Source organism: Thermobia domestica, chromosome 12 (genome assembly GCF_964235325.1).
Source record: "Thermobia domestica chromosome 12, izTheDome1.hap1.1, whole genome shotgun sequence".
In the NCBI taxonomy this organism is placed as follows: domain Eukaryota; kingdom Metazoa; phylum Arthropoda; class Insecta; order Zygentoma; family Lepismatidae; genus Thermobia; species Thermobia domestica.
This window is the reverse complement of record NC_137465.1, coordinates 6368925-6508100: the sequence shown is the minus strand read 5'-3', so window position 1 is coordinate 6508100 and position 139176 is coordinate 6368925. Positions and strand designations below refer to the sequence as shown.

The 139176-nt window shown below is 36.5% G+C and overlaps 1 protein-coding gene across 3 annotated transcripts; it reads right to left on the bottom strand.

Moving 5' to 3' along the window:
* Positions 1-18565: 18565 nt before the first annotated feature.
* Positions 18566-108396, bottom strand: LOC145666313 (hsp70-Hsp90 organising protein-like). Of its 3 annotated transcripts, none has more exons than XM_081733409.1 (7): positions 108164-108396; positions 89642-89757; positions 45312-45521; positions 30895-31048; positions 29969-30069; positions 27739-27868; positions 18566-22424 (listed from the first exon to the last, which is right to left on the bottom strand). In XM_081733409.1, exons 2-7 carry the CDS (start codon positions 89645-89647, stop codon positions 22309-22311), a joined length of 717 nt encoding a protein of 238 aa, XP_081589535.1. In that variant the 5' UTR covers positions 89648-89757; positions 108164-108396; the 3' UTR covers positions 18566-22308. The 3 variants fall into 3 exon arrangements, with proteins under 3 accessions (XP_081589535.1, XP_081589533.1, XP_081589534.1); XM_081733407.1 differs by lacking the exons at positions 89642-89757; positions 108164-108396 and adding exons at positions 65614-65688; positions 68583-68875; XM_081733408.1 differs by lacking the exons at positions 89642-89757; positions 108164-108396 and adding an exon at positions 68583-68861.
* Between the last annotated feature and the right edge of the window lie 30780 nt (positions 108397-139176).

The window sequence follows — 139176 nt, the reverse complement described above, 5'->3', positions numbered from 1 at the left end:
ATCCCCGTCGTCTCCCTTAGATTCTGTGTATAATCTTGGAACGTTAGAATAATAATAATACAAATATTCATTGTTATTCAAGTTTCGAACATGGACCTTTATATCAATCATAGGTTTCAGTCAGGGTGACGCCAAACCTGGAAATGTCGGAGAATTCTGCTAAGTCAGGAAACTTCTATTTGCTAAGCGAAATTTTAAAGATATTTAAAAATGAAAATTTTACTTCTGTTTCAGTTGTGGTTGAATAGTTGTTCTTTTATTTGTCAAGTTCGAATTTGAAAAAGTTACCTGTGTTTTCTAACGATGGGTAACAAACTTATATTCTGCATCTGTGCGCATTATCTTCTGCTTTTCGCTTGTGCAGGGCAATATCATATTAGTGAATCAACCACAAAACCAGTTGAATCAACGTTGCAATAGTAAATTCATTTTCGACGCATGGATAATTCCAATCTTTATTATAGACTTCCCAACTATGTTGTGCATAACTGTCTGAAGTCTTACAGAACAGCTCTGTCCGTCTGTCTACAGGTATCAGAACAAAAACTTAGATATCGAGATGCGGTTTTTCGCAATCTATTCAGCGTCCTAGGTATAGGTTCCATCTCCTCTATTAACTCTATATTCAAACTAGAAGTGGTTCAAATTAACCATTTCCAGTTTCAACATTTACCGCTTTAGAACGGAAACAGTAGCCGATTTTCCCCCCAAACGATTCAATATCTCAAAACAACTTTCACGGTTTTCTACAAAACTACCAAAATCGGTGGATTTTCAACTTTTCTATTTGGATTTCAATACTGCAAAAACGATAAGAGATATCAAGAATTTTTTTTTTTTTTTTTGCCATCTATTCAGCGCCTCAGGAATAGGTTCCATCTTCTCCCTTAACTCTATTCAGACCAGAAGTGGTTCAAAGTAGCTGTTTCCGGTTTTAAAATTTACCTCTATAGAACGGAAATGGTAACATAGCGCGAAGCGGTTGTGTGTAAACGATTCAGTTCCTCAAAACATCTTATGATAATCTGCAACACTATTATTAAATCAGAAGTGGTCCAAATTTACTATTACTTCCGGTTTCAATACAACAAAAACAGTTAACAGTTATCAGGATGCGCTTTCTTGCAATCGACTAAGCATCACAAGAATCGGTTCCGTCTTCTCCGTGAAGCTTCTATTCAAAACGGAAGTGGTTCAAATTAACAATTTCCGGTATCAACATTTATCACCGTAGAAGAAAAACGATAATAGATAGCGACAATCGGATTTCTGCAATCGATTCAGGTTCTCATATCACAACCCGCTGCACTACCCAAACCGGAAGTGGTTAAAATTTAGTACTATTTTCAATAATGATTTCTATAGAACAAAGACGGCAAGAAATATCTTAAGATTTTTTTTCCAATCGATTTAGCTTCCAACAAATAGGTGCCATTCTCTTCGTAAATCCTCTATGCAGACTGGAAGTGGTTCAAATTAACCATTTGTGGTTTTAACATTTATCACAATAGAACAGAAATGGTAATACATAGCGACAAACAGTTTCTGCAACCGATACAGTGTCTCAAAACTATGTATCATCATCTTCGCAACCTGAAACACACTACCGAAATCCTAAGTGGTAGAAATTTACTAGAACTTTCAGTTCCAATTTGACTTTTGTAGAGCGAAAATTGTAAGAGAGATCGAGAAACGATTTTTTGCAATATATTCAGCTTCCCAAGAATAGGTTCCATCTCCGAAACCAGAAGTAGTTTAAATTAGCGATTTTTGGTTTCAACGTTTATCGCGTTAGAACAAAAACAGTGAGATAGCGAGGAGGCCTACGGACTTTTTGATATGGAATCAGTGTCCGAGGAACAGGTTCTATCTTTAATCTTAATCTATTACTCGATTGTCTAGTACCAGGTTGTCATAAAATAAGTGTCGCTGTTCAGAGAACTCTGGAGACGTAACCACTTGACAGAATCCAACCAAACTTAGTAGGAGTATATTTGAGACCATGCAGAAGCGATTCGTGTAGAAAACAAAGTTCCAATTTTCGCCACCGGTGTAATTTTGACAGCGCCAAGTAAAAGGCAGCGTGGAAAGAAATACAACACTAGTGATGCTAAATAATAATTTTAAAAAAGGCTGTAATTACCTCTCCAGTGGGTCTCGTGACATTGATTACCAATGCTATTAGTACCTCGTGGTCAGTGGCGGACTTTTGGGCTGAAGCGTTCCTTTAAAATTCTTGGATATATTACAAAAATGAAATTAAATGTTAGCCTTTCCTATGCTTATAAACTGCAATCTCCTCAAAATTCCAGGATAAGATTAGTGTCAAATTTTGCCTCCAGAAGCTATTGTGTTGCTGTTCAGTGTTACGTACGGTAAGTGCGGTGTGGAAGACAAATGATATTATTGATGTTCAATGAAAGAAAGGGCGTAATTATGACACCAGTGCGACACGTGGCATTGATTTGTACTCCTATTAATGACCCAGCGTGTTATGGGCGATATGATGGTGATGTGGGTGTCTGCTCGAAGGCAGGTCTTTCTCGTGAAGGTCCCTGGGCAAGGGGAACCCATGGTGACTTGTATCATATGAAATGATGATTATGTTCTAAGGATGGGACCTTCATGGGTTAATGATGTAATGAGTTTACGTCGTGGTCTCATTACACCATGTGCCTTAAAATAATGGTGAGAAAGTTTCAGGAGATCGTCATGTTATGGTTGAGGCTAGGAAGAGGCCATAAGAGTGTAGGAAGTTCAAAATGTTGGTACTGCCGTTGTGGAGAAATTCGTGAGTAACAGTGACGTAGTAAGTGAGAAGGCTGTGTCAAAGCATCGAGAAATGCTCTATTCAACTGTGTAGAAATTTTTTCGCAAAGTTCTGCATTGGTATCCTTACAAGGTAACAATAGAACGTTAATTGCGTCCAGCAGATGCCGATACTGGTATGACACTTGCATTGACATTTCGTGTACGCATCGAAGTGGACAATGCTGGGCCGTGGAATATTCTATGTAGTGATGAGGCTCACTTTTACTTTCACGGGATTGAACACTCACAACTGAGGCATATGAGCTACCGAAAACTCACATGAAATACACAAAGTACCCCTGTATTTACCTAAAGTTACTGTGTGGTGTGGGTTTGCTGCCCAGTTTATTCTCGGCCCGTACTTCTTTCAGGACGATGGTCCAAATGGGCCAGTGATAAGACCCATCCCTTCGCAGAGATCTGGCAACATCATGACCACATTTGTTATTCCACAGTTGCATCAACGCAGGTGTCTTGAATTAATCGTTTTCATGCAGGAAGGAGCCACGCCACATGTGGCGCGTAATGTACAGCAGATTATTCGCGAACACCGAAGAACAAATTCTTAGACGTTGCTTTGCCTTTCCATAACCAGCCCGATCACCCGACTTAACTCCATGTGACTTCTGATTGTAGGGGTACCTAAAAGGTCTAGTGTATCAAGGATATGTCCCGTCTCTGAACATTTTGCGTCAGAACATTATTCAACCTCTCATATGGCATGTCCAGGCTATTACTGCAGATCAACTGTGTTCTGCAATAGACCATGCAGTAGATCGAATTCTCTCCATGGAACATCAGGATGGAGCTCACATTGAACAGTGTTCTATACCTCATTCTGCAGATGCAGATTGAACCATAAGTAAACTATTTGCATTGTGCTTACCGTTTTCCTCAGTAAAGTGCTTTCTCCCAACTCGGGCTTTCGACTTCCATTTTGCTTATGTTTTTCTTCTTACCCCGCCACAGTGGTGGAACAACATTTGGAAGAGGTTTCTCCACAAGGGACTTCGTGTTATAGAAATCCTGGAATTTCGGGGAGGGGGGAAGGTAATCGACGCCTATGAGCATGAGAGTAAAGAGAGAGTGAAGATACCTTGCGATCGAGGTCGAGATTTAAGTCGCAGTCGCTACCTCGATGTCTAAAGTCTATCTCAGACAAGTTGATAGGAACTTATATCCCCACCACCCATCTGACGAGAGTTGTGTTGCTGTTTCCTTTAGTAATACAAGCCCCCATTCGCTGATATGTAGAAATAAAAAGAAAAAGTGTGTAAACAACTGATTGAAACTATAATGTTATCGTGTACGTACTTCTTGGTTCTTAACACATTAAACAGAGTAATCAAAACGGGTCACATATAACTGTCAACTCAATTTAAGTATGCTCATTAATTTAAACGGCGGGGGTGTGCAGAAGAGTTGGAATGGTGGACTGTGTCTGCTACTAGAGTGAGCATTACAACTGATGGCAGGGTTGGACCTTGTACACAATTTATTGTGTCGGCACGATGATTTTATCAGTTTTTTTTTTTTTTTTTTTTTTTTAAACAGCAACATATGCATGAAAAAATGAAAGGACATATTTAGTTAACGTCTCGCACGCATGCCATATAGATTAAAGGAGAATATGATTATTGAAAATGGATGAGAGAAGAATTGGTGGAAGAAGAAACTGTCAGCAAAGGGAGAACCCCGAGAACACCCACTGACACGATGTCGTTAACCACGAATTTAAATGAGCAAGGATCGAACCGGGAGTAAGTAATTTACCACTGAGCCCCCATCCCTCCGTAACATATGACAACAAAAAAATATAACATATGACAAGAAAACTAAAAAGTGTGTAGACTCCTTTTCCATGAAAACAGTTATCATATTGTACACACAAACAGAAAAAAGAATGCAAGTTAATTCCAAATAACCTAATAGCTATTCAAATTAAAGCAACTGAAAACAATGTTTAATACTATTTTCCAGCGTCAACGATTCCTCATAGCTCTCTTCCCCTTCTAACATCAAATGAAAGAATCAGCATACATTTGATTTATAGACAACTGTTGTTTATACCTTTTTTTAAATGGTCAAATCAATATTTATTAGGCCTATCAAATACATAAGCAATGCTATATCCTTTTCTTTAGATAACCATATTAATTGAAGTTGTGAATGATGGCTGGGTTAAGAGTAGCTAAAAGGAACAGCGAACTCCCTCACATTGGCAGAAAGCGCGCGCGTAGTGGAGTGGAAAATTTAGATTTTAAACAATACTGAATGTCCAAAATGTTTCCTTCCCTGTCAGGGGTGATATCAACTAGTCTGAGATAGAGTTTAAGTCGAGATGGATGAAGGGCGCACATAGCGAAGAGGTCGGATACTCGCTGTAAGTTCTCAGTTTGAGGAGAAACATCACTGTGACTCGTGTAAAATTATTCCGTCAGTGCATAACAATCACATTTTGAAATTGAAAGGACCAAACAGTTTATAAATAGGGATGAGACGAGACGTGAGAAATGCCAAAGTCTTGTTTCGCAAAAATATCTGAGTCTCATCTGTATCAATAAATCAAAGACTTTCATCATTTTTCAATTTTCTGTGAAGAAATCCCCTCTTTCACCACCCAAGTGAGAAATCATTTCCCAGCAAAATATAAACAGGTATATCTTCAGGTTTCGAAGTATAGGGGGTATTAACCTCACCAAATGAAGTTTCGTCATTGCAATTCCATTAATCGCCGTTGCCTCCCTATGGATACGTGCCTGCTTTTACAGGTATTTCTTTACATTATATTAGAAACAAATTTAGAAGAAATTAGTTTTTTTTTATTACTCTCGGGATTAGGGGCGTGAAGTTTTGAAGCATATATATATATATATATATATATATATATATATATATGTGATTAACACTAGTTTCTTTTTTCTTTAGAAATTCCGTAACTTAGGAACTTAAGCCCGAAAGCCCCCTCCCTGTAACCGCCATTGCCTTATATAATAATAAGCTACAGTATAATTTTCAAATAAATATGAATAACTTATCTTATTCCCATTTCAGTTGCTATTTTCTTCCATTCTCTATTTACAACGTGCCTATTATGATATTGTTTGTGCGTCTTATCCCATATGGCTGGAACATTCTGTATTAGTTCTACTATATGTCTTTCATAATCAAATTTAAAGTGCAGCGAAACCTATTGAGCATAGATACATACTCCTCTGCAGTCGAAATTCTAAACAAATGAAAATTTTATTCCGTGCAGCGCTTCAGGGAGAACCAATGAGAACACAAGCCACAGCGATGCTCCCACTGAACATTTGATGTAAAAACAAACTCGATTGTTTTATCATCGTGACCACTGATTCACCATCGCGGTCGACCTCTAGATCACGATATAACGGACATTTCCGGCACCCATTTGAATCCATGTGTTTGTGACATTATCGAGGTAGCGACCGCGACTTGAACCCCGGCCTCGATCGCGAGGTATCTTCGGCATGTCTTTACCTTAGAAAGACTAACATTTACTTCGTTTTGTTGTCAAGACATCCCGGAATTTTAAGAAGAGCTTCAGCCCAATCCCATTACGTCCCCCAGTCCCCACGAAGTGTTAATAGCACAACAATGATAGTGGACCCACAGGAGAGGTAATTACAGCTTTTATCATCATTTAGCATCACTAGTGTCGTTTTTTTTTTTTTCACGATACTCTTACTTGGCGCTGTACAGCGCACAATTACCCCCGGTGACGAAAATTGAAACTAATCTTGTTTTCTACACGAATCTCTTCTGCATGGTCCCAAATATACTCCTACCAAGGTGGGTTGTGTTTTGTCGAGTGGTTACGTTTCCAGAGTTCTCTGAACACCGATACTTATTTTATGATAACTTGGAAGTTATACTTGAAGTTTTAAGTATTGAATTCTTATAGTTTGGAAGTCCACCGTAGTTTAACATTGTGAAACGAAACTCATTTGTTTTCCTTTTTCGTTCCCACTAGTTCGATTTGATTGGAGTTTCCTGTCGTGCATTAAGTGAAGGAAAGGTAAGCCTGTAACACAAATGAAAAGATTTTGGAATACGGTTACTGGTATTTGACCATATGTTTTCATTAATAACTTATAATGAATTTTAATCGCAAAGTACTTATCAAGTTTATAAAAATTGCTGATAAGCTTTGCATCAGCGTATGCATAAGGTCAATACTCAGTGGATAGCCGGACAAATTTCATCCGACTCTTGATCCTTACATATGACACACGTCTACAGATACTAAAGTGTACTTTCTACTTTGCTGATAATGTAATAGGGTCATTCCATCGGAAATCAACACGGTATACCACAAATCGGTTTCACGATCCTTTTTAAAAATTCTGATAATTTGCACATATATGTACACTCATGTCCAAAATGATTGTCGCATATCTATAACTCTCTTCTTGTAAGAATATAATTTGATAATGATTTTGCAGGGTACTTTTAATATTGATACTATGTATATAATCGGGAAATGTATATTTGTGGTAAGTTTCATAGGAAAAGAATTATAAATACGAAAATTAGAGTGAGTAAAACAATATGTTGCTAAATGGACAGGGAAGTTTTATTTTCGTTTTATTGCTCTTATTTACTGCTCTTTTGACATGAAATTTGCCACATACATGTCTTTGCCGATTATACACATACTGACATTATAAGAAATACCGGGCGAATTCCTTCTCAAAGTATATTAATACAAGAACATATTTATAGACATGCGACAATAATTTTGGACATGAGTGTACATGTTTTGTAAACACAATGATATGATTAGAAATATCGGATTCCATTCCGTATACCCACGGCGGCCATATTTTCAATATGGCATGTAGCAAATCCTAAGGAAATCACGATGCACGTGAAACACAATATCTTAGAAATGAAAAGGGGTACAGACAGGCGCGGATCCAAGGGGAGGGCTATAGCCCACCCACCCCTCGACGCTCAGGTACACACTGGATAAGATGAGCTTCAATCATGTTTTCTTTACACTGGATAAAGCGACCAAGTATGGTTTAGCCCCTCCCTCGATCATATCCTGGATCCGTGGCTTACAGATATGATAAACATCAGTGGAAAGGTTGTGAAATGCAATACTAAAAATTAATCATCTCAATTTCAAGTGCCTAAAATAATGCTACAAAATCATGAGTGAGCATTAGCCAAATTACTTTTTTTAAGCCCCGAAAATTTTGGAAAGAAATTGAGCCAAAAATGTCCTACACGGACTTCGTATTTATCTCCACACACACAGTACAGCTGGATCAAAGAGGAGATTGCAGAAGTGAATAGTGATGATTTTATAAGGCATCAAATATGGCCACAAACGATTTTACTAATGTTTGCACTTCAATATCTCTGGTGGTGGTGAGGAAAGGGACGTGCGAAAATTCTTGAACTTACGCTAAATGACTGTTAGTTTATAATGTACTTGTGGTAAATAACTGGAGCTTTAGAGTCGTCAGTCGTATAAACTGTAACATTGGAAAGTTACATATAAAATGTACAAGGGAATTACGTATATTTCTTTCAGCTGTAACACGTACAATACCTCAAAATGAAACTAAACATGACTATAACAGTAAAATACCATGTTACTAAGAAAGTATGAACAAAAAGCAATTTCTAACAAGCACGTGTAATTAGTCCAATTATGTGCACGTCATTGCAAGTCTAGACCAGAGCCCTGCACGGGTCGGGCGCGCCCGTTTGGGGCGGCAGATTACCCGGCCTGGCCCTGCCCGTTTCAGGTAATATCAAACTGGACCAGGCCGGACACAAATGCTATAGGGCCGAACCGGGCACATGTATTTCCAGCTCGGCCCGGACACTGAAAGACGGATCGGAAACTAATGTTTGACAGCCTCTGTTAATCGTAATGTGTTTGGAAAACTGACTCTTTCTTAAAGACTGCAAAGTACTCTAATACTACTAATATTACTACTTCTACTTCTATTATTACTACTACGACCACAGGTAATACTACAACAACTGCTACGACTTCGCGTTTGACATGTCTGGTGGTACAGAATTTACCTTCTAAAGTACAGAAAAAAAAAACAACTGAGAAATGCTAATTATGGCCGGTCTGCGTAGAATGTGAACCGATGCTTGATCTACGAAGGACAACGGTGGCTCAGTAGGTAAAACACATCTGGTGCTAGAGGTCGTCGGATCAATCCCTGTTCGTGCTATGTGAGCTTTGTGGTGGACAAACACCGTGTGCGTGGGAGTTTTCGGGGTGGTCCCGTTTCTTCCCACTGTTTTCATTCCACCAATTCATCCCATCATAATCCATACGGCCTGAGCCGTAGTTACCTAAAGAACGTTATAATCAAGTCAAGTACTTGACCTACTAACTAAATTTGGTACGCTACCATGAGACCACGCAGGCCGAAACCGTCAAGTGGCGTGTTCATAAGATCAGTGCAATTTGTAGTAATGTTCAATCAGCAAGGCAAATACCAAATAGTGTTACATGTTCCTATATTGTTTGTCTTTTCGGACAAGTATATTGTGATGCTCTTTAATACCACAAAGAACGGAAGAAAGGAGGCAAAAAATGCTGTGTGGAAATAACGCATGATCATATGAAAAGAAATTAAAACCAACCGGTAGAACTTACCCCTAACAAGTCTTTTCATCCAACGTGCTACAAACCAAAATTTATTTGTACAGATGTACACTCATGTCCAAAATTACTGACGCATGTCTATAAATATGTTGTTCTAGGAATATAATTTGATAACGAATTCGCCCCTTATTTCTTATAATGTTAGTATGTGTATAATCGGCAAAGACATGAATGTGGCAAATTTCATGTCAAAAGAGCAGTAAATAAGAACAATAAAACGAAAACAAAATTTTCTTGTCCATTTAGCAACATTTTATTTTACTTATTATAATTTTCACATTTGTAATTCTTTTCCTATGAAATTTACCACAAATATACATTTTCGATTCAACACATAGTATCAGTATTAAAAGTACCCTGCAGAATCATTATCAAATTATATTCTTACACGAAGACAGTTATAGATATGCGACAATAATTTTGGACATGAGTGTACATAATACGGAACCAGGAAGTGACCAAGAGTATGTATACCCTATTCCAAAATGGATGATTGCATTGATTATGGCTGTTTTGCACTGAAAATTTTTAAAGTCCAACGTCGCATATCTTCGGAAATAGTAAACCAAACCTGTCAGTTTCGAACCCGCAAGCCAACCTTCGCAATCGGGGAGGGGGATTTTTTTTTAAACAGTAAAGTTAAGAGTCCACGTCAGCCTCGCTGACCTAACAGGGTTCCTACTGGTCAAGGAAGCTCAGGGAAATTTTATAAAGTATGTTTTCTAACATTAATTGTATATTAATTTCAGCTTAGCCGACCATTATAATGGACGTTGTTCAGATTTTTATAGAAGATAAGTGGAATGTATGTATGAGCTATTGATTACTATTTGTCTTTATATTTTAAATGTTCTCATATATATTCACCGTTATTTATTCCTTATTTATATGTGAATGTTATCCGACACCTGTCATGAAAGTGAGGGAATTTCCTGCCAAAGATTAGGGAGAAGTCAGGGAAATAGATTTCTCCAGATCAGTAGGAACCTTGCCTAAGTTTATGACGAATTTAGTTATCGTCTAAATGATCGTACTCCTGCTGGTGAACACACAGAACACTTGTAATAGCTTATCTAAAACTTGAAGATTTTGAAAGTATTTTGCAATTTATCCCATCCTTGTAGTATGTTTTTATCAATATACATAAACTTCTAAAATCAAGTCATTCTTTTTTAAACGCCCTGTATATTTAAAATATTAGGATTAGTCTTAGATCCCAAATTGAAAACAAATAAATGAAGTAAAAGTAAGACAATAAAAGTTCATATTTTACTTTATTTTTTAAGTTATAAGAGATGAGGAATTTATCATCCCCATTCATAATACATTATATTTAAACAATATATTGAACAAGAGTTTATCTGTAGATGTTTGTTCTATTTTATTTGTCCACTTTCTTTTAAATACCTCACTTATAACTTACTGTACAATATGATTCAGTAAAAACCACTTTTCTCAACCTACATAGTGTTCAAAAAGATTCTTTTCGTAGAAATAAATACCAAAAGGGTATCGAAGCTAATGACATACAGTTCTAGTTTACAGATTTGAAAGTATTACTATCTCGAATGGCATGACTACTTGTAGTTATCTCAAAAGTACATCGGTTGTACTTATAAAATTAGCGTATCATGGAAAATTATCTTGGTTTCACATAATTTTAGTACATAATTTCTATGAATTAAGCAATACAATTTCAAAATATACCTTGGTATATCGTCTCCTACCTTCAAACTCGATTACTATTAATTTTGAACATTCCTTTTACCCTTTCCGCCCTTTTAAAGTAATTTACAAGTAATGTTTCACTCTAGTTCTACTCTGCAGCCAAATTTCTTCCGGATATTGTATTTACATATACCGATGTCTCGAAACCAGACACCTGCAGTAGAAATAGCAGAATTTCCAATTTCTTTATCGATTTCTAATGCAGACACTTTGGTAATTTGTAAAAGCCTTTTGTATATAAAAAAAAAGTAAAAACTACTTTATACGAGGGTGATTCAGAAACTAATGCCTCCAAAATGATATCTTTGTGTTTGACAGTTAGCACCAATACAGGTATCAGCTGAAAGCTTGCAATGTCAGCTAGAAATGGTCGCATCATTTTTCAACGCAGTCCCCATTATGTGCAATACACTTGCGCCAATGCGAAACAAGGTTTATCACGCCGTCAGCGAAGAATTGTGGTGGCTGCTGGCTACACCATTCCCGAACTGCTACTTCCACCTCCGTGTCATAACTGTAGCATTGGCCCTTAAGGTGATCTCTAAGTTTGGGGAACAACCAAAAGTCGTAAGGCGCAAGATCCGGACTATAGGCAGGATGAGGCAAAGTGTCAACAACACTTTGCCAGCACCTGGGACAACTTTTGATTTTTTTTTTTTTTTTTAATAGGAGAGGACGTGTGGCGGTATTTCATTGACTGACACTTCGTTTCTAGGTTGTAAAGGTGTATCCATGATTCGTCGCCGGCGATGAATGTGCCTGGGTGCAAATCTTTCGCAGTCAGAAATTCAATGACACCCCACTGTTTTAACCGGACATCACCACTGAATGCCATGGATTGCTTCATTACTCTGGAACAAGAGATTGGAAAGTGAAACAAGTGTCATTATATAGCTTAAACATCAGTGCATTGAATAAACAGTTCAGAATGTTGGCAGTACTATTGGCCAAGTGGTGGCCTTGGAGGTATTAGTTTCTGAATCACCCTTGCACTTCACCGATTCATTAAGAGACTTTACAACTAAATAAATGATTAAAACAATCAAATCGAAGCTTGCTTTAAAAAACATGCCATAAAGTTTAGTTTCTGTTCGTCGGACCATTCCCATAAAATATAACTATGTGTGCGATGGCCTTTCAAGTGTGCCCTCGGAAAATATGCGAAACACTTCGACCCCCCCCCCTCCGCGGTTCTTACGGAGAAAACCCTCCCTTTGCTTTGAGGAAAGAAGTGAATGACCGAGCTGTGTTGCCAATTTGTCATTCAGTCGTTTGATCTTGGAGAGTGAAGATCATAGGCTACTTATAATGATTAACAAGACAGTGAACAGCGAAGCCCGTGAAGTAATTCAATGTGGCAACCCTGCCCGCATCCAACTTTTGAAGGATATCGGCCACAGTAACTTGTCCCTCCTCTTTCCAGGGAGGTGCGGAAAAACACACATCGACAGCAGCACCAGCAAGGCACACTTGAAATAAAAAAAGCTATAAATTTGAAATTTTAGCAAATGCAGAAGTTCCGTATACAAGCTTTATTCTGAAAGGTAGAAATGTTGGAGGTTCTGTATATGTATGTCGACAAAAGGAGTTTAAAAAGCTCCAGGATGCTACTACCTGCAAATCAGTTATCTTCTCATCCACTTGTCATCTCTTGTTTCCGGAAAACTACTCAGCTTGAGAGTCGTTCATTGATTATCCCAATCGTTAGGCTTCGTGTAAATATGACCTTCACATCTTATCAATTACGTAAGAATCTATCGATACCTTAGATCATAATACTTTCCAATACTGTCCTTTTTACAATCTGTAGATCTCATATTGAAAGTACTGAAATATTGGTCTAGATAGTATAAAATAGATAAAAACAACAAACAACTGGATTATCCACAAATTACTTTTTACAATATTACACTTCAAACAACGTAACTTTACAAACAATATTATAATAATATAAAATAACAAAAAAAATTTCTGTTACTCCATTTTTTATTTAACCAAACTTTACATCAAGGATCTTATAAAATAGAGGATCTGCCCTTACAACAAAATTTTGAAGCCATGCGTCACAGTTTCGCCACCCCTACTCTGCCCACTCCGCCCAATAGGATCGCAATGTTTTGAGCCAACAATCATGGCGGAAACGAAAGTAGCCAATCAGATGCTTGGTTGTTTTTTTGGCTTCATCGATTTAATAGGATGAAGATACATATGGGCAGATCCTCTATTTATAACATCCTTGCTTTACATAGTTAATTTTTCCCTCTCCAAATACAGGGATGGTTGAAAAACGAAAACTTGCATTATTTGTATTAATTATCCTTCGTGACGATTATTCAATCTAATCAGAAGTTAAATTGGATCCTCAATCATTAATACAATTTATCAGCAAACTAAAGATGATCTGTACAACTTGTATATAGACAAATCGAATTGGAGTACGCATCATTTAATCCCTTTAAAATCATATTTTCCCTTCATTCTTTCCTTTTCTTTAAATCACTTCAGAAGCTCCTGATTGTATACTTCATGGTTCGTACGTCACTGTCAAGGTTTCAACCTGAATACACACAAATCTTACGGAGACTTAATTGAAATATGGGTAGTAGATATGAAAATAATAATTCATTGGGTTTAGAATGAAACCATACACATGTGTCACGATCCATAAATTAGGGAGGGCCACGGTGGCTCAGTGGTAGAGTGTTCATCTCTGGTGCGTGGGGTCTCTGGTTCGATCTCAGCTCGCGCCAAGTGTACTTCGTGGTGGACAAACACCGTGTGAGTGGGTTTTCTCAGTGTTCTCCCGTTTCCCCTCACTACTCATTCCACTATTTCATTCATTTCACATCATCACTGTCTCCTTTAGCCTAGACAGCATAATCGTAGGACGTAAAGCTTAAAGATTCCATTTTACTTTTATAAATTAGGGATATTTACAAAAAGGAGCGCCCCCTACTGGAGACCCAGGTTCACGTATCTGCAGCAAAGGTACCTAAAAATATGCCATATCCTTGTGCCATCACTCCAGCACAGCAACCCCACGAAATGCCACTATTCTTTCTCGAAGACCCTGTATTTTTATTTTGTAATTCTTCTGTAGTTTTTCTGTAGATTTACTTACTGTAAAAAACATTTATTCTATTATGTGTAGGGGCACGAGTTCTTCGCATTAAGAATTTGAAAATTTCGCTTTTTGTTTTTCATATTTCGCGTTTTGTCGTATTTTCCAAATAAAGTTTCGCATTTTGTAGCTCTTGTGAAAAAAATTCCCTGACATTTTTACAATTGTTTCTTTTATTCATAATCACTATAAAAAATAAACCATTAATTACCTAAAAACAAAATACACTGAGTATTTCACTTGACATTGTCACTTATACAAAACTATATTTTTTCCAATCAAACTGAGGAAAATCAGTAACTAAACTTACTATGAGTAGAAAAGTTTTGCTGTTTTCTGAAAACACATAGGCACAAGTTACATTTAAGCATTAAACATAAGCATGTTACATGTTTCCACATTTTCCTCCTTCATTGTTCATTGTCATACGTTTGTTATTTCTCACCAGTCCATACTTTGAAAAAAAAAAAAAAAAATGCACAATTGGCATTGCTTGTTGGAAGCCACACATATGTAAATGTATTTACAACAAACTTCAATCAATCATCACTTCGGAACTCTCAATCCAGCTGCGATGGTGATAGCTAATGTGCAACATGTTCCCTGTAGCCGTTTCGGAATCACCCAAAATTCACCGTTCATGCCATGTTCTAACGTTCCATCAGCGGAAAACTAGCGTTTTTAAAGTAATGAAAACGTATTTTTAAAATTTCGCGTTATATCGCGTACTGTTAGAAATTTCACGCAAAACTGCCAATTTCGCGTTTTATCGAGCAACAGAAACCAACGAAAACACACAGAATATCATAAAAAGTCAAGAAACTGAAAATTACTTAATTTTGACGCATTTCGTTTCATATCGCATTGCGAAAAACTCGTGCCTCTGATTATGTGGAAACGTGAAAGAGCTACGCTGCCAATTTTCATTGCTCTTACTTTGCCTATACAAAAGCAAGCCCATTTTTCTTGAAGGGGCATCTCTCAGTAAGACTAGAGTAAGAGGTGTGGATTTCTAGTCATTTTATACGAGACTTCTTTAGATATGAGCAAATTATCACGTCTCGAACGCATGACTTAAGTTACTTATTAATGGAATGTGATAAAAAGGACTCGTAATCTTTACTTTTTCATTTTCAGCTGGCCGTCAGCAATGGTTAAGGGACTCATGACCCGTTAAAAAAATATTTTTTACTTTCTGAAACGACGAAAAGATTTCCAGTAAGGAAATACAGTTCAAACCCAAATCGATATATAAGGTTAGTTGCTACACCTTGCTCTAGAAAGATGGAATAGTCAGTCAGAAAGGAAGGAATAACTTTAATAGCGCAAGTTAACCATTCGAATAGACCTGAACTTCCAGTCACAGTGGCGGAAAAGTGAAAGAGAAAATTGGATGAAATATGAAAGATAGTTTCAAAATATTGCCTGCCTTTAGAGAGAAAATTTACGAATACACATTTTATTATCTCCTACTTTATCATAAAACAGTGCAGACATTGTCACACAACACTGAAGAAGATAAACCATATGCGTTTTCGGAGGATTACAGGAAGAAGAAAAAGTAGGGGAGAAAAGAAAAATTACCGGTCAAGTAGCTATGAAATGTCCAGTTGAGTGCTATCTCTGAACACTTCGTAACTGCTTGTCTCTCACTATCTCCCCTTCCTCCGCACTTTATCTGATGACACATTTTAGCGAAAGAGCTAACCGTTAGTATTTAGGTTATACCTTTACTATTTTCTAGTAAGACATGAAGGGGGTTAGATAAGTTTCCGGCCTAACATAGTAGATGAACTCATATTTTAAAATACTTGCATGTTATGTAACTATATTTTAGAGGATGTTTTGGAAAAAGAAAAAGAAAGAAAAAAAAAACGTAATAAATATATTTCAAAAGCTTCTCTTTTGTTGCAGGTTTGAAATGACAATGGCGGAGCTCACTGTGACTTTTACCAAATGTGAGAAGAGAATACTCATTAAATACGTCTCAAAGAATACGGGAGAGAAGGAAATTTTTCATGAATTGATGCAGACAATAGCCAATGACTGTCCCTCATGTAGCACAGTGAAATCGTAGGTAACAGAGTTCAGGAGGAGCACCAAAGATGAGGAGACTGTGAAAGACCCAAAAGAGCGGTGCCCGTGGAAATTGTGGATCGTGTGCACATGATCCTTGCAGACAGGCGAACTGGTCTTTCACGTATTGCAGAGATCCTAGGGATCAGTGTAGAGCGTGTGCATTACATCGAGCAGGTATGAAAAAACTGTTAATAAAGTGGGTGCCCAAACTCCTCACAGCTGATCAGGAGCGGACAAGGTAGAACTGTACACAGAGTGTGTGCTTCTAACTTTATTAAACAAGTTGTTACTGTTGATGAAACGTAATTATATGTGTATAATCGAGAGACCAAAACTCTGTTTATGCAGTGCTGCCATAGAGGTCACCAAAGCCGAAAAAATGTCGCAGAGAAAAATCCGCTGGGAAAGTGATGGGTGTCATTTTTCGGGATTGTGAGGGGATAATACTCAGCGAATATCTGGAAAAAAAGGCATTGCATTGAATGCTGAAAGATATGTGAACCTGCTGGAAAAATTGCATACCGCATTGAAGGAAAAGAGGTGAGGAAAATTATCCAAATACATCGCCTTCTGGCAAGACAATGCTCCTTGCCACAAAGCATCCATCGCAATGAACAAACTGTGTGAACTGTGGTTCGATATGATTTACCATATCCGCTATTCTCTTGATCTGGCCCCCTCAGACTTTTACAAAACTTAGGATACACCTGGAAGGAATTGAATTTAGAGATACTAATGATGTCATAATAGTTACAGAGCCATGGTCTGCAGCACAAGACAAAATGTTTCATCATCATGGGGTAGAATTGCTGCAGGATCGTTGCATTAAGTGTGTCAATCTACAAGGCAACTACGTTAAATAAAAAGCTATCACTACGTACTTGGCGCCATGTTTTCACTCCGAGTCCAGAAACTTATCTTATCTAACCCCCTTGTATACATTCGTTGGATGGTTTGTGTTTAACGCTCCTTTCGGAATCAATACTACATGAGACGATTTGAACCACATAGCTATACGGGACTTCATACTTATATATGAGTAGCTTAGAGGCTAATTCATGTGGTCAAAGCTTTCAATTCCTGGTGGAAGCACGTTTGATCTCAATGCCTTGTTAAAATATGTATGTCCAAGCCTCCATAAGCTTCGTCTTTGAAACAGTGCGTAAAATGCAAAATAATAAATGAGATTTTCTGTCAATAAATCAATAAATTTAGTAAATGTATCAAAATAAACAGCTGCAAAATATACGTATCACAGGAACTAACAACCTTTGTTCAAGCTGCATTTCGTCAATGCTTAACAGTGAATAACAATAAATTAGAAATGAAGACAAACTATTAAAAACTTAAAAACTGAAATTACTACTATAAATTAAATATCTTACTTCTTTAAATGCTCTAGTAATATGAAGGCTTAATAAATGCTGATCAGTACAGTGATTAAGAATTGATATCTTTAACGTTTTTAAATGATACTTAACCCTTTTAAGTTATATATGGACTATAGATTATATATATTATAGACTTTCAGTCAAGCAGCTACAACATCATCTCTATTTACCCTTGGATCATGGTTGGTACCTCATTCTCTTCAGAATAGAACATCCTTTCAAACGGTACCATTCACATGTCTCCATTATGTATCTGAGTCTCAAATTCGCAGGCAGCGACACAGGGAATTACGTTTGTTCAGTACATTGCTGAAGGTAATGGATCCCGCTGTTGATAATTCAATTATGGAATGCGTGAGGGAGGCTACGAAGAAAGATGAAGCAGATTCCGATAATGAGAGAGAAGTAGGAAATGTGAAACAACTCGTGAGTTCCAAAGAAGCGATCCAAAGTTTAGAAAACTTGCCACGCTATCTTTTCGAACACAGCTACACGGTGCCAGACAATGCATTTCAGGTATCTGAAGAAGTGGAAACGGCGGTGCTATGAACAGCGGCAGCAGACATGGTTCATTAGAAAATTACACACTTCTTCAAGCGTGCTCGAACAGGTTGGAAGAACTGCAAAATGTACGACAGGGTAGATAACAACCCAATTAATAAAATTATCTTCAGATATAATGCTATATTGCTGTATATTCTTTTTTAAACGTATCTGCTAGTTATCTAATCCTTTGTGTTTTCATAATTTCGAAAAGTACATGAATTTGTTTATAACGAAGTTCGGATAGAAAGAACTCATTGTGTTGGTGCTTTGAAATTCGTTATAAGTGGGCTGCACTGTATATCCTTAATACTACATATTTTTTCCATAGTAACATTTTGATTTTCTTATTTTCATTTTCATCCTTTACCTCTCTATTAATGAGATATTTGAAATTCAATAGCTGCACCTATATTTGTATCATCCAACCCTTAACATTTATTATATCTACATATTTCCACAATATTTAATTCATACAATACAAATTATTTCGTTAACTTTCTTCCTCTAATACTGGCTGTAAAATTACGATAAATAACTGCACGAAGATTTATAGCAAAAAATACTGATGAAATCTAAGATTTTGATTTTTTTTTTTTTTTTTTTAATGTAGTCTCAAGAAGTAGATAGCTTATTACAAGATGTAAATTTTGAATGCTAGAAAATTATGATAAAATAATGAAACACAATAAAGCTGCTACCTTTGGAAAGAATTCCAATTAAATTTGGATCTTTACAGGAATGAGTGTAATATAAAGTCTGTTATTTCTTCCATTTACAGCAAAACCTATATTGACCACCACCTGTTACAATTAAAAATGGATACCTTACAGAAAATATAGACTATATTGTAAGCGCTCCTAGTGCAGTAACTATTAGCTAAGTATTGGTTTGTATTTCATAAATAATATACCAGTTGTGTTCAAAAAATATCGTTTTTCTTTTTTTTTTTTTTTTTTAGCGTAAACCAATGAAGCGCGAGAGGCTTTCTTCAGTGTAGATGTAGAGGGGGACACTTATGCTCAGTCGTGATTTTTTTCCCGCCTGCAGAAAGCGTCAGTTGTTGGCAGTCAGCCAACGAGTGAAGACGTGTAGTGAGGGGTTCTCGGATTTCAGTTTTTTTTTTGAAAAATTACAGAAAAACTTGAGCAGCGATATTGCATCAAATTTTGCCAAAAGCTTGGCTATACCCAAGCGGAAACCATTCAATCGGATTGGTACATTCAATTTTGAACAAGAATTTGGGTATAAGGAGAATGTCCACGAAATTTGATTCAGGTTTTCATTGCCAAACACAACATTCCTGTGTGTCGCCAGGCACCCTACTCACCCGACATGGTTCCGTGTGCCTTTTGGTGATTTCGCAAGCTGAAAATGACAGTAAAAGGGACCCGATTTGAGTCGAGAGAAGACACCATGCGGAATGTTCACCATTCCAAAAGTGTTTCCAACCATGGCGGGAGCGATGGAGAAGTGTGTGCATTACCAAGGGGACTACTTTGAAGGGGATTAGTGTTTGGATTTCCAAATCAATAAATGTTATTTTTGCCAACCAAAGATTCGATACTTTTTGAACATACCTCGTATAGTATAAGTTGTTTGTGTAATATAAATACACCATGTGTAATAAATATGATTATTTGTATGTCATTCCCACGCTATACTTCCCATTATTTTATTTATTTTTGCCTTTCACTGATCTCAGCAGATACAGATAAGGTAGTCAGTTCCAGGAAATACTCAAATATCTATATTATCTCACTCCCTTTCAAAATAGAAAATTGATCATGTGGTGCATTTGGAAAGAGTTGCTAACGTATGTTGACCAACAAGCAGTGGACAAAAATATATTCTTTGCAACATGAATCCGATCGTCATTTGTTTTAATTTCTTGCAAACCCCAGAGAAAGAAAACGATTAGATGAAGTGACGAAATAGCTCAATAAGCCTATTTGAATTGAATTGCCAAATGGCTTGCAATGTAGAATATGAATGGAAGCCAAAATTAGTAACACAACTTTTTTTTTTCGTAGACAAAGTAATAACAGTACCAAAGCTTGTTGTACTTTTGGAAAAGTTCTTTCCAATGGACAAGTATCCTCCCCTTATCGTCTGGGTTCATTGACCTCCCGAGATATATATCAGTAAAAGATGTTCTGAAAGGCTTTCCAATAAATTAAAGTCACGCAGATATCCACATACAAAGCTTAGTTTACTATTAATAATTAAACGCTTCAATGTGTCCAAGCTCCAAGTTAGATAAATGGCCAACTTAATAAGAGATTAATATTACAGGTTTTATGGGACAACGCAAGTTTCGCAAGAATTATCAAGTTACGCGGGTGGCCAACTTAACAGGTCTTACTGTACAAGAAACTCTGTCGCCTATGAAATAGAATTTCAGGCTCCCAGATTGATATAAATACTTAAGTTAATATGAAGTATGATTTTTGTACACAAAGAATAATAAACTACACATTTCAGTACTGCAATGATTTTATAAAATCTACTTTCATTTTCACCCGTAGAGTAGCAAGATTTGATACGTAAGCTTGAAAGATAGGCTTCGAAGGAACGAAGAATATAAGCCCTTTCTGCTACAGTCCTATCCAGCAATAAGGCGTCCAGAGCTTGATTGAAGAATTTAACAAAACCGCATCGGGAATACGGTGAAGGAAAAGGCCAATATTTATGATATTTCAAATAATACTGTCGGATGCCTGGTTCGATAGACACGCGAAATAAGCAGTTAGAATCGAAAGCTAATGGACCACTTGTAGCTTAAGTGGAAGAACATCCTCCCATCAGGCCTTAAGATTCTACCAGTTTAGCGACCAAATTTTAATGTACTTTTTGCAGCATTGAATCATACAGTTTTATAATGTATCAATTACATATTTTATTATTAATACGAGGAGCATCAAATAAGTTATTTACCTAGACAGGAAAGGAGGAGCGAAACATAACGACGCCTGACACGCATGCCAAAGCCAGTGTGGGGAACCCTGCTGCGCAATTTGAGGTCAGTTGGAGCAACGCAGTGTTTGTGTTACGCCGCCTCGCGAATGTTTGTGTGATGCCGCAAACAGTGGATCAATTCCTGGCTCAACTAGTGACGAAACCTGGACACACTATTGGGATCCTGAGAGTAAGCATGAGTCCATGCAGTGGAAACACCACGATTCCCAGCCCCCGACAACGTTTTTCGTCGGGCAACGAGGTCCAACAGGCTGTTTCCCAGTGGTCTGCAGGCCATAACAAAGATTATTTTTTTCTCTCTGGGATTTCTTCGCTGCTCACAAAGTAGCGACGCTGCATAGACCACCTTCATGGGGACTACATCAAAAAACATTAGTGACCAGGTGAGCCTATCTGTCTAAGTAGATAACATATTGGATGCTCCTCGTATTTTTTTTTATTTAGTCTAATAGCCACAGAAAAAGAAAACTTCTTCGAACAGCTATGCTATTTCTTTCCTCATTTACCTTACTATATATACATACCAGATAGATGACACAACATACATTTTAAACCTTTTTGTGCAACATTTGCTGAATTTAAAACATAAAAATGAAAGAAAAATTAAAAAAAAAAAAAGTTTGCTGCACTAGTAAGATATGCTTGAGCGGTTTGAAATAAAATCAAACATTAAACAGTTAGTTGGCATTTGTGCCTCGATTTCATTCCTTTACATTACAATGCATAAGGATAAAACACGTCCCACCTTCATATATACATTACATCTCCTGAATAGTTAAAAAAAATTTCAACCATAAAAGAGAACCACGTTCTACTCACAGACGTCAAACTTACGAACCAATGCAAAATATACCTATCATCACAGGCAATCATACAGAGTATAATAGGTTAAAACGCAGATATGCGTAGGAAAATCTACGCAGGATTCTGCTCAACTTTGGTCCTATCCTTAAAGCATAGTCAGATGACAAAGGGGAACATCCAGGTTAACTTCTGCCTTTTTTAAACCTCTGTCTTGCCTGAGCCTTCGTATAACGGTGACTTCTTTCTTCCTTCGATTCTCGAATTTCTCCATCTGCTTCTGGCGTCTCCTCGTTCTCTTCTGAAAACAAACCACCAATATTTATTAATCCTTTTACCTATACGTGTTTCAAGATTTTATTTTTTTAATTTATAATATGGCATATATATGTATAAATTTGACGTTACAATTTCTCGAATATAATTATCTAGATTTACAAAATATTATTTCCTGAAATTTATAGCATTGTCCAGATATTCCTCATTACTACGAAAATTTATCTTTATGGGAAGTATTGCTAAACTGCTCAACAATAACCACCATTTTGCAAGTACTAACAGACCAAAATCATATTCACGAAGAAATTAAATGTCGACTAAAAGAAGGGTATGCATGTTTTTATTCAGTTTAAAATCTCTTGTCGTCCCGAATCCTGTTGAGGAATTTGAAGCTTAAAAAATATAAAACGATAATCATACCTATTGTTCTGTATGGTTGCGAAACATGGTCGCTTACTCTGAGAGAAGAACGTAGACTGAAAGTATTTGAGAACAAGATCCTGAGACGAATATTTCGGACCCAAGAGGAATGGGGAATGGCGAAAACTTCATAACGAGAAACTATATAATTTATACGGTTTACCAAACATTGTTAGGGTCATCAAGTTTAGCAGGCTCAGGTGGGCATATAATGTAGCCAGAATGGAAGACAGTAGGAACGCTTTCAAAGTTTTAACTGGAAGATCAATCGGAAAACGACCATTAGGAAGACCTAGGCGGAGATAGTAGGACAATATTAAGATGGATCTCCCAGAAATAGGAATACAAAGTAGAAACTGGATCCAGTTGACTAAAGACAGAAGTTAACGGAGAGCTTTTGTGAACGCAGCGTTGAACCTCCGAGTTCCATACGCCATGGAGTCTGTTAAGTACTGCATAATTTAACAGATGGGTTATTCCGTGTCAATTCAACCACTCATGACACCTACTGACAGCGATCCTCATGACAGTTGGGCACAAGTTTTCTGTTTACTAGTCGGGGAATATAGCGGAATTTTTAGATTCTCTGCTTGCTGTGTTTCAAAGATACAGCTCGTTAAATTTTGTCAATTCAACTATAATAGCTGTGATTATTGCTGAGTGCACAGTGAAATAAAAATAAACACAGAAAATAAATGTAGATAGATAGAAGCAGAAGCACGATTTTGGTTTTATTATGTTTAGTATACTTCTTAGCACTGTAATGACTGTTATTTGTGGAATTAGGTAACTTGCTTATTGAAATATAAATGCTAAAATATTTAGATTAATTGAATAACAAGTAAATATGTGATGTACGAATAAATAAATTGTTCCGTCTTCAAAGTAGTTTATTCTTTTGTTACAGATAAGTTTTAAATAGTTTTTATAGAGGAAAAAATCGCTTTATAGAAACTATAGCTTCCTACGTAAAAATGTAGTTTATAATACAGGGTGAGTCGAAAGTCTTTGGACAACTTGTTATTTTGAAACCTGAGGGGTAAATATGAAATCTCTTACTGGGAGATGGTAGTAGAGTGAGGGCTGCAACTTATACGGTAAATGGTGATAATGACCGCCATACTGAACGCACGGACATGTCACATCTCAAATACGAGGCTGTCCAGACAGTACAAGACGTTTTGGCCTGACACGTCGCGGCAGTGGGCGGGGCTAGAGTCGCCATCTTGGTATCAGAACGTTGCACACAGTACGCATCCAGCTGTGGTAGCGTGAGTATTGTGACATTCCTACCGTGCTTCGTGTGACGTGTTACAATGTGCGCTGCACCTGCCTCTTGTGAGGTGCGTTCTCTGATTAGGTTTTTGTCGAGAAAAAAAAAGCCAATTGAAATCCATCACCAACAAGCGCCGGAGAAAACTAGGCGCGAAAGTGTTGTTTTTTCACGAGAACGCACGTCTACACACGACCAAGCGTACCCGAGAGCTCTTGGATGGTTTTGGATGGGAGATCTTTGATCACCCACCATATAAAACGGATTTGGTGCCGAGCGACTACCACCTCTTTCCAGCGATGATTGGGGCCGCGGTGGCTCAGTGGTAGAGCGTTCACCTCTGGTGCTTGGGGTCCCGGGTTCGATCCCAGCCCCCGCCAAGTGAACTTTGTGGTGGACAAACACCGTGTGCGTGTATTTTCTCGGAATTCTCCCGTTTCCTCCCATTTTCTTCATTCCACCATTTCATTCATTACTCATCATCATCGTCTCCTTTAGTCTAACCGGCATAACTGTGGGACGTAAAACTCAAAGATTTTATTTCATTTTTTTTCCAGCGATGAAGACTTGGCTCGCTACAGAATGCTTTGATACTGACACCTAATTGCATACCGGTGTAAGCCAGTGACTGAAATCGCACGCGGCAAATTTCTATCGCGATGATATTGAAAAAACTTGTATCACGGTATGATAAGTGCCTTAATTTCTATGGCGATTATGTGGAAAAATAGCTTAACAGTATACCTTTCAAATGTATATAATACAATTTGGTTTGTTCATTCTGTAAGTTTTTCTTTCTTTTTTTTTTTTTTTTTTAAAAAAATTTCAAAACGTGTCTTACTTCCTGGACAACTCTGGTAACATTGTCGAGAACTCAGGAATCCAAAAGAGTAATTTCTTTGATATCTTGTATAGTTTGCACTTCCTGATTACTTAAAGGTTAAAAACCGCCCGTGTTCACTCCAACTGCCCATAGAGGAGAGTGCTGAATGCTCTCCTGTGAAACTTATCTGGGTGCCTTATATCGCGTAGTTTCTCGGCATACTCCACCTGCTTTAGAAAGTCCTACAGACAAAAATCAAGGGATGTGAGTTTAGGTCATCCCACAGGACCACGTCAACCTATCTACTTCCCTGGGAATTGTGCATCGAGCGATTGACGCACACCAACGCCATAGTGGAGGTAGGCTCCATCGGGTTGAAAATAAGGAAAGTTACTGCTTATTTTCAAAAGGGGAGGAAATATATGTTCCTGCAGGAGCGTCAGGCACTGTTGCGCCGCTAAGGTAGTGTCTATGAAACCTGGGTTAATGATGCGGGTGTCCCATATACCACACCACACCGTTCCCTTTGCAGGACTGTCCCTCACTCGGGTCACTGCCATACAAGTACGAAAATTATGCCGACTGACCTCCCCATTAAGAAACAGGCATCATCCTCAACAACATGTCATGTATAGACGAGGGGTCGTGTTGATTCGAAATCCATGTACAGAACTGTTGATCTAAGTCATCCTTATTTAGTTCACGCTGCATGTGCAGCTTATAAGGATGCCAGCGATTGGAAATCTTACGTCCCTCGGTTTTACGAGTTTTACGTCCCTCAGTTATGCCGGCTAGGCTACAGGAGACAATAATGATGAGAAATGAATGAAATGGTAGAATGAAGTAAGCGGGAGGAAACGGACGAACCCCACGGAAACCCACGCACAAGCTATTTGTCCACCACAAAATTCACTTGACGCGAGCTGGGATCGAACTAGGGACCCCATGCACCAGAGGTGAACGCTCTACCACTGAGCCACCGTGGCCCCTGATGCCAGCGATTGGCAAGGAATATCTGAACAATAGAAGATGCCACTTCCCAGTGAGAGACAACGAGTATTGCGTTAGGGACTCTTCCACAAACAATGTGAAAACCGTCACTGCTTCCTTGCCATTAGTAACAGTCTCTGGTCATCCATTACGTTGCCAGTTTCTCGGAATTAGGTGATCATGTACGTGACCGTGCTGTGTGATACTGGGTGTTTGTCTGGATGCGTCTATTGTAGTCGTCTGTAATGTCTTTGGGACTACGTTTCCCTGATATTAGGATGATTTCAGAAGCATCTTAGATCATTTGCAACAATAAGATATTATGTCAGTAACGATGAAACATTTCGAATTTTCAGTGTTCATAAGGTACAAACCGTACAAAATATGGAAGAGACAATTACACCTTTCGATTTCTGATATGCCATGTGTCCCCTTTCCCATTTGAAATCTCGAACTTGTATATAAGACGTCCTTACCTCGGAATCCCATAAGGTTAGACTCATAAAATTTGAAGTCTGAAACTTTTTCTTTAAAATAATTAAACATGTTTCAGCAATTTTTAATGCTTGATATAGAACGGAAGAAAAGGCTAATGATGGGACTTCCGCTTCAGATGAATTTGGCAATTAGTTCTCTTAAGAATCCGCAGTGTGCCTGGTTTAAACCTCATAACATAAAGATTTAAATTACAAAATTCTGGATTGGGCATATTGACGCTTCAATATGGTTTCTTTAAGATAATCACAACATCTACAAATATAATAGTTAAAAGGCAATAAAGAAAAATAAACATAGTTGGCAGAACTAAAGAAATGAAACGAAATCTTTGAGTTTTACGTCCCACGGTTATGCCGGTTAGGCTAAAGGAGACGGTGATGATGAGTAATGAATGAAATGGTGGAATGAAGAAAGTGGGAGGAAACGGGAGAACCCCGAGAAAGCCCACGCACACTGTGTTTGTCCACCACAAAGTTCTCTTGGCGGGGGCTGGGATCGAGCCCGGGACCCCAAGCACCAGGCAGAACTAAAGATCCAGCAGCTGACTGTTCGGGCGCTTTCCATTCATTTAACTACGGATTCTCCTGCAGAGGTCAGTTCATTTTTAAAATGCTGCATGTAATAACTTTTTGATTTTCTATTTCAATCTTTAAATCCACTTTTCAGTCTTCTATTTCACTACGTTAGAAAGACAATAAAAAACACAAACTTTAAAAATCGACAACACAAACGATTTTTAACAGAAGTTTGTCTTCTCCACAAAATACTCATTTCCAATAGGTGAAAGTTCTAAAAAGGAATATTTTCTACTTTCGTCTTATGCAAGTAACAGTGAACTAGGCATATTACATCCAGGATTTCCTACTATCAGTTCTACTATTAGTCCTAGGATTCCTAGTATTAATTTATATTCTTCAATTTCGGACTCACGGTACTTGGTAATAAACACTTTAATTGAATGACTCATCAAACAAAACCTTAAACATTAACCTGAAAATATTCTTGTGAAGAGAAAACATCCCTCTTTAGAAAGTTTTGAGTTTTACGTCCCACGATTATGCCGGCTAGGCTAAAGGAGACGGTGATGATGAAAAATTAAGGAAATGAAGAAAGTGTGAAGATACGAGACAACCTAGAGAAAACCCGTGCACACGGTGTTTGTCCACCACAAAGTTCACTTGGCGCAAACTGGAATCGAACCAGGGACCCCATGCACCAAAGGTGAACGCTCTACCACCGAGCCTCCTAACATTCCTCTTTACAGAAATGCTTTCAGGTTAGTACTGTGATAATAAATAATGTGTTCCATATGTTCAGCTAGTTTAAACGTACCTCCTAATAAATCCAACGGTGGGTCTAATAAGGATCTTCTTTGGCACTTAACATAGTATCGAAACGCACGAGCAATTCCGTAGCCAATCATTGCAATGGCCATGGTCAAGAATGCCATCAAAATCGGATGCTGTATGAAAAAATGAAAACATTTTCTATTATACAGTTAAATTCGCACTAGGAAGCATAACTACATAACTTATGACATACATCTACCTCAATTCATTTTTGTTTTTATTTCAGGTTCTAATTGATTTATAATTTATGAATTTTGTCTTTTCATTATTTACTTTTTTGCAAGTAATATACGCAATACATGACTTGTGAAATACTGCAACAAAACACAACCATGTTACTGACAAGTAAACCTTACGTTTGGGTGAATCGAGTTGCTGACTGAGACACATATGAGAAAGTAGTACTAAATGTGCTCAGTATTTCAGTGAAGTTATAGGTGCGAAGCTCCAGGGGTTTAGGAGATACAGCTACCAGAACATCACATGGAAGTACAGAAATGTCTTCATACAGTTGGAGGTAAAAGCCCTGTAAGACCTCTTGTAACGACAAGAGGCGAATAACAAACATATGGGTACATATTAGGACTAGGAGGAAGTCATATAGTAAGGGTATACCTGACGGCGGCCATCTTGAAATCCACCATTTTGAATTAAGGTTAAGTTTTTAAAATAGGAATAGGGTCATGTGATACATGATTTAAGACGCAAATTTAATCAGGAGAACAATTGGTGACATTAATTTTGATTTACTCGCAATTGGTAAAACGTTACAGGGAAATTAAATATTGTTGCAGCATATGTATTAGTCCTTTACCCCACCTTGTAAAGTTTGTGTTAATGATAATTATTAAATAAAAAGCAGGTGGAAAAATATTAGGTCTATGGTAAGAGTTGCCTTGATGGCAGCCATGTTCAAATCCGCCATTTTGAATCAGACAAAAGTTTTAAACAAAACGAATAATATTTACACCTTATTAATAGCAAATTTTACCATAAATCCAACGGTATAACCATTTTTGCTCATCAAACAACTAACATTGTAACGCCACCATTGTATTTCTGATTAACTTCTAGCCCGAAGTCATCTATTGCATTACTCTATTCCCATTTAATCTTGTGCTGGTTAATGATAAAGCAAAAATGGTTATACCGTAGAATTTATGGTAAAATTTGCTATTAATAAGGTGTCCCTGTTATGCGTTTTGGTAAAAACTTTTGTGTGATTCAAAATGGCGGATTTGAACATGGCCGCAGTCAAGGCAACTCTTACCATAGACCTAATATTTATCCACCTGCTTTTTATTCAATTATTATCATTAACACAAAATTTACTAGGTGGGGTAAAGGAATAATACATATGCTGCAACAATATTTAATTTCCCTGTAACTTTTTACCAATTGCGCGTAAATCAAAATTAATGTCACCATTGTTCTTCTGATTAAATTTGCGTCTTAAATCATGTATCACGTGACCCTATTCCTATTTAAAAAACTTAACCTTAATTCAAAATGGTGGATTTCAAGATGGCCGCCGTCAGGTATACCCTTACTATATGACTTCCCCCTAGTCCTAATATGTACCCATATATTTGTTATTTGCCTTTTGTCGTTACAAGAGGTCTTACAGGACTTTTACCTCCAACTGTATGAAGACTATTCTGTACTTCCATGTGATGTTCTGGTAGCTGTATCTCCTAAACCCCTGGAGCTTCGCACCTATAACTTCACTGACATACTGAGCACATTTAGTACTACTTTCTCATATGTGTCTCAGTCAGCAACTCGATTCACCCAAACGTAAGGTTTACTTGTGAGTTTATAGGACTTCGATATATCTTGTGTTGCATTGCACTATTTCCCAAATGAAACCAAACGACACTAGAAACGAGACTTGCAAAATGAGACTTAATGAGTTATGGCACATTTTGCAAAGAATTGCGATACTTTAGCGCCATCTGTTTTGGGGGTAGTGACAGGAACTTTTAAGACATATGCCACGTGTCCCGAAAGTCCTGTTATAGGTATAATCAATACAATACAATGAAATGTCGATCTTCGGAGAACAAGCCTTCTATGTGCTCTTACACTAGTCATTATTGAAATTCGTACAATACAAAAGCTACTCTTTCACATCCGAAAATCTCCATACATGATGTAAAAAACAACCTTGATTAATATTAGAAAAATATTGATGAGTAAAGAAAATGGTTTACCTCTAAAGTTGGTTTGGTTGCCATAACGTGATCCCCGATAACGATACAGACTCCGATTATAATTCCAATTCCTGCTCCAAGCCAAGGGATTTGATCATCGGCTAAAAATGTAAATATTAAAATAAATGTTACAACATTATAGTGCACATAATTATATTATCTTATTTAATTCACATTAGACGCATAGGATCTTGTTCATCAGTTTCTGTGAAGATGTGTTACAGAAATATCATGGCAAATCATTTAGTTAATCCAATGATGAAGTTTGGACTAAGGGAGCCAGATGATTAAGGCAAGTGAATAATGACGGAAGAATTAGTGAAATGAGAATATGGGAAAAAACAGGAGTACCCTTAGAAAACCCCAAGGACATGATGTTGTCCACCACAAATCTATTTCACCAGGGATCGAACAAATGACCCCACACAGACCAGAGAACCTCTCTATTACTGAGCCACCGTGTCCCCTCTTTACATTCAAGTAGCTATTTACAGAAGTTGGTAGGTAAATTATGTGCCACCCTGTAAATAATTCGTCACTTTTACAAGATACCGAACTTTTAGATGCAAAAGCAAGCAATTAGGTAAATGAGACAGCGAAAGAAAGGACAAGACAGAACGAACAAACAACAAACAAAACAAAACAAAACAAAACAAACAGACAGACAGAGACAGAATGAAGGAACAGAGAGAGAAAGAAAGAGAGAGAAGTAAACACCAAAACCAGAAGGAACACGTCCCACAGAAACTGAGAAATCCATCTAAATAACAGATAAATGAAAAATGATTGCCGCAAACACACAATAAAATTACAATGTAAGAAAAAGGACTGAGATACATGAAAAAAAAAAAGATGATAGGAAAACGAGTTATGCTCCTTTCAACTACGTTATAACTAAATAAAGTATTTACATAATTATCTTTTACCTTTCCTGTCTTTTTGTCGTTCCTGATTAGCTCTTGCCATAGCCTCTATTATCCCAGAATCGCCTGGCTGAAACTGCAAAGCAAGTTTATATGACTGCATGGCCTCAGCAAAATGAAATGTTGCATACTCCACTTCTGCCTTCCGAAAATAGCCCTGTAAAAATAGTATAGAATGTACATCGTCAATGAAAACTTGTGAAACGTCGTTATATGTATAAATATGTAACGCAATTATAAAAGGATATAAATAAAATTTATTTCAAGAAAGTTATAGATGAAAATAATCAAATATATGATACAGATGAGAATGTCACAAATTTTAATATTTTTACTTATTTCAACCGAGCTCTTATTAATATGCAAAATCATACTTCTCCAAAGATTTTTTTTTTTTTTTGAGGTTCCTTATTAGAAATCAAGGCAACCAAAAAAATAAAATTACTATTTGAACTAATAGGATGCGTACTCAATATACAGGGCGATTCTTTATAGGGTTTACAACTTCAATCAGTTATAATTCTTTATTGGAACCACATAAAGACTTGATTTATAGGTCATTATACTGGAAAACACTTCAAGTTTGACTCACGTAGTGAGTACTTGCGGAGTTGACCACACACAGCGCCGCCGGTCAGTCATTGAAAATGGAGACTTTTACTGGTGCGGAAAGGGATAAGTGCGTATTTTGATCTGAAGAACCGAAGTCAGCAACGAGTGTACAGCGTAAGTTTCGCGCACAATACTGCAAGGAACCACCCAGCAGACTAACAGTGTACAGACGGCACCAGACATTTGTTGAAACAAGTTGTTCTGTGCGACAAAGACTCAGGGCGCTCACCCGTGACTGACGATGTGGTGGAAGCAGTTAGGGAGAGTTTTGTCCGCAGTCCTCGAAAATCTACACGACATGCATTACAAGAAAATGGTATCCCTCAGACCACTGTATAGCGTGTATTGCGTAGACATTTGTCCATGAAGCCATACACACTGTCCTTGGTTCAAGCACTAAGTGAAGCAAATAAACATACCCGACATGACTTCTGTGTTACCATGTTGGAACGCATTAGTGGTAGTAAGTTATTCTTGAACAATGTGGTATTCAGTGACGAATCAACTTTTCATCTTTCCGGCCAAGTCAACATACACAATTGTGGTATTTGGGGCACGAAAAATCCACATGTGCACGTGAAGCTCGTTTGTGACAGTCCCAAAGGGAACGCGTTTTGCGCTGTTTCCAGAGCAAAGGTGTATGGATCATTCTTCTTTGCTGAGAGCACCATCACCGGCATTGCCTACTTTGATGTGCTCCAGAACTTCCTTGTTCCACAGTTTGATGAAGATGACCACGATGGTCGCTTATGGTGGCAACAAGATGGCTCCCCGCCGCACTACCTGAGAGACGTAAGGGAATTTCTTCATCAGCGTTTCCCAGATAAGTGGATAGGTCGTGATGGACCAACTGCCTGGCTGCCACGGTCTCCAGATTACACGCCACTTGACTTCTTTCTGTTGACATTTGTGAAAGATAAGATGTACACCCGTCCACTACCCAATAATGTTAATGAACTGAAACATCGTATCACAACAGCCATCGCGGACGTTACTTCCAAAATGCTGGCCACTGTTTGGCAGGAAATCGACTTTCGTTGGGATGTGATCAGGATGACCGCAGGTGCACACATGGAGCCATAATAGATTTGTCACAAAAAACTTATGACATATAAACCAAGTCTGTATGTGATTCCAATAAAGAATTATAACTGATTGAAGTTATAAACCCTATAAAGAATCACCCTGGACATTATAAAAGGAATTTATCATAAAAAACACCTGAAATTATTCAACTGTGAACTTTTCACGGACAACGCTAGTTTCCCGTAAGAATCTGTCCTGACGAAAGCAATAAACTTTTTGCAGAAAAACATTCACAGTTAGATAATTTTAGGTGCTATTATGGTAAGTACATTTCTAATGAACAAGAGCATAGTTTCTGAATTAGTGTAGTCACGTACGCTTTTGTCTGACTCAGTAAGTGGCACATAAACATTGGTTTATAAACAAGAGAGAAATAAAACAGACTTTCAAACTCGAATCTCTCTTTCGACTATGCGACTTCAATAGCTCATCACTTTGCTTTGATATCTTAAACACTAGACACAATACCAAAAACAGACAATCATCGTCGTCTCTAGTGCATTTTGTTCAATGACTTTATATTATTATTATTATTATTATTATGTTCAATAACCAAGAATGCTTTGAATGTCGTTTATTAAAATGCTTCGTATATCTTGAATAACTTCTAATAAGCTCTTGTTCAGAAACAGGTGTAGTAAGTAGCCAATGGCTACGGAGGAGCACCAGATTTATATACGATGACCATTACTATAAAGGTTACCAAGAAATTTCTGTCGCTTTTTGTGGAGGTCTGTGTTCAATTGGCCCTTACACCGTCAGTTGAATGCGAACGGAGATAAGACAAAGGTCAATTGTTGGTGTGGGTATATCCAACATACTATCTGGTTGTGGAGTTCAGTTACACCGTGAACTTGCGTAAGGACAGAGTGAACATGGAACCTCCACAGAGCGCCAGAAGGGCATGAATGCTGTACGAGTTCAAACTGGGGTCAAACGCCGCTGCAGCGGGGCGGAAGATATGCCACGCCTTTGGTGAAGGTGTCGTGACTACGCAGATGGTGCAGCGGTGGTTTAGGGACGGTGACGAAACCTCGAAGACGCACCACGTGCCGGAAGACCAACATATGTACAAAATGAAGATCTTCAGGCAGCAATTGAAGTGAACAGTAGCCAGACATGTGAGGAACTCGGACTACAATTGAATGTAAGTGGAGAAACCATCCGACTTGCGAAAACACTACAAGTTGGGTCCCACATGATTTGACTCCGGGCTATAAGGCAACGCGAGCAGACACCTGTGTTTCTTTGCAGTCTTGTCTGACAAAGGAGCCTTTTCTGGACACGGTCTTGATATGTGATGAGAGCCTGTACGGAGATCCACGGCGCCGTCGTCATTGGTTAGCATCCTATGAACTGGTTCCAAAACAGCCAAACCCAGTACTACACCAGAAGATGCTCGCGGCATCGTGCATCGGGAACTGCTATCAGCTGGTCAGAGCATCAATGCAACTGTATACTGTCAGCAGTTGAGCCCTGTAACTCTGGAGCCAGCACTTCTCAATAGCAAAGGGAGACAATGCTAAGCCTCACGTAGCTAGGATGACCCGGGACACCGTTTTACGGCTTGGATGGGAAACACTATTGTATCCGCCATACTCCCTGGACATTGCACTGTCCGATTATCACCTGTTCCATTACTTGGACAATCACCTTAGAGGACGCCAGTTCAAATCCCTAGTAGAGGTGCAAAATGCACTTGATACCTTCTTCGCTTCACGGCCCACCAAGTTCTACGGCGATGGAATCCATGGCCTTCCAGAACGTTGGCAGAAGGTCGTCGATGTTGATGGGGACTATTTTTGATCCTCCGGGTACGTCTTAGGTGACATATGGATGTTGGAAGATGGTGGGTGAAAAAGCGACAGAACTTTCTTGGTTACCTTTATATCTTTCGTTGAAAGGAAACGACGTAGAAAGTCTTGCTACGAGTTTATCGCGTTTCATTTGGTCTTTTTTCATAAATGACAATTAGAGTGGCAGGACATATGTGAATTATATTGGGTATTAGTATATATATGAATCAATGCTTACAATTGGATAATGTTAAAGGGTTATTCGTGTATATCTATAGATATATGAACATACTATTGTTGTTTTATATGGGAAACTTGGGTGTTTTCCTTCTAATTTCATTGATTTCTCTTTAATTTATCGTAAAGAACGAAATACGTGAGTGCATTGCATAAAGAAAGTCACGCTTGTATACTTACAGAACTAGGGGGTATTGCTTGTATGCACAAGTAGGTTAAAGGACTGACGATAGTGGAAAGAAACGAAAGAAAAGATGCTACCTGCAAGAAGGTCACGTTGTCTGGGATCGACCCGCGACCTTACCTATGACCGCGAGAGTCACTGTGTTCTTTCATCCTCCCTAACTAAAAGACGATTAACCATAATTTTAATATTTGCAATTCCTAATTACGATAAACCTGTTAAGTTGGCCACCTTCTTAATTAATACTCTTTCGAGGCCAAGAGGCTAACGCTTGTGCTCGTGATTCCGAATTCGATTCCCAACGGTGACAGTAAGCATTAGACAAAGAACAGAGGACTGCTTCCAACCCAACTTTACGGAGTAGCTTCCGTCCCATATAGCTTCAGACCTCAAGGGGCATTAAACTGCCTGTTCAACATAGTTACGCTTTGCTGTAATCCAGAAATATATACATGCAAGTTATAACGCCATGAAAAACTTGAACGTTTTTTATGCAGAAATGGAAAAACCCAAATCTACTGGAACCTCAGTTAACATCCATCACATTGACTGAATAGAAATCGATTTTATTAATTATACAAAATTGCTTCAAAACATTTAGACACCAGTATTTTATTTTGAATTAAACAAAGAAACCCAAACTACTAAAAATCTACATTTAACTCATAATTTTAACGGCTAAATTTTGCAAATGTCTCAAATAGCTTTCTGTGGGTTGATTCGTTTGTGCATAAAGTCGTCCAATTTACGATTTACGTGATTTCCAGAATATGTAGAAGGGGTATTAAAACTTATTACTGCATTGTGATTTGGACAATAAATTCTCCGTTGTCCTTAAGTATCAACCTAAAGAACTACCGATCACGCCACTAGTAAAAAAATGTCCACGCTTTGATAAACTTCTAATTGTGCTTTTTACATTAATTTGAGAATGCTCAATCAATGGAAGAATTTTTAAATATATCCGTCCATGGGGTCACGACAGGTTAGATTGATATAAATCAGTCTGATTTAAATTACGATTTAAATCACTTGATTTTTTACATAAAAATTGTTGATTTAAATCAAATTCAGAAATAATTTAATTTAAGGTGAAAATAAGTAAAATCCCGTTTCTGTTCTGTTATTTCGATTATGGAAGATAATCATAATACAATGAGACTCAAATGTATGTACAGCACAGTAAGAGAACGAGTGTTTCATGCAATGGATGATTAGGGAAAATCCCGTTTTGAACGGGTAATGGGAGAACTCTGCTTTCTTCTCTTCGTACATACGGTTCGTAAATCGTTAACTATTCCATCGGGGAAATCACCATCGACATTTAAGACGAAAATTATTTTATGTGCGCATCTGTTTCTTTGTTCCCAGATAATAGGTACGTATTTAGTGGGGTTCGAATCCCCTCTCCATTTTTTTAAAAGATTTTATAACTTTATGCGAAATTTATATATTTCGTCCCGCAAGCTAGTTTCGATTTTTTAAAAATATGCTCTGCCAAATATCAGTAACTTTTATGGAAAAAAAAAAATGTCACGTTGATAAACGTTGCTGTACTTTTTCCTTAATGCTTAAGAAACATTGTTTGGGATTGAAATAGGTTTACGATTCGGGATTACTTCAAAATTGAACCCTAATATTTTCACTTAAATGGCATAATTAACATTTAATACTAATTTCTAATGTTTTTTCTTGAGCTCGGCCTTTGTATTATACGAGAAAGATATGATTTAAATAAAAAAATCGATTTAAATAAAAAAAATCAACAAAAATGATTTTAAAAAATCATGATTTTTTCCACCCTGGGTCACGAGAATAATCACTTTGACATTGGAATATTTATATTTACTTATATTCCACATTTGAGATCATTTTTCGAGGAATCTCATGAACGTGTAGTTTGAAAATAGTTCCGTTGGCTTGTACATTTTCAGGTTAGTATAAAAAGCTAATTAACTAACTCTATGGGCTATGGAACCCACAGGTTCAATGACGCGTTCACAAAAGCATTCCACTGACTTCTGTCCTTAGCCAACTGGATCCAGTGTGACGATGTGCAGACTCCATTTTTAATTATTTAGCTCGTAATTTCCACAAAGATGAGATCTGCTCGCACTATAAGTTAGTGGATGTCACAAAAGTATTATAAACAAATTACACCATGACTTTCATGGGAAAAGTGGATTAACCTAGGGGAAATGACAACATAAATTGAAATTATTTAGTTTATTACGCAACTAAATGGTAGTATACATCAACATTAATTTAGGTATTTTACAAAAGTAATTAGTAAAAGTAGTGATATTTGCCTCTTCATTGATCCTTGACTACATTATCATAATTTGAATAACTGAATGGACTTTCAAGTATTTGAGTTAGCAAAGATGAAAAATGAATTACGAGTATGCGACTTTTACTCTTAGTCGTGAGAGTTTTACTATCGACTGATGAATCATTTTGCAGTGCTGACTGACATATTATTACTTGAACTCAAAATAGCAAATGTGCATGTACATACCTTGAATAGAAGTCTTGTTACACCCTGCAACTTGGTGTCCCGAAGGTCTGAGTTCTTATACACGTCGTCACTACGTCGTTACCGCCCGAATGAATTATTATCTAGACCTTGAGGTCCCTTTTTATTATTTTTGCAAGGGCCACTCCCAAACCTCACATCAGTCATCACATCCTGGTCGTCAGATTTACAAATATGGAAACTTATTGCTCTTTGCATTCTGATTGGCTATTGGCAAGTAACCGCACCCAAAATTATGGCGTGATCCAGCACACACGTGGATGGCGTGACTGTTACCGCCGGAAGATTTCAATAACAGGATTTCCAGAATTATCCACATTTATCTATGACTGGTCCAGAGATTCTTAACTATTAACCAAAATTTCCGCAAATGCGGGGTCACGTTGACAAATTTGTAATAGTTCATCCTGTTAGTAACCAAGCATAAGTAAACATCCTATGACCTTTTTGCGCAGTAAAACAACCACAATCACTTTCGAGGCCTTGCGTAGTTCCGTTCTCTGTTACCAGCTAAAAGAGAAAACCGTCCTGTAATTGCACATTAATCCAAAATAGCCTTTTTCAATTCCTTCAATAAAGAGCAATGTAACCATATTTTGAATCCGGCGTCACACCAGTTTCTATTTTGTACTCCTATTTCTGTGAGATCCATCTTAATAATCCTCCCATTTGCGCCTAGGTTTTTCTAATGGACGTTTCTCGATTCGTCTTCCAGTTAAGACTTTGAAAGCATTCCTACCTTCTTCCATCCTGGCTACATGACCTGCCCATCTGAGCCACCTAGATTTGCATGAAATTTCCGCCATTCCTCATTTTCGTTCTTCGTGGGTCCGAATATTCGTCTTAGGATCTTGTTCTCAAATACTTTCAGTCTACGTTCTACTCGCAGAGTAAGTGACCATGTTTCGCAAGCATCCCACACAACACGCATGATTATTGTTTTATATATTTTAAACTTCAAATTCCTCGACAGAATTCGCGACGACAAGAGATTTTGATCTGAATAATAACAGGAATTCCCTGATTTTAGTCGACATTTAATTTCTTCCTGAATACGGTTTTGGTTTGTTAATATGGATCCTAGATCTTTGAAAGTATCCACTTTATCGAAAGTATCATTTGATATTTTAACGCATCCATAATTTGCAGTATTACGATCCCGACGAGCTTCCATGTACAGTGAAACTTCTCCTAACGGACACCTCTAAATAACGGACACTTTAATTCCCCGGCAGAAATACATTGCACAATAATGGAAAGGTTACTTCTGAATAGCGGACATTCTCAATAACGGATTGCGGACACTGAAATATATTCCCCAGCACCTATGTAGAACTTTCAAATAACGGACAGCCAAGAAAAAAAATCTTCAACTTTTTATATTTCAAGCAACAATGGGCTAGTATAACGTAAATGCTTTTCTTAGTACACATTATTTGGGAGCCCTCATCGGCATTGTTCGGCTAATAGAATTACGTCTCGTGTGTCTCACTTCGTCTGACTGCAAGTTAACTACGTATTTAAAAGACGAGCCATAAAGTATACAAAAAAAAAAAAAAAGGTTGTGAGTGTCTTGTGATGCTTGTAACGCATGTGTCAAAACGTCACAGAAACGGAAACGATTACCATTGAGTGAGAAAGTCGAGATCATAAATGTCTATGAAAAAGAGAAACTTAGTGTACGAGACATGGGTCGCCGGTTTCAAATTGGAAAGACACAAATCAGTGATATTTTAAGAAATAAAAAGGAAATTCTTCAGTTATGGACTGGTAACGAAAACCCTACTAGAAAACGATCTTTTCCAAACATGCCTGGATTGAAAGTTGACCAGTTAACTTTTGAATGGTTTTGTCGTGCTCGTAGCAACAGTATACCAGTGAGTGGACCTCTTATCTGTAAAAAAGCACTCGAAATCGCCAAACGATTAGGATTTCAAGATTTTAAAGCATCCGTAGAATGGCTTGACAAATTTAGAATTAGACACAATATCTCTTCGAAACGTGTGCGGAGAATCAAGTTCAGTTGACGAAAACATTGTGTCGGAGTGGCGCAAAAAGATATCCGAAACCTGTGAAGGTTATGAAGAGAAAAACATTTTCAATCGTGACGAGACGAGATTCAGAGCTCTTCCGAGTAAAACAATGTATATGAGGGGTGAAAAATGTGCAGGAGGAAAAATCTCAAAAGAAAGACACTGTCCTATTATGTGTCAGCATGGAAGGTGAATTTGAAAGGCCTCTTATTATTGGTAAAGCTGAAAAACCTAGGTGTTTCAAGGGAATAGATTTAAGTAAATTGAACGTACTGTGGTATTCAAATAGACGGTCCTGGATGACAAGGGAAATCATGACCAATTGGTTGCAAGCATTTGATAGAAACATGGGAAGGGAAAAGAGGAAAGTAATTTTGTTCTTGGATAATGCCACTTCCCATTGCAACGCTATTTTAAGAAATGTAAAACTAGTCTTTTCTCCACCGAACACAACTTCGTGTTGCCAGCCCTTAGATCAAGGGTTATTTACAATTTTAAAGTTCTTCATAGACAAAAAGTGTTGAGACATATTTTGTCTCGTAAGGACAGTGTTGAATTTGCATATGAGCTGACAAAATACAGAAGGTCGATCCGCGTGTATGTGTCCAATTTTACACCCGTGCCCCTGACCACAGAAGCGACCGAACCAAGTGGTTAAACGCGTGTGCTATACCTGGAGATCCATTCTATCGTCTGCCAAGCGAAACTGTGTATCGTGTGCATCATGGCTCCAAAGGTGAACCGTTTTTGGAAGGGCTACGTAATTGGACTTTTCCACGCCAAATATTCCGTTTCTAAAATTCAAAAGCAGTGCAAAGAAAATGGTTGTGCATTGGGTTCAACGACTATCAAGAATATAATCAAGCAGTATAAAAAAGAAGACATACCAGGTAAGCATTCACCCACTAAGGGGTCGAGGAAGCGAGCGTGTACCACAGTGACTCCACAAGTAGCTCAGAAGTTGCGGCGAATGGCCTTACAAGAAAATCCCCCTTCTCAACGTGTGATGGCAGCTCGACTCCACATACCACAGTCAACTGTTAACCGCGCCCTGAGTGGGAAATTAAACCTCCGGAGGGTCTTTAAAAGTCATGGACATTACCTAAGTTCAGCCCATCGCTGTGAGAGAAAGACCAACAGCAGGCGCCTCTATGAACGCCATCTATCTGGGGAAAAGTGGAAGTTTGTGACCACACTAGATGAAGCATGGGTGTATCTATCAGATTGTGGCAAAATTCGTTCGATAACTTACACTTCGCGAGATGCAAAAAGCCGTCCTGCGTCCATCCGTCATTGCAAAGCAACTTTCTCGAAAGGATTTATGGTTGTCGCCGGTTACTCTTATCAGGGCAAGTTAACAATTCGTCAGGTCCCTAAAAACTGTAAAATCAACTCTGCATTCTTTCAGCAACATATACTGACCCCAATTTATACAGATCTGCCTCGTTTGTATGGGCATGCCATAAAGCAAGTGTCTGTGCATATGGATAAGGCCTCCTCACATACATCTCGTTCTAACCAGAACTTCCTGAAGCAGATGGAGACAGACACCGGTATTCGTGCTATTCCATTTCATGATATACCAGTGAAATCACCAGATGCCAGTCCCATGGATTTCTGCAGGTTTGGTCTACTGAAAAGGGCATTTTCTTCTCGTCGTGTCACTACTCTCGGGGGCCTGTGGAAAGCCTGCTGGGAGGAATGGTAGAAGATTCCACTTCCTGTACTTCGTCGTAGTCTTCTACAGTGGAAGTTACGGTGCAGGGCTATTGCCAGAACACATGGCCATCACATTGAGGCCAACCGATGGTGGTCCCATGGATTTTCATAAGGTTAGTGCTATTTTAAAATTGGACACATATACGCGAATCGACCTTCTGTATATCAGTGTGTTGGATGCAATTCTGTGGATATCTTCGACCTTGAAGGAAGTATCCTCTACTACTGTGAGAAACTGTTTCCAAAACGCAGGATTTGTCTACAAGGATGATCACGGTTCAGTTATTGATGACAATGTCGAGAAACATGATCTAAATAAACGTGAACTTTGTCGTGTGTTAGAGCCATTTGATGAATGTGAAGACTATGGTACTTTTGATGATGATGCACTTTACACTGAAGATGTTTCAACTGACATCGCTGAACTGGTACAAGATCTTCAGCAGGAAGAGTGTGAAGATGAGGTCGAGAACGCAGAAGAAGAAGAAGAAGAAGATGACGTCGAACCGAACTATTCTCCTCTTACAAGTAAACAAGCTCTTGAAGAAGTAAGACGACTAAAACATTATTTTTTAAACAAAAAAGATGAAGCGGGGATCAGTTTAACATTTGCACTTGAATCACAAATTGAGAAGACAATTGCAAAGGATATTGTAGTTCAAAGAAAGAAATATTTTTTTTTTAAAACCATCTGGATCTGCCCTGAAGTAGTTCAATGAAAGAACTATACGCTATAAAAGACAGTTTTCAAAAGCTCATACTGTATTAGTACTGTACAAACAAGTTTGTGTTTTCAACATATACAGAAGAAAACGTAAGTACTGTACATGATTCTATTACTAAAATAAACAAAGATGTTGCCGTCCTAATTTGTGTTAATAGCCATATTATAGTGTTTATAGTCACCTTTATTCGTATTGCGTAGCATCCTAAGCTTTTCTCCGAATAGCGGACACTTCTCAATAATGGACACTTTTACGTTCCCCAACGGTGTCCGCTATATAGAAGTTTCACTGTATTTAGTTTTCTTTGCCTTTACTTCTAAATTCACGTCCCTGAAACCATTTAATAAGATCTCTGCATATAAAGCACAATTAAAAATCTATACAAGCGGCAGTTTTTATTAATATTATGATCAATAGTTTTTTAGAAAGGCATCTGTTGGAAGTCGTTCAAACGACAGTTGTATATGTGGGCTAAGTATGTTTTACTATTATGCTCATATCTTGTTGTTGGAAAAGGCGACATATATATTTTGTGGAGACAGGTTATGAAAGATTTAGAACTATAATGAATGTGATACAGTTCTGAAAGACATACTAAATAGAATTTGAAGATAATCGAAGTTATGGTGTATGCATTCACTTAGACATGATATGTACGGACTGAAGTGAGATCCTACTAGAGAATATTGGTCTTTAATGAAATAAAGATATATATATATACAGAACCTATGAGTTACTGGATTAGTTGTAGTTGCTATAATTTTAACAGGGTTTCGTGTAAGCTACAATTACACTCCCATATTAAATTCATTAAGACAATAATTGCATCAAAAGCGTAAAGCAGTGCGTACAGTATAATGATGATGCTATGAAGAAAGAAGTTTTGAACGTCATATTTGAATTGAACAACTGCACGATTTTATTTTTATCAGAATAACTATTAAGCAAAAATTGAAAAGAAATCACAGCATCCTAAAAACTTTGCGAAAGTATTTCGAAATATGAGTTACGCTACGGTATTTACTGTACAATTGCGAAATACCTAATTAAGTCCTGGAAATGTTATCACCTGAAATTTTGCACGTTAATTTCTCATCTGTGAATAACGACTTCAGTAAATCTTATAACTCTATTTCCGTAAAGCACTGTTCAAATTTCAACTTTAAATTTAGTTTCTTAATATAATATTCCTGTAGTATATATATATATATATATATATATATATATATATATATATATATATATATATATATATATATATATATGGTACACCATTTATAATGTCCAACCGTGATAACTGAGAAATCAAAAGAGGAAGAAAAGTGAAACTTTGCATGAAGCAATTGTAAGATAGGGGACATCTTTGCACATATAAATCAGAAACACCCAACTAACAGTGATGCCAACCCAGTTATATTTTTTCAAATGGCACTACCTCAGATTATTACATATTTCAAATCAACATGTCAAACGAAATCTTAAAATACCAATTATTATTCAGTGTTGCTAACTAAGAATGGTATATAAAACAGCATCACAAACATCCAAAATTTGGAAGCCTCTACTGTACGTACACCACAACGGAGATAGATAGGATAATGCACATCGGAAGCACCTTAGCGTTGGATACCATGGTCACGATACGACTTGTTTCGAACCAATAAGAACGAAGTTACCAGAGCTTGAACATTTGAATTTTTTTGAAAGGCTTTACTTCGAAAACATGCTTAAGTAAGTATCATATCTACTTACCTGTATGGTTTGCAATGAACTTACAAAATATTTTGCCGTTTATAGCACTTCGATATCTCAAACTGTTCAGAGATATAATAAACATTGATAAAGCTTGCAACACTGCATCATGTAATTGCGAGAACTTGCTGTAATTACAGCTCCTAAAAGCTATTGCTGTAATACAATAAAAGAGAAAGAAAGCAATAATCATTTTAAATATTTTCCACAAATACGCAATTTTCAACAGCGTTGCGAACTTTATCAATGGTTAATATATATCCGGTACGGTTTGAAATACTGAATTGCTGTAAAGCGCATTATGATCTTTAAGTGATTCAAAATGTACCTACGTAATGAGACGAGATATTTATCTAAACACATTTTTGGAACAAAGCATTTCGAAAAAAGTCAAATGTTTAATCACTTTTAACTGTTTCTATTCGGTTGAAATACGTCATATTACGAACATAGGATCTGACACTAAGGTATTTTAAATATGTATTGCATTCTCCACCTCACTTGCACACTATTGCTGTAAAGATCAACAAAATTCACATGTTTCTGGCATTAAACTATCCTTAGTAGCAGTGAATAATAAACGTGGTTTGTAAGTTTTCATTTTGCATATGAATTTCCGTATATTGTTACCATGTCCTGACGCTCCTGGTTCGCTTCCACGGACAGACTTTTGGATTTACATAATCTACCACTTCTAATTACTTCATAAGACTAAATTGTCACGTTACTACGTTTGCATTTATTTCAAAGTTGGAATTCTTTGTTTATTACGCTGAGGTTTGGCGTTGAATTTCGCCAAGTTACCACGCAGGAGCTTGAAGTTATTCCACAACATTGAGGTCTACAACTGAGGAAAACGACCTGTCATTATCTGACATAACGAACACGTTGTTTGAGAGGAGGTCCAAGTATGAATGTTTGACCATATATGGAAATGAGGTGGTCAGGAGGTGTGGCTCATGTCTCTATCCGGGAGACAAAACCGTTTGATTGGAAAGTTTCGGGGAGTTACGTTCAGGACTCTCGCACGAGCAACTAGTTCGAGACAAAGGAGTAGAATGGAGTTACGTCTACTGAAGAAGGTATAATAACATCTCCAAACCAGTTAGTGACAACGCCAGACTTTGAATATTTACTCTCACCTATTCACCTATCATCCTCTGCTGCACTTTTATATAAAATATATTTGTGTTCTTGTAATGAACTACTTTTTTTTTTTTTTTTTTTTAAGTTGAATTAATTATTGTATTCAGTGAATGAGCAACTCATTCCTTTTCAAGCTTTTGATGCTGCTGGTGGGGCACAATCCCCAAAGATTGCCTTCTTTTAGGTTGAGGATTAATACAGGTAGTAACCTTTGTGGCAACACACATAATGACAAGCCCGTCATGTTACAATATAATCATTTGGCGCAGTGCCATTTGAAAAAAATACAACTTTATGTTAGATTGGCAACATTGTTAATGTTGTAGTATTGCAGAGGATGTCAAACAATGTCCCCTATCGATATTTGCATCGTCCAAAATTTCAGAGCTTTTAATCTATTGGTTTAAGTTTGACAAGGGCGTTTTTCGACAAGTAGGAACCACCCTGTACATAAGACAAGTTAAAGTCGTGCTCCCTATCGAAGAACAGAGAACAAGATGATAAGAGCTCACGAGAAAATTCCACTAGCTCTACACATAAAACCGACGAAGATTATATTATACACATATACAAGCACAAATATCTTCACTTTACCTTTGCCCAGTCAGGTTTTAACTTGATTGTTTGCTTGGCATCTTCTATCGCGTAATAAAACTGCTGCATCTTTAGGAACGCCAGAGACCTATTGCTGTATAAAGAAGGGTTCTTCGGATCCAACTTAATGGCATGAGTATAATGGAAAACCGCTTCCGCATAGCTGCCACTCTTTACACAATTATTCCCCTTCTCCTTTAGCTCTTGAACCTAAAAGTATACAGAAATACCTTTTATTACGTTATCAGTTGATTTATACAGTAACGGTTAGTTAATGTCAAATCTATTAATAATTAAAAAATAATAAAAAAAGAAACAACAGATTTTCTTTTATAGTAAATATACTTAACAGTATAAAATCGAACTTTAAATAACAAAAGCAATTTTATCTTTCTATATCCTCTGTATATGGGTAAACGTAGCTAATTCAACCTTGGCGCGAAAAGTTCCGGGTGCCAGGTAGTCGAAATACGAGCCTGGCGCCTATCTGTTTCTTACGTTACTATTCCCAGTTTCTAATTGCCGGAAGTTCTGAGTTTTATGTCGATTGAAGAATTCAAATGAAAATAACTAACTAACTCTATGACCTATGGAACCCGGAGGTTGGATGCCACGTTCACAAAAGCTCTCCATTGACTTCTATCCTTAGCTAACTGGATCCAGTTTCTACTTTGTATTCCTATTTCTGTTCGATTCATCTTAATATTGTTCTCCCATCTGCGCCTAGGTCTTCGTAATGGTCGTTTTCCGATTGGTCTTGCAGTTAAGACTTCAAAACTGTTCCTACTTTCTTCCATCCTAGCTACATGACCTGCCCACCTAAGCCTCCTAGATTTGATGACCCTAACAATGTTTGGTAATCCGTATAAATTATGTAGTTCCTCGTTATGAGGTTTCAGTCATTTCCCATTCCCGTTCCTCTTGGGTCCGAATATTCGTCTCAGGATTTTGGTCTCAAATATTTTCCGTCTACGTTCTTCCCTCAGCGTAAGTGACCATGTTTCGCAATCATACAGAACAACAGGCATGATTATAGTTTTATATATTTAAAACTTCAAACTCCTGGACAGAATTCACGACAAGAGATTTTCAACTGAATAATAACATTAATTCCCTGCTTTAAGTCGACATTTAAGTTCTTCCTGAATACGGTTTTGATATGCTAATATGAATCCTAGATATTTGAAAGTATGCACTTTATCAAAAATATGATTTGATACTTTAACGCATCCATAATTTGCAGTATTACGATCAAATGAAAATACTTGTTTAACGTCTCATGATTATGTCTTTTAGCCTACGGGAAACGATCAACTGAAAAATCACTTTAGCATGCCGGTAACAAAGAAGACTTGTGTTCAAATATTTGGTCCAAACCATGTGAAGCACGGGAGTAAAATTTTGGAATTAGACAACGTTATTGTTCCAAAATCAGTTTCATTTATATTCCAATTGCACTTTTCATACCAGTGCAGATTAAGGTCAAAACATGCACACTTATTTGTCAGATTGTATTATTGGGGCGCCTGATTTTCAGAACTGACAAGAGCCCTACATTTAATAATTCGGCTATAAATCATTTCCATGATCATAAGGATAGAACAGGACATAAAATTTCAAGTCTGAATCGAGTAACCAGATCAGAGAGTCGCGTGCCTATCGCTAAAATAAAATATCTGGTCATCAATGCCGACTGGAAATTGTGAGCCTTGTGATAGGATAAGGTTATTTCGAAGATTTCGGACAGAGAAACTGGCTACGAAGGTCAAATAAATTTACAATACTAATAGGATATTTACGATAAGTGAATTGGAAGGAATGCAAATAATTTTTCCAACAATACAGTGAAATAATTTTACACATAAAGCAGGAGAGTAGCCACAATTTGTGACTGAAATGAAGCAACTGACTTACTAAGCAAGAATGTGAACAGTATTTACACGAAGTTACACCAACTGATTGAAGAGGTAGCGCCCATACAATGTCAACGCAATAAGATGAGCACCTATTTTCTTATTTTATGAATATGTCGCTAGAAAATAGTGGAAACATTATCACATGCACACACTAAAAGTAAGTTCGGCGCGGGTAAGTATCAATAAAATCTACGCAAGATTCCTAATTCCCACTGTTGAGACTTGAAAAATAATGTGAAGATTTAGCTGTCAGAACTTAAGCCATTGTGTGCTTCTGCTTTACCACTCGAAATATCGGAAGAAATGTTGATGAGAAAACATTACTACTGAGTGATTTAAGACACTAAAATGTGTTCCTACGCTCAGTAAGTAATATAATCTGTTTCTCTACACGCTTCATTAGATAAAAAGTATGGAGAGAAATGAAGGAAAAGAAGAGTCCAGTAGGCGTCGTGTTGGAATATAAAGGGTCACGTGCTATTGTTATCATACTGAAAGTAGATGAAATTGAATTTGGAGCAAGATACAAGTAGCAGGAAGCATACGCCGGTAAAAGTGCACGGAACGAAAAAATAATAAAAGAAGGGACGAATCTGCACATTCAAGGAAACTAACAATAAATAAACAAATTAATAAGAAAAAAGAAATAAAAATCAGAATGAAGAATAAGGAAGAAATTGCTGAAAATAATAACATAAAAATTGACTAAGACACAGGGTGATTATAAAAAAAGGGAAATTTTGAAAAATATTTCATGAAAACAAATTTAATATTTTTAAAAAATCTCATTTAATAGTAAAAATAATACAATTTTCGAATACAGAAAAAGAAACACAAGCTGACAAATCAGGGAATCTCGGAGGCAATTGAATGTCACCATTTTTTTTTTTTTAAATTACACGTTCCCCAAATGATGTCTAGGTCTGGGGATTGGGACTTTTTCCAGCTTGGGTTGATGGTGTAACGTCCGGCTCACAGACCCCAAAGATACCTCAAGACGATTAGCCATACACCTTTGTGTTGGCAGATTTTCTTACATTGCCATTTTGCGAAGTTTCCTCTGCATGGTTGAGGTGGCCTTGGTGCATTCCCGCTTCCTAGGCAACTTCGTTGGTGATACAAATGGTGGAGCTTCGTTGCCCTTGTACTTTTCAATAACATTTTTTTATTCCACTTAAACTGATGTTGCAACCATTCTTCTTGCACTGTTCTCTAATGATAGAAACACTAAAGTGGGCGTCATAAAGAGCCGCAACATAGCCTTCCCAAAACCGGCTTAGTTTGGGCGGCATTTTGGTCACAGAGCGGAAACCGACACACTTGGAAACAAATTTGAAACAAATTTAACACAAACTTACAACAATGGTCTTGTTTTGTGCGTTATTGTCGTCCGCGCGGAAAAACAACTCCGTTCCCAGGAAGCCACTGCACAACACTGCAGAACACCACGAGCCAAGTCGGGTGAGTCCATTCTGCGCGGGAGGGAGAAGGAACGAAATCGGCCAAACGTAGGCTGAACAACCTCTGTATATTGTAAACATAGATAAAATGGTCTGTGAAAGCTAATTAAAATAAAATGTAATTTTAAAATTAAATGAATAGTTTTAAATTTTGACATCTTAAATTTAAAAGAATAATTTATATTTTTGGACTTACCATTTGGGAAAAAATGGCTAAATATTCCTCCTAAACTTGGATTTATTTAATGTATGATTTGAATACATATATGGACTAAAAACCACACTGCAGTTTTTCTTAACATTTTCTTCACGCAAAAAACTTATAATTATTTTAAACGCAATTTATATCATTATCAACACGTATTTTCACTTAGATCTAATGACGAATTTATAGTTTCTTCAATGTTTATTACTTTTCAAAGAACAAAATGGTCAATATTTCCACATTTTCTTCTTTAAAATTTTGCTTCCTCATCGTAACTACAGAGTTGTATTCTGAACAATATCTTTCAGAATCAACGTTGGAAGCTGGCAAAGATATTGCTTCAAGAACACAGGCAGCAAAATCTCAGGGGCAAACTTTCACTAACCAACCGGTCTAAAAATAACAGGACTGATAATCTTCTGTGAATCACATTTTGTTGCAAAGGAAACTTGTGTTATTTTAATAGTATTAGCGGCCAACATGGCGATTTCGCGAATATATCGCTTTATGCAGTACATTTCGGTGTTATTTTGAAAAAAAAGTACCAAATTCGCGTTATTTCTCGATTTAAGAACACCAAAAACGACCTTGTATCATATATTTACGTATATCTATATACTTTACTTTGCCTTTTTCAAGTTTTCGATGTTATCCTTAAAACGAAAACTTCACGTCCCTATCCATTTATTTTAATACTAAATAGTATGTATAACTCCATGCAGTGACTTCACTTGAGCAGTTGTGCACTTTTTCTTTATTTCTTCTGAAGTAACTCTTAAATTATTCACAAATATTCAAAATCAGTACAATGTTTTTTTCTATAAGGTGACATCCGTGGATAAGTCGACAGACTTGTCGCATTTGTAATCAAGATCCCACGTCTGAGTCAAGATGAAGGACAATGTCCGTCGGATGCAAACTGAGTAATGATTCGGATCCCAGTTTAAGCATAGGGTTGCCAGATTTCTGAGAGAAAAAATAAAGGTCTTACAATTTTTAGGGCGAAAAAAAAAAAAAAAAACACCGTAAGATGTGTGATATTGAGAATTTACATATAACAAGAATATGTAATAACGCAGAATAATTTTGTCTGGAAACTGGGGCACTTTCTTTCGAAACAATTGCAAAACATAAAAAACACGCACAAAATATACTTATATATTTACAACTCTTAGTGGAAGATCATGTGGCTTAGATTCCACGTTAAACCTCGCCTCATATAACGTCAATGCTGAAAGAGACGCTACATTCAATCCAACCACCCAAGGTTATGTAAATCTGCATTTTTATGAACACATGCATCGCTTAACAGTTCCACGTTCTCTCCTTACCTTCAAAAATATCTGCAGGACATATTGAATTTCACAAGAGTTCCACTTTTATTAGTTCACAGTAATATAAAGGTAACCAAGAAAGTTCTGTCGCTTTTTGTGGAGGTCTGTGTTCGATTGGCCTTCACATCGTCAGTTGAATGCGAATGGAAATAAGGCGAAGGTCAGTTGTTGGTGTGGGTATATCCAACATACTACCTGGTTGTGACAATTCAGTTAACTTGCGTGACCGTGAACTTGAGCAAAAGCAGAATGAACATGGGATCTCCACAGAGCATCGTAAGGGCGTGTATGCTGTACGAGTTCAAACTGGGGTCAAACGCCGCTGCAGTGGGGCGGAAGATATGCCAAGCCTTTGGTGAGGGTGTCGTGACTACGCGGACAATGCAGCGCTGGTTTAACAAGTTTAAGGACGGTGACGGAAACACTCGAAGATGCACCGCGTGCTGGAAGACCAATACATGTACAAAATGAAGATCTCCAAGCAGCAATTGAGGCGAACAGTGGCCACACATGTGAGGAACCGGGACTACAATTTAGTGTGATTGAAGAAACCATTCGGCAGCACCTCCATCAACTTGGGGAACACTACAAGTTGGGTCGGTGGGACCCACATGATTTGACTCCGGGCCGAAAGGCAACGCGAGCAGACACCTGTGTTTCTTTGCTATCTATCTGAGGAAGGAGCCATTTCTGGACAGGGTGCTGACATCTGATGAGAAGTGGGTAACATGGCGTTATTATCATTGATTAGCATCCTATGAACCGGTTCCAAAACAGCCGAAACCAGCACTGTTTGCTTGGTGGACTGCTCGCAGCATCGTGCATCGGGAACTGCTACAAGCAGCTCAGAGCATCAATGCAACTGTGTACTGTCAGCAGTTGAGCCGTGTTCAAGAAAAACTCAAAACTCTGTAGCAAGCACTTCTGAATCGCAAAGGGGTCCTCCTGTTACAGGACAATGTTAAGCCCCACGTGGCTAGGATGACCCGGGACACCATTCTACGCCTTGGATGGGAAACACTATTGCATCCGCCATACTCTCTGGACATTGCACCGTCCCATTATCACCTGTTTCATTCCTTGGACAATCACCTTAAAGGACGTCAGTTCAAATCCCTAGTAGAGGTGCAATATGCACTTGATACCTTAGCCTCACGGTCCAGCAAGTTCTACCGCGATGGAATCCATGGCCTTCCATAACGTTGGCAGAAGATTGTCGACGCTGATGGGGATACTTTCGATCTTCCAGGGTACGTCTTAGGTGACATATCAATGTTCGAAGGTGGTGGGTGAAAAAGCGACAGAACTTTCTTGGTTTCCTTTATAGCTCCTGTTGCGCACACGAGTATATTATGATCGATTGAAACTACAGTATGACTAAGACGATGCTGACAGACAAAGGCTATATAATTCTAAAACTAAACTATTCTTCATCAGAAGCTTTGGGTGCCGGCTAGGAGGTAAAAACGGAACTTTTTGTATTTTCTCTCTTAATACTATGTTACATCGTTGGGTTGCGTTGTTAACGGTGTGTGTGAAATAAGATCCTACAAAAAAAAAAAAAAAGTATGGTTAAAACATTTTTAAAATGTCCAAGACTGATTTCTTTTATTTCTTAAGGAAAACAGAAGAAATGGGTAAAACACGAAAAACGTACGAGAAGAACGTAAGATGTCGCAACCCAAATAAAGCTGTAGGTCTGGTGCTTTATAACCCCACTGTTGCATAAAGCCATTTATAACTCCATTGTTGCATAAGGTTCTTTATATCATCATCGTTGTATACGATCCTTAATAATCCCATTGTTGCATAAAGTCCTTTATAATAACATTGTTGTATAAGGCCCTTTGAAACCCCATTCTTGTATAAGATCCTTTATAACTTTGGCGTGGGAGACCCAGGTTTGGTTCCCGGCGGGAGCTAATGTGATTCGGATTCCACGTTAATCAGTAGGTCCACGTCTCATATAGCCTCGCTGCTGAAAGGGACGCTAAACTAAAAATCAATTAATCAAGATCCTTATAACTCCGCTGTTGTGCAAGGTCCTTTATAACCCCACTGTTACATAAGGTCCTTTAAAACCCATTATTGCATAAGATCCTTTATAACCCCATTGTTGCATAAGAGTGTTAAGATCAAACAAACCTATTTCTATCCGCACGTAATTAAATATATAAAACAAGTCTATTTAAAAAATCTTTATTTAAAATGCCATGCCAATGCTGCCTTGGTGCCTATTGCAATCCAGTAAGTAGCTAATCGGACGCCATCAGAAGCACATTTAATCAAGAATTCATGCCAGTAGAATGGTTACAGTAGTTGTCTTCCGCAAGGGGTAATGGGGGGATTAGATACGTAGGTAAATGGATGATGGTTAATGCAGATAGCAAGGAAATTAAAACTTCGCTACTAAGGAAACATCTATTTGTTGGTAATTAGTGCCCCTTACAGATGATACAAATGTGCAAGGATGAAATCCAAATATAACTAACTGAAACATACATACCCAATAAAATACCTTTTTGGGTAAATATCTGCATATTTGCCTGCTGAAATAGATATCCACGTATTTTCTACCAGTAGATACGAATACTTTACTCTGAAATAGTGTTTAAATATGTTTCATGATTTTTTTTTTTTTTAAACAGATAGATGGAGAATTTAGGTGCTGTAGGAGCATAGGTGATTACTCATACGCATCAAAAGTAGTAGTAAGAGTTTCGGCAACAGAGAAAGCTTAACAGTACGTGCATTTAAGATATAAGCTAGGTTTGAAGAATGGTAACTACTGGAATGGTTAAAAAAAAAAAAAAAAAAAGTTATCTATGTGATGGGATATTGGAAGCTAAGTAACATCGAATATAGGACAGGTTTACATCTGCAGGGCGGGTACAAAGTCCTGTCATTCCCTCCTCCTTTTAAAGTATAAAATAATCAAACTATGTAAACTGTGATTATATAACCGGTAAATATATATGATGGGATTACAATGTATTTTTTTTCTTATTTAAGGCATAAATAATGTTTAATAAAAATGACTACACATTAAAGAACGCATCGTCACAAGCACTTGGGTTCACGAGAGGCCCAGAACAGGAAAAACGTTGAAACAGATGCGTATGGATTTTCTGTTAGGATTCGGACGAGAACCCCTCTACACAGAATACTCTCGTGTTGGTTCAAGAATATTTTAATAAGATGTTTACAAAACGCTGGAATGGCCGTGGATTGCCTTTATCGCTCGCTTCTTTACTGGGCACTTCGAAGGCCGGACTTAACGATTTGTGACATTTCGCTCTAGAGATTCATTACGAATACTGTTGCATCACAAAGTTATGCTATGACTAATTGTTTTAAAAGAAGTTGTGAGATATGCTTTCAGATGGGTTGCGATTCCAGCGAATGCTGAGAAGAACGTCCCACAGAACCTGGCGACGTATTATTTTATGTTCGAAGCACGATGCAGTTCATAGGGCCTAGTGATGTGTTGGACATTAAAGAAACAGGTGACCATTACACATAAAACTCAATCAATTGTGGGGCCGCGGTGGCTCAGTGGTAGAGCGTTCACCTCTGGTGCTTGGGGTCCCGGGTTCGATCCCAGCCCCCGCCAAGTGAACTTTGTGGTGGACAAACACCGTGTGCGTGGGTTTTCTCGGGGTTCTCCCGTTTCCTCCCACTTTCTTCAATCCACCATTTCATTCATTACTCATCATCACCGTCTCCTTTAGCCTAACCGGCATAACCGTGGGACGTAAACTCAAGGATTTCATTTCATTTTTCATTTTTAACCAACTGTGTGTACGGCCAGTCTTTCCTTTAGACAGTTCATTCATTATTTCGATTCAGTGATTTAGTTCAGTTCGTCCCTGCTTTTTGAACGATTCTGTTCCATTCACTACTCAGAGTTATTTTGTAGCACAGAGTAGAGAAGTCACGTGTTTTTCCTATCAGCTTGTACGTACTCCCATGCGCAAAAAATATTGCGCGTATACTGTAACTCACAATTTTTCGCAATTATTCCATTTTCCATATGTTTATTGGTAAAATTCAGTTATTAGTACGTAGAGATAATAGAAAGCAATCCATCTAAGGAGATATTTCCAAAAAATATAATAAAATAATAAAAATATAAGCAAAAAACAAAATTATGTTCGGTTTTGTGTATACTGGCAATAATGTTTTCGAGGGAATTTTTGGAGTAGCACAGCACGATTGCAGAGGGAATAACAAGATTAGTAGGAGAAGACCTGAACCAAGGAATGGAAATTGGAGTAAAATATTGCATTTGTTGGCTTAAATCTAGGGTGTAAATTGTCTGCCAAATATAAATTAGCTTCTGTAAGCAAGATGTTATGCGAAAATATATAAACAAAGATAAAAACTGTTGTCTTAAGTTTGGAAGTGACATGCTCTATAGCCATGAGCATTTATTTCTTAAGAAAAAGATAGGCAACAAAAGAAGATCTGTGTGGTCAAGTGGGTAGTGTGACGGACTAGTAATTGTTATATTGTTTTGACACCAGATCGAATCCCATCCGGTCCTGTTCAATTTTTTTTCTTTACAAAACATTGTAGAAAGTGTATAATTTTTATGTTAATAAGAAACGAAATAATATAATAATGAAATAACTTTTTGTTTTTCTGATGACGTATTTTTTCAGAATTAGCTTACTATTTATTACTAATAGCGATTGTTTTTAGTTTATGGTATGGTATGCTTAACCGTTCCCTCTCCGTTTTTACACAGCTTCAACTCACTGCGAGTGTCTGTGAGTCAGGAACAGGAAAAAACAAAACAAGAGCAACCTGCAGCTTTACACACAGCGTGAGGAACACAGTCACAGCGATAGCTCGTTGTCATGAAGAAAAAAAACTGTTCTAGTGTTTCTGTGTGTGTGTTTCTTTTTAAAGTATTGACTCTCTCTCTCTCTCTCCTTTTGTTTCATATCCACAAGTGCAACGAATGCAAGTCTGTGTGAAAAAAAAAATCAAGAGTGCTTTCTTTAAACAAAACTAAATTTTACAGCTCTCTTTGTGAGGAACGCGAATGCTTCCAAAAGATGCCATGAATATTAACTATAATCGTACCGAATTATACAGTAGCATGAAAAATTGATAATAAAATGATGTAACATGCATAAGCTTTTTTTCTAGAGTAACCACACATTAAACATAACAAATTAAATTTTTGGAATTACAAATTATCACAGTACGTGTCGGTGTAGGCCTATTCGTTTTCACATTCGAGCGACGAAGGAAGAAAGTGTGGTGATAGTTATAAAAACCGAATACTAGATTTCAATAAATTCAAGTTACATGGCTCCTACATATCGAAAAAAATGATTTTTCGATGTCTGTCCATCTATTTGTCTCTCGGTTCATCACGCTTTTACACGCACTCAAATAGAGGCCATACTGTTAAACGTATCTGCACCGAATTCTAGACATAACGTTTTAATAACATAATATCTTTCGAATTTTATGTCCTTCGACACCTAAAAGCAAGGGTAATTTACTCAGTGGTGCCCACCCCCCCTTATGTCCATGACGCACCCCCCCCCCCAACTGTCTATCCGTAGGTGTTCTTCCATGAGAAAATCTTCTTTTCGATTAATTTTACCCCCCCCATCAAACATATTTATATAGATTTTTAACCCCCCCCAAATATTTCAATGACGCAGTTTGCGTCATAGCCCCCCCTTGTGGGCACCCCTGATTTACTGAAGGATTTAAATTTAAAATAATTCAATTTTCTCAAATAAAAAAAAAGCTGTGACGATTATATTTACTTTTGATAAATATATATTTTATTAACAAATCTCCACCACATATGAATAATTTTTCTGAAAAAATATATATGGTGTAATTTACTGTATGGTATGCGTTCTTTTTGCACAATTTTCTCAACCACATTTCATAAATAAACGTATCATTAATTACCTAACAATATGACAACTCGTTCGAAGGAGTAGCTTAATCTTAGGGTGAGCTTTCCCCCGATGGTTTTCCCATTAACGCCTCAGGCAATTTTGTTCATATTTCGTAAAGAAATATTTCATTAATAAACTAACATAGAGCATAAATAGTTTATTCCGATAACATACAGAAGAAGTGGTTTTCTCAAGGGTTGATTTTTTTTTTTTTTTGACAACTGTCTCAGTAATAACTGAGACAAATTTGTTCTAATTTCAGTAAAAATATTTTCTGTAATAATCTTACAATATGGTATAACTCGCTTGTTCCGAAAAGAAAAATCCAAAAGAGATAGTTTACTTTGACAGTGAAATTTTTCCCGACGATTTGCTTAAAAATTACTCGATATACTGTCAAAAGTACAGATAGAAGAGTTTACCTTTGGGGGTAAGCTTTTCCCGATGACCTTCCTAAAAACAACTCAGGAGATGTTTGTTGTTCATATTTTATAAATACGTGTTACATAAATAACCTAGCTATATGGTATAATTCCCTCATCCGGAAAATCTAGAAATGGTATATTACTTTTGACAGTAAGTTTTACCCTGCGATTTTCTCAAGAACCACTCAGGCGATTGTGTTCGTATTTCATAAATAAATGTTTTATGAAAACACTAACAATATAGCATAGCTCGTTTGTACTGAAAAGATCCACAAGGGATAATTTATTCTTGGGGATGACTTTTTGCATAATTTTCTCAGAAATTACTCAGACGCTTTTGCTTATAGTTCACATACAATTATATCCTTTATAATTCTAATATATGAATCAAGTTATTTCTAACGGAAATATGACCAATGGGTACTTTACTTTTGGGCCTGAAGTTTCTTCTAGCAAAGTTTTCCAAAACATTATTTTATTCGCAATTTCCCAAATAAATGTTTCAATAACAGTTGCAGCCTAACGTAAGTCAGTGTAAAAAATTCGAGCGAGAAAGTACAGTGCGTTTACTCCGTACCCTTTCTTAAATATATTTTTAAATGTTACACCTAATCACAATTTTCCGAACAAAATCGAAACTTCTTTTTAAATGTGCCTTGTTGTGGTCAAATGGTTCAAGTGCATTGGTTCTGGATTAGATTTCCAGTGAGAGCTCGTGTATCTTCATCCAAGAGATGTGACACGTCGGTGCAAAGAAGAAAGTGTTTAAATAAGCCTAACCAAGCTAATCAACAAAAGAAATAATACAAGTTACGAAATTATCGTAGAAACGTTGTTAATATTAGATAGGTTCGACTGGAATGTCCAAACAATTGTCAATTCGAAAGGTCTTTGTTTTCGTCCGGCGGGAGCTCATGTGGTTCGGATTTCACGTTAATCAGTAGGTCCACGTCTCATATAGCCTCGCTGCTGAAAGGGACGATAAACTCAAAACCACATCACACATCTTTGTTTTCGACTTTGTTTTAGCTCATAAATGTCTCAGTCATAAGCTCTTTAGTGGTTAGCGTACGCGCCTGTGGCGTGGAAGACCCGGCTTCGATTCCTGGCGAGAGCTCACGTGGTTCGGAGTCCACGTTAATCAGTAGGCCGACATCTCATATAGCTTCGTTGCTGAACCAGACGTTAAACTCAAACTCAATGTCTTTGTTCATAAATGTCTTTGTGTATGGTTTTGCATATACGTGGCATGGACATTAAATTTGGATTTCTACGCCATATGTATCTAATTACATACACACCTATAGAACGAACACAACAAACTTGGAATATCTACATTGTTTGCTTATGGAAAATAATCACGCTCTACTGTACAGGACAGCCGTGTGTATGGAATTCCATACACATGGCAATCAACGTATTAAGAAATGTATAATAATAAGAATTATTATTATTATTATTATTATTAATAAACAGAAAACGATACGATCACTTACACAATTTATAAATATAAGTTAACATTTAATAAGCATATAACTGCAATGGAATTAAGTTGTTTCTCTCTCTCCCTGAACGCTACAGCGCTTATTGTTCTAAGGCGTAGAAGAGAACTTGTGGCACCCACGATTTGGGGCGGTGTGTGGTCACAACTTGGTATCCCTTTGTTGTTAGTCCTAGCTTTCTAGACGGATGCAGTTATTACCGGTAGAATATACAAGCAAATAGACTTTTGTATTACTATTAAAGTAAATAATTACACTCATTCCTTCAATGTGATACTTGTGGTTGCTTAACCGTATACAGACAGCTGATCCATGAAAAAATCGTTAATAATAATAATAATAATAATAATAATAATAATAATAATAATAATAATAAATAACAGGAACTCGACAAATATTCTTGCAAATAATAGGAAAAAGTTTGCGTCACACTGTTCACTTTGCTGGACACACCAGTGTGGCGCGTTATACCGATTGTGGCACACTGGAATATAGGGTATGTTTTTTTTTTCAACTATTCCAACTGCTTCAATTGAAATGGATCTATAATAATAAGAGAATGAATTTAGTCTTCTTGCCCTTCAATTTAGAAATAAGGTTCGCGAGAATTTCATAAAAGAATAATATACTCAGAATTGTATATAGTAGTTTGTTTTATTCGAAATTACATACCGGTACTTCCTGCAACTGTTTTTTGATTGAAATGATTTGAAATGAAATTTTTAAGTTTTACGTCCCACGATTATGCCGGATAGGCTAAAAGAGACAGTGATGATAAGAAATGAATGAAATGGTGGAATGAAAAAAGTGGGATAAAACGGGAGAACCTCGAGAAAACCCACGCACACAGTGTTTGTCCAGCACAAGGTTCACTTGACGCGAGCATAGATCGAACCAAGGACTCCATGCACCAAAGGTGAACGCTCTACCACTGAAATACCGTGGTCTCTGAAATTACTTATGGAACTACCGAGAACTATGCTGTAATATTTGAATGTGCTCCAAGTTTACAATAATTAGTTTAGTTAAATTCATTATTAACAATTAAATAATTGCATTCATTATTAACAGGTAAATGCTGCTGATGCAAAGACTTAAATCTAGCGATACCGCGAGCGTAAGTATTAAACAGAGGGATTTTAAAGAGCCCCCTGAGCTGGGGGCCATGGGCTCCATTGGCTCTGCCCTTAATCCGCTAATGCCTATAGATTATAAATTAAAGGGGACGGGCCGGGTCCGTTCTAAAAATTCCGGCCCGTGCAGACCTCTAGCTCCTGTGTATATGCTATCTGAAAATACAGTAGAGTTTCGCTTATCCGACATAAAACAGGCAGGCAGAACGCCGGATAATATGGATGTGTTAAGGAAAGACCTATAAAAAGTCAAACTATGATATAATTTTACACATTACGCATCTAATTATCATCTTTGCAAGAAACAAATATAATGCATTGACTCAGTGATATCCAGCGTGAGGTCCTGGAAGCTGTCCCTTACCAAACCTCAAGCACTTTTTAATAAACCTACTTTTTCCCTTTTGAGGTTTTTTTTTTATGTCAGATTACTTTGAGTCAGTGTCCAAACTGTGGACAATGCGTTGTTGTTATAATTCTAACAAGTAACACTTCCCAAGTGTAACACTCCGATTTTGATAAAATTTGGCAGGTAGATACTATACATAAAATAAACAAATAAGTGCTTTTTTATTTTTTATTTTATTTTATTTATTTATTTATTTTTTTTTTGCTGAAAAACGGTTTTAGGGGGCAAAAGCCCTCACCCAAAATTTGAAATTTGACGCTCGAAAGGCAAAAACAAGTGGACCAAAGTGAACGAAATTGTGAACAGATATTGCGGACATAAAATTAGGGAATACGTGTTTTGTATTTTCCTGGAAAAAACGGTTAGGTGGGGCACAGATCCCTCCAAACCTTTGATCATGAAATATCAAAAGTGCTAATAACAGTATGTCAGAAGTGCCTAAATTTACATGAAGAATTGGAACAAAACTTTGTGTTAGGACAATAAGCAAAAAATAAACAAATTCAGCTTTTTTATTTCCTGCGAAAAAACGGTTTTAGAGGACAAAAGGTCCCCCCCCCCCATGAATTTTGAAATTTGACGCAAGAAAGGCAAGAAAAAATGTACCGAACTGAATGAAATTGTTCACAAATGTTGTAGAGGTAAGATGAGGAAATACGTGCTTCTATTTTCCTGAAAAAAGAAAAAAACCTTTTGAGTGGACCGAGGCGTTGAGTGTCGGAAGGATTAGACCGAAGTGAATGAAATTGTCTGTAGATATTGGATATGAAAAATAAAGCCTCTCGTGTTTCACAAGTGTCTCCATCAGATTTCTTCAAATTTGGCAGATCAACAACAAGCACAAACAGTATAGCGTATTTTGTAATATTTCACGAGGCAACTTTAACCCTTACAATGTTTTTCCGCATAAACAAAAACACGTGCCGATTAATTTCCTGTTTGCTGTTGATGTGCCAAAATTGATAGGGACATCTTTAAAACACGAAAGTCCTTATTTTACATACAGTCTATACAATATCTACACACAATTTCATTTGCTTCGGTCCACTCCTTCCTGCACTTTTACGGTAATATTAACTTTTTTTTGGAGGGGCTCTAGGCCCCAGCACTGTTTTTTCATACAAATTAAAATGCATTTCATTTATTGTTTTGCAAATTGTCCCTATACGAAGTTTCGTTGCAATTCTCCATACTCTTTAGGAACTTCTGACGTATACATACTTATTTGCACTTTTGATATTTCCTAATCAACAGCTTAGAAGGTCCGAGCCCCACTCAATCGGTTTTTCCAGGAAAATACGAAACACAATTACCTCAATTTACGTCTAGAATATCTGTGCACGATTTCAAAATTTGGGGGGGGGGGGGAATTCTGCCCCTAAAACCAATTTTTCGCAGAAAATAAACCTTTTTTTTGCGTATTGTCCCTACACAATGTGTCGTTCCAATTCTTCATGTCCTTTAAGCACTTCTGACATTGTTTTGGAGGGGTCTGTGTCCCACCGAAACGTTTTTTTTTTTTTTTTTTTTTTCAGGAAAATACGGAACCCATACTCCCTCATTTTTCGTCTACAATATCTGTGCACAATTTCATTCATTTCGGTTCACTTCTTCTTGCCTTTCGGGCGTCAACTTTCATCATTTTGGATAGGGGATTTTGTCCCCTAAAACAGGCATTCGTTTAGTTTTTGCGTATTGTCCATACACAAAGTGTCATCGGAATGCTTCGTCCTTTACACACATCAGACATATTGTTACTAGCACTTTTGATATTTCATGATCAAAGGTTTGGAGGGGTCTGCGTCCCACCTAACCGTTTTTTCCAGGAAAATACAAAACACGTATTCCTTCATTTTACGTCTGCCATATCTGTGCACAATTTCGTACACTTTGGTCCACTTGTTTTTGTCTTTCGGGCGTCAACTTTCAAAAATCGGAGTGTTACACTTGGGAAGTGTTACTTGTAAGAATATACCGTAATGCCATTGATACCAGGTGGAATTAAAGAACACTTTTAAATGGGATTACAATTTCGTTTCCAGTCTGTTTATAACATTACTGTATTAGAACGATACACTCATTGCCATTTGCTATTTTTGTTATGTGATATACGTAGCAGACAGTTTTCCTTACATGTCTCTAGAAAATATTTTTTGATTTCGTGTGAGTTAGAATTAAGTTTGACCGGTTCATAAATGACAAGTAAGAAACGTTTAAGAGAAATACAGAACTGTTGCATTATTATTATTATTATTATTATTATTATTGATATTTTTGAAACATTAGAATTACGTGCTTACGAGGATTCGTGTTGGGCCCCCTCCGAAAAGAAAAGCTGGATATGTGCCTGCACTGAATGATAGACGTATGAGTCAAGGTATAGACGAGCGTGCTAGGCGATCGAGTCCGGAGCATCAAAAACAGACTAAGACCACAACTTGCAGTTCTTCTTGCCGATTGATGCTGCTTTTTACCTGCTATGATATGTCGGATAATAATGTGAAATAAAGAAGGTCAAGACCATGGCGTATTGGTGTTTCATGCACCTAAACCTGTAAAATATTTGTGCCGAAAACATCTTTCACTCACTAGATCATCTTTCATCATTGAGGGTATGATCGCTCATCTTGCCTCATAAAGTATAGTCTTATAAAGAATACATATAGCACAATAAAAACCTTAAGACCAAATTCAATGATTTTCTACAGTTTTCTTTTTTAATAACGGGAAACTTATTCATTTCATCACGATAAATCACGTTTGATACTAAGATGTCTGTTTCTGACTATATATATTTTTCATACTTTATTGGAGATATTTTTTTTTTCAAGAAAAGACGATGATAAAGGAAGCTATACAACACCATAAACTGAAAGCAATCGGTATTACTAATAGTACACTAATTCTAAATAAATACGTCATCAGAGGAAACAAAAAGTTATTTCATTATTATATTATTTCGTTTCTTATTAACATAAAAATTATACACTTTCTACAATGTTTTGTACAGAAAAAAAATTGAACAGGACCGGATGGGATTCGATCTGGTGTCAAAACAATATAACAATTACTAATCCGTCACACTACCCACTTGACCACACAGGTTTTCTTTTGTTGCCTATCTTTTTCTTAAGAAATAAATGCTCATGGCTATAGAGCATGTCACTTCCAAACTTAAGACAACAGTTTTTATCTTTGTTTATATATTTTCGCATAACATCTTGCTTACAGAAGCTAATTTATATTTGGCAGACAATTTACACCCTAGATTTAAGGCAGTAAATGCAATATTTTACTCCAATTTCCATTCCTTGGTTCAGGTCTTCTTCTACTAATCTTGTTATTCCCTCTGCAATCGTGCTGTGCTACTCCAAAAATTCCCTCGAAAACATTATTGCCAGTATACACAAAACCGAACATAATTTTGTTTTTTGCTTATATTTTTATTATTTTATTATATTTTTTGGAAATATCTCCTTAGATGGATTGCTTTCTATTATCTCCACTTACTAATAACTAAATTTTACCCATAAACATATGGAAAATGAAATAATTGGGAAAATCGTGAGTTACAGTATACGCGCAATTTTTTTTGCGCATGGGAGTACCTTTCAGTAATCATTGGTCAGGCGGTGTGTGGCGCGCAATGGAATACCGTGTTTGAAACTGGAAAGTATTTTTAATGTATAACGTTATACCCGGTGAGCTATTTTCTGAGGAATATCTCTGTATTTAAGTTATACACATGGTTCTGCAATTACCTAATTACATATGGAAAAGAAAATTTTGTAGCGATGTCAGTGTTAGTGAGAAGTATGTAATAATTATGAGGCATGGTTTGTATTCATATTTTTTTATGTATGTAGTTCTGTTTTAAATATATTTTTAAAATTTTTTACATAGAGTAACAGTTCGTCAGCAGGTTCCACCATGATTTCTCACTCAACTCAGTTTCGGAGGAACTGTTTCCTCGGAACATTAAAGGAACTGTTGCGAAGAATCAGTTTCTTTGGAATCGGAATCATTGAACGAATCGAAAATGAATGAATTACTGAAAAGAAAAAAATGCCGTGTGTACATCTATAGTTATAGATCTAATTAAACGGAGGGTTGAGTTGAGTTTAACTTCCCTTTCAGTAGCGAGGCTATATGTGACATGGATCTACTGATTAACGTGGAATCCGTACATGAGCTCCCACCGAGAATCGAAGCCGGGCCTCCCACGCCAAAGTGCGTAAGCTAAACGATTAGCCACGAAGGAGTTCATCAGAATGGGGGTGGCGATAACAGACTTTGTGCCCTCTTTGTAGGTTTCTGTCATTTCTTTGGTGTAGAGGGAGTGTTTTGGAAAATAAGTTACAAAATACTATCTAAAACTATATACTGACCAACCCCGAACACAGAACTTACGACAGGGGGATGCCTATGATTAAGCTTGGTAACAATATATGAGCAGCTCAGGCGAACATAACGGTAAGCGCAAATTCCAGTGAAATTGCATTATTAAGTGGAATGGGTTATGATCGAACCACAGAAGAGTATGCCGGTAGTTTTATTTCGGAAATATACCTACAGATGGCATGAGAAGCTTGCTTGGTCTGTGTCACTGTATTGGGTTACATGGGAATCGTCAACCTTATTTTCCAGTTTGCTCGAAAAGTTAGAAAATGTGCATACCATTATGTTTCCCCTCAGTCGCTTACTTATACATCTTTACTTACTGCTCTTCATTCGCACTCTAATATTTGTACATACATAACTTGCGGCACTACGTCGAAACCTTCCGATAAACAAACACCTTATACTGAAATAGACTCACATTAACGTTGCAAGTTGTTTAAATTACGGATTCGAAACCGACGATTCGGACAAGGAAATTATCCACTTCTTTTTATATCCCAACATTTTCTATACTTGATTTTAATTACGTTTTATCCCTTGGCCAAGATGAAATACGTAACTTTTGGTAATACTATCATGAAAGAAAGATAACTGAATCTGGTTAACGCAACATTTTGAAAAATTTTATATAGGAAATAACACATTTTGCATAGAAAGCCACGTTTATAAGTACAGATTTCTGCTGGCGGCTGCTTTAAAGGGTAAGGAGTGGTAACATTTTACAACGCTGGTATGGTCAGTTATACTATTTAATTACAATGTACAGCTTGCTTAGTGACTACCTAAGTATATTTTTCGCACATTTCGCTTTGCGTACCTGCTCCTATAGAGGAACCCTCGCAAAGACTCTCCAGCTTCCTCTGACCTGACTCACAAGATGCAAAAAGTAATTTGTAGTCACAACTTAGCACACGCTGATGCGCGAATTTTGTACATGTCTAATTTACGCTCATATTAACCATTGCTGGCTTCCTTAACTTCACCTTTACGACGTAGTGTATTATCGTGTCGCCTACTGCAAGTATTTCGATGATTAGTGAAATAACTTGGAGTAGTGTTCTTAAATTTAATCTGCACATAACCACTTCTGTACTCAAGCTTAATGAATTTGATTTACAAGAATTCATTTCGATTCGCGTTTTAATAGCAAGGTGAAGGTGTAGTTTTGGCGCACGACATTTTAGAAAATTTACAAGTAAAATTCAATACTTTGCATGAAAAGACATTTTTATAAGGAACAAATTTCTGCAAGCAACAGAATTAAAAAAGTAATACAGCTGTATTTTAGGTTTGCAAAGGTACGGTTACTAGTCTAAAATCATTACGGAAACAGTATACATGAGAACCCCCTGATCTGCGTTTCTTCTGTGTTCTATTACCACTTCTACATGAAATACCATAAATTCTCTACGTAGTGCAATAGTAAATCTCCTCATAAACAGAAGGATTTAAATAAAAATTGGAAATTATATTAGTACACCCAGAGAAACCTCACGGGGGATCCCTCAGGGCAGTAAATTAAGCCCCACGCTATTTAATATATACATTCTAGATTTAATTAATACTCTAAGTCAAGAAACACACCTCCAATTCAATATCTTTGCAGATGACCTGGTTATTTTCGTCAAAACACATGACATCCAATCAGGTCTCCAACACCTGCAAAAGGGACTTAAAATCTTAACTAACTGGAGTGATCAAAATGGTCTTTCGATAAATTGGCAGAAATCCAGTCTCATTAATTTTACACGAAAGAAACATAATCCTCCCATTCATCTTCAATTAAAAGATACTATTATTAAACAAACACATCATATCAAATATTTAGGTTTACATTTACATGAAAAGCTAAAATGGAAACTTCATATAGAACATCTTAACAATGAGGCCTCAAAATTCTTTAAACTATTTATTGGCCTAAATTCCAAAAAATGGGGTGTCCACCCATCAATTTTGTACACAATTTATAAACAGTGTTTAGAAACGAAATTAATGTATGGTTCGATTTTTTATCCCCCATACCACAACATAATATTAACTCGTTAACTGACATTCAGTATAAAGGTCTTAAATTAATTTTCTCACAACCAAGTTTCTGTCCAAAAAATGCATTACTAGAAGAGGCCAACACCATCCCAATAGATTTACAAATAAGGCAACAAGCCTATAAGTTTATTCTTTCACGACTTGCAGTAACAGGATTACCGATCATAGAAAAGCTACAACAGATGGTAAATGATAACGAATCAAAAAATTTACCATATTATAAAAGGCTCCCGTGGATTTATGAGGCCTTTATGGATTTAAGACATCTACAAGATCAAATATCAAAAGTACCGTTATTACCCTGCTTCTGTGTTTCATACAACACTGTCTCATCAAGAATAGCACCCATTATCCCGTGGTATCCTACCAAATTATTGCATGATCTTTCATCCAAGATAGTACCAGCAATTTGGCAAGCATACATTGACAGACTTCCAGCAAATACTATGATAATCTGTACTGACGGTTCAAAAACTCAAAACATGGTGGGTGCAGCTATTTACATACCACAAGAACAAAAAACTATACAATATAAACTCCCGGCATACACATCTATTTATGAAGCAGAAACATTTGCTATCAGGCAAGCCTTACTTTATGTAAAATCGAACCGATTTAATAAAGCTTGTATTTGCTCTGATGCTCTTAGTGTTTTGCACAGCTTATCCTCCATACATTGGAATAAACAATCGACTTGGCTTCAATTACAAATTAAAAGTATCATGCTCTCCTTCAACTCTGATGGAGTAGAAATTCAATTTATATACACGAAAGCTCATAATAACATAATTTTTAATGAACTAACTGATACAGCATCCAAACTGGCAGCTCGAGACGGCTTATCTGCAAACATAAAACTCCCATACCACAATTTTATGCCTATTATCAAAGAAAAATTTAAAATGTACTTAGATTAATATAGACAAAAAATCAGGATGGGGCCCGGTATATATTATTGGAACATTACAGACACACAAATTACTAAACCGTGGGATCAAATTAAACACTGGAAACGCTCAGAAATAATAAATCTTTTTAAGCTTCGGCTACATACGGAACTTATCCCAGCTCAATTATATAAAATCAATAAAAAAGACACCCCTGAATGTTGGTGTGGGAATGAAAAGGGCGATATAGATCATATTAACTTTAACTGCTCTTCCACCAATAAACATAGAAACATTCTAATTGATGTAATCACGAAATATCAAGGAATTGGCCCCCATAAGATTCAAAATCTTTTGTCATCAAATAATGCAAAAATCAATAAGCTATAATATCTTTCTTACAAACTAATAATGTCAATATATATATATATAAAGATTGAAAAGATTGGAAACTACAATAAAAACATGTAAATTTAATCTTTATGTATATTGTACTTGGTGTAAATTTCAATCCGGTGAAAAAAAAAATAAAAGTATCATTTTGCAATTGGTGACAATCCTATAACTAGGTATAACAATTTAATATAATTATTTCACCGGATACTTAACAAGTGTGGAAATTTTGATCAACTTAGTGAAAGCAACTATCTAGTGTTGTTGGCGAGACGGATTTAACATCTGCGCCAGTATAAAACACCTCTTTGGAGGTGAACTTCAAGACTTCAAGACTAGTAAGAAGTATCCATGTGCACAAGACATGCGATATGCGTTAAATTCCCCCTCCCCCACATACACACATAGTCATAGATAAAGTACAAGGGCACTACACATGCAGATATAAAGTACATACAGGTACGTTCTTTTTTATTTTCGTATCCGTCGATAAGTAAATAAAAGTCGCTTTGTTACCCCCTTTGTAAGTTCGTACATACTCAATGAATAATCCCTAAAAGTATGAGCGTTCTGCTCCTTCGGGAACTGATGCAGCTTCATGTATACTATATCCTTTTCGTACAATATACACAACGTGTATTTTATGTTTACAATTGGAGCGTTTCTAGCATAAAACCATGACAAGGGTTATTTAAATTCATATCATTGCCAAAACCCATTCCTTTCCACTACCTTCGCATAAGCGCATACCTGCCATCGCTGACAAACCTACTCCCTTCGTACGCTCCTCCACCAACTTTGCCCTGTTCTTACATGTTAGATATCATTCGTGCTTTGTAGTCCATCTAGCACAGGTTGGTTTGCTTTTTGTACTAGCTTTTACACTACAAATCCCAAAGCCGTACTTATATGCAAATCGTAAAAGAATTGTAATTTCCCGACAATTACTTCTGGTGGTTCCCTTGAATATTACCTATGCCAAGTGAGACATTTGCATGTCGCAAAGTGGAAACCTTTTAGAGACAATAATAAATAAATTAATGAATTATAATTTTTCAAGAATTCTTTATAGTGGTGCGCTACAAGTATACCCGTACGAGTAGCAATTCGCATGTGAACAGAACTTTTGTACAATTTATCACACCAAATTCCTAAAACGTTAAAAAATGTCTCGTCATGCTAAGCACGACAATTTGACATTTCAATCAGAAACGGTAATGCGCTTACCTGTTCTGAAGTTGCCATATTTAAGATTTGCTATTTCCACATTAAGATACTAAATTGTGCTTTTTATTTCAGTTTACAAATCGCAACATTCATATATTTATATATTATCGACATCCATCTTTCGCCGGCATAAAGCACAGATTATTGTCAAGTTGTTCCATTCGAAGCACCTGCATTAACTACTTTGACTGTGGGTGTCATTCCGTACTAGTTTTTCTCAAAACGTTAGCGCAAAGCAACGCAGCGGAAGGCTAACATACACTAGCAGTGGTCGAAATGAGACGGTATGTGGTGGTATGCCATACCACCTCTGGGTTTTCATTAGGACATACCGTCTCTGTTTTTTTCAGTGATCAAGACAATATTTAAAGAGCCGGTTTGTTGAGTCAAAATCATAATAAAACATACCGCCTCTGCATATTTTTCGGTGCGTAATTTCGGTCCGTAAAATGATATCGTAAATTTCGGTCCGTAAGGTGACCCATACACCTAGCGTAAAAATAGGCGTGTAAACGAAGAGAAGCGGTCATTTTTCGCTCTTCCTCTTGCCTGTTGATTGAGCACGCGGTCAATTTCCAGTTTACTCAAGTTGTTTAAACAGTATAGGCCGTATGCAGAGTCGTTTTGACGGTCGAAAATCGTAAAAAAAAAAAAAAAAAAAAAAAAAACCTTTGCTGACTGTTGCCGACCGTCAGAGTCGGCAAAACAGTCGGAAAGGGCTCTGCCGACCCCGTATGCCGGCCTATCTTCGACGGCGGCGCCAGCGAATTTACTGAGCCTTTACGGTTGTTTGCCGACTGCTCGGCAAAGCAACTTTCCGATGACGGTGCCGGCGCATTTAATTCTCATTTCCGACTGTTTGCCGACAGCTCGAAAAGGCTACTTTCTAGTGGCGACGCCGGCGCATTTTATGCGACTTTCCGGCTGTTTGCCGACTACTCGAAAGGACCTCTTTTCGATGTCGACTTCCCGATTCTCCCACAGGAAGCATCCGAACTCTTGCCGCCGTCGAAAAGACGACCCGCTCGGGAGAGTGATACTCCCGGAAGTACATTTTTCGGCGCGCTACTCTAGCCAGCTGTTTTACGCGCTATCCTAGCCAGTTGTTTTAAGTTGGTCACAATGTTTATATCATGAAGTGCAAGGGGAACAAAACGAGCCCTATATCATGGAGTACAAGGGCATAAGTACTACAACTACTTATCTGCACAAAAATAAATAAATCACTTTGTTTAGTATTATTTTCATATTATTTTTATTTAATAAGTGTTAGAAAAATGTAAAAAAAACTTTCCTCGGGCCGGGTTTGAACTCGCGCCAAAAGATACTTTTATTACTAGCATATAGCGCTAGCCCACTCGGCCACGAAAGCCGACAGCAGCAAGCGTTTGATTTCTGCTATTTTAATGCAACGTGGCAAGAAGTGGATAACGCCAACCAATCAGAACTGTTTTTCTCGTTTTTACTTCCCGGAGCATTACTCTCCCGAGCTAGTCCTTTACGCACATGGCAATCAACTGTTGTAATCGTTAATATTATTGTTTTTCTATTTCACAATATGAGTTCATCCGAAGAGGATAAAATAGACATAGCAGCGATATCTGCTCTGCTGACACAAAATCCGCCCTCTCCTCCCCTCCAAAGAAAAAACGAGAGAGAGAAAGAGTAAAGAGGAGCTGACCTGGGAGTGAATTCTTCGCCGCAATAATGCACAGGAAAGCACCGTATATTCAATGGCGAATAATGAAATACTTACAGAAGATCCCCGTTCCTATAAAAAAATCTAGAGAATGGATTATTCAAAATTCCATACGCCATTGAAATTAGTAACTCCGAAAATTCAGCAGCGAGATACGAAAATGGAGGAGTCTGTATCAGCTGAAAAATGGTCTGTAGATCCTTGAACCAGATTGTTGAACTGAAAATCAAATGACTTGTCCAAATATGTAAATGAGGGCAGTTATAGGCGCGGAAAGATAAAGTAAAGAAGAAAGAGCAATTTTCTAGTATAGGTACTGAGTGCATCCGCTCAGCACAGAACCCACAAAAAATGCCCACATAGCCCCTAAAGTAAACTTATACCGCGCCGGGAACCTACGTCATTCCCTACATCCGGAATTCTTGTATTGTGCCAGCATTGTAAAACTGTTCCCTAAAATTTCAAGAAAGCCACATAACACTGGTGACAATTAACTCTCATTATTTCTGTTTTTGGCGCATCACATCTGAATTTTATGTTTACACGTGTAGGATTACTAATCTAAACTTATTACAAGTGCTTTACGACGGATAAAATGAGTGAATTCATATGAAAGATGCCTGTATAGAAACTATTTTCCACCGGCGGTGAATTTCTGCACAGTTTACAGAAGTTGCATTTTGTTTACAAGTGAAACGCTACTAGTTTAAACCATGACAAATGCTATTGAAACTCGTATCATTGTTAAAGCCCACTCGTTTTCACTACCCTCGCTTATGCGTATACCCACCTTCGCTGACGCGCCTGTTCCATTCAGACGTACCCCCTACCCAGTGGCGTATTTAGGGGGGTGGCTTCCGGGCTTAAGCCCCCCCCGAAATCTTACTAAGTATAGTAAAGTAAATGAAATATCTTGCAGAATTTTCACATTTCCAGGCAAAGCCCCCCCGAAAGTTAGCAAAGCCCCTCCCGAAACAAAATCGTAAATACGCCACTGCCCCTACCTAACCCTCGGTCCCTACAGCTTTGCTCTGCTATGACTCGGTTAGTTAGCATTCGTGCTTTTTAGTGGCGACCTAAAGCAGGTTTTGTGTTTTTCTGGCTGTAGTTTTTATTCATGCATCCGGACGCTGTATTTATACGCAAATCGTAAAAGAATTATAATTTTTCAACAATTGCTTATGATACCCTCCTGAATTTTAACTATGCCATGTGGATATTTTCATGTCACCCAGCATAAATTATTTAGAAAACAACAAGAAGGTAATCAGTGAAAGGATTCTAATTTTTGAACAATTATTTCGAGTGGTGCGCCAAAAGTAAACTTGCACGCTTTTTTAAACATGTCACGATTTTTAGTATACAATTTACACAATATACTTAAATAACCTATTTTTATTCTTTTAAAAGATGCAATTACATTTGTTCACACCTGTAGCGTTCGGGCGGATATCTTCACTGCATACCTCCTCTAGGGTCTTTATTCTTACATTTTTTAAAAATAATATAAATTGTGCTACAGAAGGTCATATTTTTCGTATGATTATATTAATACTATTAATGCTTCTCTTGTCCAGGCAGCATTGTTTTGAAATTACAGCGAGAAATAAAGTTGAATGTCGTCAGGCGCAACTCTTTTCTGATTGGTAGTTGTATGGAAGTCCCGAAGAAAATAGAAACGTTTTCTATTTCTTCCAAGTCAGGATCCAAATAAGGACATCAGAAAATTTCAACCTGAACTAGGGGCAAGTTATCTCTCACACGATCGTTAAGTAAGGTTGTGAATTTTAGATCGTGAATCGCAGCCTTACTTCAGTCCAGTCTGAGACAGGCTTAATTTTAAAATTTGGTGTAGATAAGTTGAACGGTATGGCCTCTAGGCGAGTGCATAGAAAAGTGTACCGAACGAACGGACCGGAAGGGCGGGTGTCGAAAAATCACATTTTCGGTATGTAGAGGAACAATGAGTTAAGATATACTTTTGGTTATTAATGAAATATTTATTTGCGAAATTTGAACAAAATCGCCTGTCGTTCGTGAGAATTGTCGGGGAAATAACCTTGACCCCCAAAATAAACTATCCGTTGTAATTGTTTCTCATAGAAAGGACTTATACTAAAATATAGGGTTATTAATGAAATACTTATTTATGAATTATCAATCAAATTGTCCGAGTAATTTTTGAGAAAATCGTGAGGGGAAAATAACTCCCCGAATAAACTATCCCTTGAGGATTCTTTCAGGGACGAGTTATTCCATATTATTAGGTTTTTAATGAAATATTTATTTTTGAGTACGAACAAAATTGCTTGACTCATTTTTGAGAAAACCGTGGAGGAAAAGCACGCCCAAGAGTAAAACGAGTTTTGCCATATTGTTCGGTTATTAACGAAATATTTATTTTTGAAATATGAATAAACTCTTTTGAGTCGCTTTTGAGAAAATCGCCCAGACAACACACTCCACCAAGAATAAACTACTACTCGCATTTTTTTAAGGACAAACGAGTTATGCCATATTGTTAAGTTATTAATGAAATCTTTATTTATGAAATATGAACGAAAACACTTGAGTTAATTCTGAGAAAATCACTGAGAAAAAACTCACCCCCTTAGTATAAACTATCCCTTGTAGATTTTCCTCAGATAAATGCCTTATACCACAAAATAGGGTTGCTAATTAAATATTGATTTATAAAAAAAGAAAGAAAACAAGATCGTTAGAGCCCGTTATGAGAAAATATCTTTTTTCTATTTTCATCGTACAGGAAAGTACCCTTGTTTTGGGAGTAGGAGGGAAATTTTTTTAAAAAAACTATAGGAAATACTATGAAAATCTTAAACTAAAATTTGGTGCAGATAAGTTGAACGGTATGGCCTCTAGGCGAGTGCACAGAATAGTGTAGCGAACGGACACACGAACAGATGGACATGTATCGAAAAATAACTTTTTCGGTGTTAGGGGCTATAATACGTGTAAATTCGTTGAAATCTCAAATTTTATTATTTTTCGAACACCATACTTTCTTCTCTCATTTGTCACTTCAAAGTAAAAGGAACTCAGAGACACCTACTTTTACACATAGACATTTATTGATTTAAAACTGTTTTACTTTGTGTCATTTCACTTCTAATTGAAAGGTTTTACAATGACTAACGGCATACCAATGACGAGACGGAAGTTTTCAGGGAGCAAATGCATTCAGAAATCTAGACTGCATTACACCTATCAGCCTGTTTCTACTTTGCAATTGTTGACAGCTGTAATTTCGTCCAAACGCTACATGAAATAATTCTTGGTTGACGTCATTGTGTTACTATTTTAATATTGATCTCTTCAGACTTGAAGTTTTGTCTTAACAGTTATACATTTTTTTCTTATTTCATCGTTACACATAAGAATAAAATGTTGTGGTGAGTGGATAGATTCGAACCTACGAACATTGAGTTTTTATTCTTCCAACACTTTACCAATGGACCAAGCTTTGTCTTCACATTAACACACGGTTACAGGGTTTATTACGATTTAAATAAAATGGCTGGCTGTCAGAGTTTCCTGCTCACATATTTCGATAAAAAAATTCATTGCTTCGTAGATACGTAGAGCAATGTTTAGATACACATTTTAGGAGAGTGAATTTTGGTGTATACAGTATAATAATTTCATGCCAGATAAAAGCTGGATAAGTTCTGATAACATGTTTGGTATGTAGTTCTCAATAATAAGCTTGTTGTTCGGGATGACGTTCCAAGGTTCAACATTGACTAGCAGTTTTTGCTATTAATATCCCTTCTAACAATATTGGCAGTGGACAAAAGTTAGCCCGTGTTGAAGCTTTTTGCTCCTAATTTAGTTATTTTACTTTATTATTTAACGAATATATTGAAAATTGTCAGCAGACAAGTATGCAGTAATTTATTTCGGGAGGGGTCCGACTTCAATATCAGGATAAATTATAATAAAATTTTAAAAGATAATCCCCAAAATTAGGCTAAATTTACAGAAAAGTTGGGATTTCAGAGGGGTCCGGAGCCCCTGGACACACCCCTAAATGCGTCCTTGTTTGTTAACGTTTCCTCATTTTGAAACCCTCAAAAACTTCGGATAGACTATATAAAGGAAAAAGAGTTATTTTCGATGAAATATCACTTCAAGGAGACGCGTCAGTTATATTGAACATGGTGATATCCCACGTTCACAAGGGCAAGAATTCCTTCTCTTTGGTCTGCCATTGTGCTCTATCGAAAGGTTAGGTTTGTAAAATATTACTCCTACGAACAAGCATGACTGGCAGATAGGAATACTGAACAGAACTCCACAGAAATGCATGCTGAACTTACGTTTATAGCTACCCTTTGGTGATTTGCCCTCAAGGTCAATCGAGTGGTAATTCAGTTCCATCTCTGTTCTTAAGCCATGTTCGTATTACTTCGAACAGTTTTGATAATGAAAAGCATGCCTCTTAATATAACAGACTTCTTTCGCGTAAGAAATCGAAACTCAGTTGGTCAGAGCAACTAGTGTGTACAAATTTGGTTGTTAGTTAGTTAGGAGCCCAGTACGAGTAAGGGTTTTTATTACTATTGTTTTTATCTTTTTTATGTGAGGAAAAATCAAATTGTGACATCGCGATATCAAATGTATTTGGTTAGGTAGCTTTGTCTTAGCTAAACTTTAAACATCAGTAACCGTCGAAATTATTTCACTAACCGATCACTTACTGAACATTTCAAACACGTCAAACCAGTGGCATAACATGAAGGTTAACCTCTCCTCCGCAGTCCTTAGTTATGCGTCCGTACTTTCAGGAGCGGACCAAGGGCCGGGCGACTGCCCGGGGCGCCAAAATGAGCCTCAAAAAGTAAATTTTATAATGTGTTTTCTACTGACGTTTTTGGTTTATATTCTTTAAAGTAGTGGCAATTACATGACCTTTTTCCATTTCACTATGGAAGAAGAGAGTTTCATAGTACTAAGGGGGCTGTATCGAAAAATGGAGAGATGGCATGTAGAATAAAGAGTGCCGGGAAGTAAGTATTGTTTGTTTGTTTGCTTGAGTTTAGCGTTCCATGGTTGTCTTAATGGCCAAGGGAGATGTGGATACTAATTATAGTGGAATCCGAACCACTTTTATCGTTCAACAGTAATCCACCGGGAATTGGACCCGGTACCACGGAAGGCAGGCGTGCTAGCCATAGACCAGGGGGGCGGAGTTCGTATTGTTTATAGCGGGCCATATTCTTTGTAAAGTTTTCCTAGGTAATGGATTTCTTTTTGAAAAACGGGTTTAAAATATTAAAAACACTATGATAAAATATAAAATATAGGCTAGTACTAGGGGGAGAGCGCCAAAAAGTCACTTTGCCCGTGTGAAAATTTAGCCTGCTCCGCCCCTGCGTACTTTCTGTATATTTTTTGGCCTTGCAGCTTGTGCGGTCCCCACGCCACAGGGTTGCGGGGGCGCTACTTACGCCTATGCTTCGAACGTAATTCAATAACTGCTTAAGAAATTCTACCATCAGCGTGGAAACGGGAATATATATTTTTCTAATAGTCCCATAGAACTTTCACTCAGAACGCCAGATGCAATTTTTCAGAGTGGGCTCTGGCTAAGTAGAAGGAAGATTTGAGGTTTCCTAAGTAAGTTCCTTTCAGAAAGTTTGCTATTTCTTTAACGGAGATGTAAATAAACATACTCATCGTTATTAGCCCGATACCAAACCATCCTGGACAAATCCCTCTAGAACATTGATCGGCAAAAGTTTATTCTGCCTAATTTTATAAGCGACTCAAGGGTGAAACACTTGTTAACGAAAGCAATGCTGTGTATATGCTGCCTTGTTTCTGACAAAATATAAAGTGCTTTGCAATCTTTAGACACTTTTCCTATTCTTTTTGTCACCCTTGGTTGTGTAGGGCAGCCTCGAACAAATAAAGAAGAGGTAATATTACAGTTAAGGGGCGCTATAAATATATTAGGTATTTCATATTACTCATCGTTATTAGCCCGATACCAAACCATCCTGGACAAATCCCTCTAGAACATTGATCGGCAAAAGTTTATTCTGCCTAATTTTATAAGCGACTCAAGGGTGAAACACTTGTTAACGAAAGCAATGCTGTGTATATGCTGCCTTGTTTCTGACAAAATATAAAGTGCTTTGCAATCTTTAGACACTTTTCCTATTCTTTTTGTCACCCTTGGTTGTGTAGGGCAGCCTCGAACAAATAAAAAAGAGGTAATATTACAGTTAAGGGGCGCTATAAATATATTAGGTATTTCTTTTGTTACCAAACCATAACGGCCTATGGTCGTCTTCAGTAGAATAAAAAATGCTACGTGATATTCCATTCATCAAGGAGGAAAGGATGCTCTAAATGTATTTCTTATTCATTTTGTCTGCCCTGCTTCTCAGAAATTATATACTTTCTGTTGGAGGGTGCTGAAAAGAGAGGGGGAAATAAAACGTCATGCCTCCACATACATTTAAAATTTTGTAACGTGGTTGCTCAAATTATTACTAAAGAAAGCACTTTAAACTAAGATGTCTAAAGTTACTACATTATGTAAGGGTGACATTTTCAGGAATAATAATAATAATAATACATATGAATGTCTTTGGAGAGCCGAAATTATGTGACACGAATCATTATATGATGAGTGCTCATAGAGGAGGAAAAAACACGATTTTTCTCTCTCTGACTCTCTAACGTTAAGATTATGTGCTGAAGGTAAGAAGCATCATCATTCTACAATAGGTTGCTTTTACGTAGAATATCAATTACTTGAGTTCCCCTTCGGGCAACGTTCCTTATGTAGTAAATTCAAAACAATTTCAATATTTAAGACAAATATTTATAGGGAAAATTAAACATTTAATATGGAAATCTGTTATCAAATATCCAAACACGTAGATAGAAGACTATGTAGTTAGAAACATTGTGAAACTTTATAAAATTCTCCAAATTAGAATTAACATTCGTTATGCATCAGTGGGCATGTAGTGAGCAGTGAGCAGAGGGGAAATAATTACGAAATTGTTTGCAAACAAAAATTAGAGACATTAATGCAAATTCGACGACATTTTGTCTTCTTTGGTATCATGAGTTTTACACATATGTTACAATTTGATTCTCTCCCAAATAAAAAATAAATAAAATAAAAAATAAGTAAAATAAATAAAAAATAAAGTGATAAAAATGACAAAAGTACTTCCACGGGGTTCGAACCCACTACCTTCGGCATACAGACTCGTTGTTTTAACTAACTGAGCTATGTGCTTTCTTACGTAAACTGAACCTCTTCTACAGTAAAGACGATTTTTCATTACGATTGGGCTAACAATTCGTCTTTTTCCATAGGTAATTTCCACTATTTGCTCTATCTATACGTTAATACTTAGCATAGATTCATATATTTGGAGTTCGCTGATAATGCATGTAATAAGACATTGGAAATATTTCGTTAAAATTTTCGTTTGTAGATCTAATCCACGTTTCTCTCAATGACATAGATGTCGCTGCTTCGTGTTGAACTGCAGAATTCCCTCGCGTTCTTGAAGATTTCCTACTTTAGCAGAGTTGGTAATTCTCGAGATTTCTGTGGATTTAATGTTTTTTGCTTCTAATTTATTTATTTTAAGCTAATATCTAACACAAATATTAAAAACGGGTTTGTTATTAACCTGTCCTGCTGAAGAAACCTTCCGAAATTTCGAACATATAAAGAAAACGGAGATATTTCCAAACAACTTCAAAATAAAGAGACGCGACATTTATTTTGCTCATAGTAGTACAAAAGAAAAGTGTTTTAGGATAAATATGAAAATTTCCCTCCAAAAATCCCTTTTTTGAAATTTGGGGAGCCCTAAAGCGGTACCCGGTATAGATGCCTTAATATAATCTACCTTGAAAACTACTATTGTCTATGCATTATGTATGTGCCAAGTTTCGCTGCAATACCTAGAATTACGAGGAGAAAAAAATTTCTTAATCCTGTTTAACGATACAAATGAGAGATTTTCAGAGAATCGAATCCTTCTAATATACCACGAAAATATGACAAACTGAACGAAATATAACTCTCAGCTTTAAAATATATACATGTATATACATTATTAATAGTCTATTCAGGTAGGTTAATATTTTATTTACACCTGTTACCGTCAAGTGAGATTTCTTGAGACTTAAGGGTAACTTGAGACAAAATGATATGTTCTTTTCAAATGGCTATGTTGGCTACATTGTTTTGATTTGAAGCATTTTCTGAAGCCGGTCTACCTTTGAAAGGTGTTGAAGAAAAGTTAAGTAATAATTACCGTTATTATTTTACAATTAAGATTTATATCGAAATGTAAATGAGCTTTTGGGGAATCTATTTTGATTGTCTTTCTAACTGTCCATTATTTTCATAATGGATTTTTTTCATAATGGATTTGGATTTATTTTTTTCATAATGGAATTGATTTTCATAATGAAATTCGAAATGTTTTCGACTAGAGCCTACCCTAATGTGTTTAATAAATGACTGAATATTCACCTGTCCAGTGTGGCCATGCCTTTTTCATACTTAATCAAATTTCTCCGAAGTGGGTTGATGAGGGGTAACTTGAGACAAAAAATGGGGTAAAGTGAGACACTTGAATGTTTTTAATTGGGAACTAAATAACTAATTAGAAGAAAAACGAGGTATAATTCCATGTATAAAATTTAGTTTTGTTGATTTTAAGTTTAATGTAACACAATCCTATTACTACCTCCTCTAATAGCGGCATTTATTTTTCGTTTCAGGTCTATTCTTAACAAATTGCTACGAAAGTATATACGAAAAGCTGGCAGCAGACCTTATCGGAATTATTCAGAAGTCCAGATGGAGAAAGCTCTCGCGGCTCTAAAGGGAGGTGCTTCATTGAGGTAAGTTGCGGAAAAATGCGGGGTTAGCAAACACTCGCTTCATCACTGGTATAAGGGCAAGCATGGGAAAATATGGACGGCCATGTGTTTTTAATCCTGATGAAGAAAACACTATCAGCGAATGTATCAAATTGGCAGGTGAGTGCGGGTTTCCCTTAACAAAGTTTGATGTGCGTCTCATTGTGACGGGGTATCTTGACCGAAAAGGAGTTGTGGAATCACGTTTAAAAAACAATCTTCCAGGCCCAGGCCGGGTTGACTCATTTTTGGAACGACATTCCAAAGAACTCAGTCAGAGACTGCCAAAACATTAAAAGATCCAGGGCTGCCCTTAATAAAGAAGTTCTAGACAGCTATTTTGATGAACTTGAAGCTACAGTGAGAGACGTTGATCCACAACTCATTGTTAATTACGATGAGACTAATGTTTCTGACGACCCTGGAAGGAAAAGGGTCCTTATCAGGAGAAAGTGTAGGCATCCTGAAAGAGTTATTGACTCTTCAACATCCAGTGAATAACAAAATTTATGTTTTTCCGGTTATTGATGACGAAAACGAAGTTAATTTGGATCCCCTCCAAAGGTCAAGAGGAAGATACTTTTTTGAGATTGCTCCATAAATATCTGTGTGTATTTTTTTGTATTTTTCTTTCCCTGGTATATGTATTTTTTCAATAAAACGTTTTTCCTGGTTTCTACTGTGTCTCAAATAACGCTTAGGATGCATGACTTGCGACATTATTTGATTTCTCGTGCTTAATAACACAATCTTGATTCATGTCTCAAGTTTCCCCGCCTTGCTGGGTAACTTGAGACATGTAGTTTTTTTGCACCTGTAAAAAATCTAGAAGTATAACTCAAAACATTCTGCTTTTCTTTTAAATATCGTATGCAGACCGGACATCTGATTATGTCAGTTTTAGTATAGATTGTATAGTTTATAAACAGTTACACTTAGAATTTTTTTAGTGTCTCAAGTAACCCCATTTGACGGTACATACAAATATATGGTTACTATATTTTATTAATTTGTTTTTATTTGTATTATTGCTAATTTTGGTACGGGAATTGTTCCTAACTTAGATCAGGGCCGTTCCATTAACCATCACCTATGGACCCGCCATGTCCTGGACTGGCAACAATCGGTAGCTGCTTAACAGTGCAAAATAATGTACTTTATACTATAATAACATCACGGACCACCCATCCAAAACACATGGAATGTAGAAAGTAGAACGAAATATTCTACTTTCTACAATATTACTACACATTTTGTACAATTGGTGTGTACCTGTTGACTGATAGAATTCAGTTCAGCTCTCAGTCCAATCTGGTTAAAATAAAATGCTCTGTTCACACCCGTCATCATCGAAGTCAATAACATTGTCATAGGCAGGATTATGACAGGAAAGTCCATTACAGTGTTCAACATGGCGAAACAATCTAATCCTACATTTCTATCTTGCGCTATCGCAAGATTATTCACAGCTGCGAAAAATCAGACTATCACCAGCTTTAGAGCTTGGTACTGGTATCAAAGCTTTCCTTTAACACGTTTCATCCTCACGATAACAGTCAAAAACGACAGTGACATTTCTTCCGTATATCTATACAATGTACACTGAGTGTTCACTGAATTGCGACCACTACTCCACACAAGAAAGTGTGGCCAGCAGCCGAGCAGACTATATGACCACCCCGACTTGTAGTATTGCAGAGAAACACACTCGAGTCTACATGTTGGGAGATAGCACACTGTTATAATGGCAGGTGGCCAGGATTTATCCGCATTTCAATAGGATATTATTGTGGATAACCGAGCAATAGGTCCGTCAATACCCAAACAGCAATACTTGTCGGATGCGCCCGTTCCTGTGTAATGCTGTGCAAGGAATGGAAAACAATTGGGGACGTACAGAAGTTTAAAACGTGGGACGAGCGTCGCATCAAATAGCTCGTGACAGCCAAATGAACCATCAGTGTCTGGGAATTACGTAATCAATACAATGGTGGATGCACAACACCCATATCCCACGCAACTATACGGCGTACACTGACACGCATGCAGTTCCACAGCAGATTACACACTCGTCATGCACTCCTCACGACTCGTTACCACAGACTTCGTCGCGCTCGGGCACAAGAATATGCTAATTGGACCATGGATGATTGGAAAATGGTGTCTTGGTCCGATAAATCACTGTGCTACTCTTCTCGGACGGTCGTATGCATGAGTGGCGCCAACAGCACGAAGGTATGGATTCCTCGTGAGTGGTATGTACCATACGGGCGGTTGTATGGTTTGGGGATACTTCTTTGGCATGGACTGGGACCGTTGGTGTGTATGGACCACAACGAGACATCCGTTGTGTGCCTGCAGATGCTAGAGGATTACATACAGCCTATAATGCCCACAAGTAAACGGCATTTTCTAGAACGGTAATGCACGGTACACCATGCCAGAACTGCACTAGCTTGGCTTAAAGAACATTTCAAGAAACTGTAGCATATGAATTGGCTCCCTATCTCACCGGATCTTAATCCTGTAGAACATTTGTGGGATGTTGAGGGATGAGCTCTTCGCAACATGACTCCTGCACCAACATCTGTGGGATGCCATCAGGAATATATAGTATCAGATCCCCGTGGAAACATACCAGCAACTACTAGAATCCATGCCACGTCGTGTTCAGGCCTCTGAGCAAAAGTGGACCGACGAAGTATTAGGTAGGTGGTTGTAATTCAGTGAACACTTAGTGTACTTGCTACAGTTTTGAATAACATTTTTCCTAAGTACAAGGAACATAATAAATAAGAAATCAATAAATCACTACAACTGATTTCATTTCTGCTTTGATCAATTACAATACAGTCATAATATGTGATTGGACACTTTTCCGAATTTCTCATTATAATAGTCATAAATTCATTTCATCCTGACTGCGACTGTAATCCAACAAGCCATATAAGGTTGAGAGGAAACATATATTGTGAAGATTGGTCCGTAAGAGATCTTGCTTATTGAAGTTCACTTAGGTTTTCAATGACAATAACCATTGAAGAAAGATCTGTATCTCTTTTTCATTGGATATAAGTACTCTCGGATAGTTGCGGTATTAATAAAATACTCAATTGGAATTCTCTTAACTGTTATCTGAGTTTCGACACAGATACCTGGCGTGACACAATTAATCCCTCCTATAGTATGAAAAGTACCTTTGCTACAAGACTCCATACACTCACTGCGTCAACATTATTAAAAATATGTTGGAGAAATCCATCCGATTGAACAGCTGGGGAGTCAGCGTTCAATGAATGAAGTGTTTTGAACCGTATAATCGATGTAGATTTAGAGCAAGGCTTGTCTACATGCGTGACAGAAACGATTTAGGTCTTACAGCAAATACGAGAGCGTGATGTATAACAACGCACTTACTTTCAGTTTCTGGTATTCATTTGAAGTTATTATTTTGTAATTTGTGACGTAAAAGTATCAAGACTTTCTGGAATAAGATTTTTGCCCCCTGAATTAATCGTATTCTAATAATTTGCACTTTCTCCGTAACTTTTCGTGCACGTCGCCTTTTCTTTGTACACTAGCTTCACAAATAACATTACATTATTTTTACAGCTACAGTGTCTACGTTAATTTCCACAAATTACAGAAATGAAATCAAAATTATTATTTTTTATATATATTATTAATGTTGCTCAGGTAGCCTGGAACAATCTGAAATGACTACTCTCTTGTCAATGTAACATATTATACTGAGTTAAGTTTCATTAATCAAAATAATATGGAAATTCAAGTTTAAAATTAGGAACATTACTTTCTACTTTCTATTTATTAATTACGGTAAGTGATATTTACAAAAAGAAATAGTAATGTTGACAGCTCAAAAATGATTAAATATTTTATAATCACAAAATGTTATAAAAATCATACATTTTAAATTGAAGTTTAGTGTTTGAACTGAAACACATTTGGATGTTTATCCAGGCATATTATGTAGTTTATACTATTTTTTTTAATTGACTATGAATAATCATGTAGTGATTAAACCTTTCAATGCTTGCATTGCATTTGAAAACTGCTATTTTGCAATTAAACCTAACGTAAATTTGTCTGTAGATTTTTTTAAAACATAAAAATCTAAATTGAAATGAGCATGTAAACAAAATGTTACATTCCAGTTAAAGATAACAAATCAGAATACTAAAGGCATAGTATATACGCCTACATTTCAAATTAGAAACCAAATACCTTACAGAAAAAGGAACCTACTAGGTAGGCCTACTCTTTAAGTACTCCTCACTTTTCCTGCAAAAAATCACTTAACACATACAAACTTCATAAATCTGCCACTGAAACTGACGCATAAAGGTAGACAGTGTCAAAGCCGGATTATGGTGTGCGCCTAACCGACCTGTCATGATGACTTTCCCGCACTTGCAAGAACTCCCGCATTTGGTAAGAACTCTCTGGACATCGTTCCCATTCTTATAACCCTATTAAGACGTATATCATTTTAAAGGTAATAAAACAAGCTAAAAGTTTTATTTGAAACATTTTGTTACAACGTTATCAGATTTTTAGTAATAATAAGAATCTTGAATATTATATTGAAAAATCTACTTTTTCAGCAATTTATTCCAATATACTTTAGCTAAAAACACATAAGGACATAATTTAAAGAACGTAATGTGAGGAATCTAACTTTAAAAAATCATATTGATATGAGCTGGCTTAATCGAGTTATTGACATTTTAATGTAGGTATGCAAAATTGCATATTTAGGGTTGTGGGGGGAAAGAAAGAGGGGAAGAAGTTAGGGACTTTTGAGGAAATACTTCCCTTATGATGTTGTAATAACTGGTAAAATTTCAAGTTGTTACTAATTAGTCCCGACAAATGCCTATTTTTTTGCCTTTATTGACTGGACTATATGTAGGCCAAATAATCTACCAGTTGTCGTTGGGCTACTAAAGAAGCTTATTGCAAATTTCCTGCTAATACAATTTTGTTAATAGAAGAAACAGACTCACACTTGTATTTTCATGTTATATAATTAATATTTTCACAAGACTCAAAAAGTGTTTGAATTCACTTTTGCCACTTAGAACTGATTTATAAAACCCTTTAATATTTGTTTTGCTTCTATCTGAATTATATTAAGACGCCAGCACACTTTTAGACTGCTGAAGAAAAGATTCTAACTCTTTCTGAACTAGCTTTGGTTTAACATCATCAAGAAGAGACGACTAAAGGAGTATTTCCAAGTACTTCGTCATCCTCATCCGGACAATTTTAGGTTTATGCAAGATAATTTCAGGATCAAGGCATGAAATGGCACGAGTAAGAGGATATCTAAGAGGACATTTTTCGAGTATTTTTCCAGTAGTGCGTATCAAAAGTGTTTGACAATCTTGTTGAATAAAGTGCACTTGTCTACTTCCATGATATCTTTTAGCTTCCCAATACATTCTTTAAAATCCTATATCTACATTCTTTGGGACTTTCAGATTACTTTTAACTTTTAGATCTATAGACATTAACTTATTTGCCATTCTGATAAAGAGAGCAATTTCTTCTTTTACAAAACGCTTCAATAAATTTATAATAACTAAACAATTCTCATATAAGGGAGGGGCCATAAGTTTTTCGACCTGAAACTTAGTTAAAAATGGTTCCAGCTCCAACACCACAGATTTGAAGAATGTAAGTTTAGCAGGCATGAGGGAATCTTGAATACCTAATTTCACTCTGTTCACGGTGGAATGTCGGGGAAGTTTAGTGTCAGGACTTTCAATAAAAACTTTCACATTCTCAAATTCTGTTTACACATCAGCGTTCCCCCCATCGAACTTCAATTTTTTGGGGGGTGGGAGAAACAAAATTTTCTCTGAATTTTCACTGTTCCTAAAAAATGAGACATACATTCCTCTTCGGGCTGGTAACTCACTACACAATAAAGACTTCATAAAAACTTGTTGAGGTTCCATTCAACCATTAAGTATCTCCTTAAAAGAACACCGTACACCACATGCAAACCGCAGGATCCAATCTGTAGACGTTTGGTTTCATTTTCCTGTACCTCTATTTTAGTTTGTAGAGAAGTTAGAAACTTCCAATTGACATTAATTCCATCCATGCTTATTTGGAGTATCTTGATAAAATCAAAACCCTCTGGGAAAGCTTCTTTAAATTTCAACAAATCGTTTGCAGTTCCCCTATATGAAAGAAACAGAGGTCAAGTGCCTTGTTGAACACTACCTTCAATTTGATCCCAAAGTCTCATATGCAGTCCATTTGACCATTCCCAGCAATTTTGTTAAAACGACTCGTCAGATGCAACAACAAAATATTCACTGTATGTTGCTTTGCTTTGTATATACTTAAATAAAAACAAACTATTTGCTGAGCAAAACAATATATTCACATAAAAAATTACATACGTGTTAGTTGGCGAAACTAACACGTATGTAGTTTTTTATGTAAATATATTGTTTTGCTCAGCAAAAAGTTTGTGTTTAAAAATATTCACATTTTTCCAAGCTGCTTGTAAGTTTTTTCTGGATAAATGGGGCAATAACATATAGTGTAGCATGCGCACCGACTTCGTGGGTGCTCCGGGGCTTCAGAACCCACAGAAATAATTTTGTGGGTGCGCCGCACCCACAAGATTTTTGGTTCGATACTTCTCACATATTTCTCATGTGCCATTGTCAAAACAAATAATAAACATTTAAAATATTGAGATGGAATCTCTAAAACATACAATTGTTTGTTTCAAATGTGTCTATGTAAAGGCAACCAAGCAACACACTTAAGTTCGTCATTATGTAGTTTATGCTCACAACGAAATCCTTGCATGATTCTTTGTGCAATACCATTAAAATTATTTGCTTTTATGAAAATTTTTTTTATTTTAATTTGTATGAATGTATTTTTTTTAAGTAACGTGTTCATATCATTGCCTCTTGTAATCATTGTGCATCATGTAAGTTGTTTAAAGTATACTTTTAACATTCGATTCCATGCGTTGAGAATATTCATTACAGTAACTTAACCTTGGACCCGGGTTTGAACGCATTTCTCTTGAGTTTTAGTCAACCGTGTTACGGACTGAGCTAAGGCTGCTCCCATTTATCCTTATAGTATCGTTATTTTTACTTAATCATAGCACAACCCTTTATCATAGTGTTCACAAAGGATTTTCACTACAAGGAAATCAATTAAAAAATATCGTGACTCCCTTGAAAACATATAACACGTCCCGCGATTGATATGCACCCACATAAGTTTTGGAAAGTCGGCGCCGTTGTAGTGTAGCTATACTTAACAGGCCTCATGTGAAAATTCTTTTCTATGTTATTGTCTGGAAGCATAGTCTGAAAAAGAAATCGTTTTTCCACAAATTGTAAATATATTTGTCGTTGCTGAGTCTACAACACCCTATAATTTCAGCAACTGTAGTTTCTTTTGATATTATATAGTTTGAAAGATCTGCAGTGGTTTTATTGCCACTTGGAATAGCACCATGTACACCATGAAGTTCTTCAGAAGACTGAACGAAATAGGTTTTTGTACAACTCAACGAAAATCACTTACTTGTAGTGTATCTTTCAACGAATAAATGACTGAATTATTGACTTGTTTTAACAAATAAGTAAGACGGACAAATTGTATCATTTTGTGAAAAAAATCCCCAACCCTAACAGCACAATTACATAACAGGCATATGCCTATCATGTTCCCTCAGGTACCTGGAAATGTGTCCACTGTGTGCCTTTTGTACGTCTGAGAGAAATCACATGGATGGCAAGTGATAGTCACAGTATGTGTCCGCCCTAGGCACATGCCTGACAGGTACCTGGAGAACGTGCCTAGTATGTTTCCCATGCTGTAAGCGCCAATAAACCACAAATTAATTCCCCAAAATGTTTAATCGCCTATATGCGTAATGTGTTTACGTTACGGTGAGTTTAAACACTTTAAACAAGTCAAAAAATATATAGGCTTATCTCGCACTGGGCGCGAACCACAACCTTTAGATTACTAGCCGTGTGCTCTTCCCACTTGGCCACAGAGGCGATGGAGGGAACGGCGCTTGTAGAGGGATAAATTGTTGAGTTCTTTTGAATTATAGCTAATCAGACTGCTTCTTTAACAACGTATATTTGACCATAACCGTTTGGGATCAGATAAAATCTGCTCGCCGTGTAATTTTATAACAAAATGACGAGTGCCTATTTACTTTATTTCATGGTTCATCCATATTTACTTTCAAATGATCAACGACAGTTGCCATCTAATAAAGTTGATGCGTTTGTTGCTTTTAGTACACAATCGCTTAGAAAAAGAAGGAACAAATGCTTCAACTGTGGAGATGAATTTAGAACATCTAAATGGCGAATGCCGTGCACATCTTGTGCTGTTAGGTTATTTGAAACAGTATGTACCTAAAGAACACACCTAGAAGATGACATATGTCCCAAGTGACATGAAAACAAATGACTGTTAAAGTGCGAAACGGAGCCAGGTTTATAAATACTGTATTTGTGGTACATACTTGCAAATATCAATTAGCTGTAATAACTACCTAAAACTCTAGGTAGCTGAAGTACATACTCAGCACATGCATATCGTATGTATTAAGTGTCGGGTACCTAAAAAGTAGCTGGGACACCTAAATGGCACATGCCTAGCACCTCTTGTGCTGTTAGGGCATTTTTCTTGATTTCCATGTTTTCCAGGTTAAGCACCATTTTCCCTGACATTTGCCCTTCGTTTTATTTTCTGTTTTTCAGATTTGTAAGAACGCTGTTGTAATGACTGCTGCAATTTCTGTTTCCACGCAAGACATGGTTTACGTGTGTTCGCACAGGTATTCATGTGAATTACTTTGCACATTTGGTTCATGAATATGTTTTTCCCCGTTGTAAAATAATATATAAAATCGTAAATTTTGTTTTGGAGCGGATATAGTGTCAGAATTCAGCGCGATTGGAGCCTTTTATGCTTTTGGTTTCTTTATATGTACTTGAATCATTGGTCATTAGGAAAGTTTTGCCATAAATTATACATGTTTGTGTTCTCAAACGTAAAATGAAATGAAATATTTGAGTTTTACGTCCAACGCTTATGACGGTTAGGCTAAAGGAGACGGTGATGATGATTAATGAATGAAATGGTGGAATGAAGAAAGTGGGAGCAAACGGGAGAACCCCGACGAAACCCACGCACACGGTGTTTGTTCACCACAAAGTTCACATGGCGGGGGCTGGGATCGAACCCGGAACCCCAAGCAACAGAGGTGAACGCTCTACCACTCAGCCACCGCGGCCCATTCTCAAACGTGTAGGACAATATGTGATCTTCAATATGAAATTTTGTCCAGAATGTTCTCAGTGCGGTTTGGAACCTTCACTGCATTTGTGTTTCTTCAAACGTATTGTTGTTCGAAAGACTATACCACAATTGTTGCAAATGCGTAGTCTATTACGTGAATGAAGTAATATGTGTTTCTTCAAATCAAAGTTTCTTGCAAAGGGCCTGCCACAAACTTGACAAAAATGTGATCTTTTACCTGTATGGACTATGGTGTGTTTGTTCAAATCATATTTTAGTGTGAAGTGCTTTCCACAAATGTTGCAGATGTGTGGTTTGTCACCTGTATGGAATAATGTGTGTCTGCTTAAATCAGATTTTCTTACGAACACTTTACCACAAACGTTGCACGTGTGTGGTCTGTTACCAGTGTGGATTAACCTATGTCTATTCAAATTAGATTTCCTTGTGAAAGTATTGCCACAATCGTCGCACATATGTGGTCGCACACCAGTATGGGATATTGTGTGCTTTTTCAAGTGAGACGTTGTTGCAAAGGCTTTGCCACAAATTTCACATATATATGGTCTCTCCCCTGTATGTAGTATTATGTGTTTTTTCAAATCAGATTTTCTCAAGAAAGTTTTTCCACAAACATGGCATTTGAGTGGTCTGTCATCTGCATGGGATAATGTATGTCTTTTCAGGTAAGATTTTGTTGGAAAGGATTTGCCACAAACGTTACATTTGTGTGGTGTTTTACCTGTATGGAGTAACGTGTGTTTGTTTAAATCAAAATTTCTGGCGAAGGCCTTACCACAAACGTGGCATATATGTGATCTCTCATCTGTATGAATTAACGCATGTTGCTTCAAATGAGACGGTGATGGGAAACCCATACCACAAACGCTGCACATATGTGGTCTCCCACGTATATGAGATGATATATGTCTCTTGAAATGAGATATTGCATTGAAAGTTTTGCCACAACTCTGGCATGAATGTAGTCCATTATCTGTATGAACCGTGCGATTTGAAAAAAATTGTCCAATCTCAAAACAAGATTTCTCAACAAACTTCGCTTCAAAATCACCATTTGGGTAAAGCATATAATTACCATCATCCTCCTGGAGACACCTCTGTTGGACGTCGGAAGGCAGTAAGTTGCTCTCTTCTAAGCCAGAAGTCCTCATATATGATTTTCGATATGTACGGCACGATTTAACCTTTTCCCTGAAAGAATTTCATATTTATCATAATTATGCATATAGTAAATATTGGAGAACTGTCACTATCTGTAGGTATTTACTTTAACACATTAATATACTCTATGTTGTTTAAGAGTGAAGGATAACTTATTAAACGACTTTCTTTTAAAGTAAACTGTTATTAGGTCATAGTGAGGATCCTCCTACAGCAGCTTTCATCCGTTTTCTCCATAGTTTCCCGACAGCGCTTCGATTCATTATCACTTTCATTCTACTCGTATGAAGACCACATCTTCACAGTACAGATATTTCTAGTATAATGGATGGCACCACAGTCACTAATCTTAGCATGGAAAGAGATATAGAAACTATCAGAAAGTAATTGAAAAATTAAAGAATTCAACGAAAACTAGCTAACTTAAGTATAATGAACCAAAATATTTAGAGAATGGAAAGTGACAGTTTTTCATATTGTTTATCCTGCCATTGCTGGAGACAAATAGTTTTTATAATAATAAAATTCATTTTTCTTTTCCATCAGAGAAGACGCATTGTTAGTAATAATTACAAATATATCTACGCATTTCTTCTCGTAAAATCTTCATATCTATTATAGAAAAGTCATTGCTGCACACGAATAGTAAAACATCGTTGCCACATGTGTCAAACATTTCAGATTGAATGTACTACAAAAAATCAGTAATCTGAAAACAACAAATTCATGCCGTCCAAGCTTTGCATCTGCATACTGATCTTAGGCAATACCAAATTTAATTTTAACGAATTAAATAAAGAATAATACATACTGAAACAGATGTCAAACAAGAATGTATTAATTTTAAGTTGGCTGCATTAAATTTCTCGTTTTATAGTAGAAAATGATGAATTTTATAGTAGTAACCACAATGAAAGAATACTTAAAACGGTTTACATGTGAAATTTTGTATCTTTGTTTGAGACCACCCTTTGAAGATTATAATGAGAAACAATTTAAACTATAAGACCACGATTAATGAATTTTCCAAGGGTTCTTTGTGCTGTTTATGTTAGTTGATTCGATACTCACTCACTGTTTTACTTGCCGAATAAAATTTCAGGAAGTATTCATTATATAACTGGGAGTATATAAATATTATGGTAGAGCGATTAGAATAAGTGTTAAAAATGTGAATTGTACTTCTCGTTTCTAACTGAATGGACATTTCCTTTCTGACCAAACATTATAATTTAAGTACACAATTTTGTAGTACTAATTTTCAATATACCAGATACCAAAAATATCAGAAAAATATTTCTTAATTTTGGAGATAGAACGCTTCAAACAATGCAAAAATTAGGTGCTTAGGTCACGGCAACACAAACAAGTGTTCTGGCATGACGTCATCAGTTGGTACCCTACTAAGAGCCGTATTGAAAGCTTCAAAAATCCTTTCATATAGTTTCTCACAAACTACAAATGAATTTAATGGAATAGTGAAAGGAACAGTGACAAAACAAGAAAAATAGTTACTGTATATAAAAGTAACGTGTTAATAAGATCTACTTTTTCAGGTTTATTTACATTAGAAGTTATTTGTAAAGTTCCATCATTACAAATATTTTAGATACATATAAGCAGGATTACTTTATCATTGTATTATTGCAAAAACATTACGAGTTAAGTACTACGTATAACAATTCCAATTAGATCATGCTGAGATTGAGAATATGTAAACCACTTATTATAGCTTTTCTTAATTTTGAGATTTGGCGTGAATCTCCATGCTATTACACTACAACTACAAGTAAGCACCCTCTTCGTCAGAAAGCTCTTAATCCCTTTAAAAATTCCGCGTTCTACTACAACCTTACATTGTATTTACTATTTAATATAGTTTTTAGCAAGTGGTCACGCCACACCATTCCTAAAACTATTCTTATCTTAATGCTAGAAGATTTGTATTATATAGCGCTTTAATTTTTCTTACTGTATTTCTACAAGGAAAATGATTTTGCAGTCACTGCGGTGATTTAGAGCTGAAGAAATTGTAGCTAATACAGGCAGACAGATGGTTAGACTGCCGAAAGGGCATCAAGAACAAGACAGTGAAAAGAGTTCAACAATCCTTCCAACCCAACTTCACGAAGTCAGTTCGGAAGCTGGAAGTGAGTTAGCATTGCCCCGCGCAACAGCCTGGGATATTCTTCGTAAGCGCTAGAAATTCATGACTTACAGGGTGTAACTGGTGCAGGCACTCACTGATGAAAACAAAACAAACAAACAAACAAAAAAACTTCGTAGTCTTCAGTGTAGACACGTTCGATTTCCCGAAAAATAATGATCTTATGGACAGTGTTGTCTTCAGGTGTGAGGCAAACATTCGGATAAAAAACAGTCAGTAGGCACAATGTTCGAATATACAGGGCAAATGAAAATAAGGAAAGTGTGGTTACTCTTTTAAACATTTGTGAAAAGTTTAGCAAACCTCAATACTTCCATTATAAGCAACCTTTGTATGTCAATTGTGCATTAATTTTTATATTTGAGTTAGTAATATATTCTTAAACCCCCGTTGATTATTTTTGTTAGCATTAAAAACTGTTAAAAATTTAGAAAAAAAACTGAAATAATAACCATCAAAAAAGGGCATTACGTGGTCTGAAATTCTTATAAAAAGTACTTAATAAACTAAAATAAAAAGAATTCGTTTCAAATTTCTAGGCAAATGTCTCAAATACATAAATACACCTACAAAATTATAACCTCTTAAAATAGCACGGGAAAACATAAGTCATGGTCGTAGATAAGAAGTGGAACTTACAATGAAGTCACATAAAAGAAGACTAGGAGAGACATCTATTCTGACGTTATAAATTTTAAAAATGAAATTCGTAACATCTGAAAGATACGCATTTCAACTCAGTATAACACCTGTTATATTTCATTCCAATAAATAAGTACAAGAAAAATATTTTCTTCGAATAAGCCTTGCTCACATAGAAATAGACAAAAATGGCACAAAAATGAAAAACAAAGTACCTTTGAAGTTGACTGTTATGTGGATTATCTATTCTGGCTTCCAATATGCTATTCGAGAATGATTCAAATGATTTTGAAGATATGTTAGAACCATCCGTGTTCAATTCATCATCACGCACTGTTATCTTATCATCCTCATCATCGATTTCAGGTTGCAGTTTTACGAAATTCACTGAGCTGGAAGTCAAGAAAGAATTATCGGTTTTAAATGTTCTAAAACTATCTTCTGTAGCTATTGGTGTCTCCGATTCTTCAATTTCTTCGAGTATCAGATCTTTCGTTTCGTGTGGTTCTTCCTCAGTAAAATCGTTGATTTCAGTTTTGATTAAATGTTCAGATTTGACAAAATATGCTTCATAATTTGTTTCACATTCCTCTCCCATTATGATATCGAATTGTGATAAAATGTTAATGCAATATACAAACGATATCCCACAGTATCTTTCAGTGTAGCTGAAAATTTTTAAGTAGATGATTGATACGAAACGGTAGTTCTCTTTATAGAACCTAGAAAAGAAGAAAAACTATGTATATTGTCAAGTATAACATAGACACAATAAAGAACAAATGATAGGAAAGAAATTCCCTGCCTTCAAACTTAAAATGTCGAAGATATCTTCGTCGCATTACTGTCGTATTTAATGTTAAGTAAACAGCGTATGTGTCCTCCATATTTACCGGTATTAATATAACATTTGAAACAAGTAAAAGAATATCCAAATCAAAAGTAAAACCAGGATATTGAATACACGGTGATAATAAATAACTGTGACACCATGAGGTCCCTAAGATTCCCTGAATGACAAATCAGTAAGGAAACTTCACAAGACATTTTTACAACTGATGCTTTTCTACTTTCAACACCGAGACCCTCTGAGAAAATAATGCCATTATTTAAAGGGTAATGTGAATCACTACGTTTGTTTTACCCGAAGAAAATATTTCCGTCATACATCGAAAACAGAGCCAGAAATCATGTGCATTAGTCAATCCACTACAATGGGGTATAATAAACTATTACCTCCATACTTGGAATATTACAATGGATAGTATGGAAGTCATATTATAAAAGATTAGAATAACAAGTGAAAACTTAGGCTATAGATATTCACAGAGAAATGTGCCAAAGATGTGAATTAAAAACTATATTACCGTACGATACCAAATAAAGAGTATTTTGTTAACACAAAATACGTATACGAACATCAGGAATTTTGAACTACGTAAAACTTGAAATAGAAATGTTAAACACCTGATTCTTAGGTATGGTCTAATTTTTTTTTTTTCATTTTACATTATTAATAGTAAAAGACTTCCCTCAACCTTAATACAAACTCATATGACAAAGCTGTGCATAATTCATTATTGAAGTAGAAGAAAGAGAATTAAAACTCAAGGAAATTGCACAATGAATTTATAACTCTTCTAATATAGAAGTATTTTATTGTATGAATCATTATCATATTAATCAACCTGTAATATATCTGAAAATCATTACCTCAATACTTAACAAAAAATACTGTTCAATTTTCATTTGCCTTCTAACTAAATTGTTAACCGCCTCGACCGTCAACTTCCGTTATGTAAATCACCACACAGCTAAATACACACATTACTTTAGATATATTTCGGAGCAGCTAAATAAATATTCCTTTGGAATCAATAACAAAATCAACATTGCTATCGACTTGCTAGCAGAAAGAGAATTTTTTGCGACTTTGGTGCTTTTATTTTTATTTAACAGTAACCTTTAACCGCAGTTAGCAACTATGCTTCTACTTCAGTTGCTTGGATTTGTAAATGTAGTGGAAATTACGCAGCACGATGGAGTATGTTCTTGTTTTTCCCAGCGTGCATTCGGCGATGCTCGCTTCTCAGCATGCAGGGAGAGAGCACTGTTTTATTGGCTGTGATTCCTCGTTTGTACTCTTTTCAGCCAATTACGTAATGCGTAAGGCACGTCTGTCCTTTTCGTTTGTCTGCGAGCCCGCTTAGAACAGAGTGAGAGAGGAGTACATAGAGAATTATAGGGTTTTATTATGTGTTTGAGATGTGGCAGGAGCAATGGTGCGCGACATTCCGCGTGGTGTTGCCGGATTGCGGACTCACCTTTCCCTTCTCGCTCTTCCTTCAGTTCAGATTATGACACATACATTGGCAACATTAGTCACAATGTAAATATACTATTCCAGCAAACTCAACAATTTTGACTGTGCACCTAGAAGTATATATAGCAACTAAATTCCTTAATTGTCAACTTTTCCAGTGGAAATGCTAAACACTCGTCTTCAACACTACTTTCACTATCGTCTATGTCAGTTAATATTTCGTCATTGTCTGAATCTGAGTCTTGTACATTTATTATCATGGGTTAAAAAAACTGTAAACACAAAAAATATAATTCTTCAAGCTTTACTTCGTAGCACTTTTCTTTTTTAAAAAAAGAAAAACTCTGTACTTGCACTCGGTTTGCTTAAACATTTTCAACCATAATTTTGGAAAACAAACGAACTACCACGAAAGAAAGCAACCCAGACGCTGATGAATTCTGTTTATGCTAGAAGAGAAGTTACGTTCCTACACAACTAGCCTCGTTGTTTCCGTATCAGTTTTCATAACAAGTAACACTCTTGGGCTCAGTATGGGTGTCACACGCAATCCGTCTGATTCCTAAGGAAGTCGATATGCTCGAGTTTGTTTTGGGATACGATAATATACGACACCATTAGACGCCTCGTGCTTTTGAAACCCTTGTAGAGGAGAGAAGAGGGAATAATAAGGTAGTGAAACGCACCACTTAATAAGGAAGCAGAAAACATAAAGCGTTTCTTCTGTCGAATAAGGAAGAATCTACCTTGAAGTAAATGTAGCCACGGGGGAATAGGGGGCTCTATCTTTTTTTTCTAAGCTATTTCATACTCCAAAATGAAGTTCGTCTGGTATATGTTTAATAAACTTATTTGGTAGTTAATGCAAATGAGGGACGTTTATAATAAAATATGAAAATTTTAGAAAAAATCGATCATCATCAATACGGTTTCTGCACATAATTAAAATTAATCATATGCTTTATATTCTCATTTCCCTAACTGAGCGCACACCGTATGAACTCACTACTATATTATTGCATAATAATATCTGAGTTGATATTTTTTTGAGTTTTTTCCTTTTAATTTTTAAACTATATATACACAAAGTCAGATAAATAGACTGCTATAAACAACATTTGTTTTCTTATGAATAGCTTATTGATTCATCTCCTACAATCCGGTTTTTAACTTCAGTACTGTTAAGATCGGTCTTTTGATAAGGTAGGATCATGAAAATATAATATGTGTATAGTATGTATGATGAGTTAAAATGCTTTTATATTCTGAAAGAGATCATTTGTTCAGTTTTGAATGTGTGAAAAGTTTTCTCCCCCTGAAAGTAATGTTCCCCTAGAACAACCTTCTGGTTACACTCCTGATTATCCTGTAATAAAAGTTGAGTTCTGTTTTCTAATTGAAGAAAAATCCACTGGAAATTAGACGCGGGACTTAACGCTCGTTTTACTAATTGTTTTATATGGAAAACTTTAAAAGCGTGTATCATAACAACCAGTTGATATAAAAAGATGTAGTTTTCACGTATGTGTTTGTAATTCTTTTCTCTACTTCGTAAAGTGAGCAGTTGATGTGCTAATACAATATTTCTAATAAGCGCCTCTGGTGTTGTCAAGATTCGCAGTAGCGCGAGAAGTCAGCGTGCAGAACTGCTTGACGCTAATTGTCAACACCGCTCAAAGCCAATTGGATGCCGAGTGAAGCCAACTCAAGGCCATGCCACTTGTCGTTTGAAACACACAATAGTAACTGTTCGTTAGAAGAATTTTAAAAGAACAATTCTTCAGGCTATGTGTTAAGTGAAGTCGTCCTGATATTAATGAACGCAGCGGTTATTATTGAGTAATGTAGTTCAAACCCTGGGAACGTTAACGAAGCAATTATATGAAGCTTATATATGAGCTCTTTCCACCTGCCAGTGTATGAGCAAGTTGGAGTCCTCCATGTTTTGTACTGTAGATGTTTGTTAATGTCCAAACCTGTGACTTATCCAGTTATTTGAAATCAAAGCAACAGAATTAGCAGTGTGTTTAAGTTGTTTCCGTTTCCTGGTAGAATTCTCAGGTTGATCATCAGTGAATTAAATAAGAAATCATCGTTCATGGAATCAGTTCGTGTTGTTGCGCAGTGTGGCTGTTGTGAGTGTTAAAAAAAGTAAAGATAGCTATTCAGTCGTTCATTGAATAAGCGAAGTGACTGAACATCTGATTATAATTTACGTCATATGCAAAAAATCCTTTTTTGCTATTAGCTGCAGCGCATCGAAAAGATAAATGTACGTATTAAAAAATAATAATAATAAAAGAAAGAGAAAGTCAATGAGTAAAATCATAGTCAAGAGGAACTAAATCTAAGGTAAAAGCAACGAATAAGGTTAACAGGTCACACAAATATTTATCTTGTGTATTCTTTATCAAAGTCACTTATCAGTTTTATTACTAGTATTTTGCAGAAGGTGCTTGTTCTAAGAGTAGTACCTTTGGTCCAGTACTCGATCATTTGCTCAAGCACAATTTTGCAAGTGTGTAATAAAAAAAGTCAGTTCATCATTTTAAAAAATCAGATTCGATCGTTAAATATTTTTTTTTTTTTGTTTTCTCCATCTAGTTAAAAAAGGGAAGTCTGATTAACTTCATCATAAGTCATTTGAGTATCTTTAATTGCATATTCGCTTCGCTCATATGCAGATAATCTAAGAGTACGGTATGTATCAGTTTTGATAGTTGAATGGTCACGGTAAGTAATCACAACTGTAATCGTACAATTCTGACGTAGTCTAATATGCTGCGTCTGACAGTTTTTTTCGAGGTACCCAACAACAGAAGTGATTGTCAGTACTGCATGTTTTGGTATCATAGATTAAAAGGCGTTATTGTGCAACTGCTTTCGTCCGTCAAAAATAAAAAGGTAACTAAATGTGGAAGTGTGTTTTTGTGGTTCTAATTGTTTACTCGCTGAACAAGTTTAGAGATGAGTAGCCTTTTAATCCACAACCGATACCAACATATATGTCACTAATTTAAGCAAGTTATCTGTCCAAGAGAAAGCATTATTTTCAATGTTTCCCCTAGACAGAAAATCTTAAATATACAATCTTACATTTCAAAAAGCCAACACTCATAATAACAAATACAGAAACGTGAGGTTATATTAGTACCACCTGCAGATGCTAGCAAAGAATTACTTAAGGAGGTTATACACCGTACTGACCAAGTTCTAATACAAAAGAGGTCATAAAAATTAAACATAAATTTACAGGCACATAATTCTACCACATCTTTTCTTTTTTTTTTTTTTTCAAAGTTAAAATGCACTTAAAATCACAAATTTTCATCTAAAAAATGCCATTTCAAAATCTTATATTTTTATGTTGTATATGAAAAATGTTATTAATTAGCGCTGAATAAATAGCTATTTGATTTAATAAGATGCATATCCGATATTCATTAAAAGATACTTACGAAAAAGTACCCAAAATTACGTAACTATATAGGTTTCGACTAAAAATTACCACCTTACACACTTATCTTTTCAGAAAACTGTCATTTACAATAGAACTGTATCTTCTTCCAACTAGAATTACATTTTTAAATTGGGTTACACTAGAATTACCCTTTACTGAATATTCCCTTTGATATGCATTAACTGGTGGAGTAAGTAGCTGGTTAATACTATTTATTTTTAAGTCTCATTTCTTTCACCTTTTATATTTTTTCACTCTATTAAGGCCGTGTCTAACGTTTTGAGCTGAGATCATCAATCCCTATATAATAACATGGTGAACTTCTTTCCAAAATATTATGAAAACTATTTGTCTTATGCAGTTCAAACTTTTTCCAGATGTTAACCTACCCCAATACTACATGTTCACTTTTTTACTTTTAATCCAGCTCTTATAGTTCATTAATATTACATTTTAAAAATAAATGTGACAACACTGGAAATAATATAAAAATCAACACAAATTCAGGTATTGGAGAATTACCAGGGTTTCTTTTCCTGCTCGTGAAGTTGCAGATACAATCTCTCCTGATTCATTCACACCATTGTTCCTCAATGATCTTCAAAAAGTTGGTAGGGGAGGATAACAAGTTATGAAATGAGAAAAGATTGTTCATCTAATAATGTGGAGAGTGTATATATCTTCGAAGTTATGTTAGTTGACAATCTGATCATATGGTTCCGAAGAAGAAAGGGTTGCGGAAAGCAAGACTGGCTGTTGTCAGAAATGAGACAACCTTATCTGCCTACTTGTATTTTATAACAAGCCTTGTCAAACAAGATGCACTTTCTCTATTTTCATTATTCGGCCATTTTTAGGCTGTCTTGATTTTTGCGCGGTGAAAAAGATGACACACAACAGAGGAAACGCAAAACTAAAAGCATTATTATCAATATTTTGCTTTCCAAAATAAGGAATGTAACTTAAAAAAAATAAAACTTATAACTTTAAAAGAAATATCTGGGAAGATGAAAGAACAAATCATGGAATTTCAGGCGTGTGCCTAACAGTAATATACAAAATAAATAAATAAATAAATATTACAATATTTCTGAGGATGTAGATCATTTGGACCCGACATTGGCATTCCAAAGATAAGCAAGTGAAATATTTTTTTTCACTTGATTTTGACTGAAAACCTGATTTACAGAATTGATTGAAAAGTTCGGGGGGAAACAATGATAACTCTAATTATAAAACCGCGTGAGTTGGTTACAGGGTTAACAAGAAACTATAATAACATTCATGTGAGCTGAATTGCGGAAACAATTCAAGATTTTTTTAAAAAAGAAAAAAAAGCATACTAAAATGCTGTTGTTTCTAACTTGAACTCTTTCGATAATTAAGGTCACATCAGTGTTATCATTGTTTTCCCGCAAACTGATTCAATAAGAACGTACCAGGCCTATATCGCAACTAATACTGCACGTAGAGCCTTCAAACAAAAAATTGCATTACCAAATCGTATGTGTAGAATGCAATAAAAATGGTAGCGTGACCAGTGGCGTCTCGCGAATACCTTCAACGGGGGGCAACTTCAAAATATGAAATGGAAAGTGGTATAACTGTTGGAATCGTTCGGAAGGACATAAAATGTCATGCAACTTCTAGAGGACAAACTTTGTCATATCGTTTTCCAGCTAGCCCATAAAATATTCACTATACACTTGAAAAATAATAATATTTATAATAAATAAATGACAAGGCAGAACATAATAAGTGATTCTATTAATTTTTGAAAGAGAAAATGAAAGATATTAAAGCAGTTAGTTCCCGGCTTATTAATATAACACTTGCGTTGAAGAGAGATCTTCACAGTTCGCTCATTATATAATTTAATTAGGTAAAAGTGCAAAACAAGAATGGAATGCCACTTTTTTCTTTTTTCCTTTTTTTAAAAAAAATTACGTGCAAAATCTGTTAATTCAGAAACGAAGAATTTATTTATGTAGGGGAATAACGTGTAACTCATGTAACTGAGATACAGCGCTAAAAAGTTTGCCCCATCACCATGATATTGTTCTATGTGAACAATGCAATGAACATAACTGTTTAGTAATATTATGAAGATTAATTTACATTTATGCACTAATAATTATAACAAATATATTCTGATCAGTGGCATATTTAGGGGCGCTATCGAACTCGAAGCCCCCCCGAAATAATTTCATTATTATCTTTCGCATTATTGGCAGTTTTTACTGGAAAATATTTCACTGTGGCGCAAGAAAACAAAAACTGGACATTGTATCTTTTTACCTTTTTAAATTCGAGACCAGAGAAGAAACACAACAATTATCGTCTCGTTTTCGAGACAAGAAATTCCTCGAGTCCTGTGGGCAACACTAATTCACCCAAGTCTTGGATCTCAAACACTATTTAAGTGTCACCTGATTCATATGTAAAACAGTACAACTTGATAAAATGATGGTACGAAAACAATGAAGAGCATTTATCTAGGTTTCAAATATGCAAGTCATTACACAATTTACTCCAATAATAAGTATGGTTTAAATGTTGTTATATCACACTATTCGTGAACCAATCGTGACGCAGAACGGTTGTGATAACTTCCAGTTGAAATTAAGAAACACAATCAGATTATGATTTTTTTACATAAATTAACAAAACGGAAGAATAAAATTTCGAGACAAGAGCGAAAGAATCCTTCGAGGATCGAGACAAGACAAGACCTATTAAATTCAGTAGACGAGACGAGAAAACCTTATTTCTCGTCTCGTTTCATAGAGAACACTATTTGAACGAAATATATATCACTCTTTCTTGTAGCGACTACCTGGCAGATGTTGGTACATTTCTTTGCATGAATAATCAATGTTATGGCATATCAATCTGCAAGCATATCTTCTGCAATCTGCATAGCAATCTGCAATCTTTACGCTATTATTGGGGAATAGAGCACTGTAGATTGCATTAGGTTATTATTTAGGAATGAAATGAAATCTTTAAGTTTTATGTCCCACAGTTATGTCGGCTAAGCTAAAGGACACAGTAATGATAAGAATGAATGAAATGGTGGAATGAAGAAAGTTTGAGCAAACAGAAAATTTCCGAGAAAACCCATACACATGGTGTTTGTCCACCACAAAGCCCACTTGGCGCGAGCTGGGATCGGACCGGCCACCCGACACACCACAGGTAAGCTGTCAGAGATATCGAGTAATTTTCGGGAATTCATACAGCGTCTCAAGAATAGATTATCTTTCTTCCGTTAACCTTGCATTCAAACCAGATGGAAGAAATCAACCGTTTTCGGTTTTAACATTGATCGCCATAAAACTAAATTGGTAGTAGATAACGACAGTTTTCGAAAATCAATTGAGCATCTGAAGAAAAATACCATCTTCACATGTATCTTTCTACTGAAAAAGGAAATTGTAAAACTATTTCACTCTTCCGGTTTCAAGCTCCATACAGCCCCTAGGGGCTATGTGGATAGTGTATGCTTCTTGTTGCGGGAGACCCGAGTTGAATTCCCGGGGAGTTGAAGCGAGTTTGATATTCAGTTCACAATACAGTTCAAAACTATTTTTATAAGATGAACACTTTCCTCACTTTAAAGCAACACGGAGAGCTTTTCTGAAACTTTCGTACGTCGTTAGTTCCAATATGCCTCTACAGGTAACGATTCGCCGAGATGTTTACGCAGAATCAATGAAATCTTTATGATCTATGAAGAGAGAGAAAACTGACTTTGCTCTTATCTCTTGTCAATCTGCATTCCATTGGTATCTTCGTCTGTGGGGACAACCCAAAGTTCACGCACGTGACCTAGCGGGGGGCAGAGAATGAAAGAAACTACCTGCTTAGCCTCCTATCTGCTGTTCTGCGTTGTTGCAACATAAAGACCATCAATTAAACAGCTTTTAAATGGAAGAAAATAAATTTTTAATTAGCGCGCTTTAATATTACCCTAGCAAGAAAAAGTAAAAGTGAACATGCAATATTAATACTAACAAACATTTGGACGAAGTTTGAAATGTATAAAATAAATAATTTTCATAATATTTTGGAAAGAAATATGTCATGTTATTATATAGGGAAATCCCATCGTATTCCGAGTGTTGGACACAGCCTTAATAACGTAACTGGGTGAAAAAATATTAATACTACTCGAATTTGGGGCTCGTATCTATTCAGTATCTATGAGTTTTGAACATTTTATTCAATTGACTTTTCTTTCGATTTCCAAATACTGCAAATCAGGGATAAAAGTGAATCTGAAAAGGTAGTGGACGCATGACGACACGCCGTACCCTGCGCCTATTTTTCGCATTGTTTTTTTTTTTTTTTTTTTTTTTTTGGAACTGGAGGGACGGCACAGATATTTGTTTGGAAGTGGGGGAACATCGACCGCGTTCCCCCTCACTTTTACTCCGGTTGCAATTATATAAATGACACATATATAACTTCACCTGGTATTGACTATCTAAGTGCTAGGTGAATCGTTATCAATACACTAAGATTGTCATACAAAGGAACATTTTATTGACATTCTTGTGTTTTGGAATGTCGATTTGAACATTTTATTATTTTTGTGTTCTGGAATGTTGATTTGGTTAAAACTGACCTACTTTTGCTCATTTAATTTGTTAACTATTGTTACCATTCTATGTTCTGATTTTCAATTCTGAGAGTTCGGAGATAACAGTAGTCCCGTCAGTTACTGAGAACGATATGTATATAAATATGTACTTGAAGATAGTTAAGAATCAAGAGTACAGTTTTGATATACATCCATATTTGAAATCTTTGGTCTACACCCCGATCACACAATTTTGTCTTCCTATAAAACATGGTTGGCAAAAGCCATGTTTTATAATGAAAACAAAAAAAAAAAGAAGTTTTTTAAAAGTCGATTTTCTTGGTTTAAGTAATTTGCTCTACGTATTTATATACAGGGTTGGCTGGTTTAAACCAAAAAACGAAAAATGTTCGTAAAAGTGTAAGTGTTTGTAAAATCTTGATGAACACACATTTGTGGGTTATCACGTTTCACTCCCGTATATTATTCGTATTATATTCAGACCTAAATTCCCCATTCATTACTCAAAAAGATTATGCTACGAAAGCAACTTTTTTTTGCGTAAGTTTATAAATGTTTGTTTTGTGATTTTTTTGTAGTTGTTATTATTGTTATGTAATTGCAATCAAAGAAAATTCTAAATATTGTTTCGTTTCAATGTTTACTATTGATAAAATACATCGAAATGCCGTACTTTGTGTGTGTGTGTGTGTGGGGGGGGGGTTATACAGACCACACGAGAGGCATTTACTGAAATGAGAAGTATCTTTGGTATCTATTTATGTATAAATGAGTCTCAGGCAAAGTGGACTCAAATAATTCGTATCTTTATTCACTTTTCTTACTGATATGCAAATTAAGTCGGCGTATTTCTTTAATTTGGACCAATAAAAGTCGTTGTTAACTAACTTGAACTAAATTAGTTGTTCTGTACTCCGTAGTACTTTGAAATTGTCCATATGTAATTCTGTATAATGGTTTCACTTGTGCAACTGTTTATCTTTTTGTATTTCTGAAATGACTCTTGACAGTTATATTAAGAAGCATGTAAAGATCAGTACAACGTATTTTTATCAGGATTCCTTCGTGAGTGAGTCGGCAGACGTATCGCATTTGTGGCCAATTAGTCCTGGTTCCGAGTTCAAATGGAGGACAATTTCTCTCGGATGTAACTCGAGAAGCAGTTTTTATTCCGCTTTAAGCTTATGTTACCCCTTCCAGCATAACCCGGCTGTTGTATAATAACATCAAGGCGAAAGAAACTTATTTCTGTCCATATATGATATGAATATATAGAGCAAATTATTTAAACCAAATAAACCTGGTTTAAAAAAAAACCTGGTTTAAACCAAAAAAACCGTTTTTTTTTTGTTTTTTAATAAAAACCATGGTTTTTGCCAACCCTGTTTATATATATGGACAGAAATAAATCTATCGCTTTGGAGTTATTATGCAACAACGGGGTTATACTGGAAGGAGTCACGTAAGCTTTAGGCGGAATCCAAACCGCTTATCAGCTTACATCCGAGAGAAATTGTCCTCCATTTGAACTCGAAACCGGGACTAATTGGGCACAAATGCAATGAGTCTGCCAGCTCACTCACGAATGACTGCTCATAAAAATACGTTGTACTGATCACACTTGTCAATATAATTGTCAAGAGTCATTTCAGGACAAAATGATAAACAGTTGCATAACTGAAAGCCTTATACAAAATTCTAGATAAATCAGAAATTTCCGCCTTAGCGAACGGGAAAAAGCAGTTATTACTTTAAATGCAAAACAATAACAGGAAAATCCCGTTATTGCTTTACATGTAAAATTTTAAGGTCAACGTATCATAATCAAGACGCTAAAACTGATGTATTAAATTATAAAATTTAGTATGTAGATATCATTCAATAAAATTAAAACAAAGTCCAATCCAAGCTAATGTTGGAAGCGACGTAAGCAGTCAATAGATTTTGCCAATTTCTATCAATATATTTATGAAACCTTGACTTTTTTTTATATATAAAACAGGCATTCAGGCAAGCACAAATATACAATTTGGATTCGTTTCGTATGTTTAGGCTTAACATCCTTATGTAGTATCGAGGTTATCAAGAAGACTTTCGCTTAAAGTGACATCCAAACCGCTATTTGGTTTACACTTCAAAAAAGGGTTGCGGTTCGACCGAGAATTGAGCATGGGACGCCTTGGTTAAAAGGTGAAAAGGAGATAATATTAATGTAGACGGTTTGATATGTGGAAACGTCAGCATGAAGTTCCCACGATTTAAAACAATTTCGTTCTTTTTGGTTTACACCACGCGGAATTTCCGAGCAATTGATCTGTGTCCTACTGTAGAGGATTCTACTAACCATCGAAGTAAATTAGAAGTTCAGATCTATAACAATGGGTTTCATAGCAGATGAAATATACACTACATTCAATGTCAGATTGTGTTCCTCAGTTTATGTTAGATAGAAAAAAAACAATTTCCTGTATGTCTCGGTGGTTCAGAAAAAACATCAGCACTGCGAAGGCATAGCTGAATTTTTGTCGCAATTCATCCATTTACTAAGATTAGAGTTATGAGTTTGCAGCAAGTAGGTGGAGTCCACAACACTTTATCACCTAAAGTAGCTGTAATAAATTCGTTGCAATATTGTTAAAGATGACCTTGAACATTCAAAGTATAGGAGGAACACAAGAAAGCTATCTGACAAATTCCTATGTGACAAAACCTCTCCAATTGCAGAGAAAACTTCTCTTGACACTTACGTATTTGAAACCACTTCTCACAAGCAAAGCCGAAAATTAAACCTTTAGGTTTCTCCACAACCACACAATATATAGCATAACAAAGACTAATAAAGAATACTTCTAATCGTGTTATAGGTATTTTAAACGTATATAAACTCCTCCAAAATATAACTGCGCAATTACCTTTACTTCCTGATCGTCATTAACCTGGTACATGTCAGCAAAATTAGTAGGAAGGAGCAATCTGCGCCAAGACATATCTGTTTAGAAAATATAGGAAAACAAGAAGCATGGGGGCTCAGTGGTACAGCGCTTAACTCTAGTGCGTGGCTCTGTGGTTCGATCCCCGGCCAAGTAGGTTTCTGGTGGTGTACGTGGGTTTCCTCGGGTACTCCCATTTCCTCCAAGATTCTCATTTCAGCAATTTTTCCATCATCATTCACTTGTCTTAATTATCAATCTTCCTTAGCCTAAAGGGCATATTCGTTGGACATTAAACTAAAAGGTACATGGAAATATCCCTTGCAATGTAAGGTGGCCAATGAAGCAAGCATACCTGACAAAAGGAGACTCAAACAATGATTTCCAAGGGTCAAGCTCCAAAGTTGGTCGTCCGCATCTAGCAAAATTTTGAAAATTTACAGGAGGGAAATGGACAATTTGCTCGTTTGTGTACTTCGTAATTAAGTAAGAAGTGAAAGTTGTGCTTACTATATATATCATAGCAAGTGGAGACAACTACTAGGCGCAAGGTTACCGCATGATTGGATCGTGGGAAAGCAATGACCATTTGTATTGTGACAATGGCTGCAGGTATACAGACATCTTGCCCGGAATGTGTGTTAACAGTAATTCAGTTTGTCAAACAATGCGGTGATAATTAGGAAAATCTTTTGAAAGTATGTAAACGTCAAGGCTTAGTAAACTTAACAATTGTAAAAAGGTGTGGTATCTAATAACTGCGAAGAAACTTATAATTTTCAATGTAACGTTAAGTCGCACACAACCTGGCTACTAACCCACATTCACCCGCTATCGCTCGCTCGCCATTACTCTTTGAATTTAGTATTGAGCTTTGGTAAAGTAAATTAGATAAAAAAATTGATCATTTAAAAATTTTCGTAGCTTTTACTACGCTTTCGGCCGAAAACCAAGCGAACAACCAATTTCGGAATAAATTCAATTATCAAAGAATATCAGTTCCATCGGCAAGTTTTCACTTTGACTAGCACAGTGACTGAAATCGGTTCTTATAGGTTGAGCTGCTTGCTGGAACTGTTGTTGCCTCAGTCATTTGTTGGAAATGTTTTTGCCTTTCATGTGATGTCTGTTATAAGTCGAGCTGATGATAATTCATATTTTTTCTCCACTAGATGACTGTCTATTATGTAGATTATGTAGTCATAAGGTAATTTGTTATTGTGATGCCAGATCTTTCTATCTACTTCTAGTCGGCGTGTGTCAGGTTTATGCGCTGGTCAAATCCGTGGAAGCGCGTACTTCAATTTTCGTCTCATGGCGAGTGTAGTTAGGAAATGGGATTGAAAAATCATTTAATGAATTTGATACGAAGAATCTAAATCTGTCTTTTTAAAAAATAAGTTTGTGTTAGATTCGGACATTGTTATCGCTTTGCAACACTGTGATTTGGGTTAGAAGAAACTTGTAGCGGTACTTATATTTTGAACTGATATTATTTGTAATCTTGATTTGTTTTGCATTTGTGAGTTTTTTAACAATTGCGAAATGTGTTTTGATAGGATTTTTTAATCCAGCTATTTTGTGGAGGTTTGGGGACAAGCAGCCCCATGTACTTCCGAATAGAGGCAGTCTATATTAATTTTTGTTTTTGAATTTTTCAGCAGAGAAATAAATATCGTAGGTGCTGATTATAGATAGTTTTGATTAGGTTAGTTTTGGAACTGGTTTCACTTTTTTTAAAGTACGTTCGTTGTTTTTAATGCACATTTGATGAACTTATGAACTTCCGTTTCTTAAGAACTAATTTATTTAAACCAGTTTCCAGAGCAGTTGCCAGAGATATTTCCATTCTCTGGAGTAAGTAGGCCTTCTAGGAGTGAGTTGTTTCTTAAACTACTCCGGGAACCGGCCAAATGAATCGGGTGCAGCCATTGTCCTAGTGCAAGTAAAAACTGCACAATTGTCTAAATTGCACAATTGTGCACTTTGAAGACGCCAAGGAAATAAGATTCTAGAATTCAGTGTGACATCATTTATGCTAAAATGATGATGCCAAAGTAATTGTCTACTAGCCTTCTTATTTTGAATCTGCAGTTTAATTGAAAAAAATAAAGTTTAATGATACATGGTGTTCTTCGTATTCTTAACCTATACGATACATTCTGCATGCACATTGGAATAACATTCAGTAACTTATTCCCTGGAACTCTGAAATTTCAGTAACTTATTCAGTAACTCTGAAATCCCTGGTTATTGCGCTAAGTGGTAGTCATTCACCAAGGGAATGATACAGCTCACATTTTCTTACCTGTTCAATTCGTGGATAGTGTTTACGAACTATTCAACACTTAACTGGATAAGGGTAAGAATAAACCCTTCCCTATAAATGTATATAACGTTCATTATAATAATTACTGGCAATTATAAGTTGTAGATCAGAAAATATATGTTACATAATTGCAATATATGTTAAATAATTCTAGCACAAAAATTTTACAGAAGACAAATTTTGACTCTTTCTCTTTCAGTGTTGTCAGATTCAGTATAACAGACTTCCCGCTCAAACGCCTGAAATTTCCCGATCGATTGCAAAATTTCCCGCCAAGAAAGAATATTAATCATTAATTAACCCTTAAGAGATCCGGGGTTTTGGGGCTATTTTTTAGACTTTCAGTCAAGCAGCTACTGCATCGTCACTATTTATCCTAGGATCATGGTTCATACCTCATTCTCTTCAGAATGGAGCTGGCTTTCAAATGATACCACTTGCATGCTCATACCATATACCAGGAGCGGGAAAAATAATGTCAAAGTAAAATTTCGGAGAGAAATTTTTTTTCTCGCACTTTGCCCCCCCCCCTGGAGCGATCCTGTGTGAACGTAGCCATCTAAAAAAATCTGATAAATAGTACTTGGTATACTGAATGTGTGTGCCAAACTTCAAGTTTCTATCTTGAATACCAAGGGCGGGAGAAATTTTATCAGGAATTCCCACTATGCCCCAAATTACCGTAAAACACCATGATCTCAAGTAAAATATTTCCTGAGACATCCCTAATTACCCTAGGGTCTTGTTTTGCCCATCATTCTCTTCAGAATAGAACTGCCTTTCAGGCGGTACCATTCACTTGTCCCCATTATGTATCTAAGGCGGAAAATCCCGTGAGAGGGATTTTTCGGTAAAAATTTCCCTTTTTTAACGTTTAGCCCCTCTGTACCCCCTCTTTTAACGCAGAAATCTGAAAAAAATCTGGTAAATACTACTTGGTGGACTGAATGTTTGTGCACAATTTCAATCTTCTAGGTGCAAAAATAAGCCAGCACAAAAATAGTACCGAAAATGTCCAAAATTCCCCTATACAGAAGTCAGTGGCGAAGGGAAGGGAGGATCCCAGGGGGGCCGACCCCCCCCCCCCAAAGGGTTCCGAAAACTTACTTTAGTACTTTGATGCTTATATTTTTTTTCGAAACAAACAACAATTTCATTCCATTCAAAACAAAGTATGTCAGTAAGCAGGTCCTTGACAAGCTCTGTTCCCTAATGTCGTCTTTATTATTTAAAAATGTCTGTATTTTGATCTCCCAGTTCAGAATATTTATTTGAGTTATACGTGTTTAGAATGTCGAAATAAGAAACAATTGCAATTGCAAAATATTGGAAAATGTTTTACAAATGTAGTTAAAAGCGAAAAAAAAGACAACTGTTCTAATTTCGGTGAGGAAAATGTGCAAACAAAGAAACCAGAAAACAATGGGAAAAAATCTAAACAACATATTAATTCAGATAATGGCTCGAAGACGTTTTAGAAAGATGAGTAGAACGAAAAAGAAAAAGTAGTGGTGTTAATTTTGCGAAGAAAATGTGCAAAAACAGCAAACGAGAAACAACGAAGAAATATCTAAAGAAGCCAGCACTTCAGAGAAAAATGCATTATTATTATTATTTTTATTATTATTATTATTATTATTAAAACAATCTTCCGCGGCAAGGCCCCCTCCAAACAAAAATCCTGGCTACGCCACTAACAGAAGTATATTTTGATAAAAATTCCCTGACACTTTCCTAATTACCCTAGGGCCATGTGTTGCACATCATTCTCTTCAGAATAGAACTGCCTTTCAGGCGGTACCATTCACTTGTCTCCATCATGTATCTAAGGCGGGAAAATGAGGAAAAACGGGATTTTTGGGTAAAAATATCCCTTTTTTCAACTTTTTGACCCTCTGGATCCCCCCCTGTTTTAACGCAGAAATCTGAAAAAAATCTGGTAAATACTACTCGGTGGACTGCATGTTTGTGCAAAATTTCAATATTCTACGTGCAAAAATAAGCCCGCCAAAAATACATTACATAACCCCCCCCCCAAAAAAAAGTATTACACGAAAATATAAATTTTAGATTTATGACGTCATCCCTCCTATGTCTCGACACAGGAAGGTGTGAAACCATCCGTAATATCTTCTGCAATGCCTCTGGTCTTGAAAAAAGAAACCGGATGAAAAAGCTCAAATAGGAGAGTTATAACGCAATGTACCATGAAACACCCCGTATGGTACAAATTATACCATGGGATCCCCAAAGGGTTAATTAATCAATCATTAATGGTTAATTAATTAATCATTATATTAATAACTTTAAATTAAAATGAAATAACTATGAATAAGAAGTACATTATTTTCTGCGGGAGGAGAAATCTATTATAAATCCATCTTTCTATATTTTTTTTATCTATATTTATTTGGCAAAAAATTCCCACATCGCTACCTTCATAAATACAGTTGGACTTCACCAGACGGAAAAACACATAATCAAATATTACTGGCAATTATAAGTTGCAGATCAGAAAATATATGTTACATAATTGCAATATATGTTAAATAATTCTAGCACAAAAATTTTACAGAAGACAAATTTTCACCATCTCTTTCAGTGTTGTCAAATTCAGTATAACAAACTTCCCGCTCAAAGGCCTGAAATTTCCCGATCGATTGCAAAATTTCCCGCCAAGAAAGAATATCAATCATTAATTAATTAATCAATCATTAATGGTTAATTAATTAATCATTATATTAATAACTTTAAATTAAAATGAAATAACTATGAATTAAAAGTACATTATTTTCTGCGGAAGGAGAAATCTATTATAAATCCATCTTTCTATATATATATTTTTTATCTATATTTATTTGGCACAAAATTCCCACATTGCTACCTTCATAAATACAATTGGACATCACCAGACGGAAAAACACATAATCAAATTGATCACGTTTTAGTAGATAGAAGAAGGCAATCTAGCATAATTGATATTCGGTCGTTTAGAGGGGCTGATTGTGACACTGACCACTACCTGGTAGCAGCGATAATACGAGAGAGGTTATCGTTGAATAAAAGTAATATTCATTGTCCGAAAACCGAGAGATTCAATTTAAAGAAATTAGAAGAGATCCAGGTAAGAGAGAAATACCGGATTGAAGTTTCGAATAGATTCTCGGCTTTAGAAGATTCGGAGTGCACTAGTGTTGAGGATATCTGGATTGAAATTAGAGATAGCATTAAAATTTCAGCAAAAGAAAAATTGGGACACGCGGAAATACGTAGGAACAAACCATGGTTCGACCAGGAATGCATAAAACTAGCAGAGAAGAGAAAACAGGCAAAATTACGCTGGCTACAAACTCCGAATGAAATAACTACACAAAATTTCGCAGATATCAGGCGGGAAACATCCAAAACTTTTAGAACAAAGAAACGCGATTTTCTGAAAGCTAAAATTAAGGAACTTGAAGATAATAGTAAAAATTAAAACATCCGGGACATGTATAAAGGAATCAACGAATTTAAGAAAGGCTATCAACCTCGTGCTTATATATTAAAGAAATCTGACGGTACAGTTCTCACTGATACGGATAGCATTTTAAATAGATGGAAATATTTCTTTGGCGATCTGCTTAACACGCAACCAAAAACTAGTGTGCGTGGAGAAAAGGAGATACACATCGCAGAACCATATATTCCAGAACCCAACCGAATAGCAGTAGAAACGGCTATAAAGAAATTAAAGAAACACAAATCTCCTGGTGTAGATGAAATTCCGCCTGAGCTAATTTTAGCTGGAGACGAAAAATTGTGGTACAAGATACACAAACTCATTCTCCTTATATGGAACAAGGAAGAATTGCCAAAAGAGTGGAAAGAATCAAACATTGTTCCAATTCACAAGAAAGGCGACAAAACCGACTGTAATAATTATCGAGGCATTTCTCTTCTGTCAACATCCTATAAAATCCTTTCAAATACAAGATATCCTTCCTATAAGATTGACCCATACGCAGATGAAATTATTGGAGATTATCAGTGCGGATTTAGATGAAATCGATCAACTACCGACCAAATATTTACAATTCGCCAAATACTCGATAAAAATGGGGAATATAATACCCCGTTACATCAACTATTTATTGATTTTAGAAAGGCGTACGACTCGGTTACGAGAAAAATTTTATACAATGTTCCTACAGAACTTGGAATACCGAGAAAGCTAATTAGACTAATTAAGATATGTTTAAATGAATCCCAAAGTAAAGTCCGTATAGGAAAATTTTTGTCCACGAGCTTTCACGTCGAAAATGGTCTGAAACAAGGAGATGCGTTGTCACCATTATTATTTAAGTTTGTTCTGGAATACGCTATAAGGAAAATCAAATATAGCAACCAGGGCCTAAAGTTGAACGGCATTCACCAGGTTGACATATGCTGATGATAAATTTAATAGGGGATGATAGAACAAGAGAAAGAAATGCATAAATCTTATTAAACGCTTGCAGGGACATGGGTTTAGAAGTAAATGCAGAGAAAACTAAATACATGGAAGTGCGTTGGGCCCGTAATAGAGCAAATTATGGATGTGTTAAAATATTAAATAATACTTTTGATAAAGTGGATACTTTCAAAAATCTAGCATCAATATTAACAGACGAAAATCATATTCACGAAGAAATTAAATGTCGACTAAAAGCAAGGAATTCGTGTTACTATTGGGTTCAAAATCTCTTGTCGTCGCGATTTCTGTCGAGGAATTTTAAGCTTAAAATATACAAAACTATAATCATGCCTGTTGTTCTGTATGGTTGCGAAACATGGTCGCTTACTCGGAGGGAAGAATATAGACTGAAAGTATTTGAGAACAAAATCCTGAGACGAATATTCGGACCCAAGAGGAACGGGAATTGGGAATTGCGGAAACTTCATAACGAGGAACTACATAATTTATACGGTTTACCCAACATTGTTAGGGTCGTCAAGTCTAGGAGGCTTAAGTGGGCAGGTCATGTAGCTAGAATGGAAGAAAGTAGAAACGCTTTCAAAGTCTTGACTGGAAGACCAATCGGAAAACGATCATTAGGAAGACCTAGGCGCAGATGGGAAGACAATATTAAGATGGATATCCCAGAGATTGGAATACAAAGTAGAAACTGGATGCAGTTAGCTAAGGATAGAAGTCAGTGGAGAGCTTTTGTGAACTCGGCATTGAACCTCCGGGTTCCATAGGCCATAGAGTAGTTAGTTAGTTACATTTATTTGGTATAAATGTACATATTTGTGTGTGTGTGTGTGTGTGTATACTACTTCCAAGCATTATATATTCCCTCCTTCCACTCACTTCACCCTAACATTCCACGAATATCTGGTTATAACAAATATAGTAAGCTAATGGCCGTCAGCCCTCTCTCCATTCTTTCTTCTCGCACAAAATGGATATTAGCGCGATTAACATTCAGTTCCACTTGATTCGGTTTATAAACCTCTCTTGCTGTTTTTGTTCTTTTGACCTTCAAAGACGATTCTAATCTATGTATTAGATATTCCATGTACAAAGAGATGAAGATAAGGAGTGAGAAAGAGATGACATGAAAAGGAAGAAAAGTTGACAAAATTTCCCATTTTTAACCAGTTTCCCACATTCCCGCCAATGCTAAGACTTTCCCGTTTTGCGGGAAATTTCCCGCCACCTGACAACACTGTTTTCTTCTTCTCTCATTCGTTTGTTTCAGTAGCCGTCCAATGAGCAATCCGATCGTTAACATGGGGATCTATACATTTTAAGAAATAATTTTCAGGATGGATCCGGGCTGTAACAAACTGGTAGCAAAAAATAGAATCAGTCTTTTCAGGTGAAAAAGTAACTATGATAAATACACTATTAGTCAAGTCAATATATGGCTTGACCTCCAACAAATTGCAAGAAAATCTTTCTCAGTTTTTTCTGGTAGAAATGAGCATTCTGAACAACATATTAAAAATTAGCAAAAATTAGACTTCCATTTGGCCGCCATTTTGGATTTTGTTACTAAACACCTTTTTCGAAAATAAAAGCAATTATATCTTCTCACAGAATTAATATAGAAAGTTTATTCTTGTGTCAAATTGATGGTAATAGGGAATATAAGTGAGAGAAGCAGTGGCGGCTCGTGGTATTTAAAAGTGGTGGGGCACATCCAAAATTCCTACATACTAGGGCGTCATATATATATATATATATATATATATATATATATATATATATATATATATATATATATATATATATATATATATATATATATATCATTAATAATCTACTATAGTAAAATACTAATTAAAAATTTTAATTATGTCGGTGGATAGCCTTGCCTTCCGTCCCCCCACCATAATCTGAAATAATCTACTGCTACACACTAGGATAACATTAAAAGCCAAACAAAGCAAAACTTCCTTTATTTTTTGTATATCAGTTCCAGTCTTCTATTTTTGGCTGTAGAAAACTCCTCTATCACACGCTTATTGAAGTCCGGAATGGCATTTACCATGTTCTTCTCTATTGATAGTATGGCCAGTGCGTTCAACCTTTCGTTATTCATGGAATTCCGCAAGAATGTTTTTATTCTATTCTATTATATATATATATATATATATATATATATATATATATATATATATATATATATATATATATATATATATATATATATAATGCAGTAATCCTGTCATATCACCATAACTATGCATAATAAATAAATACCTGAAATTTCCAAAGCTGGTATTTAAAAAAAAAGGTCTCAGAAAACTAGCCGTCCCAGGCCATGACCCATGTTGGCCCATGTGTAAAAACGCCCCTGATTGATATTTTGGATAACGAATTATTTATTTGTTTTCAACAACAATTTGTTTCAACTACTATATGTCCATTTCCTTCAATTATGTGTGGTTTCTTAATTACTTTTCTGGGAAACATTATATACGTAAAGTGTAGCTCACTATTAGAAAATACGATTGCAGATTCCGGTTGGTAACTTGTGTGTGTAAATTTTAGAAGGTAAATGTATTGTAAATTAACTGCACCATGGTGGCAACCCTTAATATGTCATTCACTAACTCCCGGAAAGGCCAAGCATAAAACTTTACCCCCCCCCCCCAAATTCTGAAAATGGTTGACCCTCCTTCCTCCTTCCCCCTCCCTCCGTTCTCCTCTGTACAGAGCTGAGTTTCCTTGTCGCGACCTTATTACCGCTGTATGTCCCATAAGACAGAGCACAGCGCCTCATGCGACAGGTCTCAACATTACTGTGCCCATTTATGGACATAGCCATAACATCCCCTGCCACCTCTGATGATAGGGCTACTGTCAAAGCATAGAGATTGTAAGTCCGCAGCCAAAAATCAACCGTCGCTGTGTTGCCAAGTTTCGTCTACCCTACGAGAGCGCATAACCACAGCCTCCTTCATTCGCAAACACGGCTGTGGCGTTACAAATCCAACAACACAAAAGAAAGAAAGAAAAAAAGCTTCTGTTAATGTATTAGTACTGATTTAATAATTGCAGTTCTATTTAGATCATGAATGGCAGGGCACGTGACCGTGTGCCCCTTAAACAGATCCGCCGCTGGAGAGAAGGTGCTACAATCTTGTGATGATGCCGCCATATTTAAATATGCCGCCGTTCTTCCAAACATTTCGTTACATTCGTTATAGAGTAGAATGTCCTCTTGCATTGACAACAAAATCATTTCTGTATCTTAAAAACTAAGCGAGCTAGACCATTTTATGTAGCAAGAGTGTTGTATTTCATTACACTGAACTCCGCCATGTACAGCAACATGCCTTTTCTTTAAATGTAATACTTTAATTTTATGAAGAGAAGGATCTGAATTGTTCTTATAAAGAAAAGAACTATAATAATACTAATACTAATAATAATAATAATAATAATAATAATAATAATAATAATAATAATAATAATAATAATAATAATAATAATAATAATAATAATAACAGTAGCGTCCCGGACTGCCCAAAGGTTCTAAGACACTAGCATCCTTCAGTGTGGAAACACTGAAATAAAGTAGAGTCGCCATCCCGCTATTTTTGATAAGCGTAGGAAGACTCAGATGAGAATTTAAACTGTGAAAATGACAATTTTAAATGCGACCTTTACGGATGCGAACGGATAACACCAGACGTAAGCGAGGCTACCCCTCGTTTAATCATACGAATAAGTAAGAGGGAACCTTTTTCCTGCACTTGCTTTAAGAACCTTATAGGTTTATCTATTAACTTAACCTAAGGTAACCTAAGACAAAGATATACCAATAAAAATTGAATATAGGATATTTGTTCATCCTTTTATTATTTAAGGAGAAAGCGTATTATTCTTGAATTTGGATAACACAAATACTTAACACAAACAAAAATATAACTGAGCAAAGTAAGATAAAGCAAATAAAAATAAAAACTAGGAATGCAATGGATGTACCCGATTGCAATGAAATGAGCTGAGCGAGCTTAAACTACGTAATCATTCCTGGCCATTATGCAATAATAAATGCCATTTTTAATTATTGACAAAAAAAATCGCGTGAAAACTTTTTCCCCATGTTAAGTCTATGCAAGCGTTTTTCGGTGATTATTCCTCGATGGTACATCGGATTTTTGATTTCGACCTATGTTGTCACTCAGCACGACATACTCTATCAGCGTGCTAAGTTTGGTTGAGATCGGCCAAACGGTCTAGGAGGAAGCGTTTTTCGGTCATTATTACTCGATGGTACATCGGATTTTTGATTTCGACCTATGTTGTCACTCAGCACGACATACTCTATCAGCGTGCTAAGTTTTCTTGAGATCGGCCAAACGGTCTAGGAGGAGTTCGCGGACAACCAAACGGCTAACCCGAGTATAAGAGCTTCGCTTCGCTCAGCTCAATAACTATAATGTTACAATATATTATAGTGGTTTTTGATTTCGACCTATGTTGTCACTCAGCACGACATACTCTATCAGCGTGCTAAGTTTTCTTGAGATCGGCCAAACGGTCTAGGAGGAAGCGTTTTTCGGTCATTATTCCTCGATGGTACATCGGATTTTTGATTTCGACCTATGCTGTCACTCAGCACGACATACTCTATCAGCGTGCTAAGTTTGGTTGAGATTGGCCAAACGGTCTAGGAGGAAGCGTTTTTCGGTCATTATTCCTCGATGGTACATCGGATTTTTGATTTCGACCTATGTTGTCACTCAGCACGACATACTCTATCAGCGTGCTAAGTTTGGTTGAGATCGGCCAAACGGTCTAGGAGGAGTTCGCGGACAACCAAACGGCTAACCCGAGTATAAGAGCTTCGCTTCGCTCAGCTCAAAAATGATAAAATCATTAAATGCAGTAATAACTTTGTTTCTAACTTTTCTCCACTTTTACGGAGATAGATAACACAAATGTAGCCGGATTATCCAAACTGAGTACAACACAAAATTCCTTGATACAGCATGATTATTCAACGCACCAAGACAAGAAACTGTACTAAAAGTAGTAATGGTAGCATCATAACTTACTACAAATGATATAAGTTACTTCAATTATAGACTTCTTTACGAGTGAGATCACTAGCATTAACATTGGAAACTTTCATGTGAATAAGTAAAAACGGAAAAGAAAAAATACAAAATAAATGCAAATAAGCCATGTCAGCAAAAACACTTAAAAATGTATACACTACTAAGAAAGATGATAGGAGCGCTCTTACCTGTACACAGAGTTTCTCTAAGACATTATTAATTGATACATACTTTCTCTTAACGTTTCCATTACGACATTCAGAACCGGAGTTTGCTTAATGGCTAAACGTTCCGTCCCCACATAATTAGAAAACATATTCCCACTACCGATTCTGTAGAAGTAATACTCAACTTGAGGCAGTACATAACACTCAGTATTGCAAACCAGGACAAGATACAGATAACGGTGAATCACCTAGGATGTAGGGACAGTCCCGGAGACATAAAAAACTTGATATGATAGTCAAGCACACTTGAAGTAAATTGTGAACACTTCAAAACATTCTTCCACGGAGAAAGCAGACAGGAAGACATAATGCTCAGCTTGGCAATCCACGGCATAACAGAAACGCAGTCGAACTGCTTGGGATGAAGGCATCAGCATGTAGACACATAAAGGCTTGATCTGAATTTCTAGTTCCATTGACGTGAATCGTGGACACTTCTAGTAATCTTCCACAGTTACTACGGAAAATCTAGGTAAATCTAGGTCTCCGCTTTACCGTACGTTAACAACTATGCTATTTAATTTGCTCCTTGAATGACTACACATTCCGTCAGGTTTGAAGTTTGTGCTCAGCCTGGAGTGTACAATTGATGCTTTTTGACAACCCTGTTTCCACATTTTGAAGACCTCTGACGGTTGAGTGCATATTACGTGTCATAAATTGACGAAACAATAATATCTAACCCATATAGGTGAAAATTAAATTAAGTAGAAAGTAAAGCAATGAACGAGTGAACGGAGTCAAACCACGGTCTCCGACTTCCCATGCTCTTGCGTTAACCGCTATGCTACCTGAATACCTATACATTCCTTCACTTGAGATCAGAGCACATGGAAAGTTTCCCGGTCCATTTTTCGCTCCTTGTATATAATTACATTTGCACCTACAGCAGACGGTTATCTAAAGTTGGTTGTTTCGTCTATACAACACATATAATCTTTGCCTATGCACTCTTGATAAGACATATACAAACTTTTATTTCATCTTTTCAGCCTAACTTTTATTTCATCTTTTCAAAATGATATTGCTGACTTCGTACACATATTTGTTGTCGCTTAATATCCACGATTAAACATCGAGACTAATTTGACGGTAATAATGAGATGGATGATAATGGAAAAATGACGAGTGGTAGTAAATGGAAATGGGAAAACCTCGAGAAAACTCACGCATATAATATTTGTCCACCACAATGTTCACTTGAGAGAAGCTGGGATGAAGCCAGGCCCTCAGGTGCCAGAAATGGGCGTTCTACGACTGAGTCACCGCTGTTTCTGTATACAATTTAGAAATTGCAATAAGACAAAGGACGTGTCAACTTGTTTTTGCCTTCAGTAGATGTAAATGTTTTGTTCAATATTTAACATTCAGAAGCAAAGTAATACGGTACAAGAGATAATAATATTAATTTGAAACAATACTGCAACAGTCATCAATAAAATTAAATCTGATACAAGGGAAGAAAAGAATCACTTTAACGGATACTGTATTTTAAAAATATCTTAATATTATTCATTTTTGCATGGAACAAATTATTGGAGTATAATTAAAAATTTTTTGTCATGACGTGTCAAGGTTGTGTTTTACTGCCGGAAGAATTCTGCGTAAGAGGTGAAACGTTACGAAAACAGTGTTTGCATAGCTTATATTATTTCAAACATAAACGAATATTAATAATAATAATAATGTTTTAAAAAGTAGTTTGTTTTTCCAAATGAATATGAAAAACTTAAAGTGTAAAAGTGACTGCCTTACCTACACATCAATACGAGTAAGATTCGGGGTGTAAGGGGCGCTCCATTGTGGGTGCCCAAATGCCAACCTCACTTCCTCGTAGTGCACCCTGGAAACTGAATTCATTGTAATGCAGGCTAACGAGGCTCTGGCGACTGGTGACAACAGGATAAACATGTTATAATCAGATGGGTTGTGGTTGTTGTTTTCTGGGTACGTATTATTTATGGCCGTTCGTGTTCGTCTAGCTGTGTTTGTCGTGACGGGGACCGGTGGCCTCGATACCGCAGTCCCCATTATAGCATAATAAAAGTGCAACGAAAGTAAATGACAGTAAGAGATTATTATTTTATTCTGCCTTCTTGCTTTTCACTGTTAAATGTATTCTTTATTCTCAATATTGATCGTATTTCTTGTTATTGTTCTGTCTTTTTTCTTTGTTGTTATTGTTGAATATTTATTTTTTGTTCTTGTACCCTGTTTGTTATTATTGTTCTACATTGTCCATTTGTTATTATATTTTCTTCTTTATTGTTATTTTCTTCTATTTATTGTTGTCTATTTTCTATTTTGCGGCAGTCCGTGTTTGGAGGAATCGAGTTGATTGGAACAGGGACAAGTAGCCACGATCCTACGTCCCCACTAAACCTTACTCAATCAACAAGTAAGACTCGCAAAAATATATAATTTGTTGAAACATTACATGAAGAATGGAAAAGTATATGGAACAAAACTCAGTTTTACTGCGACGAAACATTGACCTTTTGCGTGTTAGCCTATTGCAAAACACAGTTGATTAAAAAGCTAAAATGATTTTCAATAATTGCATTACGGATGGCTACCACCACTTAACCTCCCACCATTAGACTCCACTTGCGGGAACCACTAACTGCTTCCATTGTAGTATTCAATTGTTTCTTCAATCCTAAGCCAAAACCAGGAAATCTCTTCTCACACACCTCGTACATACATTCTATTGCGTCTTGTGTTCTTAATGAGAGAGTTCCTACTTGCTTGACGAGCACTAATTTTCTGACTTTTCAAGGTCACAATTTACAAATTTCCAGAGCTATACTGTGTGTGTAGGTAGAGCAGTTTTTCAAAACAAACTAATTTGTTTTGTAAAATATCCCATACTAATGTACCAAATAGCCGGGTAAGGCAAAAAGAGAAATGAGTTCTGAGAAAGAAAAATCCGTACTTAAAATTCCCTGAAAATTCTAGATTTTTAAGCTTGTCATGAAATTCTTCGACTTTTCCAGGACTTTTTACGAGGAAGCTAATTCAACTTTCCGAGTTTTCAGGTCGTTGAGAATCTTGTATGAGCACTATTACTTCTACGTAGCGCTTCTCCATCAGATAGGATTTAAAATGTTAGTCATTGACACCTAAAAGAACATAGCCCTCTCGGATTCGACCAGTATCGAAAAGCACATCTTTTTACAATTTTAGAAAATGGTGCTTTCTTGATTGTTCAATTCTAAAACTTCGCGACGTACTTTATGGGACTGCGCAGCCTACTGCTCGGAAATCACTGGATCAGAGTAGTCCCGGGTTCGATTCTCGGTGAGGGTACGGTCGAAAAAGTTTTCAGGACCGCCAACCTGAATGAGGTTTTCCTGGGGTTTCCTCATTCACACCAGACAAATGCCGGGGTGGTACCTAACTTATAGGTCCCAGGCCTCCTCCTTCCCCCATCCTTTCTTCCTTCCCTTTCCCCGGATTGTGTGCTCGCCGAGGGACGTCATCCCTCAAAGCGTGAAGGTGTAAATGGCCTTTGATGCCGAAAGCCCAGAAATCTAAATCCTAACCTGGGCTAGAGTACAGGGCTTTCCAAAGAAGAGTCGGTAATTCACAGGACTTTGAACAAGATTACATTTAATTAATGTGTACAATTATTTAGCTATCATTTCATTTTCCATATAAGTAAGACAAGTGATTAATGGAATTGTAATAAAGATCAAATTAATGTACAATTGGGACTTTGACTTACTCTTCGGTGAACATGAATGATGTAGTATTATTTTGTGGTGCTCTGTGTGAAGTTCGTTGCTGAAACAGATCGAAAAATCATATTTCCTAATGCTGAATTTCATAGATTATTAACATTCCAAAGAAATAAACAACTGTGATATTTTGTTGTATCCACATATAGGTATATACAGGGTGTCGCAAAGTCCCCTGGCATAGGGTAACTCTGTTATTATCAGAGTTACAACAACATATAAGAGGGAAAATCATCTCCAAATATGACGTTTTCAATCTAAAGTAAAGGAGTTTTTCAAATCGGACGAGTCGTTTGGGATGTACACTCTTTATGCTCTCAATGTTAAATGAAAATGCAACGTTGCCATTTACCTGGACCCACAACAGAAGTGAATTTAGTTACTGTCTTTTACGTTAACATGACGATGGTCAGTCCTCATTTCAAACAGTAACTTCATTCACATGTTAAGTCCAAGTAAATGGCAACGTTGCATTTTCATTTAACATTGGGCACATAAAGAGTGTATAGCACAAACGGCTCGTCCGATTTAAAAACTTCCTTGACTTTAGATTGAAAAAAAAATATTTCAGTTTTACGTCCCACGGTATGCGGGCTAGGCTAAAGGAGATGGTGATAATGAGAAATGAATGAAATGGTGAATAAAGAAAGAGGAAGGAAACAGGAGAACCCCGAGGAAACCCACGCACACGGTGTTTGTCCACCACAAAATTCACTTGGCGGAAGCTGGATTTAGATTGTAAACATTATATTTGGAGACTGTTTTCCCTCTTACATCTCGTTTTAACTCTGATAATAACAGAGTTATCCTATGTCAGGGGACTTTTGAGACACCTTGTATGTTTATTCAGAACGTCAACAAATTAAGGGTGTATTTAAACTATGTTTTATGCGAGAAGATAGGAGAGGGACATATAACCAAAAGAAAAAGAAAATGTTAGAATAGTTGATTAAAGAGAATCCACAGAAATAAAGCTTTATTTGACAGAAAATGCAGTTGTAAACATTTTACTCAACAATTTAATACAATGATGCATGTACCCAATATTATAGTACAATGTTTTTCAATATTATCTGGAAGGTATTGAGCAATGTTAACACTTCACGGATTTAGGAAATATAAATAAACAAACAAAGAAAGGCGTATATCACTTCAGAAACAAAATCAGTATTATCCACTTTCTAAAATTTGAGTGTTAATTGACAAGCAAGGCAACATACGACATGGACCTATAGCTTATATATTAAGTCAGAATAATTTGTACTCCTAGGAGCAGAATCTGGGTTTTCCATATTGACCTCTAGAACGCTATCCATTTAAACATTGTACAAGTACATTACTTTAGCTTGAGGCCAAGCGTATTCACACACAACATGGATATAAAGATTACATTAAATACCTAATGCTATATCTGAAATGTCATGTTCACATGCTAGTGTCATCCAAAAAGTTAAAGCAAAGGGTATATATTGATACGAGAACTTTTGATCCACTGTTCACTTGTAGTCTAAAGATTGAGAATCGCTGTTCTGGCATGATAAAGAGTTTGGTATTAAGAACAAAAGAAAACCTAAGATTGGCCTCAATCCCCGTTATCCGTAATTCCCTACTGCATAGACACACGAAAAATCAAACTTGGTACTTTCGCCTTGCAAAATGAAGTTTTTTTTTTCGCTTGCAATCCTGACTCCGTTTCAACTTATACTATAAATACTAACTACAATAGACTTTCGTTAGTCTGGAATGCCCGACGGTTCGCCACCGGCATGATTGAGATTTTCGTTTTTACCTTTAGCTGTAAATGCATGTACACGAGTCACATCAAACGACTACGTCTTCAAACTCTTGCGTTCGACGTGATTCAAGACTAATTAGAAATGTTCGGCGCGCATTGTTAGAATGCTTAGTTATTTTTTGTGAATCAGCACGGTACAGTAATCAATTTGCAGAATAATCAATAATTAGGCCAAACTCATTTATTTTTATATTATAAGGAATATGTTTTCTAAAAGAGGAAATTGATTGTAGAAAAAAGGGCAGTAGAGAATCTTTTAAATGAAAATCTTCGTTAGAATATACAAGCTATTGGCCTACAGTAATTCTGTATCAGTCCGCTATCTTTTAAAATGTAGAATTAAAATTAGGTTTTGGTTATTTGAGTTGAAATTATTATCCTATCGTTACTGGTAACAATATTTGGTGCCAAATATCATGTGATAGCTGTATTCAGTTTAGGATTTAGTGTGTAGTGACCGCGTCATGTTTACCTAGTCTCGAACATGACGGATTATCGGAAGTCTACTGTACTGAATGAATAGAAAAAGTCTAAGTTAGGAGCTATCTCGAAATTTTGTTTTAACGCCAAGTTTCTGGACAAATTCAGAAACCTAGCGAACTTTAATATCAGACTTGCCTATTATTCTATCCATAATTGACAATACTCATAGTTAATATTCATTCTATCAATAATACGTCATTTACTAAAATGTATTGAATTAAATGATGAAAAATGATAACAATTAAAAGAAAATCCGTATACTTATACTTGTTACGTTATAGAATGGCAGTGAAACCACAATTGACATTTACATCATTTCGACATAAGAGTTCATTTGACTTACAGTAGTAAGGGCCTCACCTGAGGACACTTTTGGCCCCTGGGTCCCTGCCTCAGGACCCATGGTCCCTGGCCCGAGGTCAATGACCTAGGGGTACTTAGGGCCACCCCCTCTAAGTTTTGGTAGGGGTACCTTGACCCACCCCCTTAAATTTTGGAAATTGCCAAATCTAAAAACCTTTCATAAGACATGGGTATATTAATGCACCTCTTTAAAAATTTTGGGAGGGGTACCTTGGCCCACCCCTTCAATTTTGGAAATTGCCCAACTTAAACATTTGGTATAATAGTAGAGAACCCTAGTATGAATCACTATAAATTTGGGTGGTCCACCTTGTTCCGTCAAACCAAACTTTGAAACAAAAATTTCAAACAAAAATTTCGAAACAAAAATTTTCAAACAAAAAAATTTCAAACGAAATTTTGAAACGAAAAAATTTTGAAACAAAAAAATTTAAACAAAATTTTGAAAAAAATTCAAACAAAAAAATTTAAACTAAAAATTTTGAAACAAAATTTCGAAACGAAAAATTTCAAACATTTTGAAACAAAAAATTCATAAAAAATTTCAAACAAAAAAATTTCAAACAAAAAAAATCAAACTAAAACTTTTACGTTTCACGGTTAACCGTCAAACTTTATCTGGTTTTTAACTATTCGATTAACAAATAAACGGTTTTGATCATATTTATCAATGAGTGCAAAATGTTGAACGAAACCAAGATTTTTAAATGTTAAACAAAACTTAAAACTGAATGCAGCAAAGATTTGAAAATCATCAACCAATCAGATTGCACGAAAGATAGTGATCAGCCAATCAGATTGCACGAAAAATAGTGATCAACCAATCAAATTGCATCAACAATAAATTTGCCAGTGTCAGATTACATCACCTTGTGACTAAATTGCAGTGTTGTAGCATGTATTACCTTAAGACTATGAGTCATAAGATTCAATTAGGTTAGCTATCAGATTTCTAAAGCTCAAGGTCAAATCAATCACCACAAATGATCTTAGACTATGAGTTGTGACTAAAGTTCAAAGTATTGTTTCAAATTTCGCGCCTTATGTTAAAATTCTGTTTATCACAATTCCCAAATTTAAAGAATACTTCTCTTGATATACCTAAGTCTTAGAATTAATCATATCATTATATGTTCAATAAGGTCAATAATGTCCGTCAATTGTTTACCTGAGTAGAACCAACTGTTTTCTACAAGTACTACAACTCAACCTTAAGAAGTACTACAACAAAGGAAATGAATCCCTGTACACTACCTCATCAAGGTCAATCACGTGGTACATCGTATTGCTTACGTTTATATTTGGTCCATAGGCTGGAATAATCAAAACCAATGAAGCAAATTCATTTGACAATTTTCAAATTATCCTACAAAGTTTAAATGTAACAATGCCCTGGACTCCTAATCCCATCATAGGTCAATAACGGATCACGTGATCATACTAATATTTGACAATGATTTACCCAATGAATGAGATACTATCCAATTTTAAGAACAATTACCAATTATTGATATGACAATAAGAAATGTACCCCTCCCAAAATTTAAGATTGGTACACAAATACACCTGTGTCTTATGAAAAAGTAATAAATCCTGTACTCATTCAATAATAAAGCCGTATCAAAAAATAGATCAATAACCTTTAAATTTTGAATATTTGGCCATAAGAGGAACACCAACATCTACAATGGGTCCTAGAAAACGTTTACCGAATTCTGTTATTTGATAATTCCCAAATTTAAAAGGAAACATAAACATATAAAGGTAATAAACCTCTGTACATACTCATATAACGTGCTAAATACTTATCAAAGGGGTCAGTAACCTCCGAAATTTGATTTTTGGTAGTTCTTTACCCGTGAAAGGGAACGATGTGAACCATCCAAATTTATAGCGGTACGTATTGAAGACCTGTAGGGGAACGTGGGGCATAACGGGGTAGGGGGGCATAACGGGGTATCGGTATTTTTTGAACTGTAATTAACTGCAATCTAGCGATAAGTACCTAAACAAAATTCTCAAGGACGAAGGGCTGTTGCGCTTGAGCAGCGTTCTTATCAGTTGAAAAGGAACAGTGTTGTGTGTCAGTTCTTTGTTTTCGCGCTATGGCATATAACGATTGGGATTTTACTTCTGTCAAGGTAAGGCAAGTTATTTATTACACACTTTTAAACTATTGATATGTTGAAAGAATATTTCTTCTGTGTTTGTTGTGTGTTTTTGAGGTTTACGGATTGTAAGTTATAACAGAGATACTCGTTGATTTAACACTACAACTCATCTGGGGCAAAACGGGGTGGGGCAAAACGGTATTGAAATCACCCCATATTGCCCCATTACCCCATTATGCCCCGTAAGAGTATCGATTGTGTAGTTTACTATCCAGCTCGAAACATTTCTTGTTAATGCTGGGATTGCATTTGCGCAGTTTTGTTTAAGTTCTTCATGCTGAATTTTCAAAATTTGGTTATGTTGATTTGATACCAGGAAATATTAAGATTTAACTGACAATAATTCGATGTAATCTGCATAAACTTTGTAGTACAATTCCCAATGATCACATTTTTTTTCTTTTTCTTAATAATGCCTAATTCAGAATGTACCTTTTGAAGTAATTATCAACATTTTTTTTTAAAAAAAAGAGTACTCATCTTTTGTTATATTTGATTATTGAGTCTAATAAATATTTCATAAAATTCAAGTTGTGTTGTATAATAGTAATCATATATTGTTGTTTTATGATAAGTCTATATTAGATCTGGATATTATAGATGTAATAGTGTACGGGGCAGTATGGGGTAGGGGCATAATGGGGTTGACTGAATCCAATGTTCCATTATGCCCCACGTAGGGGGCATAATGGGGAAAAGAGCCATTTTTGGAATAAGCTAAGCAAAAAGGTGCAAAACAATATTTTTGAAAGGATTTGCTGGTTGAAATATCACAATGAATGTCCAACGTGTCTACCGCAGAAAAATTACTGCAATTGAGATATTGGTTACCAATTTAGAAAGGCAAATATCTTAGCTTCCCCATTATGCCCCACGTTCCCCTACTATGATACCAAATGCTTATATTAAACAATTTCTAAAAGTGAGTGGATGAGCCAAGATACCCCCTACCATCAATGTACCCACGTCTTATGATAGAAAATGAACCTATATACATGATCATATAACCATATACGGTAATAAGACCGCGTCAAAGGGAATAAATTGGGCCAAAAACCAAACACGTGTTACAACATATTGCTAATGTTTATATTTTGGAAATTTTTTACCCATGAAAGGGAACGAGGTGGACCACCCAAATTTATCATGATAAATGTCGAGGTCATGTACTATGATAGCGAATGCTTAAATTGGAAAATTTCCAAAATTTAAGGGGTGGCCATGGTACCCCTCCCAAAAATTTAAAGGGTTGCTTCAATGTACCTATAGTTTATGATATGGAATAGAACCCTACACATGATCATATAACCATATAAGGTAATAGAACCTCATTCAAGGGGATAAATTGAGCCAAAACCAAACACGTGGTTGTACTAAAATTTGGCAATTTCGTACCCATGAAAGGGAACGAGGTGGATCACCCAAATTTATAGTAATCTATATTAGGGTCCTATACTATAATATCAAATATATAAAATGGGCAATTTCCAAAATTAAAGGGGTGGGCCAAGGTACCCCTCCCAAAAATTTAAAGGGGTGCACAAATGTACCTATGACTTATGACAGGAAATGGACCTGTATACATGACCATATAAGGCAATAGGACCTCATTCAAGGGAATAAATTAGGTCAAGAACGAAACACGTGGTACAACGTATTGCTTACGTTTATATTTTGGCAATTTTGTACCCATGAAAGGGAACGAGGTGGACCACCCAAATTTATAGTAATCTATATTAGGGTCCTATACTATTATACCAAATGTGTAAAATGGGCAATTCCTAAAATTTAAGGGGTGGGTCAAGGTACGACTCCCAAATTTTTAAAGGGGTGCACAAATGTATCTATGTCTTATGATAGGGAATAGACCCCTATACATAACCATATAAGGTAATAGAACCTCATCCAAGAGGGTAAATTGGGCCAAAAGACCAAACACGTGGTACAACGTATTGCTTACGTTTATATTTTGGCAATTTTGTACCCCTAAAAGGGGATGAGGTGGACCACCCAAATTTATCATAATACCTGTTAGGGTCCAGTACTATAATACCAAATGTTTAAATTGGGCAATTTTCAAAATTTAAGGGGTGGGCCAAGGTACCCCTTCCAAATTTTTAAAGGGGTGCACAAATATACCCATATCTTATGAAAGGGAATGGGCCCCTGTATACGCCCATATAACTATGTAGGATAATAACACCTCATCAAAGGGGATAAATTAGATCAAAAACCCCCGAAATTTGAATTTTTGGCAATTTTTACCCATGAAAAGGAACGACATAGACCCCCAATACTGATAGAGGTACATACTATGGTCCTAGGCTACCATACCAAATTTTTAGATTTGGCAATTTCCAAAATTTAAGGGGGGTGGTCCTATGTACCCCTACCAAAATTTAGGGTGTGGGCAATGATACCCCTGCCAAAATTTAGGGACGGTGGTCCTATGCACCCCTAGGTCATTGACCCCGAGCCAGGGACCATGGGTCCTGAGGCAGGAACCCAGAGGCCAAAAGTGTCCTCAGGTGAGGCCCTTACTACTCTTACATATACACTCCATATAAATCAAGAAATTATCATAAATCACTGCTGTTCTTCTAAGCTTTTAGACATTAAAGCATTAGTTAGTTGAGCCAGTGGCGTATTTAGGGGGGTTTCCGGGCTCAAGCCTCCCAGAAATCTTACTTACTATAGTAAAGTATATGAAATATCTTGCAGAATTTCACATTTTCAGGCAATGCTCCCCCTCGAAAGTTAGGAAAGCCCCCCGAAACAAAATCGTAAATACGCCACTGGGTTGAGCGTTAAGCTATTTACTGATTTAGTCTAATGTTTACAATTACAAATTCGAACTCTACCAGTCAAAAAAAGGATAGTAAAAGGATGCTATACGTCTTCAAATGCTCAAATTGCACTATACTATATTACTTACAATTCCACAACAAATTGAGAAAAAATACACAAATGATCAACATGAAATGCGTTAAACAAAATTTGTACATTTATTCGTGAGTGACTTTAATTAACAACACACTTCTAGTGTATATGATATATTCATTGGGAATAAATATATAAAAATAAACACTTTTACGATTTTTGGAACAAAATGTTTCATGTGCTATGGAAAAGGTGATGAGTGTTATTTTTTTTCAACTCAACTAAGAAATGAAATTCTTCATAATTTACAAAGCCAGTAATTCACATATTAAACATAGTTATCAGTCGATATACACACCGTATTATGCTTAACCAGTGATTTTTTGGTACTGGAAGGAGAAAAGAAAAATACAGGACATTTCTAAATTTCATCAATGTCAACATGGACGCGTACTCACAATAAACTGATATGTAGATTTTAGAGCTTGAATAAAAGTAAGTATACATACACATTTTAATAGAAAATCCTTTACATTTCTAACCTATCTGAAAAAAAACTTTCACTACTTCTAGGTACTTATAGTGCGTCCAGTAAGAGAACGTCTCTGACAGCTCGCAGTGACATTGCCACTACTCGCGTGTCAAGGTTTTTTTCGGTGCAACTGTAGTGGCAATTTAATTAATGGTATAAGACAGAGTGATCGTGGTTGGTAACACTGGTATCAAAGTAGGGGCTGCAATGTCCCACCGCATGTGGTAAGAAACGTCAGAGACTATCTCTTGTTGGCCGTGCATCGGCGCAAATCTGTCTTCAACATTGGAAGGGACGGGTAAGACTGTTCCTATATATATATATATATATATATAGTGGTCGAAGTGAGACGGTATAAAGTGGTATGCCATACCGCCTCTGGTTTTTCTGTGATCACGACAATATTTAAATAGCCGGTATGTAGAGTCAAAATCATAGTGAAACATACCGCGTCTGCTTTTTTCCACTTCGAACACTGTATATATATATATATATATATATATATATATATATATATATATATATATATATATATATATATATATATATATATATATATATATATATATATATATATAAGCGATGTTCAAAATATTTATGTGTGAAGAATCAGGGGACAGAATTGTCTTCAGTGGCGTATTTAGGGGGCTATCAGGCTCAAGCTCCCACCGAAATAAATTTGTTATTTTTTCGCATTCCACGTACAACAATAATCCTTCTAACCAGTCCTACGAATGTCATTGACTTTCCATTTTCTTATGCTATTTGTTCAGAAATAATACTGTATTTCCCAAATTTCATTCCATGTAAGAACTGAGTCCTTTTGTTCTTTCTTTCGTCCTTTCTACTTTTCTGTTTTTTTTTTTTCTTGACGTAACTTTCTTTCATTTCGCTTATCATACTTTATCGACCATTGTCAGTTATGATTCAAGTCGGCCGTCATCAGTAACACCAAAACTAAGAGGAGTTGATAAGCGAAACTGGTGTTCCACACCAACTTGCGCGGATATCAACATGACAGGACTTGAGTTATTATAACAAAGAAAAAAATATATCGTTTAGTTATTTTTAAAAGGAAATGTTTGATTTAAAAAAAAAATAAAACGGGGGAATAATTAGCCCGGGAAATTAGGAAGGCCAAGAGGATGCTTCCTTGTTCTTGTACTAATAGAATAAATTGTTAGACTCACTCCTAAATTTCTGTATCATATCATATAGGATTTATCGGTCTGCAATTCTTGCCATTATAACTTCAATTTATGCATAAATTAAAATATATTTAATTTTCAAACTCAGGTGGGCACTTCCTTCCTTGTGTTGGGCATAGCCCCTCAAAACAAAATCCTAAATACGCCATTGGTTGTCTTCAACATTGGGAGGTGGGCACATTTGAGGCTTATTCTAGAGAAGGAAGATGAAACTCATATTACGGTAGATGAATCTGATCAACTGTTGTAGAGTATATTATATATTAGGCGATGTAGATGAAGTAGTATTACAAATCACTGCCGTGAACACATTCTGAAATCTGATATATGCATTAGGGTGGGTCGAAGAAAACGATTTCTTTCAAATCGAATTCTAATAGTGCGGAAAAGTTGGACCATCTATCGAAACGATTTTTTTTTTTTTTAAATCGCGTAATATCTTCAGTTCGCGCATCCAGGTTAAAGTTTACCAAATTGTCAAAAATCGTACTTTTTTTGGAACACCCTGTACAGAACACAGGTTGCTTCTGATAGTTGTGGTAGAGCGCTAATTCTCAAGTAGGCATGTAACAATACACAGAAGAAAAGAAAATCAACATCGGATAATATCTTCAGTTCTTGCTCTAAGGTCAAAATCTCGTGAAATTGTAAAAACAAAATCGTACTTTTTGGAAGACCCTGTGTAAAATAGTTTATGTTGTTATAGTTTTAATATGTCTGTTATATTTTTCCCAACCATGCGGCAATATTCAGAAAAAAGAAAATAGAAATTGGATAGTATTTTCAGTTCGTGTATTGAAACTTAAAAATCAAAAATTTTACGAAAGGAATCATTTTCTGTTTTCGATCTGAGCGTGCAGCGCTTCGCTCATTTCTGATCTTAGAAATGACCCAGAACTCACCACGAGGAGGTGGCTGCACTTCGAGTTCCACCCAAACCCTTCCCAACCATTGTAGAAGTTTCAAATGTATTTCTTTTGTATTTCGGGCATAACTTTAAAATCAGACTTCTTACTAAAATCTGGCATTATAGAGCGTGACAAAAGTGTGGTCCGAATAAAACCATCTCTGTTTAAGGAGCCACACACTTTTGTAGCAGCCTGTGTTACAAGTTTAACACATCTTTCTACGGACTGCGTGTGACATGGAAATTTTGTGTAGTCAAACTCTGGCAGTTCTTTTGTCTTTAGAAATGACAAAATACTCGCTGTTGTTGCATGGGCCATTATTGGTGGTGATGAAAGTTTACACGTTGACCAATTTATCAATTCGGTATAGTCAGTTGCATCAAAATTGAGATCAGGTGGTAAAAAATTTCTCACACTTTTACCTGATGGTGGTTGATTCCTCGATTTCAACAATCTTCTGGAAGCTAATTTTCTTATGTGTTTGCGTTCATCCATCGCCATGCCCAAAATAAGGTTTTCAGGGTGCGCAAAAAAAGCGTTTCGCTGTATTATAGGATCGATAATTTCTAATAAACTTTCCGGTCAGTGACGACGCCAGCTTTAAGTTCTTAGGGGGGCAAAGGAGGGGCAGATACATTTTCGGGGGGGCGGCTATTTGCCATACCAAAAATGACATATTTATTACGTTTGACTTATTTTACATTACATTGTGTCTTTCGTTGCTGTTTTATATTAGACCTATATGATTATAAATCAAACTTTTTTCAAGTAAAATTTGTAACTAACAAATAAGTACCGTAACGTCTGCACATGAAATATTTTTCAATGAAATTTTTGAAGCCTAAACATAAATTGAATTACTTTTGCGTATGTAACAAGTAACACATGCATCTAGTACTACAATGCTACGTATCTCTCTCTCTCTAGAGAGAGAGAGAAAGAGAATTTACGAGGAGCTGCTGAAAATGTCGTAGTGCAATCCAGAAGGAGTGTAGGTACTAGGTAGAAAATTGAAACCGTAGTTTAGTAAAACATATCTTTGTATGCACAAATACAAATTTTCATATTCATAATGAAATTCTTATTGTTTCTCAGGCCTCTGATGTGATTGTGTGTGCCCAAACATAATTTCACAAACATCCAGATCCTAACTGTTATAACATTTTTGTTCCACCAAGGAAAGTCACCGAAGTAAATTAATTAGGAAATCAGTGAAACACCGTTATATAGAGTGGTTAAAAAGTAAGTGGCTTAGTATAAACGTGGCGATTTCTCAGCAAATTATGCTTTACATCCAGGATGATTAAAAGCAATGACTCTTCCCGAAATCACGGATGCAATTTGTGACATTATTCTTGAAAATTGCAGCATTTCAGCCAGTGGTGGATATAGCCCTGGGCCGGAGGGCCTGGGCCACCCCATTTTTTGAGTAACAAAAATAATTTAAGCTATTATTTATATAGTTTTTAAAGTGTATAGTAAACTCGCGATATTATAGTCTGAGGTCTGGCTGCACCCCGCTTTCTCACTTCTTACCTTCTCAACAAAACTTGTGTCAGAGATTGTGAGCATTTCTTTTGAACGCGTCGGTAGCATAATTCAGAATGGCTTGGGTATGCGCAAGTTCTCGGCATAATGGGTCCCCCCCCAAAAAAAAAAATCTGTCAGAAGAATAAAAGAGTGACGGCACTAAGAGAAGTCTTCTTCCAATTTGACCGTAATGCTGATCAATTTCGCTCACGAATAGTAACCATAGACGAAATATGGTTCTACCACTATGATCTTGAAACGAAACAACAGTCAATGGAGTAGTAGCACTCATTTCTCCCTCGCCCCAAGAAGTTCAAGACACAGAAGTAGGTTGAGAAACTGTTTGCAACATTCTTCTGGGATAAGTATGGTTTAGTACTCATAGACTACCTCCGCAACGGTCAATAATTTAAACCAGAATCTCTACATTACTTACAAAACTGAAAGAAAAATTCTAAGTTCAACGCCGCGGAAAATGAAAAGAAAGGAATTGTGTTTCTTCAGGAGAATACACCTGTCCATTAAGTCCCTGCGAACACAACTGACATTGCATAATTTAGGATTTCAGTGTCTAGATAACCATTCTTATTCCTCAGATTTAGCTCCGTCTAACTATTACGTGTACTTATTTCCCAAACTTAAATAACACTTAAAAGGACGTCATTTTAGATCTGATAGGGGTAGTGCTACGAACAGTTGTGAATCTTCAGATTTTTTAACTTTTCTGCAAAAACTGGAGCACTGTATAAGATAGTATATTGACTCTTGGGGAAAGTGTAGAAGAAGTAAAATTTCACCATTTCACGTGCACTCCTTCTGGGTTGGGCTATGAATTTTTCAGCAGTTCCTAGTCAATATGATAGATGTCACGTCAGTACTTTGAAACAAAATAAGTAAGGGAGCACTAGTATAAACCAATTACTAACTAAAGATTAGCACTCTGACAATACGTTTTATTGGGAATCAATTTAATTCCATAAACTTATTATCATTTGCAGGAAGGGAAAAGACAACTCTTTTTATCCCCTTCAAAAAATTAAGCTATGATAGTTGCAAACTAAGCTGTTATAAGCACATCCTCTGAATATTGAAAGCCGAGAATGATGTTTTAGAAAAAAGAAGTACCGGTATTGAACCTTTAAATAAAACAAAATATGAAACTGAAAACTTAAAACATGGATAAATACAAACAAGTTACGTAACTGGTTTTACCTTTCTTTTGTTTCCAATCGAAGTTGATCCAATAAGAAGAAAACAAATCAACCAAATCTAGTATTGTTCGCTAGGCACAATAATTAAAAATCATAAGAAAGAAATATAACTAAAATTTACCTCATAAGGCGCTAAATTAGAAATCAGAAATATGCATGCATACCCAGACGCTCAAAGAAGAAAGCTTGAGGACTAACCTGCCACATAGTAAATGCATGGAAAGTAGACTACAATTTGACAATGAGATTGGTTATGATACTGATATAAAATACTACATGTAGAAAGTTTAAAGATTGTAGGAGTCTGGGGGGGCAGTCTAGGTGGCAGTCAGGGGGGCAGAAGTAGCTACTAGGGGGCGCTCGCCCCCCTTGCCCCCCTCTGTCGTCGTCACTGTTTCCGGTAGATATCGTGATGTCTGAATCAATTTAAACACATGTTTTGCACCATCTTTTACAGACGAATTTTGTTTAATAGCAAACCAAGCTGCCGCATATGTTTTTACAATGTAAGTCGCCAATGTCTTCAGCTCAAATGAAGGATATTCCGTCGAAATATATAACCTTAAAATACGATTCGCTATAGTAAGCCACATTGAATGACTTATTGGGCCTGGATCCTTTACTGCAAGATCACTTGGACACTCGCCGCTGTTTATAGCTCTAACAATATGAAGAAGATATTTTTGGTCTTTGATCAGGTCATTTTCTTTTACGGAGATATCTTCGGTCTGACTATTCTCATAACCAACAACAGGAAGCTGCTCATAGTGTTTCAATTGTTTGGCGATAGTTCCAGAAAATGATTTGGGGCCTGACGTGTCACCATCTAGATACTCGAAAAGATGTCTGAAAGGTAATTCATTAAAATGTAATGAACAGAAACACATAAGAGAATTGGCTTTCAGAAGATTGTGGAAATCGAGGAATCAACCACCATCAGGTAAAAGTGTGAGAAATTTTTTACCACCTGATCTCAATTTTGAAGCAACTGACTATACCGAATTGATAAATTGGTCAACGTGTAAACTTTCATCACCACCAATAATGGCCCATGCAACAACAGCGAGTATTTTGTCATTTCTAAAGACAAAAGAACTGCCAGAGTTTGACTACACAAAATTTCCATGTCACACGCAGTCCGTAGAAAGATGTGTTAAACTTGTAACACAGGCTGCTACAAAAGTGTGTGGCTCCTTAAACAGAGATGGTTTTATTCGGACCACACTTTTGTCACGCTCTATAATGCCAGATTTTAGTAAGAAGTCTGATTTTAAAGTTATGCCCGAAATACAAAAGAAATACATTTGAAACTTCTACAATGGTTGGGAAGGGTTTGGGTGGAACTCGAAGTGCAGCCACCTCCTCGTGGTGAGTTCTGGGTCATTTCTAAGATCAGAAATGAGCGAAGCGCTGCACGCTCAGATCGAAAACAGAAAATGATTCCTTTCGTAAAATTTTTGATTTTTAAGTTTCAATACACGAACTGAAAATACTATCCAATTTCTATTTTCTTTTTTCTGAATATTGCCGCATGGTTGGGAAAAATATAACAGACATATTAAAACTATAACAACATAAACTATTTTACACAGGGTCTTCCAAAAAGTACGATTTTGTTTTTTACAATTTCACGAGATTTTGACCTTAGAGCAAGAACTGAAGATATTATCCGATGTTGATTTTCTTTTCTTCTGTGTATTGTTACATGCCTACTTGAGAATTAGCGCTCTACCACAACTATCAGAAGCAACCTGTGTTCTGTACAGGGTGTTCCAAAAAAAGTACGATTTTTGACAATTTGGTAAAACTTTAATCTGGATGCGCGAACTGAAGATATTACGCGATTTAAAAAAAAAAAAACGTTTCGATAGATGGTCCAACTTTTCCGCACTATTAGAATTCGATTTGAAAGAAATCGTTTTTTTCGACCCACCCTAACCAATAGCCACTCCTCCGACAGCCCTGCCATCAGGAACTTGAGCGTGCCTATAGATAGTATAACCCGACACGACAACCGAGTGGGTTGGAGTAAAATGAGTTTCCTGAAGGCAAAAAATTGCAGGATGAATGGTGCGACCCAGCTGCGTAAATTCTTCGAGATGGCTGGAGAAAACATTCAAATTCAATTGAAGAAGGTCCATTATCGACAATAGGTGTTAAGGTGGAGTTATGCGTTGTTTTGATTTCTACTCCTTGTCCTCAACGACAGTAAAAGGATCAGGATCATCCACCGTCATATCATTTGAGACAGAGGAATTGCTATTATGTGAACTGCCAGGTGGACTAGAAGAAGATTTAGACTCCTTACTAGTAGGAGGACTGGCAGATGTAATTCCTTGGAACTTCTTGCTTTTACGAGATGAATCCGTTGAGGCGGGCACAGGTTGAGAATTAGATACGGTAGATGTTTTGAGAAAGGTCTCCCGTAAAGAACTAGGAGCATCAATGGATTGATGTTGGGAAGCAGGCTGAGTCTTAGTTTTCCGAATGTCTGTTATACCAGTCGATGACGATGCGCCAGATACAGCTGAAGGAGGTGAAGATGGCTGTGGAAAACTAGTTTGGGTACCTGCATCAAAAGTCTGGGTAGACTGACAGCAGGTAGGGGTACTAGCATAAGTAGTTTGAGTAGACACCTCAGTTGTTTGGGTGCCCTTTGATATGCCGGAAGTAACTGAACTGCTAACTCCAAATGAATGATTAGGTTTTAGACGTCTACGGTCGTCAGCAGCAGAAATTTTTTCCTTAATTATTAATTCACGAATGCCCTTCTCAAGTTTAAACGACGCACAATCTCGAGACTAAATGGGGTGGGATTCTTTGTAGTTACAGGAAGGAGCACGGGCACAGGGATTACCATGTTTTACCTGACCACAATTACCACACAAAGTCTGAGCCAAATGACAAGGCCCTGCAGTGTGACCAAAATGTTGGCATTTAAAACGACGTAATGGCAATGTAAGGAAGGACCTTACCTTGAGAACATAATAAGCTGCTCGCACCGTGGACGGAAGGTCGGCAAGACCAACAGTAAGAATGTAAGTGATGTAGGCGTAAGAATGACATTCTGTTTTTTTTTCTGAATACCTTTAATGCCAATAACATGCTGATCGTGGAGCTCTTCTTTTAGCTGTTCTTAGCTAACATTGTGAAGATCAAAGCAAGTAATAGCTCCTCTGTTGATATTCAGTTGGCGATGAGCTTCAACTAATACAGGGACAGATCCCAAAGAAGTACATTTCAATAACAGTTTAGACTGTCGGTTGTAGTATGTACTAACAGTGTGCCCTTTCGTAGTTTTTAACATTGCTAGGGGGAAAGATACCCGTGGCAATGAGTATCACCTGTTTATGGATTACGAAAGGTGACAATTTACTTAAACTTCCCAACGTGTCGTTACATTTATCTTGATAATTAGATACTGGAGAGTATACTCTGCGATCTGTTCCTCCACTCCTCCTCCACTCCTAATCTCCTCCACTTTCTTGTCATGGTTCTAGGAGCCTACGAAGCGACCAGTGACTTTGGATCGCTCTACGTCAGCAAGCTGAGTCATGGCTTAAAGCAAGAGAAGAAACAATTGCAATGAGACAGAACCACTTGTACCCCTGACTGATGAGTACTCATGAGGAGACCGCCATCCCACCGACTAAGGGGAGGAATCAGGCTTCCTACGGCTTTTCACAAAGTGCGCTCCCAGCTTTCTCTTTCAGGGCATCACTCCTTCCAGTGCTTCTGCTCTCAGTAGCCTGACTCCGGGTCCGGGCGTCATTCAAATACAAATCCTTGAGCATAAACAAGTCCATAGCGACGTCGTCGTCCAAAGAAAGCAGCCCACATCCAAGGCTTATTTTGACACTATCCGCGATCGCAAGTTTTACATGCTGGGTGATCGGCCCGGCACAAAACCCAACCTGGAAGACCAGTGACTAACTGCAGTTCCGAAGAACTGGGTGGTGGGGCGCCACATCCCGACGCCGAGCACTGAGGATCGTAGACAGAATGCGGCAAAAGTGACTGGACCCCAGAATAGACTAACGAGATAATGAAAAGCCCGACACAAGTTGCATAACCTCAACCTCCGAGGTCGGATTGCAATTTCTTGAAATTAGACATCATTATTAGGAGTTTTATCTTTCGCAGTTAGAGTTTAACTCGTACTATTTTTAAAACCAAATGGGAAAAATCTCAAATTGCTACTACTTCAAGTTACTCTTATAAAGATGGTAAAGAACACTTTCTGTGAACAGACAACGAACAGAATTATGTTAACTTCAAAAAGTCTACAATACTGGAGGGTATCTTTTCTGTGCAAAAATGACTATAAAAGCTTCAAAGCAGTATGTACCCTAAGGTTTCACCATTGAGTACCTAAAAGCAATTTTCTGATTTAAAATTGCA

Excerpts from the sequence above, each read along its gene's own strand:
- LOC145666313 (XM_081733407.1), bottom strand. The coding sequence starts at position 65,664 with ATGTGTTTTGACGAAAATAACCAGGTCATCTGCAAAGATATTGAATTG. Across the intron at positions 31,049-45,311 it reads TAAAACCTGACTGGGCAAAG|GGCTATTTTCGGAAGGCAGA; the intron begins GTAAAGTGAAGA and ends CTATTTTTACAG. Across the intron at positions 30,070-30,894 it reads ACGACAAAAAGACAGGAAAG|CCGATGATCAAATCCCTTGG; the intron begins GTAAAAGATAAT and ends TTACATTTTTAG.